This window comes from Desarmillaria tabescens, assembly GCF_030435595.1.
Source record: "Desarmillaria tabescens strain CCBAS 213 chromosome Unknown EV420scaffold_69, whole genome shotgun sequence".
Lineage (NCBI taxonomy): Eukaryota > Fungi > Basidiomycota > Agaricomycetes > Agaricales > Physalacriaceae > Desarmillaria > Desarmillaria tabescens.
Genome location: NW_026848368.1, coordinates 14,038 through 150,104, shown reverse-complemented (window position 1 = coordinate 150,104; position 136,067 = coordinate 14,038). Strand labels below are relative to the sequence as shown.

At 47.1% G+C, this 136,067-nt stretch overlaps 33 protein-coding genes across 33 annotated transcripts; 19 read left to right on the top strand and 14 right to left on the bottom strand.

The window, feature by feature from the left end:
- Positions 1-29,349: 29,349 nt before the first annotated feature.
- EV420DRAFT_1278631 (alpha/beta-hydrolase) lies at positions 29,350-30,628 on the top strand (the record flags this gene model as incomplete). Its single annotated transcript, XM_060468097.1, has 6 exons — positions 29,350-29,503; positions 29,561-29,697; positions 29,751-29,882; positions 29,934-30,085; positions 30,138-30,425; positions 30,484-30,628. The coding sequence occupies 6 exons, from the start codon at positions 29,350-29,352 to the stop codon at positions 30,626-30,628; spliced, it is 1,008 nt and encodes a 335-aa protein (XP_060324038.1).
- Positions 30,629-35,226: 4,598 nt separating this feature from the next.
- On the bottom strand, positions 35,227-36,948 carry EV420DRAFT_1650024 (uncharacterized protein; the record flags this gene model as incomplete). The annotated part of the gene is made up of 3 exons (XM_060478394.1): positions 35,227-36,337; positions 36,391-36,694; positions 36,750-36,948. 3 exons carry the CDS (start codon positions 36,946-36,948, stop codon positions 35,227-35,229), a joined length of 1,614 nt encoding a protein of 537 aa, XP_060324037.1.
- Positions 36,949-40,177: 3,229 nt separating this feature from the next.
- EV420DRAFT_1485601 (Alpha/Beta hydrolase protein) lies at positions 40,178-41,480 on the bottom strand (the record flags this gene model as incomplete). The annotated part of the gene is made up of 7 exons (XM_060470251.1): positions 40,178-40,258; positions 40,316-40,394; positions 40,448-40,620; positions 40,674-40,905; positions 40,956-41,073; positions 41,123-41,278; positions 41,336-41,480. The coding sequence occupies 7 exons, from the start codon at positions 41,478-41,480 to the stop codon at positions 40,178-40,180; spliced, it is 984 nt and encodes a 327-aa protein (XP_060324036.1).
- Positions 41,481-42,260: 780 nt separating this feature from the next.
- EV420DRAFT_1650022 (cytochrome P450) lies at positions 42,261-44,681 on the top strand (the record flags this gene model as incomplete). Its single annotated transcript, XM_060478393.1, has 15 exons — positions 42,261-42,348; positions 42,409-42,683; positions 42,741-42,867; positions 42,925-42,955; positions 43,004-43,074; positions 43,125-43,250; positions 43,302-43,415; positions 43,470-43,687; positions 43,741-43,791; positions 43,856-43,989; positions 44,043-44,154; positions 44,210-44,259; positions 44,314-44,439; positions 44,498-44,574; positions 44,617-44,681. The coding sequence occupies 15 exons, from the start codon at positions 42,261-42,263 to the stop codon at positions 44,679-44,681; spliced, it is 1,665 nt and encodes a 554-aa protein (XP_060324035.1).
- Positions 44,682-44,939: 258 nt separating this feature from the next.
- On the top strand, positions 44,940-47,603 carry EV420DRAFT_1341238 (cytochrome P450). The gene is made up of 12 exons (XM_060468935.1): positions 44,940-45,428; positions 45,475-45,512; positions 45,569-45,628; positions 45,684-45,807; positions 45,861-45,958; positions 46,015-46,120; positions 46,170-46,242; positions 46,291-46,532; positions 46,588-46,654; positions 46,705-47,169; positions 47,223-47,270; positions 47,324-47,603. Exons 1-12 carry the CDS (start codon positions 45,305-45,307, stop codon positions 47,496-47,498), a joined length of 1,620 nt encoding a protein of 539 aa, XP_060324034.1. The 5' UTR covers positions 44,940-45,304; the 3' UTR covers positions 47,499-47,603.
- Positions 47,604-48,275: 672 nt separating this feature from the next.
- On the top strand, positions 48,276-49,451 carry EV420DRAFT_1278647 (ectomycorrhiza-regulated esterase; the record flags this gene model as incomplete). The annotated part of the gene is made up of 5 exons (XM_060468100.1): positions 48,276-48,405; positions 48,515-48,596; positions 48,646-48,939; positions 49,073-49,198; positions 49,244-49,451. 5 exons carry the CDS (start codon positions 48,276-48,278, stop codon positions 49,449-49,451), a joined length of 840 nt encoding a protein of 279 aa, XP_060324033.1.
- A 784-nt stretch (positions 49,452-50,235) lies between these two features.
- On the top strand, positions 50,236-51,845 carry EV420DRAFT_1485597 (uncharacterized protein; the record flags this gene model as incomplete). Its single annotated transcript, XM_060470250.1, has 2 exons — positions 50,236-50,261; positions 50,309-51,845. The coding sequence occupies 2 exons, from the start codon at positions 50,236-50,238 to the stop codon at positions 51,843-51,845; spliced, it is 1,563 nt and encodes a 520-aa protein (XP_060324032.1).
- Positions 51,846-52,044: 199 nt separating this feature from the next.
- Positions 52,045-54,034, bottom strand: EV420DRAFT_1088231 (fatty acid desaturase-domain-containing protein). Its single transcript, XM_060465767.1, has 5 exons — positions 53,058-54,034; positions 52,787-53,002; positions 52,568-52,734; positions 52,363-52,510; positions 52,045-52,309 (listed from the first exon to the last, which is right to left on the bottom strand). Exons 1-5 carry the CDS (start codon positions 53,692-53,694, stop codon positions 52,245-52,247), a joined length of 1,233 nt encoding a protein of 410 aa, XP_060324031.1. The 5' UTR covers positions 53,695-54,034; the 3' UTR covers positions 52,045-52,244.
- A 6,117-nt stretch (positions 54,035-60,151) lies between these two features.
- EV420DRAFT_1579915 (delta-12 fatty acid desaturase) lies at positions 60,152-61,928 on the top strand. Its single transcript, XM_060474606.1, has 4 exons — positions 60,152-60,964; positions 61,014-61,340; positions 61,392-61,493; positions 61,545-61,928. Exons 1-4 carry the CDS (start codon positions 60,290-60,292, stop codon positions 61,689-61,691), a joined length of 1,251 nt encoding a protein of 416 aa, XP_060324030.1. The 5' UTR covers positions 60,152-60,289; the 3' UTR covers positions 61,692-61,928.
- A 3,664-nt stretch (positions 61,929-65,592) lies between these two features.
- On the top strand, positions 65,593-66,882 carry EV420DRAFT_1650016 (alpha/beta-hydrolase; the record flags this gene model as incomplete). The annotated part of the gene is made up of 6 exons (XM_060478392.1): positions 65,593-65,746; positions 65,805-65,941; positions 65,998-66,129; positions 66,187-66,338; positions 66,394-66,681; positions 66,738-66,882. The coding sequence occupies 6 exons, from the start codon at positions 65,593-65,595 to the stop codon at positions 66,880-66,882; spliced, it is 1,008 nt and encodes a 335-aa protein (XP_060324029.1).
- Positions 66,883-68,367: 1,485 nt separating this feature from the next.
- EV420DRAFT_1752480 (uncharacterized protein) lies at positions 68,368-70,719 on the bottom strand (the record flags this gene model as incomplete). Its single annotated transcript, XM_060480405.1, has 10 exons — positions 70,395-70,719; positions 70,244-70,341; positions 69,845-70,175; positions 69,706-69,789; positions 69,533-69,630; positions 69,385-69,473; positions 69,210-69,325; positions 68,803-69,110; positions 68,512-68,727; positions 68,368-68,460 (listed from the first exon to the last, which is right to left on the bottom strand). Exons 1-10 carry the CDS (start codon positions 70,549-70,551, stop codon positions 68,368-68,370), a joined length of 1,590 nt encoding a protein of 529 aa, XP_060324028.1. The 5' UTR covers positions 70,552-70,719.
- Positions 70,720-70,927: 208 nt separating this feature from the next.
- EV420DRAFT_1579895 (hexose transporter) lies at positions 70,928-73,404 on the bottom strand. The gene is made up of 14 exons (XM_060474605.1): positions 73,290-73,404; positions 73,200-73,232; positions 73,023-73,149; positions 72,814-72,965; positions 72,731-72,762; positions 72,584-72,683; positions 72,333-72,533; positions 72,216-72,280; positions 71,994-72,163; positions 71,707-71,933; positions 71,511-71,650; positions 71,434-71,456; positions 71,335-71,383; positions 70,928-71,282 (listed from the first exon to the last, which is right to left on the bottom strand). Exons 1-14 carry the CDS (start codon positions 73,373-73,375, stop codon positions 71,119-71,121), a joined length of 1,569 nt encoding a protein of 522 aa, XP_060324027.1. The 5' UTR covers positions 73,376-73,404; the 3' UTR covers positions 70,928-71,118.
- Positions 73,405-73,644: 240 nt separating this feature from the next.
- EV420DRAFT_1579886 (uncharacterized protein) lies at positions 73,645-74,659 on the bottom strand (the record flags this gene model as incomplete). The annotated part of the gene is made up of 6 exons (XM_060474604.1): positions 73,645-73,748; positions 73,799-74,023; positions 74,080-74,288; positions 74,346-74,436; positions 74,489-74,531; positions 74,585-74,659. The coding sequence occupies 4 exons, from the start codon at positions 74,657-74,659 to the stop codon at positions 74,141-74,143; spliced, it is 357 nt and encodes a 118-aa protein (XP_060324026.1). The 3' UTR covers positions 73,645-73,748; positions 73,799-74,023; positions 74,080-74,140.
- Positions 74,660-74,896: 237 nt separating this feature from the next.
- Positions 74,897-75,734, bottom strand: EV420DRAFT_1650013 (uncharacterized protein; the record flags this gene model as incomplete). The annotated part of the gene is made up of 4 exons (XM_060478391.1): positions 74,897-75,139; positions 75,191-75,274; positions 75,327-75,386; positions 75,435-75,734. 4 exons carry the CDS (start codon positions 75,732-75,734, stop codon positions 74,897-74,899), a joined length of 687 nt encoding a protein of 228 aa, XP_060324025.1.
- Positions 75,735-76,088: 354 nt separating this feature from the next.
- Positions 76,089-77,682, bottom strand: EV420DRAFT_1650012 (uncharacterized protein; the record flags this gene model as incomplete). Its single annotated transcript, XM_060478390.1, has 9 exons — positions 76,089-76,438; positions 76,496-76,519; positions 76,571-76,630; positions 76,678-77,006; positions 77,057-77,212; positions 77,268-77,357; positions 77,409-77,465; positions 77,516-77,575; positions 77,633-77,682. 9 exons carry the CDS (start codon positions 77,680-77,682, stop codon positions 76,089-76,091), a joined length of 1,176 nt encoding a protein of 391 aa, XP_060324024.1.
- A 1,140-nt stretch (positions 77,683-78,822) lies between these two features.
- Positions 78,823-79,164, top strand: EV420DRAFT_1255869 (uncharacterized protein; the record flags this gene model as incomplete). The annotated part of the gene is made up of 1 exon (XM_060466771.1): positions 78,823-79,164. A coding segment is annotated over one exon (342 nt), but the record flags the coding sequence as incomplete, so codon positions are not given.
- An 802-nt stretch (positions 79,165-79,966) lies between these two features.
- Positions 79,967-80,646, top strand: EV420DRAFT_1485589 (uncharacterized protein; the record flags this gene model as incomplete). The annotated part of the gene is made up of 3 exons (XM_060470249.1): positions 79,967-80,012; positions 80,071-80,536; positions 80,592-80,646. 3 exons carry the CDS (start codon positions 79,967-79,969, stop codon positions 80,644-80,646), a joined length of 567 nt encoding a protein of 188 aa, XP_060324022.1.
- A 933-nt stretch (positions 80,647-81,579) lies between these two features.
- On the top strand, positions 81,580-84,155 carry EV420DRAFT_1485588 (uncharacterized protein; the record flags this gene model as incomplete). Its single annotated transcript, XM_060470248.1, has 11 exons — positions 81,580-81,853; positions 82,016-82,106; positions 82,144-82,269; positions 82,552-82,740; positions 83,008-83,024; positions 83,107-83,219; positions 83,442-83,530; positions 83,585-83,659; positions 83,812-83,946; positions 83,992-84,041; positions 84,109-84,155. The coding sequence occupies 11 exons, from the start codon at positions 81,580-81,582 to the stop codon at positions 84,153-84,155; spliced, it is 1,206 nt and encodes a 401-aa protein (XP_060324021.1).
- A 421-nt stretch (positions 84,156-84,576) lies between these two features.
- EV420DRAFT_1485587 (uncharacterized protein) lies at positions 84,577-85,685 on the top strand (the record flags this gene model as incomplete). The annotated part of the gene is made up of 5 exons (XM_060470247.1): positions 84,577-84,643; positions 84,694-84,896; positions 84,966-85,327; positions 85,479-85,536; positions 85,593-85,685. The coding sequence occupies 5 exons, from the start codon at positions 84,577-84,579 to the stop codon at positions 85,683-85,685; spliced, it is 783 nt and encodes a 260-aa protein (XP_060324020.1).
- Positions 85,686-85,857: 172 nt separating this feature from the next.
- Positions 85,858-86,454, bottom strand: EV420DRAFT_1485586 (uncharacterized protein; the record flags this gene model as incomplete). The annotated part of the gene is made up of 2 exons (XM_060470246.1): positions 85,858-86,308; positions 86,366-86,454. 2 exons carry the CDS (start codon positions 86,452-86,454, stop codon positions 85,858-85,860), a joined length of 540 nt encoding a protein of 179 aa, XP_060324019.1.
- Positions 86,455-87,258: 804 nt separating this feature from the next.
- Positions 87,259-87,749, top strand: EV420DRAFT_1485585 (uncharacterized protein; the record flags this gene model as incomplete). The annotated part of the gene is made up of 3 exons (XM_060470245.1): positions 87,259-87,301; positions 87,384-87,500; positions 87,547-87,749. The coding sequence occupies 3 exons, from the start codon at positions 87,259-87,261 to the stop codon at positions 87,747-87,749; spliced, it is 363 nt and encodes a 120-aa protein (XP_060324018.1).
- Positions 87,750-87,918: 169 nt separating this feature from the next.
- EV420DRAFT_1252858 (uncharacterized protein) lies at positions 87,919-88,203 on the top strand (the record flags this gene model as incomplete). Its single annotated transcript, XM_060466745.1, has 1 exon — positions 87,919-88,203. A coding segment is annotated over one exon (285 nt), but the record flags the coding sequence as incomplete, so codon positions are not given.
- Positions 88,204-93,896: 5,693 nt separating this feature from the next.
- On the bottom strand, positions 93,897-94,217 carry EV420DRAFT_1248193 (uncharacterized protein; the record flags this gene model as incomplete). The annotated part of the gene is made up of 1 exon (XM_060466707.1): positions 93,897-94,217. A coding segment is annotated over one exon (321 nt), but the record flags the coding sequence as incomplete, so codon positions are not given.
- Positions 94,218-94,232: 15 nt separating this feature from the next.
- EV420DRAFT_1278633 (uncharacterized protein) lies at positions 94,233-95,318 on the bottom strand (the record flags this gene model as incomplete). Its single annotated transcript, XM_060468098.1, has 1 exon — positions 94,233-95,318. One exon carries the CDS (start codon positions 95,316-95,318, stop codon positions 94,233-94,235), a length of 1,086 nt encoding a protein of 361 aa, XP_060324015.1.
- Positions 95,319-95,621: 303 nt separating this feature from the next.
- Positions 95,622-96,002, bottom strand: EV420DRAFT_1251077 (uncharacterized protein; the record flags this gene model as incomplete). The annotated part of the gene is made up of 1 exon (XM_060466727.1): positions 95,622-96,002. A coding segment is annotated over one exon (381 nt), but the record flags the coding sequence as incomplete, so codon positions are not given.
- Positions 96,003-100,114: 4,112 nt separating this feature from the next.
- Positions 100,115-101,381, bottom strand: EV420DRAFT_1579878 (uncharacterized protein). Its single transcript, XM_060474603.1, is given in 4 exon segments — positions 100,115-100,401; positions 100,452-100,616; positions 100,671-100,961; positions 100,972-101,381. 3 exon segments carry the CDS (start codon positions 100,913-100,915, stop codon positions 100,197-100,199), a joined length of 615 nt encoding a protein of 204 aa, XP_060324013.1. The 5' UTR covers positions 100,916-100,961; positions 100,972-101,381; the 3' UTR covers positions 100,115-100,196.
- A 555-nt stretch (positions 101,382-101,936) lies between these two features.
- EV420DRAFT_1087525 (Alpha/Beta hydrolase protein) lies at positions 101,937-103,492 on the top strand. The gene is made up of 7 exons (XM_060465766.1): positions 101,937-102,301; positions 102,357-102,376; positions 102,438-102,509; positions 102,559-102,784; positions 102,844-102,853; positions 102,915-103,119; positions 103,173-103,492. The coding sequence occupies exons 1-7, from the start codon at positions 102,173-102,175 to the stop codon at positions 103,384-103,386; spliced, it is 876 nt and encodes a 291-aa protein (XP_060324012.1). The 5' UTR covers positions 101,937-102,172; the 3' UTR covers positions 103,387-103,492.
- Positions 103,493-106,244: 2,752 nt separating this feature from the next.
- Positions 106,245-107,769, top strand: EV420DRAFT_1579875 (ectomycorrhiza-regulated esterase). The gene is made up of 7 exons (XM_060474602.1): positions 106,245-106,583; positions 106,646-106,665; positions 106,721-106,792; positions 106,845-107,070; positions 107,137-107,146; positions 107,209-107,407; positions 107,462-107,769. The coding sequence occupies exons 1-7, from the start codon at positions 106,458-106,460 to the stop codon at positions 107,673-107,675; spliced, it is 867 nt and encodes a 288-aa protein (XP_060324011.1). The 5' UTR covers positions 106,245-106,457; the 3' UTR covers positions 107,676-107,769.
- Positions 107,770-109,955: 2,186 nt separating this feature from the next.
- On the top strand, positions 109,956-111,293 carry EV420DRAFT_1649998 (ectomycorrhiza-regulated esterase; the record flags this gene model as incomplete). Its single annotated transcript, XM_060478389.1, has 8 exons — positions 109,956-110,090; positions 110,146-110,165; positions 110,307-110,382; positions 110,436-110,573; positions 110,633-110,642; positions 110,703-110,907; positions 110,961-111,163; positions 111,205-111,293. The coding sequence occupies 8 exons, from the start codon at positions 109,956-109,958 to the stop codon at positions 111,291-111,293; spliced, it is 876 nt and encodes a 291-aa protein (XP_060324010.1).
- Positions 111,294-112,675: 1,382 nt separating this feature from the next.
- EV420DRAFT_1623000 (kinase-like domain-containing protein) lies at positions 112,676-113,517 on the top strand (the record flags this gene model as incomplete). Its single annotated transcript, XM_060475887.1, has 2 exons — positions 112,676-113,403; positions 113,424-113,517. The coding sequence occupies 2 exons, from the start codon at positions 112,676-112,678 to the stop codon at positions 113,515-113,517; spliced, it is 822 nt and encodes a 273-aa protein (XP_060324009.1).
- Positions 113,357-114,550, top strand: EV420DRAFT_1579860 (uncharacterized protein). The gene is made up of 3 exons (XM_060474601.1): positions 113,357-113,709; positions 113,761-114,011; positions 114,070-114,550. The coding sequence occupies exons 2-3, from the start codon at positions 113,762-113,764 to the stop codon at positions 114,204-114,206; spliced, it is 387 nt and encodes a 128-aa protein (XP_060324008.1). The 5' UTR covers positions 113,357-113,709; position 113,761; the 3' UTR covers positions 114,207-114,550.
- Positions 114,551-119,556: 5,006 nt separating this feature from the next.
- Positions 119,557-119,817, top strand: EV420DRAFT_1278643 (uncharacterized protein; the record flags this gene model as incomplete). Its single annotated transcript, XM_060468099.1, has 1 exon — positions 119,557-119,817. One exon carries the CDS (start codon positions 119,557-119,559, stop codon positions 119,815-119,817), a length of 261 nt encoding a protein of 86 aa, XP_060324007.1.
- An 11,425-nt stretch (positions 119,818-131,242) lies between these two features.
- Positions 131,243-134,226, bottom strand: EV420DRAFT_1485577 (uncharacterized protein; the record flags this gene model as incomplete). Its single annotated transcript, XM_060470244.1, is given in 16 exon segments — positions 131,243-131,371; positions 131,426-131,594; positions 131,650-131,839; positions 132,076-132,154; positions 132,207-132,300; positions 132,625-132,793; positions 132,838-132,859; positions 132,897-132,962; positions 133,205-133,311; positions 133,452-133,545; positions 133,623-133,647; positions 133,763-133,776; positions 133,818-133,914; positions 133,978-134,131; positions 134,153-134,181; positions 134,201-134,226. 16 exon segments carry the CDS (start codon positions 134,224-134,226, stop codon positions 131,243-131,245), a joined length of 1,464 nt encoding a protein of 487 aa, XP_060324006.1.
- Between the last annotated feature and the right edge of the window lie 1,841 nt (positions 134,227-136,067).

Here is a 136,067-nt window from a genome sequence, read left to right as displayed (position 1 = left end):
GCGTACTGTCGGCCTAATGGCCGCTTCCACTGCTTCGAACATTTGCTTCTCGTCCCCGAATTCTTCGCACTTATGGGCTAGCCTCTCAAACTTCGCGAAGAACTCCACTGCGGACTTGAAGTCCGATTGGCAGATCTTCTTCCACTCGGCCTTCCATATGGTCAGTTCCGCTATCTCGCGGAATTCGCGCGTGAGATCGTCGGAGAATTCCGCCCAGGTGGGGAATCTCCAGTGCCCCTGCGGGTCCCGATAACGATAGTACTGGTCGACCCACCACTGTTGCACGTCCCCTCGTAAGTATCCCTGCGCGAACGTGATCCGATAGGGATTATGCCCCTGGTCGTTCATGGTGTAATACATGGGAAACACCGCGAAGTATACCTCGCAGTGATGGAGGAAGCACATAATATCCGATGAAACCCCGGTGAAGTATTCGGGCTGGGTCACCAGCTTGGGCTTGACGTCATTCCAGGGGTTATTGGCCGCCCCCGGCGCTAGGATCCAAGGGTTGATGGGATCGGGCGGCGAAGGCGGGACTGGGGGTATGGGCGGCTTCGGTGGGCATGAAAGGGACCATAGTTGGCGGTTGTCCCCTGGCGGGGGGGTATCCTCCAAAGTTCCGTGGGGGACTATGCGGTGGTGGTCCCGCGGGTGGCTGCGGTGGTACCGTGGACCCCTTCCCTTTGTCAGGGTGAGAGGGCCCCGCGCCTGCGTCTGCGTAGTCGTCGTCGTTGTCGTCTCCCCCTGCTCCACCGAAGAACCCTTCGGGAAAGAAGCCCGATGGGTCGACGGGGTTAGGCATCGGCTGGGGGCGTCGGTATGGTTCGCACCCGGGCCGAGCGTCCTCAGGGTTGACCTGGTTCCACACCTCTGCGGCCCGGTGCCAGGTTTCCACTTCTAAAATGTTCTTCATCAAGTATACGTCGCCCATTCGTTTGGCGTGTCGATAATCCTCCCCCGCTTCTGTAAACAGCCACTGGGGATCCTTCTCCAGGTCCTCCATTATTATTTCATACAGACCATGCCATGGTAAAAGATTGAAGATGGCCGGTCTAGGCACCGGTCCCTGAAGAAGGACCTGCCTCACCGCTGCCATCACTGTCGGTTCAAGGGCCTGGTTTGGGGGTCGACTGGGCATCCTCGGCCGCCTTCCTCTCTCGGGCGAGGCGGTCGAGCTCCTTATTCCTCCTCCATCTCCCGATGTCGGAGTCCTCGTTTCGGATCTCTTCCTGGTAGGAGTTCCAGGCTCTTCTTCTAGCCTCGAGATCGGTTCCGGCTCGTCTAGCGGCGCCGGTGTATCTGACTGCTGCTGCTCGTATTCGATTTTCGACTTCGGCTTCTGTGGCGTCGGGTTCGAGGGGTAAGTCCCACCAGCCGTCGGGTCCTTGGAGAGCGTCCTCCTCTGCCCGACAAATGCGTGCGTCGTGCGCTCTTCCTCGGTCCATTCGGGCCTGGATTTCTGGGGATTCCCGGGCAGCTCGAGGGATTCCGAGGGACTCAACGTACGTGTGATAGAGTAGGGGCCACGGATGCTGAGAGGCAGGGACGGGGTCGGCGAAGGCTCTCGACGCGACCGACAGTTCCCAGTTGGAGACTCCGGCGAGGCGCTCGGAAGCGGTAACTGTTCCAAGTTCCTCGGCGTCGTACTCGCCGTATTCGCTCCAAAGCTCCCTATCCGTCGGTGTGTGCGCGGGGACGGCAGGGGAGTCTGCGGGAATCTCGGACCGGTCAGAGATTGTGTCGGACTCCGATCCGGGCGAGACTCTGGCCATAGGAGTCTCTTCCCTTGGGTCGGCGTAGACCCAACTGGTACGTGGGTACCAGGCAACGGGCTCCCCCCTATCGGCTGGCCAGGATTCTGGAACAGACTGTGAGTCAGCTGTACTGGTGGTAGCCGCGGAGGCTCCGAGGCCAAGGTCTCCAGCATCTTCATCGTAGTCGTCTCGCCCTCGGGTCCGGGTGAGTCTAGCTCGGTCGCGTGCGTCATCTGCTGTGATCCTCCTGTCTCTCGCGGCCTCCCATGTTTCTCCCCACTCTGCGGGGCTCCACCGGTTTTGAGATCTCCCGCTCCAATTGTCTCCGGTATAGGTAGCATCCTCCTCGTGGTCCGAGTAGAGGTCACCGAGGAGGTCTTCGAGTCGGGTTCTCTCAAACTCGGTGAGCTCGTCTCCTTCGAACTCTGTATCGACATCCTCTTCTTCGCGCGACTCCAGATCCCCTCCTTCTTCTCCTGGCTTGCTTGAGACTGGAGACTGAGCGAAGAGGCCTGGTAGGGGCGAGTCTCCTCGGTCGAGGAGTACCCCCCGGGTATCGGTGATGTCGATGGACTCGGCGGAGGCGCTTCTGTAGGAGTCTGTGCTCGATCCTGAGGATCCCGAGCTGGACTGCGACGACCCGTAGAGGGACTCTCCAGGTCCTCTGGGTGTGATGGGTCGGCCATCGTGAAGGGTTTGCTGTGAGGCCTCGGGGATGAAGATTATTGGCGGTGGATAGGCCGGTGTGGCCGGAACGTAGTGAAACGGGAGTTGTGCTCGTACCTGTCGTTGTTGACGGCAGCACCGCTGGAGATAATACAAGCAGATGAACAAGAAAAAGACGGTAGAAAGTGCGGAGATTACAGGAATGGCGTCGGATAAGGGCATCCGTCCGTGGGCTTATTTTCTGAGATAGCCGGCGGTGAGGATGGACCATACGACGGTCAGGGCGATAAGGGTGAGGGCTGCAAGGGTCGCGATAATCAAGTTGAGGTCAGTCTCGTAGGCGGGGCCGGTCATCAACGGGGTATCGTCGTCAAAGGATGGGTCAGTCAATGCCAACAGTATGACTGCTAACAGTGACGCTGACTTTAAAACTATGGGAAAGGGTTTCGTGGTGCCTTAGACAAGGGGGACGTATGTGCCGTACAGGGCAACTAGCAGTCCTGCTAGGAGCGGTGCAGCGATACAGACTCGAATGAGGGCAAGGGTAAGAAAGACCGTTACTAGAACCGCAAGGATAGGATCGTCAATGATGTGAGGTAAAACCCAGGCGATGATGGCGGCTTGGAGCAGTAGGTCAAAGGGTGTAACCCAAAGGGCTACTGCGACAAGGAGGTGTATCGGATGAATTTTGTGGTAAGTGATAAAACGTCTGTTAAGAGGGTTGGGCAGCGCTCTTTCTCGGAAGTGACGCTGAGCAATGTAGAGCGAGCTTCGGCTAAATGTTAGCCACTAACTCTTATCGTCTTAGATCAACCAAGGATCGCTACTCGCACTTCGGTAGACGATACAATGGTAGTCGAAGGCGATGGAACGGAGTCAGGAGTGGACTTAGATAGTCGCGAAACACGGAGTTCGATGTTAGGTAGATTAAACCTTAGCCGAAGCTGGGGTTCAGACCAGCGGAGGCTCTACTTAAATACACGTTGAGTAGACTAAAAATAGGACTGTGAGAATGTCCGATCAGAACCGCAGCATAGAGTAAGCGTGAATACGCAGGAGAAAGGAAAAAGAAATGAATAAACCGTAACAACCTACAGTGGTGAAGGCGAACCTATGGACATTGATCATCTCAAAAGAGAAAAGTGATGTTTCCAGTGCGGACACACTGGACACCAGGGGCGGGACAATAAATGCCCACCTGACAAGTCGAAGTGGCTGAAATTCCCAAAAAGAAAGCCATCGACTTTTGCAACCCGTCTCCGAGCTGTCCTGGCAGAAATAGAGGAAGAAGACCTTGCCAGCTCGACAGAGATCAAGGAGATAAAAGAGACGCCGGCGTAGGACTCTGTGATTCTACTTCGTCGGCTGGGGTTTATCATGGTGCACCTTATGACATGAATATTCATGCTTATGCTGTATCTGTAGATACTTGTAACAATATATCACATTCATCTCGCATTATGAAGGAGTCGCAAAACAAGAACGGTGTATCAGGGGATTACCACCGCCCATCAGGCAATGAACCCTGAGGGTCAGGCATGAAAGGGTCGGACCCGACTAGTGACTCAAGGCCATACCAGTGCAAGATGGAACTCGATCAATTGATCGAGGATCCAGAAGCAACTCTCGATCATTCGATCAAGAACCTGGAACAAGTTCTCGATCAACAGATCAAGAGTCCAGGCATGACCAGGAACGAAGCCCAGGATCAACGGGGCTCCTCGTGCCTGTCCCCTCCACCCAACACTTGCTTAAAAGCAGGAGGGGGACCCTCAAGTTTGCCCATTAACAGTGTACATGGGATTTCCACTGCTTTCACTAGCAATGAACCCCACCAGTCAAGTCCTAGTACTGGCGGTACCGGCTGTGTCCAAGCCACTGCAAATACCCCTTTGGGGTGCACGTATGACACAGCAGAGCCTACCAGTTCGACAGGCGACCAAGGGTGGAACCTAGGGGGTGTGATGTCATTGTTCCCTGAGGGCGACATCCGCCATATGGGAGGTCAAAACGAGGACTACATAGTCCAACTCCTGGGAAAGTCGCATATAGCAGCAGTGGATCCAGACAATGGTGAACTGGCATCCCCTCTGTGCATCAAGGTTCCCTGACGACAGACCACTTCGGTGATGGTGAGGTCAGGGAATCCAGGCGAGCCTAGGGATGAAGCCGAGGGCCAATGGAGCCCAGCGGACCTGATGGCGGACTGTTGTAAAGCCTCAGGGGACAACCCAGCACCACACGTGAAACCAAGTAGAAAGAATACCCAGGAAACGGCCACCTCTATCATAGAGGACACTGGCTGAAAAAGCTCAATCACCCACAAGGATCAAGCGGGCTGAACAGGGGAGAGAGGCTCCCCTTCCCAGGTATGTACCTCCTTGAAAGAAGGCACTAATGGCGAAAGCGACCCTAGGTATTTAAAGAGTTTACAGAACTCTCCAAAATCCAGTGAAGTCCCAACTAACCCGAGTGGGTGTCTGCTCCGAGGTGAAAGGGAACTGACTGGTCACACAGTCATAGGAGCAGGGCCTTTGTGGCCTATGGACGGCAACGACGAGAGGAAGACCCTGATATTGCCAACATCGGTGGAGTACTCTCAGGGCTCCCAATGGCTGAAGCCCTTTGGGGCCGCCTGGACTCAGCGAGCTATGCGACTCGCCAAGACCCCAGGAGAGAAGATGTCACTTCTCAAACAGTGGGTCCACCCCCGACAACAAGCGGAGGTGGATGAGCTGCTGGTTACTGATGACACACGTACAACACGTTCACACATGTAATTTTGCGAATTCTAGGAATGCAAACGTGTGTGTCCCCCATGAATAATATTAAAGTGCATGTAAGGCATAGAGCGCTACACACTGAGGCAGAAAGCACTATAATAAAAATAATATGAGTAGGGCGCATGGCTTAGACTTAGAGCAGCACACTTGTGTCATTTAAGTGTGCAGTCTCAGTGCTTATACACACACACTGTGCCCTCCTCTGCAGTGTATCACTCAATTAAATTCACTGAAGATAATATATTGAAGGTGCTTCATGCTACATTGATCTATGACGAGCGAACCCTGCCGATCCGGCAATCACCAAGAAACGTCATCCTGAACCAAGAATCAACAAGTCCAAATACTCTAAGGAGTTCTCGGCCGGAGAGAAATAAAACCCGCTGCCCATATGAAATATTAAACTAGAAATGGTTGCACAGCAACCAATAAAATAAAACTCGCTCACTAGATAAGTTGCATGGCACTGTAATTAAATCCGCAGAGCCAATAAGAAGACACATGCCACATGGCACGATGAGGCTAGGCCTTGCCAAGTGGAGAAAACAGCAGTAGCACATGTGCCGACACGGAGTGCTGAGTAAAATAATGATTACTATCACTACGGCTGATGCGGCATGCAAGAGAAGGGAGTCCGAGGTGGAGCATTGTCTATTTTCAGTATTTACATTTCATATAGTTAACGGTAAATATAAGAGTGGTAGTTACAGGTAGTTAGCAAGTTTTCAGACCCCTGCAGTTGTACTACAAAGCAGCGTGCTTAGTGTACGACGAAAGGATTTTATTTGAAGCTTCGAGCGAGAGAATATTATTGAACTTAGAATTATTTTGAACACTTTGAGAGCTCGCGAGGCATGCCTTGCTCGAGCGCGCTTGATTTGTTCAAGTAAAGTACAGTAATTGATTGTGCTCTACTTAGAGAATATTGTATTGTGATAATTTGAATGTGCATTTGTGTTTTTGGAACTTGTTTGTGAATTCCGAGTTATTGCAAGTGGCAGAGGTTCGAACCCTTTGGCTTGTCAGTAATCTCTGAGGTTTTTTTTGGTTTATTCCCAAGTGGCATAGGTTCAAACCCTGTGGCTTGTGGACGTGTTTTCTGTGTTTGTGTATCTCTGGATCACATAGGTTAGAACCCTGTGGATCTACGAACGGGTTTTGAAGTGTTTTCTGCTTGGAGCACAAGGCTTTAAGTCGTGTTAAGTGTATTGTGAAATGTTGTGGACACTGGTGTGTTGCGTGCGACGTATTTTGAGGGTTATACATTCTTGTAGAACATTTGGGGGCTTGCGAAATAATACTTTTGCCTTGAGGCCGAGCGATTCTGTCGCTCACCTCCTGTTCCAAAAGCATTTGGACTTAGAAGATTATTATATTGCTAAGTGCGCTATATTATATTGTAACGTGCAAGGATTCTTTCAATACTACTGCTATTGTGTGCTTGTATTGCACATCACCCCCGAACTACTGAGGGTTTGTGTGTGTGTGAGTGTGAGTGTGGGTGTGTTAGTGTTATATATGCTAGTGCATTTCTAGCTTGGCACGCACAGAGCCTCTTCACCGACTTGGAAAACCAAGTTGGGGAGTCCTATTTGGACAAATATCGAAAGCTGGAACATATGGACCAGCTTACCAAACCACCCCAATACGTCTGAGGTGCAAAGGGGCAAAATATCACAATCACCCTACAACTGGAAACCTTCGATACTATGGCCCATCATTCCGTGAAGGCCCTGATCAACAGTGGCTGTACCAGAAGCGCTATTGACCAACAGTGGACCCGTGATCATGGTATTACCATGCATAAAGCAGCTCACCCCACTCCGGTCTATAATGCAGATGGTACTTGCAACAAAGGCAGCGACATCACCGAATTCGCTGAAGTCCGACTCAAAATCGGAGACCACAGTGAGCGTATTGAACTAGCAGTCGTTGACCTAGGAACCACACCCATCTTCCTAGGACATGACTGGCTACAAAGGCACAACCCACTTATCAACTGGAATACGGGTTCGGTAACTTTGGCGTGCTGTGACTGCCGCAAAATACCATTCCATCTCCCAGACGAAGATCCCGAACAGCAGTGGGGAACCGAAGTCAAGGATGGGGACACCATCCTCATCATAGACTTTGAAGAAGCCTTTCACATATGAGCGGTGGGGCATAAGGCCAATGACTTAGCAGCCAAGGCCAACAAGGGAAAGAAAATAAAATCGTTCAAGGAAATTGTCCCCGAACATTACCAGGACTTCATTGATGTCTTCGCCAAGGAAAACTTCGATGAACTTCCCCCTCACAAGCCTTGGGATCATGCTATTGAGCTGATTCCCAATGCCAATGCCAGTTTGGACTGCAAGATATATCCCTTGAACCCAAGGGAGCAAGAGGAATTGGACAAATTCCTTGATGAAAACCTGGCTACCGGCCGAATTCAACCCTCCAAATCCCTGATGGTGTCCCCCTTTTTCTTTGTCAAGAAAAAAGATGGGAAGTTATGGCCAGTACAAGACTACCGTAAGCTTAATGAAATAACCATCAAAAACCGCTATCCTCTACCACTTATCTCCAACCTTATGGATAAGCTAAAGGATGTGAGGTATTTCACTAAGCTAGACGTCCATTGGGGATATAACAACATTCGAATCAAGAAAGGGGACGAGTTCAAAGCCATATTCCGCACTAACCGAGGGCTCTATGAGCCCATGGTTATGTTCTTTGGATTAACCAATTCGCCGGCCATGTTCCAGTGGATGATGAATGATATCTTTAAAGATCTCATTGCTCAAGGAAAAGTCACCATTTATTTGGATGACATCCTCATCTTCACCAAGGACAAGGCAGAAAACCAAAGAATTGTACAGGAAGTCCTGAAGATTCTGTGCAAGAACAAGTTGTTCTTGAAGGCAGAAAAATGTGAATTCGAGGTACTTGAGACCGAGTACCTTGGAGTCATCATCAGTGAGGGATCCATTAGAATGGACCCAGTTAAAATCGCTGGCATCATGGACTGGCCGGCACCCTCCAAGAAACAGAAACTACAGTTGTTCCTAGGGTTCACCAATTTCTACCGACGATTTATCTGGCACTACAGTGCAATCGTCAAACCAATGATGAAACTCACAGGGAATATCTCCTGGACATGGGGAAAGGAACAACAAGAGGCATTTGAGGAACTCAAACGTCAATTCGCAACAGGGGTCATTTTGGTGATGCCAAACGACTACAACAAATTTCGCATGGAGGCAGACTCCAGCAAAGGGACAATCAGGGCCATCCTGCCACAGGAACAGGAAGGAAAATGGTGCCTGATTGCATTCCTATCGAAATCTCTTTCCACAACGGAACAGAATTACAAGATTTACGACAAGGAACTACTAGCAATAATGATCGCCTTGGAAGAATGGCAACATTATCTTATGGGTGCCCGTCAAGATTTCGAAATCTGGACGGATCACTCAAATCTGCAATACTTCCGCAAACCCCAGAAACTCAATCACAGACAGGCGCGATGGGTTACTGAACTAGCGGAATACCACTTCACGCTCAACCACAAGCCAGGAGCGTCTAATAGGAAAGCTGACCTCTTGAGTCGGCAGGCTGACCATGACCAAGGCAAGAAGGACAATGACGATATTGTCCTCTTGAAGCCAGAACTCTTCCATGCCCTAATAATGCTGATGGAGGAAGAAATTCATGGCAAAATTCGAAGAGCAATGAGCAATCACCAACAGTGGGACCGTAGGATCGCTTCGAGTCTCAACCATGAGAAGGGGGTCATCGAGAGAGACCACCTTCTATTCTACGATGAATGCATTTACGTCCCTCGAGACCATGCACTACGAGGAGAACTCATCTCCCATCACCATGACCATGTCTCTGCAGGGCACCCAGGCATCGAAAAGACCAAGGAACTGGTCTTGAAAGACTATTGGTGGCCCCAGTTGCGAAAGGACATAGAAACCTACGTACGAGGATGCGAAGCGTGTCAGAGGACAAAAACTGATACGCAGCAGAAAGCAGCTCTGCTACATCCCAACGCTGTACCATCTCGACCCTGGGAACACATCTCAGTTGACATGATTACTGGATTTCCAGAATCCAAGGGCTACGATGCAGTACTAGTCATCATAGACCGGTTCTCAAAATACATTGTGCTGATTCCATGCACAAAGGAACTTTCGTCGAGCGGATGGGCCAAAATCCTATGCGACAAGATCATTTGTTGATTCAGGGTCACCCCCTCCAAAGTCATCTCTGACCGAGGACCCCAGTTCGTGTCGAAGTTCATCACTGAGCTATATGCAATGATGAACATTCAAGGAAATCCATTGATGGCTTATCACCCTCAGATGGATGGACAAATGGAGCGGGTTAACCAAGAACTCAAAAAATACCTTCGAGTCTTCGTTAACCACAAACAGGATGACTGGAGTAAATGGCTACAATGGGCAGCATTCGCTCACAACAACCACCAACACTCTGCAATAGGCTTTTCCCCCATCAAAATCGTCTTCGGACGAGATGGGGAAATTCACCCAACTGCAGTGAGGCAGTCGGAAACACCATCGGTAACTGACTTCGTCGAAAGCCTCCAAAGAGTACACAAGCAAGTGGAAGACTCTTTGAATAAAGCTGCCGAGGTTATGAGAAAGGCTTACGACAAACACACTCGCCCTGCACAGGAGTACCAACCAGGAGATAAAGTCTGGTTGGACTCAACCAACCTCCACCTCCCCCGACCGGCAAAAAAGTTAGATGACAAACATGTCAGCCCCTTTGAGATTATTTCTAAAAAGGGACCCTCTGCATACGAACTAAAGTTACTGTCAGGATGGAGGATCCACAACAAGTTCAATGAATGATACCTAACTCCGTACGTCCCCCCGGAGTTTTCCAACCAGGAAAAACCTCTGCCACCCGAGCCAGAACTCGTGGAAGGCGAGGAAGAATACGAAGTAGAAGAACTACTTCAGGACTGCGACCGTATCATCGGTCGAGGACACAGCCGGAGGGCCATAACAGAATATTTGGTCAAATGGAAAGGATATCCGGTGGAGGAAGCTACTTGGGTCAAGAGGAGCAATCTCGCCAATGCCGAAGAACTCGTCAAGGAATACGAGAACAAGAAAGACCGCATACAGGATCATGATTTGCGACACTTGGAAAACGAAGGAAGATGCATAACCATATCATCGCCTGGCTCTTCAGCAACCGAGAGCTCAACACTCTTTCCAGTCTCGAATTGGAATCATACTGATCCATTATCCTTCGATGAGCAGGACTTTTATTCATCGGACATGGATGAAGATGTCTTTGAAGACGAGCAGAGCATTCCATGTCTCCTCTAACGACTCAGACCGACCCTAGCTTCCTGCCAGAAGAACGAGGCATGTCTGTTTGGGAACAAAACAGGGACTACAAATCAGATATGGAATCTACCAACTCCCTCTTCCGGGGGAGTGAGTACATCTAAAGGACTGTCAGGATGACAGTCTTAGTCAGGGGGTATTATTATGACTTTACCCCTATTTTTTCTTACCTTATCTTATCCTTATCTCTCAGAACCCCGGACCTGCCTATCTTATCTCTCAAACCCATGATATTCCACCGGCACACTCCTTACCCATTTACCCAGTTGCTGTCACCCCAGTTCACAGCTGCCACACCCCAGATGACTGATGACCCACATGTGCCATCATGCTTCTCTTGATGGCATCATGCTTCTTAGTAGTTGGACGAGAGTCAACCGTCAGTCAAGGGCAGTCTGCGGTGTTGCGACTGCAGCCTATTTATGCATGTAATTTTGCAATCTAAAGTGTTTTACACGCATACTAAGATATAGTGAGCAAGCAGACTAAAACTATGTGTCGACACTAGTGCTACATGGTGCAATGATATGGAATATAACTTATGGCATAAGAAGCAACGGGATTCTAAACAGGACTTAGTCACAGCACTGTACCTGACAGGCATGCGTGATGAGAAGGCCAAACCCTATACCCAATGCCTTAGGCTCTAACTTACAAGCACGCTCGCGGGAGCTAGATAAAACCTTGAAGATTGCAGTGACACTGAGAGTACTTAGCGTGCTCACTAACTGTGATGCATCGTACCTGAAAATCCAGGGAAATCCTTAAGCGAGATGACAGATATCACCAGCACGAACTTGGGCAATGGGCTTCGGCCGAAGTCCACGAGCCCATGTCCCATTGTTCTGAGTCCCATTGTTAGAAGACTCACTTGTTGCCGTGTCTACAAGAAGCCTCTGTGAATCCAAGAAAGAAGTCTTGAACGACATATGCCAGGACTGATAGTTCTGGGCATCTAGACCTGTCAGTCACTAGAGAACAAGCCTGTGGGTGTCGGGAGAGCATCTCTTGGCACGCATTTAGCGAGCTCACTATAGAAATGAGACTAAAACTGGGAAGTCCGACTCGGATGCTCAGTAAGGCGGCGGTGGCAACATGCTACACATGTAGGAGTCTGGTTACTGCACGACGTTTGTAATTCTAATTCCCCTGTAGTATAAGTAGGCTGGTTACAGTAGGTAGAGGCAAGTTTCGAGCCCCTGAGTTCCTGTGCACGCATTGAAGGCAGTACTGTAACAAAGGATCAGTTTGTGACTTCGAGCTTTGCATAGAATTAGCAAGCTCACTCAGAGAAATATGAGATACCCTTTTGATAAGACTTTTGAGAACTTAGTCAGAGTGAATACGAATCAGTGATGCTGTTTCTGTTCTGTTAAGTGTGATAAGTCTGTTTGGAGAATGTGTTGAAGTGGAAATCTGAGATCTGTTCTGTTCTGTTCTGTTCTATTTCAGTCTGTTCTGTGTCAGTTCTGTTCGAAGTTCCGTTTCTGAATCTGTTTCCAAGTGCTTCTGAAGTGTTCTTGAGTCGAGATAACCTGCTGGAGTTAGTTGGAGAACCCCTACATACAGTTGTGTAGCGAGCGGGCTAAGTCAGTGCTTGCCTGTGGTGTTCTTTTAGCGAGCTCACTAAAGTTTCGGCATGTATTGCCTCTGTTTCTGTTGGGATCAGTGTCCCTTGTGTATTATAACTCAAATCTGCCTTGAAGGTTGCGTCACGCCAGTGAACGACCTTCCTGTAAAAAGTTCCTAGACTTAGGAATTCATTAGAGAAAGCTTAGCTTCGCTAAGAGTGCTGAGGATAAGAGAAACTCTTTGAGATATTGAAGTATAGTCAGATCACATTAGAAATAATCACTCCCCCTAGAACTTATGAGGATGATTGTAGTTTGTGTAGTTGTGTGAGTGTGTGTGTGGGTTTTTGAGGTTTGCCTTTTAGCCCGCTCACTATTCCACAGGTGCCCACAGCCAGCCTCTTCAGTGGGATGCAGCCTATTCAGATGGAGTCCCATGCAGATGCAGGTGATATGCACTCTTTACTCTCATTCGTTGGGAGTACACTTCTTTTAGTGTCCTCACTCCTCATTCATTGAAAGACGCACTTCTCATTGCATGTGCCCTTGTAGATACTATTCTTAGTATGAGTCTAACATGTATTTAAGCTAGCCTACGCTGTGGCCTTAGACCCCAGCTTCGGCTAAGGTTATATACTCCTAACTCTTACAAACTCCTTGCTTTCGCTATAAAGTGATGCCTAACTTCTCGCAATCTGCCAACGCCTCTCTAACACTGAATCACCGAATGCGAGTGACAGGATAGAGACCAGCCTTGGTTCAGATTAGAGTTAGTGCTTAACAGTATGGTCAAAAGAAGGGATCATTGCACTGCTGTAGTGGCTGATATAAGCTGGAAAAAATGGGTGTCAGGATAGGGAGCGGGCATATGCCAGTTACCATGTCGAGCAGCAGGCAGCAGCAGGGGCTTCCGTGATCATGCAACCATGGATTTGGGCACATCTGTCACAGTCTCAAGTACCCCTTCAATGGCCAAAAAAGGCTTGCTTTTCATCGTTGTCACCCACCTTCCACATCCCGACATCGCTCACACCCTCCTGCCCTTCTGCACCTCTCCAGTACACTTTCTCCTGCTCCGTCCCTTGGCCACCATTTTTCATGATTATGCTTCATGTTAAAAGCCTCCTCACCCCTCATGCTGTTGCTGTTACCGTCCTGGCCGCTGCTGCTGTCGTCGTTCTGCATATAGTGAGGGAAAGAAGTGGAAATAGAAGTGGCACAGCCACCCAATCACTCTGTGGTTTCACGGACTGGAGCAATTGAGCAAGTGGAATGCATCCTGGGGATGCATCCTCTGCTCCGTTCCTGCATCCAGAAGGCCCGAGAATCATCGGAATATAATAATATTGTATTATACAGTTAGTTGTATACTTTTCCATATATTAAATACATCCCAGCCTTGATTAATATGTATTTTATGGTTGAAAAACCGCATTTTGGTTCATTTGCTAGCATATACTTATTGTATGCTGTTCTATGTTCCATGAAAACAAATCAGATTGGCTGCATATGCGAGATTATGTAGTATATTGTCTAAACAAAGTGTCCGATCCACAGCGATCTGCTCGTGTAAACCTCGTAATTCACTTCAATGCTTAGAAGAACTGTTAAAACTTTGCTCTTGGTGCACTTTCGTCTGACCGAAATAAAATTGTGTCAGGGCTTCAGGGCAGGTACATTTTCAGATATATACTACTCAGAATAGATGCAAGCTACACTTTTATTGACTCTGTATTCTCATTTGAATGTGTACTATGAGATAAAGGATGCAGAGTACTTGCATTTGACATCATAATTCATATTTATCTACAAGTCAGATAGAAGTTATGGATAAATAAGCTATACATGATATATAAATTCCAATAGACACTATCTATTAGATTTTAAAGGACTAAAAGAGCTTCATGACTGTACAATTGCAACCCATTGGTCACTGCAACCAGTATAGGGGTTGTCTGGCAAATTCCGGAAATCCATTTTTAAGCCTACCAGATTGGGAATGCTATATTCCCACAGTAAATGCATCTAAGCGCATGATTCAGCTAAATATACCATGGGTAGAATACTAGTATATGAAATATTATTTCCACCTGTGTTGTTTTTTTTGAACCCAGGCAATGAGTAGGAGGGCAGGAGAATACGGAAAATTAGGCATGCTTCCACATGTACTGATGATATAGTTCCTGACAGAAACAGAGCATGATAAAAAGGGAAAGTCGAGGCACATCTATCAGGCAGCCAATGGGAGTCAAGGCGGCATACAATGGGCATACAACGGCTGAAAGTAAATCCAAAATATACATTTCACTGAGAACACATCAAAAGTAAATACAATTTGACAAGGCCTATAAATTGTATTTGACAGCTCCAGTAGTTACTGGGGAAAATGTACTTTCGGTTCCCTTATAGTTACTGGGATAAATTGTATTTTTTGGACATTACAGCCTCAGTACCGCAATCTTTGTGAAGATAACATATCCCTCGGATCCTATTTAGAACCAAAGTCACGTCCCAGCTATTTCAGTTGTCCATCTGACAGAAAGTGGTGCCGAACTGAAAGGCAAGTACCATGTCGACTTAGCGATAAACAATACTTTTTATGATTGCATATCCCTTTATAAAGTCGTACTAGCTGGAGAAATTATCCTGACGAGTAGCGGGACAATTGACCAGTGTGGGGCCAGTACTAGCGATTTGAAAGCAAATAGACACTTTGAGGATATTTATAAGAAAGAAAGTACCGAAGTAAGGCAAACAGTCTGGAGGAAAGTCCCCAAGAAACAGCACTATACGTTTGTGGGTGACAAATCCTTGATAAAGGGAAGGAGGGACCTATTTGGATCCACAACCTAAGCCAACCGTGCCACGTGGTCACAGCCGCAGGCTCAGACACCAATCTTCGACCGCCAGATCCTTGCGCCAGTACCACCACCACCACCAGTACAAACACCAACACCAAGGCTACCGCCATCTTTTTGTTCTCTGCTTATCTGGAGTTCACGTCTCTGCCTTCTATTGCTGGATTCTCGACGTAGGTAATCACCGAGGAGCAACACAGGGGTAGCGCTGAAACTGAATAAAGACCAAGGACAGGTACTAATCCAGCATACCTCCTTTTTCCCATCTCGGTAGGACGAATGCATGATACTATCAGAAGGACATTGCCGAAGGTACCACCATTGCTACACTTTGACCTTTGCTGAATGTCATGGCACAGTGGATCATTCAGCCTCATAATTGCACGTACATGTCGGGCTTAGAGAACGGGTGCGTAACAATTTTTATCTCACCGACGACTAATATCTCAGTTAGGGCCATGTGTGATAGTCTTTACTTTTCACTGCTGCCAGTCAGAGGAGATGAAGGGTGTCGGAAAGGACGTCTGATCAGCCAATGGAGACATCTTCCATTCTGGTCTTGGTATGCATTTCACCAATGACTTTTCCGATGTGATTTGATATGGTCGTCCAGTCGCCGCCAAGCGCTATGTCTGTGCCAGTGTCGAGGCATCTATCTCAAGAAGGTTTTACCTAGGAAATTCCATCCTGTGTATCTGCATGCTGTCAGCAAGTGGACAAGGTACGTATACATACCACACTGATTCATCTCGAAGTTGATGGATCGGCGTTGCAGACACTGCTGAATCAAGAAAAGGGTCTCACCAAAAGAAATGACGCCGCACTACTCGCACCGAACCACGAGTCCAACGTCAAAGTTCTCAATAAAAGCATTGGTCCCGCCACCAAACTGTACCGTCGGATCCCGTTCCACCTGTTTGGCAAATTTACTGTCCCTTTCCTAATCGTCTTCGACTTTCTCATGTACAGCACACCCTCTCCATGTCAAACCAAATGACACCTATTCGATAACCTTAGGCTTGCACCATTACACTGCTGCCTCGTCCTCACATGATTGCTGCCTACCTTGCCATGCGTCACCTTACTCGGGAGGTCGGCTTTCAACTGTCGCTGGTGCTGGTGAAACCAAGCCATTCGTTTCCATCCTCGTAGCCTTCGGCGACGCTGCTTGATAATCCCTTGATCTGAAATTTGCCATCGCTAAAATGATGGGCGAGACGGTGCAGGATCCCTGGATGCACTATCCCTGTCATCCGAGACCACTTCACCGGTGCCGTCGAAAACGATGGCCCTCCTCCAGTCCATGATTGACATTTTGCTATCCCTTCTCTGCCATCGTTTTCACGGAGAAATAGATCAACATGAATGGCATGGTGGCGGTGTAAGTTTTGAGGACGAACTTGGCTGGTTCCCTGGAATCGAGGCTGCAAAGTACGGGCAAGCTGTGGGTGAAGTCGAGAGAGACCTGGGGAAAAGAACAAGCACCCGAGTACTTTGAAGGAAGTCTACGATATGCAGTGTCAAAGTGTGTGGAGGACCGCAATATAGGAGAATGGGTACGTCACTTCATATTCGTGGGAATAAATCTAATAACCAAAACAGGCAAAATGGCAGAGTGCCAGAGTGTCCTTCTCACCAGGCCATCTCCTTCTCCATATCGACCTCTGTCAGTTCCATGAAACGGGAGTCCTGGGTTTTGGGGGTGTTGTGAGAAGAGTCAACTTCGTCAAGATCTGTTCTATAGCAGATGCTGCTCTAACGGCGATACTTCGACATCGCCCCTTCCTGTCCAGGAAGGGGTCTATACCTCACAACATGCCTTTACGCATAAATCAATTCCTTTCCATTGTTTACTTCAGTTTGCCTCTTGTTACAGCAATGGTCGCGTCTCCCACAGGAGGGTCCTAGCATAACACGATGACCAATATCGCTGCCCTAATCTCTCTTCCCACACGGCCTCTAATCACGCCCTTCTCGACATGATTCGGCATGAACGTGGATACGCTACACAGTGTTATGTCTACAAAAACAACCATCCATTCGCGCTATCTCACAGAACAAGACTCATTTTGCAAATTCCATCTAGGCTGGTCTTAGTGAAGCATAGGCACCCCATAATAACGACCTGGTGGACGAGGTACGTGCACACTTTGTAACAGATGCATTTCGTGGCTGATCAATCGATGTTGCAGATACTGCTATCCAGAAAGATAGGCGCTGCTCTCACCAGCATGAAGTAAGATGTCTTCTCTCCATCTCCAAGACGACTCTATTGGCACCACCATTGCAGCCTATCTTGACAACACTCACTTCTTCATGCTCATGCATTGGAAAGATGAACCTCCAACGCGCCTTGTCGGATGCAGTGGTTAAAGTCTTTGCCGCCCTCCAGTCATCTTCCTGCACGACCAACATGAACAACAGTGTAATGATGAAGAGGTCATTCGAACTGGAGGTTTACGGAGAGCGAGGAGCATAATGAACCAGTGACCCGAAGGAAGCGAGAATGACTGTGGTGAAGAACGCGCGTTTCACTGATGCGGTAACTTGCGAGTTCTCAGGGAGAATAGGCCATGATCGCTAACTTTGCATCATTTACGCTGTTTTCTCCCTAAATCAAATTTTCGCTTCTGCAGATCAGGGCCCAGTACGCGATACATTTGCCTTTAGCTTTGAACCTCTCGGAATCAATCTGCACCTTGATTTCTTTTCTCGACCCTGGGCCAACGGTTATAGCTTCTCTGTGAAGCCGGGTACTTTGAAGCTGTGAGGATAGTCCAGTGTAGTACTTCTCCCTCTGCAGAGAGCGGTTGAACACTAAAGATACTATGCTGGCATAGCTCAGGGAAATAAACTATTCTCCTGCAGAGGTTCGAAGGGCCATGCCAACAATACTAGACGTGGGCTCCATTCATTGTACTATCGGCAAGCGCAAACGAGTGCATTATCACATCATCCTCGCTGGTCACGAACCTCATCACTAATGCTGTGTACAGATAGTGCGTCACATTATCCTTCTCAATTGCCCGTTGCCTTCTCGCCATATCAAAATTTACCAGTCAGGAGATATGGGAAGTTTTGATGGGAATAGACCTGTTTCTCAGAAGAGACGTGGAATGCTGCCCTATCATCGATGTTACTCCGTCACACGAACCTTTTTGTGAAGCGGTGGTCAGTGGTTCACCGGACGTTGGTCACTGTTTCGGACGCTCTTGGATATAAAATCCTTCCTGTCATTAGGTCAGAGCAATCACCTTTGCTGCAAACAATGCGCTGCATGTTAACTCCAGTACACCCCTGCTCGCTGTGTTTGATTGTTCAGAGCACCGCCGTTCTACAGTCCCCTATCATCCAAGGCGACTATACACCATCATCCCTTTCTCGGCGGCCATGGCTGCCTATCACGACAAAGTCGATTTCTTTCTGGTCCATACCCGTATGCACCGGTATCATTCAGTTGGATGCAGTAATGGAAGTTTTTGCTCTCTTCCTATCATTCTTCTGTGTGAGCATAGTGTGCTTTGCGCGATGGACGTAGAGAAGTGAGCGTTGAACATGCAGGCGAAGATGAAAGAGAGCCTCGAGAGGATGTCTAAGTCACGGTGTTTGAAGACGGCCAGTGCAGTTTTGTCATTGGGAATGGACACGGTAATTCGTGCATTCTCATGGTTCACCTGGAGAATATCCGGAGAGAAAAGCGATCCGGCCTTGCAAGACGTTTCTGTGAGAAGGGTTTGGTATATGCAATGTAACTTCACGCATGCTCATACATACTTTGACAGACTACCTTGCTTTTCTCTCTCAACAAATTTTTCTCACCACAAGTCCGGTCAAGATCGTGGCCTGAATAATGGTATCCATATTCAGACAAAGTTCAAATGGATGCTTCTGGACATCGATCATGTACTGCTACACCATTTTCAGCTCAAGACGTTTTTTTGATGAAATCGAATTTTCCCTTTAGGCCCACAGAAATGCCTGTTCACGAAATGACGGCTGCCTCTTTTTTTAAGTCTTTACAGCCAGTATTACCCGTTATCGAAGGGCAGGTCGGATCCTTTCTCACATGATGTTCAAATAAATGTAATACCCAGTTGGTCAAGATGACTGAATCACAATTCTAGATGCCTCGCTGTGGGTCTGCCTACATAACCAAATGCTTTCTTCAGAGTCTTCCATGATTCTTAGTCATGAGGGATATAGATCGGCCCTTCCAAAGGGTCTACACACTGTTTCTCTGCCGTCCCACTAAAATAACACACTCTAGAGCTCCCGTCTACAACATAGACTTCATCGGTTGTTGCCCGGAGAGATTGCAGCTTCTATGGACCCTCAAACGAGCCAACCTCGTGTATGCTTGGAGATTGGAGATAATCCTGGAAACCATAAGCTTTGGGAACCACTCTTTTTTCGATGATCTGTGTGTGCAATAATTTCTTAGAAGGAAAGGAGAAGGGCGGCAATCCCATTTGACAGATACGTCTCTTTCTCTTCATACCCCCATACTCGCAACCTCTATCTACCAGGATGCATATGGCCATAGTCCCACTCAAGCACTGGAAGGATTGCCCTTAACTACACAATATCAACATCCTTGTCTTCGTTAGCCACGTCTATTGATGCCATTCATTCGCGCGGTCTTTTGCGGGTTAAATCCTCTTCTAAACAGTGCTGGCTACGTATCAGGTCCAGTACACCATATTTTGTCCTCACTCAACGGACAATGGCGGTTCCGGATCATTGATGAGCTGATACACCTTTCACTTCATTCTCACGTCGGCATCGAGCCCGACACAGAATAGTCACTCTGCATTGCCCCTACCATTGTTCCGGATGGATCTAGCCACAGCCACGAGTACCTCAACAAGACCAGCCTCTCTTCTGGGTGCATACTGACTTTCACTTTCAGTCATTCCCCAGCGCGGACATAGTGTTCACCTCGCACGTCAAAGAGATGTCTAACAGGAGTGTTAATTGGGAAACGAAAATGAACTTTGAGAGGATGAACAAGCGCTGTAACTAACCCTAAAACACATGCAACACTGTCACAGGGAACTAACCGTTGACCACGGACTCCATGGTTTACCCTTCTTGTGGGCTAGCCAGGTGATTGATGGAGCGATTCATCACTTTAAGTCGAGCACAGGAAAGACAACATCTAGGTGCACAACATCAACACCCTTAACTTCATCAACCAAGGCTATTGAGAAAATTCTAACAACACTGTCGTTCACTCACACTATCTTTCATGAACCACAAATATTCAACGTAGGTTCTTAGTTGCATCTACTATTCAACGACTAGATTGACGTTTGCTCTAGGACAATTTGGGGGCTCACAGACAATATTTAACTATGTCCGAGTCTTTGAATAAATGGTCAGACAACAGACGAAGTGCTCCCCAAAAGTTACAGTGCAAGAGAGGCTGCTGAAGATTTTACATAACTGAACTGTAGTGCTCAACGGGACGAGTGAAAATTACCTGACAGCCATATTGTGGGTCCATCAATGGGTAGCATTGTGATGATCGCCTTCGCTGTCTAAGGAGGTACGTGTTTTGATGTGTTTAAGTTATGGCTGAGACTAACAATGTATGTAGCCGATAGTCAGGGCAAAATAATAGAACGTTGAAAGGAGGGTTTGAAGAAAGGCCTGTTCGGGATGGAGATTACAGCGGCGCTTCCTGTTATATTATAGCTAACTGTCGTTTCAGGCTCACATGGTCACAATCCCTTTCGACTCGAAGACTTGAGCTTGGGTTCCTGGGCGCTGCAATGAGTTCGAAATAGTCACGGCCAAATTTTTCAAACAACAAGAAGGAGTCAATAATGATGACCCGGCATTCTGGGGTACTTATACGTCCTTGTAAAGTTGATTCATGATTGCCTAGAGTAGAGGATGAAACAATACGATGATATTTGATCACCTTTCTGGTCCGGGTCTGTACCTGGAAATGCTTGATTGCGCTGCTATTAGGCTCCTTTTCCTGGAGATGCGACGAAAGATTATCAATCAATCCTTCCCCAGGGACTGCAGGAGCTACTGAACTAAAAGGACCTTCGGCTTCTTCGGCTGGCTTGTTCCGATTGAGACCGGGAATACTTCAATTCCGACATGTCGATGCTTCTGTCGTGTTTTCATAGTTTGAATTCACATGCAGAGCTTTCATCTGCACGGACTCAATATCAATACTGCAATCTTCGATTTTCATTCTATCACTTCAAGTTGCCAATAAAACAGACCACGATGATTTGAATATTATGGCTATCTCGATCATTCGATGACTAATTGCCAAGAAATTGAAGAGGCAGATTCAATAACTGTTGGCAGTTGATAACGGAGGCTTTCCTGCTGACCAAATCTAATATAGCCATGCAGTATGCAGCCGGAGAGTGGAAATCCTGTGATATACTTTGCAGTCAGACAGTACATATATTATATTTAGATTATGTTGGTCCCGTAGACACGAGGGATGTGCCAGTTCCATATCGGAATTACCTGCCACCTGCAAGTGGATGCCGAAATTGAAAAATTCAACACACTCTCGACATACTCTCTTAGGTTGCGTCGAGGTGATGGTGAATGTGGTAAATACTGTACTCGGGACGTTAGGAGGTATGTATACTTGGCCAGCTCGTAATCCTTTCATCATTCATCGCACTTGATTGTGATCCGCATGGCCATGGCTGCCGGCATCATAAGCTATGAACTACTTTTTGTCCGGAGCGCGAGTTCAAGATATAGGTATAGATATTGTACATGTGGTCAGTGGCAAAAATACCTGTCCTTGCTAGCCACTCCCATGTCCAGGACCAACATTCATTACGTAGTAGGGAGCGATGAAACCTGATCGGCTTGGCAATTGACGCCGATCAGAGATCGAGATCATCAAGCCGCTGAGTTTTGTGCCAAATTTAGCACTCTGACATTGCGGGATGTCGTAGTAAAACGGGGGAATCAGCTCGTTCCTAGCATCACATGCACGGTAGCAAGCCAATAGTATTGCGCTTTGGCTGAACTCTGAAAACGCATGAGGGGATGTACACGACAGGACCTACTTTTATATTTTCCTACTTTTTCCATCTTAATAAGCAGCATGATGTCGGATTGTCATGTTCCAACACGGGACTAACTGGTGTGGCACATTGGTTACTGGTATTTATTGATACCGTTTTACCTGGGAGCAGGAGGGGCAGTATACATTTAGGTTGGGAGCTACTGGGGATATTAGAACAGAGAACATATTCATCTGCAGGCATCATCATACAGTACTGCTCAGGATAACGAAGGCTAAACACACGGTTAGAAGGAGGGTGAGTGAAGAGAGCCAGTAAAAGCATACTATTGCCAACAGGTCTGCAGACAAGCAGGCGGTTTGCAGCCGACAGGATGGAAGAGACTAAACTTGCAGTTGGACTGCTCGCATCGAATCTAGAAGGCGGCGTGATGGGGATCGATAATGATACTATGTACTATTAGTTGACATACAATTTGTTCGGGCTAAGATCATGATTGATCAGGAAATGCAGGCATATCGTAACGTCGAAGACATACAAGGTTAAAAGCATGCCCGCATATGTAGACATTTCTGACTCTGTACAAGAGCGATGAGCAGAGTAGGATGCAGCGATAAGTACGTGCTCACTGGCGACGACGGCACATTATAAATGTGTGGATACAGAGAAGATAAGGATGGAATGCGAGGTTTCGAGATAGCCGAGAAGACTGAGCGTGCCATGCATGGTACCCTTTTTAACCGAGACCAGCCATCTATTGATAGTATAGACAGTTTTGGGACCATGCACAATGGGAGCCATGGGTAATAAGCCGTGTCGGCAGAAGAGCAGGGGATATACTGAGTCCACCTGCCGAGGGCCGTTAAGCCCGAGTAACACATTGTTCAGCAATGCGACAGCTTGAGCGAACCCAATAGCCAGCACATATTGCGATCGGTAGCTACTAACAATCGAAACATGCCTTTAACGAACATACCTACTGTTCATCATGATGGGAATTTTGACGTGAACACTGCTGATATGATATTCCACTTGTTTCTGTCAGAAGGGACAATCAAAAGCATTAGTACTGTGCATATCAACACGCTGACTCTGAGAGGCTTGAATGGCTACCAGCTGGAGGTCAAAGCTTGAGAAGTCTTAGGTCTGTTAGACGACTCAAATATGCAGTCATTCTTGATAATCTCAGTAGGGACGACATCGAAGGAGAAAATAGTAATGATCGGGCTGTCGGAAACGTTTTTTGTCCGAAGCAATTGAAGAAGGATAAGTATGCCTGCAAAAAAGATTGATCAAGCAGTGTTTACCACGACCGAACCAGGGTACCTATATTATCATTTGTATCCCACGCAAAGCCGCTTGCACCTTAGTGTGCACATAGGTCATATACGCGTCATCCTCTAATGAGATTCGACCTAACGCTGGATCCAGATATTTTTTCTCATTGCTAGCACCAGCATCAACGTCGGAAGAAACAAGAATGCGGACAACGATACCAGTTGGAGAAAAAGCCCCACACCAGCATGTCTATTTCCGAGAGGGCATTAAAGAAAGCTTCGCCTCAAGGTTTTATAGCACATACCTGCTATAAACCATTGGACTAGGCTCAGTGTACTCGCAACAAGGTCATGAAGCCAGTTCAAACATGAACTAATGTCCGAATTTACCATATCAACTTGCACCTTCAATTTTGTTCCTAGATATCTCACGCTTCTCGTCCATAACATTGGACGTAGTAACAGGAACATTGACTCAGGTATAAATCCACGGTTGCTTTGTGTGTGCAGTTACAGATTGTCGGCGGCAATCAAGAGCTATTTGATAATTGATTCCTGCTACTCTGGTAGTAGGCGGTTATGTGCCGGTTTCTGGCGCTGTATCGCGAAGTAACCGGATCTATCCCATCATCCGCCCTTTCTGTGGGTTTGACCGAAAAAAAAAAACAACTAACGTACATGATTTTTGATTTTTCGTGGTGCGCGCTGCAACTCAAAGGTAACCGATCTAGTTGCCGACTGCTTAGTGATGTTCCTACCCGTTTCCCAGCTGGCTTCTCGTCTGGCCCGTCGTGTTTACCGGATCGTCTGTGCTACCCAGACCCGATAGGTACTTTCATTTCATTCATGGTGATCTCCCTTGATAACAGCAGGTCCAAAAGGCAAAATGATCAAGCCCTTAGCCATCCCTCCAAGTTTTAGAGCACTAGGTCTGTTTCCAACACATTCCCGGCATCCCCAGTACTAGCCAGTCGAACTTGACCGTGTGACTGGACGCTCAGGCTGTCTCTATGTCGTGACGTTTAAGGGTCGAATACTAACCAACAGGCAATTGTCAATTTTTTTTCTTTTTTTGTTTCTCGGCAGTTGGCACGCATTTGCTTTGAATCAAACTTTATCTTTCTTCTCCCTTGCGTGCCCGACCACCGAATAACTTCAGCCCCTTTCTACGATTTTCCGATCAACCTAAATACAGGCATAAAAAATGTCAACCTGGTTGCGCAAAACTTTTTACTGCGGTGTTTTTATTCCTGCATGATGACCGATGATCAAATCTCAGAAGGGACATGGGGTCAAAAAATGGCATCAACGTATCCTGGGACTCCTACATTGCGGCAAATGATATGGCCTGCCACCGGTCATCGTTCCTAGTTGTCCGTTTAGCTGTCAACTCAAGCCGTATTTTCAACGTAGCGTTTCTACAGTCTACGGTTCACACCAGAATGCATATCACATATGCTGCAGTGGCAAACCGAATTCATGCGCACTGGGTCCTTCGCTCGATGAAGAGAGAACAAAGGGGACTTAGTATGCTACAGTCGTAACCTGCCGTTAATAGGTCCGAGTCTTGCGCTCTCTTTTCGACGGAGTCTTCGGTGCATTCGGGACAATCAGCGCTCGTGCTCTGTCTATCAGCTGTGGCTATGGCCTAAAGATCTTACGGCCACTCTACGACCGGCATTTCGAGCAGCGGGTGATTTTCACGTCACAATCGAAATGCCTCATGCGGATCTATAGCCTCGCTTTCCGAGGGGAACAGTACAAGAAAAACTATAGAACGAAAGATCATTACAACTGGCCGGCGTCTTAGCCATATCCGTTTCCGATAACAACAAAAGATATGGTTGGCCTTGTCTTGTCGGTGACTGCAGGTTTACTATTAGACCGTGTTTCACCCCGCTCATTGGGATGAATCTCTACTATTCAAGGGCTCTACGGGTGTTTACTTCCTCTGTTAGTTGCTCCTGGTCCCTATAGCTCCTAGTCACAGCCTTTCACTTGAACAGAACTGCCTTCACCCCCCATCTTTCTCCGGATCGATATATGGCCCACTTCCCTACAAGCTCCGACAGATGGTCGGGCAAACTGATTCCTCAGTTCTTGGAGTGGCGTATCTCTCATCGAGGTGTGCATTTCTACTCTACCAGATGCCTGGACTTCATCAAGGCGTATTCCGTTTTTGTCGACAACGTTAGTGCCAGGGTACTGCCTGGATTTCATAGTAAGACAGAGAACGGCCTATGGGGACTCAAATTTCTGCCCATGTAGTAGATATGCATAATTTCCGATAAGCATTGTATAGTATGAAATCAAGATAGCACTTCAAAGCCTCAATATGGTGGTTCGAGCAATTATGAAGCGAAGGGGTATGTAAGAGACCCTAATTTTGGAGACGTTTGGCGTAATTGTATCGTTGTCACTTTCATTGAAGCTGCTCATTTACTTTTATCGATCTTTGGTTCGATTCCGACAGGATCCATGTAATACGCATTCTTTTTTATTTTATGCTTTTGTAATAATTTTTGCATATGTAGATTGAACTTTAAACACCTTTGTGGCCGGGGAAACAGTCAGGCGGCTCAGGCCTTCAGACTGGCACGCCTACAAATCGTTCTTTGGGAGATCCCAAGGCACGTGCAAAAAATGATTTCCTTGACCGTGAACCACCATCACTGCAATATACCGTTTTCTTCTCTTTTCCTGATTTCAAATCGCCCGGTGTTCACCTCGCCTTCTCTTTGTTGGTTGGCACTTGTAGGATTCTCTGCAAAGTCGGGCACTTAGAAGACGTGTGGCAAAGTCGGTGCCCGTGCGTTATCTTTCGCTCTGCAGGATGAATCACACGGATGATACAGGTCATGGAGCATTGCTCTCTGAACTGACGATATCCTCGGCTGTCACGATTGGGCTTCGCTAGATGCCAGTGCGAACGGATCTTGTGCTTCATATAGCGCATACATGCAGGTCTTGGATGCAGGGAAGGATAAGGAATGGGTGCGTAACTATGTTTTCACCCTGCAGACGACGAATCTCAGTCGAAACTGATATATAGAGTGAAGCTGGATAATATGCCTGACCAGTGCGACCAGTCTTTCGTGCCGTTTCCACAATTCACTACATGACTTGTTCCATTGCCTTATATCACGCCCCTTTCTATTTCTCGATGCGATTCGACATTGCCGTCAATATCACACCAGTCACTAGAAAATGCCACGTATCCACGTCGAGGCTGTTATCTCATGACCCAAGGAACAAATTACACAAGCTTCGCGATACCATCCTGTGCAGTGCAGACCGAATGGGATTCTGCCTCCCTTTGCGGCAAATTTTGCACTATGACCCATCCGAAGTGGCTGGCTTCCTGGAAACGATGTCTGGACGGTGGACAAGGTGCGCCCACACTTACTAACAGGCTCTTCTCTCATTAATCAACCAGCGTTGCAGATAATTCCTTAATTGAAAACTGTCATCGCTAAAAATGATAGAGGAGACGACAGAGGATCCATGGAATACCACTTCACCAGTGCCGTCGCCTCCTGGTCTATATCTATACAACGTACTCGGTCCCATTCATGCCCACGGAAACGATAGCTCTCCTTGAGTGTAATAATCGGCGTTCATATATCTCTCCTTTTCTTCTCACATGTGTTCAAGACTGCACGATGGACGCGAAGGCGAACCTGGCTGATATCGAGGCTCCTGAGAGCGACAAGCTGCGGACAAAGGTGAAAGAGGGTCTTGGGAAGACGAACGGGTAGCTTGAAGGAAGCGAGGGAAACCTTGTGGCGTATTGCTGTTTCACTTCATCCCCGACATCCAGGATCACTCTAGCGCCCGCCATGGCAATCTATCCCGCTAACACGTACCTCTTCTCTGCGCATCACCGGGGCAATGTCCTTCCAACCCACATTGTCCGACGTAATAATTGAACATTTTACGCCTTTCCAAGAGGACCTTTGAGGAAATGCACAAGTAATTCAAGCCAGGGTGACTCTTTTGTGGGGAGAGAGCCGGATTGTTCCTGCGCTGTGATTTGCGCATTTTATACTTCGGGAGTAGTGTAGGCGGTGATTGCATGAACCGAAATTGGTAAGCTATACATCCTTTGCATCGTTTTCTTCTAGACTCAAATCTTCGCTTATGACCAGTACACGATGTGCTTACCTTAGACCTCGAACTGTTGTTCGCGGTGCTTTCTCTTTTCTCGAAAACGGGCTGACGGCTGTAGATTTCCCTATCGGTGCGTGCGTTAGCGCTAACTCGGTGCGTTACCTCTTCCTCCGCAGGGACAGTGGATCTCATCGATAATACAGATATGGCGTTGGCATAGCTCACACAAGCAAATCATCCTACCGTAGAAGCTACACCGACAATACCAACTTGGGCCAGTGAGAACGTGGGCGTCGCCAAGTCATCATCACAAGCAATGAGTCCCATTCCTGATACGAGTGCAATAACTGGTGCACCACAAACTCCTTCTCGTTCTGTCGGCATCTGGCAGTCAGAAGGAGAAAGTTTGAAGGAATAGACCTGTTCTTCAGAAGAGATATCGAACGCCGCTTTATCATCGATGTTACGTCGTTACATGAGGATCCCTGGTCACTCCCTTCTCAATTCTCGGCTCGTTTCAGATATACTGGAGCAGTCTTGTTCAAGCCAACTCTCTTTTCTGTCGACAAAACCCCTCTCATACAACGGTAACCAGCTCTTGCCGAGCGACAGGAGGAGACGTGATAGCGATCCCCCGCGCGGCTCATTACCACTGTAGACGACGTAAGGCCCTATGTTACAGCTGAACTCCAGTTCGAATTCATTCGGCCGAACACTGCGTTGGATTGTCATCTCGTCCTCCGCCGGCCTTAGCACGTTGGATTATCACCATTCTACACAGCCTCGTTGTCCAAAATGATTCAAGCGTGTCATTATCTTTGGCTTTGCTGCCATACTAAAACCGAATCCGTTCTCTAGGCGCGTGCTTATGCTTACCGCCAAGATGGCCCAGTATTTCCCCTTTTTTGGATGCAATATTCGGGTTTTCCACCCTTTCTGCCAATCTTCAGTGCGATCACTGTATATGAGGAATATGCTTGCTGGTAAGGCTGAGTTGGAGCCGGAGAAGGCGAGAGAGGTTTCAAGAACACGATAATTTACGCGTTCTCGTGGTTCGCGGAGGACGGAGAATGCCGGACACTCTTTGTAAGAGTGTTTCGTACACGTAATGTGACCTCACGTACTCATTCACACGTACGCACTACAGATGATTATCATTTCTCAGCCAACGAAATCCTACCCTTCACGTCAATTCCGGTTCGAATCGCTGAGTAACGGATACACCAAGCTTGTTGTTTACCCGACATTCCGACATTACTAGATCCCATTGACGTACTGCGCTTTTTCAGCTCGAAGCGTTCTATGGAATCTGGATACGTGTCCGTTTAGGCCGACAGAAATATTCTCAGTTCACGAAGAGATAGCGCCGCCGCATGTTGAAACAATCGAGGTGACGTCGCCCCTCCCGGGCTTCTCCCTAGATGATCAAGGACCTGGACAGGTTAGGTTCTGACTGATTTAATGGCATAAAATGATGATTACCGAATTTACCCCAGTTTGCCAAGGTGCCGAAATCACATTTACGAATACACCGCGAGGGTGTGGGTGTCTGCATTGGCTGAGGCCCTAACGACTTCGAAATCTTCCACAGCCTTGAGTGGCTAGGGCTTTTGATCGGCCCTTCCTAAGAGTCAGCGCACAGTTTTCTCTGCTGCCTCGTTGCAAGCTGCAGCAGCTCGTTGTAAGCCTCCATCCCTTCTGCGTAGATTCAATCGCCCATTACTCGGAGGGATTATAGCCACTCCTGTTGACCCTCCAAAAAAGTCAATCTCGCTCGCGCTTTGAGATCAGAGATGATCTCGGTAACTGTAAGTGTTGGGAATACTCTTTCTTCGTTGACCCATGTGTGCGGTTTCTTGTAATGCGGATGAGACGGACCGAAGCCTAATTTAGGGGATCTTTCTCTTCCTTTGCTCTTTCCCTCTTGCAGCTTCTATCCATCACGATGCCCACGGCCACCATCAAATCGAGCACGGGAAAGACAAATTTTAACTACACAATATCGACACCCTTGTCTTCGTCAGCCAAGTCTATTGACAGAAGTCTACCAACACTGCTGTTTATACATGCAGTCTTCCACGGACCACAAATCTTCCAACGTTAGTAGCATATTGCCTCTTCGTAACATCTAGCGGTTGAGTTGACCTTCGCTGTAGGACAATTCGAGGATCCGCAGATAAGAAAATTTAATTGCGTCGCATTGGATCTCAGAATACATGGTCGGACGACAGGCGATGCGCTTCCCAGGGGCTACGGTGCCAAGGAGGCAGCTGAAGACCTCGCATTGTTCATGGTGATTAACTCATCTGTTCAATGAGAAGCGCGTAACTGAATAGCGATATGCAGGACGAGATCAATTTACCCGCCTGCCACGTTGTAGCCCTGTCGAAGGGCAGTATCGTGGCGATGGGTCTCGCTGTCTACTACCCAGACAAAGTTGCATCGCTTTTCCTTGTGTCGCCGCTAGGGTTGGAGGAAGTGCGCGTTTTGACGTGTTTAGGCCCAGGCTGAGACTAATACTGTACGTAGCCGGCAGATGTAGCCGATGGTCGGCGGGAAATAGTCAAGTATTGGAAGGAGGGATTCAAGACTGGCGAGCCAGACATGGAGGTCCTGTCTGACGCGGCCTACGGTGTTCTGCAATTGGGCTTTAGTAATAAACTCGATAGTTTGTCGAGAGCGTGCGTACAACGGTGCTTTCTACTCCATTGTGACTAACTGTTGTTTCAATAGACTCGCTGCTATCACTATGCCTTTGGCCTTGAAAAAGGTCGCTCCCGCGAACTTTGATCAACTAGAGAGAGCCACGGTTGATTTTCTGAACAATCGAAGGGAGTATACCACCGAAGAACTTTCCCGGATACGCGTCCCTGTCAAGTTGGTCCATTGCCTAGGGGATATCGCGTACCCTCAAGAATACACTGAAAAGTTTATGCGGCAGCTGAAAGACGCTGCAGTCACCGTCAGCCTGGCCACGATACCAGATGCTCCGCACTTTGGCGTTGTAACGCACGGTGAGGTGTGAGTAAATTTCAAGTTTCGGGATACCAGGGCGATGGCTGATAGTATTTTTTTCCAGTGTTAACCGACTATTCTATGAATTTATTTTAGATCATTGTGGGTCATTTGTTCCACCAGCACCCGGAGAAGTCAGTTCTCCGTGGGAAGCGGAATTGGTGAAGGCTGGCTGGAATAAGGGTGCAAACGATTGTGAGGACGATTAAAGGCCGGTTTGCTAATTATATACCTGGTGTATTTTTAGGCATTAATTTACTGGAAAATAGGTGCGTAGCGTCGGACTTGCGAAGCCAATATTAAATTGACAGTGAGTTTGCAGTGAGTACATGTAAACTGAGATTTCCGCACTGGTTGCCATGAACTATGTCATAACTAGCCAGCACCAATAGGCCTTTCCGATTTCACTTTCTCTTCTTTAGCGAGGCTGATACGCCACTCTCGGAGGAACCGCAACCGGATAGGTTTCAAACACTGAAGGTCTGGACGTTGAATTCGAGCCTTCAGCACGCGCTGAAACCCTACAACGATCGCCTAGAAATCATTGATCTATCAGCTGGACCTGTCGTTTCCATCCCAGCCATTCCATCGGGAGCATTGTTGTAAATGAATTTGTAGTTTGAAGGTTCGCGGCAATGTCGCGGTGATTACCGCGAACATAACAAGCAATGTACCTGGTACCAGAGTAACTCCCTGGTTACTCCTGAGACGGGTTTAACCTACCAAGCCTTCCAAAATTTTGAAGGTGAGATACCAAATCGAAGTCACGGCGACGGTCTTCTCAGATAGTAACTAGCGACTCCGACTTGTTGTAGAAAACATCCATGGGTCACCGCTTGACGACAAGAAATTCTCGTCGCTGCTCAGCGCTAGCATTGAACCCGAAGTCCACCCGCGACGGTTGTTCCATCAAACACCGCATTCCTAGTTTGCGGATTTTGATTAACAGGTCTCTTTTTTAGCTTCGCCTCCGAGCTTGAAGGAGCTTCAAATGCGAATTTGGCCTGTCCAGCCAATGCTTGAACGAGGGCTGAAAATTGAACTACGGACCGGCTGTGTGTCCAGCTACCGGACCTTTCTCACAGCGAAACTGCGCGCGCGTTTGTTTTCCTGCGATCAGTACTTTCTGGAACCTAGACAAACGCCGGATTATGACTCCATGAGCGTCCTGTAGAGGCTACAAAAGAGAGGAAGTGATTGAACCCGGACCGGTCCCGGCATCGTTCCCATGTGGATCTCCTTCCTCGTCTACATCCATGTTCCCAAAAACCGTCCACAGTAACTGTCTCACGTAGCATACAAGAAGAATGAGTGAGTAGGAGTCAGGATACCGCCTCCCAAGGGGTCAAACAGTATCAGTGAAAATTTGAGGCGGTACCAAGAGCAGTGGGTCCAATGTGAAGGAACGGCTGTCTAGGTACGTCGCCTATATTCCATGTTTGGCCTCTTCTTCTCATAGCTTCACCGCACAGTCGCAACGGCGCCACGTACTCGTTATTCTCCGCAGTATCCTTTTCCTCGGCAATCTCGGGTCCGCCGACAGCCACAAGACGCGGTCAAAAGAATCTCAGAATTCCACGGATGCCATGGCTGCCCGAGCAAGGAGCGAACGGCCTTTCGCAGTTCCAGGATGCCACGGTCACACGAGCAAGGAATGGCTTTGAGTACGGCACTTGAATTCATCGCAGAGCGGGCGAGAGCACGGTTCTCTGGTATTTGCGCCACGGTTTTTTGTCTATGAAAAAGCTCGAGGCGAACGACCAAGTCCCAGACACGGCTCCAATGCAGCGAGCATACACTACAGAATCTCAGCCCTTGTTTGGGGCTGAAGGCATGTTCGTTGTCGACCTAACTTTCGTCACGTCGCCTCCTCAGACACCATACGACGCGTTACCTTCCCTTCCAGTCTGATGACAGCGCCAGAAAATAGAGAGCGCAAGCAAGGAGCGATGACTTGGCTACACTTCACGCGATTCTATTCCCCGTCTAAACGAGGTCTTGCCCTTTTCTATGTTCGCTGCCTCGTGATTACTTTCACTGTCGCATTGTAACTCATCTACGAACTTGTATCATGCGCTCTCACCTCTGCCATGGTCTCTGGTCCATCAAAGCGATGCCATTCTCATCATTGCATCATGTATGCGTCGGACTGGCACCGATCCCATGTCACTGCATCCCCCGTATAAAGACGCGCAATCATTCCATTTTCCTTCTCCTGTTCCACGTTGTCCTTTCTCATGCCCTCTAACCGATACTCTTCGTGTTCAGCCGTCCATCTGAAACTCAAAAAGGTGCTCGTAAAGATCCTCTTGGTAATACTTGACATGTATACTTTTACACTATTATCATGGTCCCTTTGGTGCAGTGGTAATCGCCGTATCGGCTGCGTTTACTTATGACTTCGGTTTGAGTCCGAGAAGGTACGATTACGATTGAACAAAACAGTTCTTGTACTTTTTTTCGGTTTATTTTAGATGCATGGCTTGTGGTTTGATCATGTCATCATGATGAGAGGTTGTAAGATTGCGAAGAATTTACTTGCTGTAATCGAATCAGGCTGGGGGGCTGAATGCAAAGGAAAAAGCTTCAGGAACCCTGGGGCTTATTTGTTGAGCTCAAGATTCGGAAGTTGGTGATTGATAACACAATCTACTACCGAGTCTGGCGACGTGACATATCGTACAGGAACTGCATGCAGCCCTGGAGGAACGGCGTCTGGTCCAGGTTGATCCTTTCCGTACGAAGAGCACATCCAAGGGCACTTCGGCATAAATGTAATCACTTTATGATTTCGGTTCGAATCTGGGAGGGAACGCCATATACATATCAGCGCAATGTTTTGTTACTTCCGTGGTAAGTATACTATTCTAAAAAGTGTTTTCTCCTAATCATAATGTCAAGGTCCCTCTAAATAACCGTGCTAAGCGCTTGGCGAATCTGTGCTTACTGTCCTGGTTAGTGCTATAACTCCGGTATAGATGTAATCGTGAATTCAGGCTCCCGGTTCGAATCCGACAGGGCGCGATATCTTGGCTAGTGCAGCTTTGATAAGCATAATTTTTAGTGGATCCGCAATGTCACTGGGGCTCTCCTCCAAATTGTTCGCGAGAATATGATGGAAGAACTTTGCAGGTGAATGGAGAATGGTATCACCATTTGTTTAGAGTTCCAAAGCCTGTGAAGCTCGGTTGAAAATCGGTATTTCAGTAGTTATCCGGCACCTACCACAGCCACTGATCGGTTGACGCACTTGCTTTTTTTTTTACATCCACCACCATCATCATCCCGCCACGGTAAATCCCACTTAACGTAGCGCGTCTTAGGAGGAAATATTCGCATATGGGAACCTTTTTACTTGTGCGCCATCGAGCGGTTAAAGGTACGCGATTTCCTGGTTTCTAAGCTCTTAGGCTGCTGTGAAGTATGCATACAGCTCACCTTTTCCGTCGTGGCGCACCAGAAAACGATAGATTAGATCGCCATTGCTCGCATCCATTGTCCTGGACTCGTGCTACAACAGTTTAACACCAGCAAGTCAATGACACTGCCAATATCAAAGCTTCGAACAATGAGCTTCACTGTTCATTGAAACGCCGACTTGGATAGAATACCGTATCCAACTGCTTGCTGTTGAAGCTACGATTCATTATTTCCAAATCTTGCTGTGTCGAGTATACGCCTATTATCTACTTTACCGGATCGGTGAGCGGGGTTTTATGTTATTTCCCTAGACGTTTCCTCATCTGAAGTCTCGCTACAGCACTGTCCTGTACGTCAAACTGCAGGTGCGCGCATCCGTGAGATTTGAAAGGGCATACATCTGATGAAATTAATTATTTAGCGGCGAGATGCATCCACAACCTCGGCGTCTAAGGTCTGTTATTTGACTTTTGCCACGCTGAGGGTAATATGCCTGGCCGACCCGTCCAGTGTGTATGATGTATTACCTGCGAAATCATATACTTATGCAGAGACGGGTGTCCATCGCTAATCGCTATGGACGATTTCTGGACGGACTTATGAACACCTGTGGTCGCAGATCCCACCAGTGGTGGATAATGACCCTCAGATTACTCGTTTAATGTCTACAGCAGAAACGGTGAACCATATTTGTTCGCTCGAGGTCTCATCTGGCCTGTCGGCACGGCCCACTAAGAAACAGCACTATCTCCCATAAAGTCGAACAATAGACTTTGCACGCGTTCTTATCAGTGGGCGCCTACTACATCAAGGACGATCTTCTTATCACATCAATCGACGGGTTCTCGAAGCTCCGTCTACAGCCTAGGGTTCATTCCAAAGGTTAATCGTGGATGTTTTCCTGAAATAGTTCCAAGCTCTTGAGGGCGATATTTGTCGGGTTGCGTAATGTCCCTTATTGGCCGTGAAATTTGATACCTACTAGGTGCTGATTCTCATTGGCCAGACAAGCTCCAAACGCTGTCGTGACAGATCCTACTAGTACTCGATAGTTTGGACAGGGATACAAGATGCGTGTCTCGTTCTGCAACTGCGTCTGTCCTTGCGGTAAAGGCAAGTCAGTCTCCATTACCCGGTCAGTCAAACGATATGTCAATGCTCCTCAGGCGCAATCAAGATCATTATACTTGAGCACCAGAAACAATTTATTTACTCAGTTGAAAAAAATCAATTATTGACTATAGTTTGTAATGAAGCACGATCGTAAATGTCTATTCATTGATTGCCATAGTACCTATACAACAAGAGTAGTGACATGTATCCCCAGACCAAAACGTAAATTCGACAGCAAGTACATTATTTAGATAACACATACCAAAAAATCCTTTCACTTCCGATTCACCGCCTGCACTATAGACCCAATCCCCACATTCCTCGGCTCCTTCACCTCATACACATACCTCCTCTTGAAAATCGCCCCCCAAGCCGTAACACCCCGCTCATACACCCCCAACCGCTCCACCTGTCCCCCCTCCGTCCCTTTAATAACATCATAAGTCCCCTCCTGCTTCAAATGATTCCTACACCTCTCCCTCGCCCACCTCACATTAACCTGACTCAACCCAGGATTATGCCTCACCACACCAACAGCCGTATCTCTCATCTTCTCCCTCTCCCCATACCGGTGTCCCTTTGTCACCGAGAATGTCTTTAACGCGGGAAGCAAGCCCAGTATCGCGGAGAGATGCCTCACCCGGAATGCCGTAGTGCACATGAAATGAAACTCCGTTAGCTTGGGGCACGAGAGCAGGATGGGCCGCACAAATTCGCAATCGGAGGAAGGCGCGTCGTCGGGGATGTGCATCCATATGTCGAGGGAGGTCAGAGAGGTGAGCGTTCGTAGGATCGGGCAGATCAGGCCCATCCGCGAGTCATAGAGCGGCTCGCAGGTGAGATCGAGGGATGTGATGCTCTCAGGATGAGGGAGTTCTGCTAGCTGTTGGTAGATCCCGATGTACGTCGCCAGCTTTGGCAGGGCATCGGACCCAAGGAACGTCGGTACGCTATCCGGGGAGAGCCACTGTTTGAAGTTCCACGCAAAACGGATGTAGTTCAACGTGGAGTGGTTGGAAAGGAAATTCCCAAACGCAATGTCGTTTGGTGGGCTGAGGGTAAAGTCATCTTGGTACCCAAACGAACCGAGTGTAAGGGTTGCGAGCTTGGGCCAGTTACCCGTCGTTACGGGAGTGAGATCAAATAGGCGCGCGGAGGTCGAAAAGCTACAGAGCGAGAGCTCTTCGAGATCCGGGGTATGGTTCAACAGCATGTCCCACATTCTCTCAGGAAGCGCTTCCATCGAAGGGAACAGCTCCGATCCGCCTAAACCGTGTCGAACAGTCAAAGAAAAGCTCTTTAGATTCCTGAATGAGAAGAGCTCGCTTTCCGGGTCCAAGGGTAGATGTCCGACGTTGCTGTATACTGTCCGTAACTGTGGACACCTATATCCGAGAAAACATAAGGAAACGTCACGGAAAACGTCACTTGGACTCACGAAAGCCGCAACGTCTGCCAGAGGGAATCCTTCGGCATCTCCAGCCCGTCCCAGTCAAACGTGTGCATCGTCGTGAGCGACTGCGCAATACTCTCCACCGTGCTCGCAACCCAATCTTCATCCATCCTTTCATCTGCCTTTGGCCACGCAAGGTAGTAATTCGGCCGTACCGCGAGCTTGTGGATATACCGACAGATCTCAGGACGCTGTTGTAGCATCTTGAGTGTCTTGCGACACGTCCTGCTGGAGGTGAGAACGACGGTATCATACAGCGCCGGCATGAGAAAGCGCGCAGATAAGACGACTGCGGCGTCGTCGTCAAGTCAGTGGCATGGACGAACGTTGGAAACGAAGCCTACGTACAGTCAAGCTCAGATTGAGCAGATCGTCTCTCCATAACAGGTTTGCAATCTCGAGGATGATGTCGGCAGGGAGCGTGCCAATGACTTGAGGTGCTGATATCGTTGATGGTGCATGGGAACGGGAGAGAATGGGAACTTGGAGAAGAATGTTGAGGCTCCGTCGACGAAGGGACTTGGGTTGTTGTTCGAGAGACATCGAGGAAGGGAATCAGACGCTTGCACCATCGCCTATATGGTGGTGAAAGGAAAAGGAGCCAAGACCGTTATATCGGAGAATGCCGACAGCGTGTATCAAATAGCCAAATAGGGGATGGTACTAGCAGCAGATGATTCCCGCCTTGTTATGCTTTCAGATATATATCATTATAACAGTGCTGTAAAAACGTTCAGCTTGAGATACATGTATCCAGGGAAAAACGCACAGTTTTTTTTTTTTACCACCAACAGTTGACACAGCCACCCACACTGGCGTGGAAGAATTCCTAGAACATCACAATCAGCATTTTTGCAGCATTCGAGAAGGGAAAGTATGGGAGAAACCCTTCTCTGGATACACGTAACTCCCGCCACTGTAACATCTGTGACTCGGAATGGATAAGGATTGCTCTACCCGATCATTAGTCGCCACTAGGAGCATCTGTCACGACAGCTTTTGGAGCTTGTCTAGCCAATAGTCGTCGATAAGAATCAGAAGTAGCCACCTGTTGGTGCATAGGTATAAGATTTCGCTGCCAATAAGGTACATCATGCACCCGGGACTCCTTACCGCGGTAAAAGTCAAATATCGCCCCAAGAGATTGAACCTATCGATGGCAGAATTTAGGTAAAACATATATCATTAATTCCACGATTTACAGACCTTTGGAATTAACCTCAGGCGGTAGACGCAGCTTCGAGAACCCACCGATTAATGTGATAAGAAGATCGTCCAGTGTCTGTGCGTGTGATGTAGTAGGCGCCCGCTGATAACAACGCGTGTAGAGTCTATTGTTTGACTTTATGGGAGATATTGCTGTTTCTTGGTGCGCTGTGCCGATAAGTCATATGAGGTGTCGGAGAATAAATAAAACACACCGTTTCTGCTGAGGAACTGACTCAAAATGAGTGATTTAAGGGTCATTATCCACCACTAGTGGGATCTGCGATGACACTGAGCTGTTCAAAAGCCCTCCTAGAGATCATCGATAGCGATTAGCGGTGGTCACCTGTTGCAGAATAAGTACACACTTTACTGTCAACACCGAGGACATCATACACCCTGGACTGGTTGGCCATCAACGCGTCACTCTCGGTGTAGCCGCTAAATGATTAATTTCATCGGATGTATGCGCGCACTAGAAATTTTTTTCATATGGGGGGACGCTGTGTCTAGTGCTTGTAGCGAGAATTCAGATGAGGAAGAGTCAAGGGAAATGATATAAAATACCGCTCACTGAGGGACATTGACTCGAAATGAGTAATATCAGGTTCAATATTCACCACTGGTGGATCTGCGATGATAGCTGTTCAAGGTCCACCCAGGAATTGTCGATAGCGATTAGCGGTAATCATCTGTCTCTGCCTAAGTATACAATTTCGCAGGCGATAAACCATACACTCTGGACTGGTCAGTCATTAGCCCCAGCGTGGTAAAGTCAAATAACAGACCTTAGACGCTGAGGTTGTGGGTGTAGCTTTAGGCGCTAAATGATTAATTTCATCAGAATGTGTGTACTTTCAAATCCCACGGATGTATACGCCTGTCGATAACAACGAGCAAGAATCTGATTTTTTGGTGCTGCGTTTAGTGCTGTAGCGAGACTTCAGATGTCAGATGAGGAAACGTCAAGGGAAATAATATTAAACCCCGCTCACCGATCCGGTAAAGTAGACAATAGGCGTACTTATTTGGAGATAACGAACCGTAGCTTCAACAGCAAGCAATTGGATACAGCGTCCTGTCCGAGTCGGCGTTTCAATGAACAATGAAGCTCATTGTTCGAAGCTTTCACCTTGGCAGTGTCCTTGACTCGCTGGTGTTAAAATGTTGCAGTATGACTTCGGGAAGGAATCCAGGACAATGGATGCGAGTAATGGCGATCCAATCCATCGCTTTCTGACGCTCCACGATGGAAAGAGCTAGCTGTATGCGTATTTCACAGCAACCTTAAGAGTTTGAGAACGCGGAAGTAAACCAGGCAAAGTAGGAAATCACGTACCATTAACCACTCGATGAATCACAACAAGTAAAAAGCTTCCAAGATGCGCTACGTTAAGTAGGATTTACCGTGGCGTGATGGCGGTGGTGGTGGTAGTGGATGTAAAAAAAGCAGGTGCGCCACCGATCAGTGGCTGTGGTCAGCCGGATAACTACTAAAATACCGACTTTCGACCGATTCGCAGGCTTTTTTAGGGTGCCATTCTCGATTAACCGACCCCTTGGGTAAGTTCCTCTGATATCCGAAGTCCAGCATAGATTCGGACAAAGTTCTTCCGCCACATGGGGATCCAGGATCCTATGCTTTGGTATCTACTACAACGAATAATTTGGAGGAGTGCCTCCTACTGCTAGCAGTGACATTGCAGATTCATGCATCCATCTATCGAATTGTTTCTTCGTGCACGTACTGCTGGACTTGAAAAAAAAATGGTTATCAAATGCTGCAGTACTAACCAGGATATCGCGCCCTGTCGGATTCGAACCGAGATCTTGAATTCAAGATTACATGTATGCCAAAGGCCATCACAGTATGGACAGACTACTGGATAAGATCCTTTTATAGAGACTCTTACCACAGAAGTGCTAAACAAAACATATCACATGGCTGTGTCTACTGTGCCCTCCCGGATTCGAACCGAGGTCATAAATTTGCGAATACCGTTATTACTTTTATGCCAAAGGGCCCTTAGATGTGCTCTTCGTACGGAAAGGGTCAAACCCGGACCAGACGCCCTGTGTGATCTCGTTCCTTCAAGGCTGCATGCAGTTCCTGTACGATATGCCATGTCGTAGTAGATTATGTTATCAATCTCTAACTTCCGAATCTCGAGCTCAACAAATAAGCTCGAGGACTGACTGGCCTCGACTTAAAACGACCTGAGTAAATGAATCGTTTCTGGCGCTCAAGGATGATGATCTAGAATGCGTCTGAGGAACATTGATATAGGTACCTGATACAACATCTACTGCGCGAGGTTACAGGAGAGCCAGATTGACACAATAGGCAGCGAGCAGCTGGTTCGACGGCTGTCAATCGAGTAGTGGGGACCAAGATGCAGCGTAAACCAGTAACAGAGCCAGTGGCACATCTTGTATTCACTACAAAGACTACCAAGTCTGTATTCTTGAACCTAGACCGACTGTTAGGCGCGCGGTACAGGGTACAGCAGTGCATAGCGGAACATTTCCAGCTGATATTGCCTGTACCGTTTAATATGCGTTCTAATTACAGCTTACATCTCCTAGCTTTGTCCTGCAATATATCAAAAATAACGTCTCCAACCTCGTCTGGGGCTTCCTGTACAACCTGGAATAGAATTGTTATCAGTGTCCCTAACAGCACCAATGACACGACCGCACATACCAAGTGCCCTGCCCCTGGGATACGCGTAACTGAAGCAAAAGTTCGGCCGCGCTGAAGGGTATCTTGCTTCTCGCGAGTACTTAGACACCATTGTCATCAGGAGACGAACAAAATAAAGTGGAATGAACGTACAAAAGGTCGTTCCGCTCGCCGTACACAAGGTGGATAGGTATAATCTTATGGGTTTTATCCAGCTCTGTTAAAGGTACCACCGAGTCTCCCGTGATAAAAGGCATCGCTTCGTGCCTAGGCGTGCACGCAAGATGTACGCCCTTCTTTGTAGGGTGAGGTGCAATTCCATATTCCTAAAACCTAGTCATCAGATCACTCTGCTACGAAACACGCGAAACGGACTCACGATATACACATCCAAAATTCGAGTATCCCAGAGACTCCACGGGGCACGTTTCTTCAGGTATGCTCGAGCTTCGTCCTTGGATACCCAGAAATCGCGACGCCTTGGGATCGTTTTGGATGCCAAGATGAATGTGGGGGAGTGGATGTTGGTTATGTCGGCGGGCCATACGGTGGGTTCGATGAGGATCATGGCGTGGAAAGGGATGTGGTCGCAGAAGGCTGTTGATAGCGCGCTGTAAGTTTGCATATTAGTATTGGTCGTGTTTAGTAGAAGGGTATGTACGCCGCTGAAGCACCAGCCGAGTGCCCTATTAAAACGAGTTTGTGGATATCCTCTCGAATTATCGGACGGAGGAGAGACTTATACACGTTGGCGCATGCTTCAGCATAATCCTGTATAGCTGAGCAACCATTAATTCGATGCCTGTTTCGAACTTTCAGCACCCTCACGGTAATTGAAATCTGGTGCCTCTATTATCTCCTCGTTCATTGCAGCAGACGCGCCGTGAGTCTGCGCATCGACTGCCCAGGCCTCCAGGATCCGAATCGACGAGGACAGCGCAAGAGCGAAAAGTCGCTGTATTGTGACTTCCCAGTGTTCTTTGTCTGCAGGATAGTAGTCAGTACTTGCAAGGCCTTATCCAGCACCAAGGCGATACGTACGAAATCCAGTCCCATGTGTGAATACTAAAATGTACCCAGGCTCGTCACCTGTCCCGCCGCCCCCCGGTCGATAACGCTTCACAGCAGCCTTGAGCCTCGTGCCGGACGAGGTTGTCTCGATAAAGTGGACATCTACCAACATCATAGTAGGCAAAATCTCCGATACAGCTGTTTAGAAACTGTGACCCACCTTTCCCAGCATATTAATTATCTGGTATTCGGTCGCCCGGACTTCGATCTGATACGAGTAGCACGGACAGTCTAACCTCAAACTGACCGTCTTTACGGTACTTGGAAAAAAATACAATGACAGTCGCCGCCAAGGGGACCGACAACATGCGTTGACCCAAAATGGAATGGCAGTTTGTTCGAGTCCGGTTGATCCCGATCCGTTGACAGGTTACTCTGATACTTTGATACAATGCTTGGCTTCTTGGTGATGCTGTTGATTCCTGAAGCTACTATCATTCACTCGGAACTTTCTATCATAAAAGCCAGAAAACCTACGGGCCAAGTCCTTCCAAAGTACCAAACGTTGCTATTATGCCTAGTAACCTGGGAGTAAAAACCTCAGGGATGGGTGCTCGTCGTACTAGCGTTTGTCTGACAACCAGGAAGTTATTGGTATCAGTTTGATCAGAGTTACAGGAGGAGGAAGGTATTTATTCTGGTTGAACGTCCCTGAGAAGGAAACTAACCAGAGTCCGTACTACACAAAGTGCTACGGTCAGGGCTAGTTGGTATCATCTAAGGTCCCATCGGGTGTGCAGTTCGGGACCGTGATGCGTTATTTAAAACCGCTGCATCAGTATCAAATGCCCTAGGTAGGTATAGGAGTTCATACACCTCGTTCCTAGGACATTTTTTGACATAAATATTTAATTGGTGCGCCATTCAGCCTGTGCTTATCCAGCGCAAGACTAACATGCTTTCTTTGTTCTATCAGAGCGATGATCCTCAAAGGTCGGCTTTTATTGTCGAATATTTTTTACGGGTACTTCTATTATGCATCGGTGAGTAGTAACCGAGTGTCTTACGAGTATCTGCTTTCTTATCCGATGAATTTTTCGCAGACTCTGTTCTCACTCTAGTAGTATACCGTGTTTTCGTTTACCCTCGCTGGATATCTCCTTTACGCGCATTTCCTGGGCCATCTCTCGGCGGGATTATCAAAGGCCAATTTCCGGCTATCATGAATGGCGAAGCTGGCATCTCACAATGCCAGTGGATCGCAGAATACGGTTCGATCGTGCGCGTCGTGGGTCCCATAGGCATTGAGAGACTGATCGTAGCAAGTCCAGAGGCCCTACACCGAATTCTCGTGACAAATTGGGCCGATTATCCGAGGGTACGTTCCTTGCACTCCAAAAATATCGCTAGCACATCCTCATTGTTGATGCTGCAGCCCAACTTCATGCAGTATACCCTAGGTGTTGTCGCGGGACATGGCTTGCTGAGCACGTCTGGCGACAATCACAGGCGTATGAAGAAATTGCTGCAACCAGCATTTTCGGCTCACAACGTATTGAAATGTGCGTGTTTCATATGTGTGAAATCCAGTCAATCCTCAAGTGACCAGCTGTCCACAGATGACGAGATGTTTTATGGCTCAATCGATCGGTGCGTTTACTCGCATCAAGTACGGAAATGATATTGATATATCGACAGCCTTGTTGCACTTCTTACTAACGAAGTCAATTTGGAGCGGCAGGGGAAGGAGATACTGATGTTGAGCTACTGTGCGTCTACCCAGTCAATCCGTTACCATCTAACGATTTTTTTAATAAAGTGAATAGAGTTGCTATGGATATAATTTGCAAAACAGCATTCGGATACGAATGCGGAGCCCTATCCGAACCCCCAAACACATCAAAGTTAATGGAGGCTTACGAGAGGATCAGTAAAGAACAAAATGGTATACCATTTAACAAACACGGAACGGCCCTGATCTGATGCTTTCTTCCAGGACGGAATGCGACAGCATTGAATGCATTCATGGTGATACCGGGCGCGGGTCCTCTATCTATATCCGACTGGCCTTACCGCTGTTGTCGTTTCCTCAAGAGGATACGTGTTTTCGGTGAGCTTCCCTGTCCTTATCTGTACCGAACAATCGTGTATGCAACTGTTTCAGAACCTGTGGTGGCGCTGTTCGAGTCAATGAATCTTATCAAATCAATTATATCGACGTTCCTGGATGACAAAATCGCTGAAGCGACGGATCAGGAAACGCATGCCCAGGAAGGGACTCCCTTGGATATGATGACTATTCTGCTCAAAGCGAGGAATGTGGAAGGGAAGAAGAATGCATGCCCAGTCGTAGTTGATAAGAAGGATATGCTGCATCATGTTGTCAGTGAAATTCCACCTTTGAGGAACAATGTTTAACTGCGTGGCGGCTACAGTTGACCTTTATCGCAGCTGGCCACGATACGAGCGCAAATGGCTTAGCTTGGGTTAGAAACTTTATTTCTTTCGGCTCGAAACCCAATTATGATTTACGTTTCAATTCTTCTCTAGGCTCTTTATCTTCTGGCTAAAAATCCTGACGTTCAAGAACAGCTCCGTGCAGAAGTTTCCCCCTTCTGCTCTCCTGACTGTGGTCGACCCGACATACGCAAAATCAAGCAGCTTCAATATCTGGATTGTGTTATGTATGTTTTCTCCTCCGTTTCGCAGGCTATTCGCTGATGTTAATGACATAAAGTAATGAATCTCTACGTCTGTTCCCCCCGATACCGATGACCTTCCGGAAGTCGACGAAAGATGATCACCTTGATGGGAAGTTTGTACCCAAGGGAACGTTGATCTACGTCCCAGTGAGTCTATTAATTCGGGAAACACTGATATCTCAGCTTATCAGTTGCCCTGCAGATTCGTGCCGTCGGCTGGCTGAAGAGCGTCTGGGGTGATGATGTCGCTGAGTATGTCGGACAGAATTCTGTTAACTCCGCGAAGTTAATGGTATTCACTTACAGATTTCGGCCGTCCCGCTGGCTAGATTTACCACCGGGATATCACCCTATATATTCCGCTTTCCTGCTGGGTCCTCAGTCTTGCATCGGGAAATTCATGGCTATACTAGAAATGAAGGCGATTTTGGCGTAACCGGCTTTTTCGTGTAACATGTGGCCCCTCGTGCTAATGTACGCTTTTTTGCAGATCCCTTATAGGGAATTTTGAGTTTGCTCTAGCTTATGAGGGACAGGTTGCGCAACCTACGGCAGCTGCTACTATGAGTAAGCTACTCCAAATGTTTTTAATCCTCACATTGATGTCAGTTTCTTCTAGAACCAAAGGATGGCATGCCGCTTCGCGTACGGCGCTTGAGCTCGCGTTGACGTGAGCAGCGCCGATCCTCCCAGTCTCTCATCTATTGAGGGTAACTCAGAAGGATAGCTCTTCATATTTTACTAGATTGCAACTAGAGTGTTCGCTAGATCCGCATGTTTACTGCTAGCGTACGGTTTCTCCTCGATATTCGCCCCATTTGTGCCAATAGATTGGTATTTAGATTATCATGAACGCGTGGGGTATGTTCGGCCCTCATACTGTAACGTAACTCTAATCACTTAAATTACGGGGGCTGAAAATCTTTGCACAGCCACGCTCTCCAAACGTTTCATGAAACCGCCACCATCTGATCGTTTATGTGAAGGTACCTGGGCTACACAACGGCAACGACGATTGTTTTTACCCTTAGTTGCAACGTCTAGCCGTGTTTCTGAAACGAAGTGGTGGCGGGACCGGTAAAACGCTTCAGACAACAATAGCTCTTACCCTAGCGACATCTAAAGATAAATAAAGCTAAAGGTACTATCATGATAGATATGCCGTACTCCTCACAAACCACTACCCCTGCTCGGACTTGAATTGACAGCGGAAATCAAACTGATACGATGAACAGCTGTAACGCGATAACAAGGATCTGTCCTTCGAATTCTCCCTCATCTTTGAGAGCTGTCCATCATGGCTTTCCCCTCGCTCTCCTTAGTCTTCCTTGTGCTTTCCGTCGTTTATGCGTTATACCACCGAATCACTCGCATTTCATTGCGCGATGTACCAGGTCCTACATCAACTTCGTTTCTCTACGGTATTTGTCTAGTGTCCTTCCTCAGAAACTGTCTAATCGTCTTTAGGTGCATTTCCTGAGCTTGTTTCTGGCCAAGCTGGAGAGGTGACTCTTTTCTTTCCCGGAACGGTATCAATAATCCTTGTTGACCTTGACTCCAGGCCGACTTCAAATGGCAAGAGACGTATGGAGATGTCATACGAGTCCGTGCTTCATTGGGTGTGAGTACCAGCATATCTAATTGAACATTTCCTGGCCTGACATCTTTCAATCTAGGAAGAGCGCCTTTTGATACTCGACCCAAAAGCCATCTATCATGTATACCAGGGCACCAAGTATCAGTACATCAAGCCTCCTGGCCGCGCTGAGCTAATTCGACCACTGATGCGAGATCCAGACAGTACGACGCAACCCCCTTCCTTCGGGACCTACTGATTAATTCTGCGATCACAGTTAATAATCACCCAAGGAACCGACGTGCTGTGGAACCGGCCTTTGCGGTGGGAGAGATCAAGTCATACCTGCCCATCTTCTTCTCATGCGCAGAGAAGGTATGTCCCTGTAGTTGACATCGTCTCTGTTCAGTGATCTAATGTTATATCTCAAGATGACATCGAAGTGGATGGACATGATATCCGCGGCCGGAGATCAGTCACTGATTGTGGATATAGCGTCCTGGGCATCCAAGGTCACGCTCGATATTGTCGGAGAAGGTAAGTTTTCATGCCGATGTTCCAATATTGGTCAATGAAGATTCTGCAGCGATCTTCGACTGTCATTTCGGCGTTTTGGATGAATCCAAGCATCCTTTGGCAGAAGCTTATGCGAATTTATTGTGAATCCTCTGAATCATGGAAAGTGCACTTGTCTAAAGAGCCTGTAGCTTTAACACCTTTTCTGCTCCCAACAGTGAGACAGCTCGTTCCATGAGCCTGTCGTTATGTCTCGTCGAGTGGCTGCCAAGATGGATAATAAGATTTATGGTCAACCACTCCCCTGCACGGCGGTTTTCATATATTCGAAACTCCGGCGCGGTAATCAGTGAGATTACCACACAGTTACTGAACGACAGAGCGAACGATCCCATTTCCTGCAAGCGGCAAAAGGATATTATGAGCCTATTGAGTCAGCTATTCCTCAGAGTCCCTGTCTCACAAATGTCTAAAATTGTTTGAACTAGTTAAAGCAAAGTCGTCGAGCGACCCCAAGACTCGTCTGAATGACGATGAAGTCCTGACACTCATGAAGTAAGTATCAGTTCTAGTCGATCGTTTTCTGTTTTACCCCGCCCTCATAGTGGTATGCTTTTCGCCGGCCACGAGACCAGTGGCACCACCATAAGCTGGCTTTTGTTGGAGCTCGCCAAGGCTCCTGCGATCCAGCAGAAACTTCGTGCAGAAATCAGGGCAAATCAGGCACTTCAAAGTCGCAATGACTTGGTACCTTCGGACCTTGATGCTATGCCGTATCTTAACGCAGTCCTGAAGGAGACACTACGGTTCCACCCCATCTCGTACAACAGTCCTAGAATCGCGTCGCGCGACGATGTACTCCCTTTGAGCAAACCTGTTGTGACGAGTTCCGGAAAGGTCCTACACGAGTTGCCCATACCTAAAGGAACATATATCATTTCGTCCATCGCTGGTTACAACAGGAACAAGGATGTTTTCGGGGCGGACGCGCATATGTTCAATCCTGAGAGGTGGCTGGATAGCGATTTCAAGCGTAATGTTAAAGTTTCATTGGGGATGTACGGTAATTTGTAGGCTCTGGTATTCTGGTTTGCGATAGGGATGCTCATCACGACGTATTCAGGTTCACGTTTATCGGCGGGCCTCAGTCATGTATGGGCTGGCGGTTCGCGTATGTTTGCTTTCTCCCCATACACCACCGTGTTTCTTCTCACGTCTCTGCAGTGTGTGCGAACTACAGGCTCTTATCGTGGAGATTATCGATAAATTTGAGTTTTTTTTGACAGAGGATTGGATTCAGATTCGGAGGGAATCGTGCAGAGTGATGGTACCCACACTCGAAGGAGAGGTGGAGAAGGGGGCTCAGTTGCCTTTGAGAGCGAGGATTGCCCCTCGATAATTTATCGTTCAAGTTATTGCCTTTTCACTTGGCTAGTTTTTGTGGCGGGCAATATTGCTTAGGGTTAGGGTTACAACAAACGTTCCGGCCTTGGAAAATCAAATTGTACTTCTTTCCACAACCATGGCCACGATTTGCGCGACTTTCTTATTCCTTGCATTCATCGCTTATACAGGCTCTACCTCTGTATTTGAAAATTTCCTGATGCCCATATCCGCGACAGCGTTGTGGAAAATACAAAGTTGGGACGACGTTCGATGATATCTGTGCTCTGAACGGAACCGATATCGCGCCCTGGTTCTTAGTACCTTCAGTCGCGCCAACACTGTTACTAGTGACCTTCCAAGAGTGTATCGCGAGTGTCCTGAACCATTACTGTGTACGATGATAACAGGAGTTACAGGACCCAGTATTTGTTGGATTTGTTGTTGACTTTCAGCTGGACTAGCAGTGCGTTGCAGTTTTCTTCATATTTGTTTATCTGACATCCTCGACTAGGCTGTCATAGCTGCCTATTGCTCTTGTCTATCCGATGCTCCTCGGTCTCCGGTCAGTTACAGAACTCCATCCGCGCGAACAAGATAACGTTCCCAGACTTACTCTCATCATCACTTCTTTCATGATATCGTACTGCTTGTGAGCGCTGCATATGATTGCCTTACTATCTGCAGGGGTCCTTATAATTAGGTGGACAGACCACCCGTGTGAAAACACTAGCTTTCTTATCTCGGGTATAGCGTCTATTTGCCCTTTCCTACTAACACCCACCATCTGGCAATGCCTGAGCGGACACCGTCAGAGATCTTTATTCCCAGCCCACATCCGGGTGAGCCTAGTTCAATCACTGGCATTTTGGAGCAACTAGGACCTGGAAAGCCGACGGATGGAAGGAAGCTCGCTCTGGTTCGTGACAAACCTCTAGTAACCTAGAAATTTCTAATTCTTTTGTAGATTCTCCATGGTTCTGCAGGGTATATAGTTTCTGCTCTTGTGATTGGGATATGACGTTTATCAAGGCATTGCTAGCCACAAGGATTACCTTTTCCTGAAGAGACTCGCTACTACTCTACCCATGGACACATTTCGCTTTGACTTCCGGTAAGTCGTGTTTAATCATTTCCATAGCTATACAGCTAAACTGATCTAGAGGGCACTTCGAATCACCTGGTATCTGGCGCCCAAATTCTTTAGAACAGGACGTTTTGGATCTCCGTGTCGTCACAGATTACCTTACAGCCTATTTCGGATATCGTATCGATTTAATAGTTGCCCACTCTCATGGTGCGATACTCGCCGTACACTGGTTGTGTACGACTGACGCAGGGGGCAATGTTTCGGGCTTCGTCAATGTGTCTGGTAGATACCGCATGCGAGTGGGTGCTCTTCCCCATCACGGAGAGGGAAATGTCAAGCTGAACATGTTCTTCGCAGGGTATCTACGGTGAGAGCATTCTCTTAAATCAGGGAATTTCGAACTTACAATAATCGACTCTATAGATTCTGATGAAACTAAAGCCTGGACTGAAGGCTTTGTCACCAAAGGGTATCATCTCTTGAACCTCAAAACCTTCAAGATCGAAAATCTACCCTGAAGACGTAGACAAATTCGCTAATTTTGACGGATCGCTGGTAGAAACCAGGTTTCCGAAAAGAACTGATGTTCTAACAATTCATGGGATGCATGACAAGACGGTGCCGGTGTATGTTACCTTTCCGATGAAAGGTCCTTCGCTTATCTTTATCAGGTATGACGCGGTGCTGTACGCGAAGACCCTGAGCAACCGGTCCCCGGGAACCCACTCCCTGCACCTCATGGAACATACGGATCACTATTGCAATGGGCGGCATGACGAGGTGATACAGACCATTTTGGGTTGGTGGGATGCCCGATTAAAAGGGAAGCTACAGTCGGGTGTCTGGAAGGGAACGTATGATTTAAGAGGCAAACTGTGAGGTCAATTATTGTCAATGGCAATGTGACTTCTGTTCGTTACCAGTGGTCCGATGTTTATGTTCTGATGTTTAAGTACAACGGATGTCTGCAGCCGTTCCGGCTTCTCCGCCGCAGCGTGATTATATCATGCACGTGACTGTGACATGTCGCGAGTGTAAATTTAAATTTTGAACCAGGGTCCGCCGCGGTGCCAGCGTATAGGACGTTGCTGGCTGAACTTTTTTTCCGGTCAGTGCCGCTTGGTTAAGTGCCGATTGAGTCTTGACAGTCGAAGGATGAACGATTGCTTGGTTGAAGGATTACGGAATGTGATTTAAATCGGTGCTGTATTTTGTAAAATACAAGAATGTGGAGGTAAAATACCAGTAACTAACCGGTAACTTACCGGTACGAAACCCTGCTGTATATTACATGTTGAGTTTGAAACCTGGCTTAACGCTGTTCATTCCCTCTACTTAAGACTGTAAGACTGTTGTAATGGTCGACTCTGCTGTATACAAGCTCGGGTAAACAATAGCAAATTACTATCAAAGACCCCGTCGACTCATCGCTGAACACTTATTTCAGTAGTAGGTTTTATCGTGTGACCCTCCTTGCCCGGCATTGGGCATTTCACCGCCGGTCGGCAGTCGGCATCATGTTGACACATGTTTGCCCATCACCGGTTTCGGCAACGAAATCGTCAGGACGAGGTGACCTTGCTTTCCAGCAAGGTAACCAGGCGGCAAGAGAAGGCTCTTAACAGCCACCATCCGATTCTCACCACCTCAAAAAGAGCCTGTCATGGCTCAGCGAAACTTGGATGAAGAGTATGTCGTTGAGCTCATTATGATACGTCTACTAAACGGTTAGCTAGTGCATCAACCGACAGTGGAGCAACCCTACTTCTCTGTTCCCAGTGTAACAACACATTGTTAGCTCCTGCCTACGATTTTTCACCTCGCATATGGAACAATATCCGTACCCATGCCAACCCTGACACTGCAGAAAGGAGTCAAATTGCTCAGAAAATACTCTCTGCAGAATGCGACCTCGCACACTACCGAGTGGAGCTCGCTCGGCTACGTGGCATCGTGTCAAAGTTGGAAAAGCAGGAAGAGAAAGTCAGAGAATATATCTCTGGGTACCGCAGTTACCTCAACTCTGCCGTTCGACGATTCCCCACCGAAATTCTTCTTCTCATCTTTAGCGAAGTGGTGTCTTCGATACCTGATCCCAATTTCACGACAACTCTTCACATCTCTCTCGTCTGTTTCCGGTGGCGAAACATAGCACTTTCAGCGCCGTCTCTATGGCGAAACATATATGTGGGGAAGGGTTGTCCTCCTGATATCAATAAAACGTTGGTGCAGCTGTATATCAAGCGCTCTATGAACGAACCGTTGCGCATCGCTGCGAACGTAATGGACAAAGCCTATGCCTATTGCTATGCCCCTGCTCTGTCGGCCCTCTATGCTTCGTCGGATCGCTGGGAGGAGGCAAATTTGAAGCTGTTACAACCAGCGGTGCCCTCTCTTAATTCGAACGTAATAAACAAAGTTCCAATGTTGCAGACCCTCACTCTGGAGATGTATGGAATTGACTCTGGGGAAAGGTGCACAGCGTTCTCCCATGCTCCCCAATTACGGACCGTCGCTCTCACAGGTGTATGGGCCCGGGAAGTTGAACTTCCATGGTCACAGCTAGAAGCGGTCGAGTTTGGCGGAAATTACCTCAAACATCCTTTTGATTGGACAATAATGGCTGGCACCAGCGCTTCGGGCAATCCGATCCGTATTAAACACTTCGCTGTCCCATATAGAATCTTATGGTCAACAGGAACGCTCAGGTCAATATACCTGACATCGGTGCACCTAGGCATATCGCGGGGTACCTCTTCCATATCCGGCGCCATACTTCCCTCCTTGGTCGCTCTGAAGGTTCAGATACACGACCCAATCGGGGACATAGAGTGGGGAAACAGCCTTGTTTATTTCCTTCGTCGATCGAAGTGTCAGCTTGAATGTTTCGAGTTGGTCGTGTCCAGGGGGTCTATAGTGGAGCCAAGCGAGCTCCTACTTGTTCTTCAAGCCACTTCGTCTCTCCAGTCACTCAAGATCTCTGAAGCAGATTTTTTTCCGACACCGCTGATCACGAACGAGGTCTTACGCAGCCTGTCCTCGGTGTCAATGCTACCAAACCTGACCTCTCTGCAGTTCGTTTGGACACGAGAGCATAGCGGTTGGTCGGACGCATTGATCGCCCTCTTGCGTTCAAGAGTATCGGTCTCGAACAATGCGAAGTCGCTGAAAGCGGTTACCTTGGGCATCAGGCATGGCAAAGAGATGCCTCCAGACGTTGTGGTGTACATGAAGGAGCTGAGAGCCTTTGGCGTTATCGCGTCACTCTGGTAGACTGCTCGGCTTTGGGAGCTAGTTGCAGTCTTCCTTGTCTTTAGAGACGCTTGGTAGATCATCAAGCTTTTGACCTTGGTGATCTTCGGCAGGTTCTCGGTGTGTTTGGTACGGGCTTGGGCTTTCAAACTACTCTAAGACTACTTGCGAGTGTATCATATCCAATGCCCATGTTGTTTGTCATTGACTCGAAAGGAAAAACCTAATACGCGTCTGTGCCTTGTCGCGTAACTCTAATGGAGAATGACGCAAGTTCTATTCGTGAATCGTGGCATCGTTATCGAATTATCATAATCTATTATATTATGGTTTTTCGTATGTCTGCTTTTGCTTCCGCTGAAAAGCCATGGAATCCGCTTCGACACATGCCACAAGCTTTGCGGAGTGAGCTGCTTCGACCTAAATTTCGTCCTCAGCCCTGACAGCAGCACGGCCCATTTTATCTCTATAAAAAAGTACATCGCCTGTTTGTGAAGCATGATTAGAATCGAAAAATCGGTTCCGGTTTATCGCGTACCTTCATCTTCAACAAACTGGCAGTCATTATAACTTCTCCATAGTGCCTGAAATACGGGTTCGTCCGACCAACGATAGTGCGGTCCTAAGAATGCTTTGAGATGTTGTGTAGCTGCCGGTGCATGGTAGAAGGGCATTTTTGGAAAGAACTATTGATGTCAGAGGTGTTAGGAGGGATTAATACAGAACAGAAGAATAACACGTACGTGATGTACGACATGATAGTGCGCGACGTCGTGTAGGAACCATCGTCCCATCCACCCGAGGAAGGGTCGATCGACGGTGGCTGCGGCACCACGAGCAAAGGTCCATTTCGGAGCACGATAGTGCGGCAGAGTGGGATCAGTATGGTGGAGATAAGTTATCATAACAACTAGAAGAAACAATTAATAGCTAAAAATGCAAATTTAGAGAAGAGCGCGTACACCAATGACTGACTTCGAACCACGGTATACCGTAGAGCGCCATGACATTCCACCATCCCCACTGACGCACGGCTGCAGTGAAAAGAACAATCATAGTCCCAATACCAATGTTGGACAGAATAACAGCGTTCCGTTGATCCGGCGTAAAGAGTATAGAGGAGGGTGAAAAATGATTAGTGTTCGGAGGATAGTTTGGTTGACCCGATACGTTAAACACTGGGAATACAAAATCAGCGATGTACAATACGTACGAAAATACCCGATCACTTACTCAGATAAGCCGGAAACGCGAGAAGTTGTTGCCGGATCAGCATCATTAGTGTCCAGATAGGTGTGTCGCCGAAATAGTCCTCCCAATCAATACTGTGTTCTTCCTCTGCCTCTTTGGAAGGAATCCCTAAAATTGAACGCGTTTTGGGAACATAAACCTCATCGCGTTCCATACTGGCATGGGTCATGTGATGTCTATGATGGCCAATCTTCCAACTGAAGTAGGGAGTCCAGAGGAAGCTGTGAAGGACGAAGCCAAGACTGTCATTCAGCCATGTGTAAGGGCTGAACGCCCCGTGACCACATTCGTGTCCAAGCACCCATATTCCGGTAAGTGTAAGACCTTGGAACCACCAATATCCCATCCATGCACCCGCACGAAGAAGGGGGGTGTAAACATGGAATGGGTATGATAACTGAATGGAGGGGATGTAAAGAGCAAGGATGAAGAAGAATGTTGCCATGAAAATGTCGCGTGCGAGAGTTGTTAGAGCGCGAGAAGTCGATAGAACGAAGTATTTAGATGGGATTGCTGCACGTATTTGCGATATGGTATATGGAAGGGGAGTGAAGACCGGCAGCTCTGCCTTGACATGCTGGGAATCAAGCTTTGACTTTACTGGCATAGCAGAAACCATATCGAAAGGAGGGAACACAGTCGAAAGGAGGGAATGTGTTCATGTCACTCCGAAGACGAACTCTTTTTATTCAGGGATGTCGTGAGACATATGGGGAATTGAGATCTCCTTGGTCAGATCGCAAGTAAAATCCTCCGAGGGAATTAGAAAGAAATTGATCCAGTTTGAACAGCCTGATGGGCGGGAAGAATTATTTCAAAGCTAGCGGTAGCTGGGGTCCCCGGCTTGATCGGTTAGACGTCCTCCGTTATCTTATCAAATTTTGCTCACTCTGATGTCCATAGCACACTATTGCGAGCGTTTTCTCAAAATCACCGACTGCCCGCCTAAAGTCTATTCAGTTGCGCCCGCAAAGAGTCCGGGAGAAAGCTTTGTGCCCGGAGAATATGACTTGATATGACTTGAAGTGAACGCTTTAACGTCATGGAATCACTGGAGGTGCGCAGAATAGAACAAGTATCGGAAGGATAGTGATCCTGAAGAGGTCCTACGTGGGCGGGCCGGTCTATTCGGTCACTCTTCGCCTTCGATGAAAGGGCATTTCTACCCACTCTGTGAGTCGTTCTTGACCATCATCGGTAGTCATATATTCCCGACTCGGTTCATGAGGTCGAACTTCACCTATTCAGAGTCGAAGATGCGATGAGCCACAAAAATAATATCGACAACGTACACTTATGGTGGCGCCGATTTTTAATGTGTCGCCACACAATATAACGAGGCCGCCAGTAAATGAATTATCTGATGAATTATTAGCGAGAAGGAACAACGCAATGATGAATGAAGCAACTAAATACCTCGCCTCCAGAAGTATTCATTGCATCTTGGAAAACGCTAAAACCATGCCTAGGCGAGCCTGGCTTGTATTAACTCTCCTGAATCCAAGGGCCGCTCAAAAGGACCGACACTTTCAGGGCCTTCTTCAAGCCTGTGCAAAGAGCTAAGCATTGAATCACAGAAATGAGACTAGTCGTATCACCCGACGTACGTCTCAGGGACTAGAAATTAGTGGCGCTGACGTTGTGTATGCAATACCCAGTAAAACATATTAAGTTTTTTGCTCGGAGGATCTACAGAAAGGTTATTGAATGGCTCCACATTGTATATCCGAATCAGGTTTACTACCGAATAAATACGGCGGGACGCCTGGAGCGGAAACACACGGGTGACAACGGCTGTTCGCGATCTCGACCTAGTAACCAGACTAAAACGATCGGGCTCCGAAGACTAGTGGAGCTAACACAGCACTGGAATGAAAGGCTGGCCGGAGATCGTGAGGTCCTGGGCACGCGTCATCCTACTTAATCTGAAGGAGAGTCAATATCATTGTGGTGTATCCTTAACGTTAATACCTTCAGTTTTTCACCGCCACAAACGTCCGTATTGGCAGGAGACTTCCGTCAGTTAGGCGCGCGAAGGAAGAATCCGTAACGATGATCTCCCAAACAATATTGTGACGGAATTGGTTGTTCGTTTAAACTTAGTCTTGTACACGGATAGTATCGGCCATCGAAGTCGAAGATCTGTGGATCGAAGAAATCCTGAACGTGATATATTCCGTTCTATGGCGAATGATTCTGGATTTATAAACCACTAGAGGAAGTGAAACGAGGAGTGATGGTGAAGAGCGGGGTGTATAAAATGTTGATCATTAGTCTGTTTGAGGTGAAATGGTAGCTTTTTATGCTGCTATCAAAATCAATGTGGAACGTTGCCCCTACGCTAAAGGCTAAAACGTCGTGGTTACCGCACAGGTTCCAAGGCGGTACAATTAGGGACATTACGACTTGTCATTGCCTGACATGTATGCCATCGATCAAAGTCGCGGGAATGAGCCGCGGGGACCTTTCGCACTGATTTAAATCAGGGAATGCGTTCCTAAAAGCTTTTTGAGCGACAGATTAAATAAGTACGTAAAAACGTTCGAGCGACACGAGACCTTGAAATAATTAAGGACGACAACTCACGAGGAGTTCGGGGCGTATGACAATGGCCAGGTCCATTCAACTCAATGCATGACGTCGAGGTCCCAGGCAAACATCTGGATTTCGACCACATGCGCGTTCGTAAAATGGAAACTTGCTTTGAGTGTCACGGAGTGAATCGGCGAGCCAATATAAACGCTTGACTGGTATGTTCGCAATCTCCAAATGGACCCGAGCCACCGAGTCAGCCGATTACACTAGGCGATAAGATGCTGAACCAACGACCGCAGTTTCTCCTTCTCGTTATACATTTAATTATCTCCATCACTGACGCGATCAACTTGCGGTTCCGTTCCGACACGGAAAGGCTTGTCAGTATGTATCATGGGCGCTTTTCTATCCATTCACCTTCCGCGGTGCGTATATTCCGATTAAGTGGTAAGCAATAGACGCTGACAACGAACATACCGGTCCGAGCATCTACCGTCTCTGCGAGATCCTCTCGTACCTTTCTAAAAATACTGGTGCATTGGAACTTTATCAAGATTCTGGAAAATGCATTTGATGGCCTGTTTCGCTCCCATGACCATGCTGGTTGTCCAAAATAGAGAGATCAAGGATCAAGATGGAGCTTTGAAGAGCTTCGCAGGACTGAATATGTTGCCACGGCAGGAAAACAAGGTGTTGTAGATGCAAACGCTGAGAAAGTCTTCGAATTCAGCGACACGCGGGATTGGCGTTGTTGGAAGTCGAAGACAGAGATACGAAGCGAAATGATGACGCATGTATTTCGGCTCGTTTCGGCCCGATCGTTCCGCTTCCGCCCGCTGGTGTCTTTCCTCCACAACCACCATCCTGAAACGGGCGCGGTCAGTCCTCGCAACATACCAGGCGCCATTCATCTTAGGACTTCCACGAAACACAAAATGTCAGTCAGGTCTCCTCGGACTTTGGTGCCAACACGGTTTTTTCGGCTCCCGCGAACCCTTTCCTCAGGTTTTGGGGTGGTGGTTTCATACAGGCCAGCGAGCGTCGATATTCTACGGAAATCATTCTCCGACTCAGAATTCTGGGACAAAAAAAGCCCTTATCCGATAACTTGGCACATATACAAGATGGTAAAGCTAATCCCTAATCTTGACCATCAAAACGCGCGTACCAAGCCCTGTCATTGTCCAGCCGCCTGCAGGCCGGAAACAGCGTGTCGAAGACCCGTAAATTTCTTGGAGTATTGTCTTTCTAGCTTCTATCATCGGTTCACTCCATAAACCGTGATGACGCTTGAGATGGTAGCGGTAGTCATCTTATGATCTCTGCTCTCGTCCCGAGGCTAGTAGTCGTCGGATCTCCTCCAGCCTTAATGCTCTTGTATCATTATGTGTTGATCACAACGCATATAGGTATGTTTAATACCATGATTGTTCATTTTAACCTTTGCATTCACCTCGATCCCACATCCGCGAAAATTCCGAACGCAGAAGTATCCAACTATAGACTGCTCGTTCGATACTTCTTTCCCGGAGTCTCCTATTACACCCCCCAAAAAAAGATCTTCTATTACTTTGTATAGCGCTAAGCTCAAAGGGGGAACCAGCCCTGACAGGCCTGGTATTCTAGCAATGAAACCATGGGCTTCTGGCCTGGGGTCTTACTTTGACATTCTATCGTGCACATTGTCGATGTCAGCTGAGTTCTTCTCGAGGTATTGACTCTTGACCATGCATAGTTAATCCTAAGGGTCGACTCTCCCGCAACAGACAGAATTCTGATTCCTTGCGAACATTGTGCCGGCGCCTCGAGGCATCGTGTGAGCCCTGATGGATATCAACGGACACCTTTTCCGGTATCGGAACCGCGTGAGGTGATTTCTTATCACTGTCGGGGGTCTATGCCTATTGATTCATAAATTTCTGTAGCACGTGGATAGCAGGCGTCATCGCAGTTACTTATTCATATCTTTCGTTTTCTTCTTCTGATCGTCGAGAACATCTGCCATGCTAAAAGCTAACTTGCCTTGGACATTAGCTTCGCAGGGCAACCGTATGAATGACATGACGGTATGTCATCTGTATCATGTTAAGAAATAATCACTGATTTTGGGCTTTCAATCACAGTGTTCCGCGCGATACGTCTATCTGATGACTTTCAGTGTCACATCATGTTGATCTCAGAATGATCCAACAAAGGAAGCTCACCTCATTCGATGACCTTCGCGACCTTCTTCACTTGCATTGTGAGACGATATTCTACGTTCCAGCACGATCACGTTATTCTATACGCGAGTTGAGCTGCGGGAGGGGTTCCTGGGGCTGTCCAGCGGCTCCTGATCATGATCGATATGATCACTGCTCGATCAACAGCTCCTCTTTTCCGCTCGCTATGAGAGCGAGCAACAAATGATGCTTCGAAGGGTCGACGGGCTGTGCGAATCATCTTCCTCCTGATGTTGTGATGCTACATAGAGGCATCTCATGTGAATAGGTAGGTATCGAGTCCGACGCCGTCTCGTTCCATTTTGGAACGCGTTCGGACGAACATTTCCGATAAACTCAGGTATTTATTATTATTATTGATTATGCAGCTTTCTCTTTTATGTCCCACGTACCAGATAAGTGTCTGAAGCGGAATACGTCGAGTTCACCGACGACTAATAAAATCTCCTTCCTTCTTTCCGCTTAGTGTTCCCCACGCTGCCTCGCAGACAAGCCTCTGTTTCTGATCGTGATCGGGTCGATCGGTGACTGGGGGGTTTACAGTATGCGGCCGTTTTTACCTTACAAGAGCAGAGGCGCGACATCAAGTGAGTCAAATTGAAACGTTCCTGTTATAAGCAGGCACGTATGCGTTTCATTTGGACATTGCAAGTGGCAATTGAGCCGCTTGAGCAGGCGGCAGTTGTGGTTGAAATTCAAACACGAAGATTCCTCCTACGATCACCAATCATGAATGATTCGTGGTATGGGGGACTGCAAACATGTGCTTGCAGTGCGTTGTCAGCACTGTACTCGCCGATCTTATCACATGAAATTGCAGATTAATCGAAAGATTCGCAAAGATTCGAATTACTAAAATCTTTCCTTTTTCGTGGATGCGGGGAACTGCAACACACACTACAATTCGTTCATGTTCTATTCATAGCCTCAAACTGATAGTCTGGTCACAGTAATTAAACTTCGAAACATCGCTGCCTTGTGCTCAGAGGGATGGTGATATCGAGATTCGACGGCCTTCATTCAAATATATAATTGTAGGAGAACAAGCGAGTAGTACCGAATTTCTCGTGTGGATGCCATCCCCCCAGAACCAGATTGATCAACGGTCGGAAGTAACGATATGGACGAAGCTCTGATGTTTTCATCGGGTAATCATTCGACGCAACCCACGTTTTGAGTGCTTCTATATCTGCCTCAAGGCGAGTTGTTGCCTTCTTATGCTCTTTGTCCTTAAAACCCGAGCTCATCCAATTCCGGGTCGAAGTTCGAACTGGCCGGCGAATGGCGCTCCAATGACAGTCCTTCACTATACTTCAACATTCAATGGTAGTCAAGCTTCACACGATTCGATTCTTTCAAGGGGCCAGACCTCACCGGATTCCCCCGTATCCCTGAAAGCGAAAGGAAGAATGTATGTTCTGGTCTAGGTGGTCTCCTGAAGGGCTTGAAGGACAACGGTGGATGTACTGTCGCGGAAACAGGTACAAAATCAACTCTGTGCGGGCAGCTTCTACCGTGCAGAGAATATGATACCTGAATCATGGTGAGTAGGCAGCAATCCGGAGTTGATTTCATTTGCTTTGCACAAAGTTCTCAGTCTGTCCGTCACTCAAAAGATGTCCGAGTTGAACAAGATACCCGGACTTCGAACGGTCAACTAGTATGTTCGTACCTTTTCCTTATTGGACATACTGAGCTCCAATATGAACAGTTCCGGGAAATTGCATACCAGGGCGTACTTCAATCCATGACTCAATGATTCTCGTACCTCAATTTCTATAGTTCACACTTTCTTGGTGACTTGCGAGGACGGGCTACGAAGAGCGCCGCGGGAGTAAGTCCTATAGTGTGATGAAACACACCATATCCGATCATTTGAATTCCCCTTTCACTTGCCAGGACGTCTCTGAAGCGAATCACTTTGTAGACCATGAATGGGACTTCTCTTCGCTCGCTCGCCAAGCCGAATCCTTTGGACAGAACAACATACCATGTAAGTGCTACGTCACCGTTGATGGAATTATAAGACGCTTCGTCAACCGGCGGTGATTTGAGTGGTCGTATAGACCGCCGCCGCCACTGTGAATGCTGATGCGATAAAGATAACTTATGAATCAAAGCACAGGTTTTGAGTAAGTGGCATCACTTGTTGAACATCAAGAGAGAGAACAAGACGGTCAGTTACTCAGACATACCGGAAGAGACGATTCGGATTATCGCGGGGCCGGCTTGGCGTGAATAAGCATGATACGGCATTTTAGAGATCTACATATAGATTGGGCGAAACGCACAGCAATGTGTGTCCGGGGTCTTCCGTGGCGCGCGGAATGCCTTTTGGGGAACTAACCATCTGGAGTACGATCACTTTCATCGCTTAGCTTCCGACCACCACTATCCGTTAATGGATTTAAATACTGCACCAACTATGGGCTCCCCTCTCTGTCGTCTTCGTTCGATATGTTTTCTGACAGCCCGGAATATCTTCGACGTGCTAATACCCCCTTTGTCCCACCAAAGATAACCATAGCCGAACTACATGCTGCTATCCCACACCACCTCTTCCGAAAATCGACGACAAAAGGATTGGCCTACGTTCTACAGGACGTTTTTTGTGCATATCTTTTATATCGCTTGACGCCATACATCCCTCTTACTCCTGCTGTCCTCCGTTTCCCCCTCTGGGGAGCGTACTGGTGGTGCCAAGGAATCGTGCTCGCTGGTTGGTGGTGTCTCGCACATGAGGCAGGGCACGGTACCATATCACAGTACTCGTGGGTAAACCATGTCGTTGGCTATATCCTTCACACCGCCATATTAGCACCTTACTATGCCTGGAGGGAGACACATCGGAAGCACCACAAGGCCACCATGAGCGTCGAACGGGATGAGAACTTCGTTCCACGAACGCGTTCGGAGTACGGCCTTTGGGATGAAAGAGAGGACGAGAGGCTGGGTCTGCTGAGCGATGACGAGGGGCTTCCCGGACGCCGGAAAGGCTTGGATCCGCACGACGTGTTTGAAGACGCGCCGCTGTACGTCCTCTCGCGCATGCTCATCATGCAGGCCATTGGATGGCAATTATATCTCTTGACCGATGTGATGGGAAACCCGCGATATCCCCAGGGAACGAATGTCAGTCCAGTATTAATTCTTTTTTTAATCGTTCTGACGCCGCATGCAGCATTTCTCACCGTCTTCGGCTCTCTTTAAACCACATCACCGGCGACAAATCATCACTTCCAACATCGGGTTGTGCATCGTCCTTGCTCTCCTTTTGTGGTGGGCTAGTCAGACTAGCATAGCTCATGTAGGGCGGGTGTATGGCGTTCCATACATCCTTGCCAATCATTGGATCGTCATGCTCACTTACCTCCACCACTCCGACCCAACAATGCCGCATTATCGTTCTCAGACATGGACCTTTGTACGTGGTGCTCTCGCTACCGTTGATCGACCACTTCTCGGATGGGTAGGAAGGGTGTTTTTGCACAATGTCAGCCATGACCATGTATGTTTGACTCCTTCTCATACCTTTTCTATCCCTGAACATTATTCGCAGGTCGCACATCATCTTTTCTCTTCGATACCGTTCTACAACCAGCCAGAAGTGACGAAAATTATTCGACCACTGCTGGGAGATGTGTATAATTACGATACTACTGTGAGTCCACTTTGTTTTTTTGTCGTAAAGTCACTGCTAAACCTGTCATAGAACTCATTTCGAGCACTCTATCGCACGTTCACACAGTGTTGCTTCATTGAGGATGATGGCGACATTGTGTTTTACAAAAATCGAGATGGAAAGGCAGCGAGGGTTTTGGCCGGCGAAGAAGTCCGGCCTTCGAAAGTCATCGTATAAGGACGATGCGCTCATCCGCTATCGATTTGTTTAATAATCTATGAAATTCACTATACCATGTCCTATTATTGACGTTAATCCATCTCTTTCTCGATATCTAATCGCAGTACTCTGTAATTTCCAAGATCCGAGCTTGGTCTATAATTATTTAACATTAGCAGTGGCATTCTAGGATTCTAAAAAGATCTCGGTGTTTCGACTGCAGACAAGATTCTAATTTGCCGCAGCCCCTATGACATCTTCGAACTGAGCAAGTGAACTCTTAAAAAATGGTCAGCATGTAAGGGCTGTACGATCCCTCAAAGCTTCAGAAGATTCAATCAGGAGACTACAGCGGGACTGCAAAGGGTGGTCACACAAAGGTCAGAAGTTGAATGATCGCGGCTGTGCCGAATACGACGACATACTCTCCACCCTTCCAGAGAATCCGAGAGACCGCCGAATCTTGCCGAGAAGCCGGAATGTCGATCGGCACAGATTCAATCTTCAGTGACTGTACGGTCCCAGCTTTACCACACGTGCATTGATATGTACGAAGGTTAAAGGGGCGTTAACGGCTTGCTCATGGCTAACAGTTCTCATCTCAATTCATACCTAGTATCGTTGCGCGCAGTACTACTTAGTAGCCTGTACGTAGCTAACTAGGCCCGCTGCCGTCGGCACGAATACTTATTGGGTCTTCCTTCCCGTGAGCATATGCACATCCATCTGTTTTTCCCCTCGTTCTGTATACAAAACTCTTGTACTGTCCCATCTCTCGCCAAATTCATGCAGTACAAGTACAGCTAAACTCCAGCGAGACAGTAGTAAGATAAGGAGGCCCCTGCCCAGTGCCGAAATGCCTAGATCATGGCCGCCCGATGCGGCAAGGCACGCCTTCCCGTCAATTCGTCTCTTCCAGTCGATCGAACGTTCTTCGAAGCTTGAAGGGATCTGGGAGTTCCAGGCGGGTCTGGATGTTTAGGTGTTCCGTTCGATTCCGACTCGGAGATCGCTCCCGTTGCCTACTTTAAAGTTATAGCAGACTGGAAGAATTTGGGAAGAGACAGTCGTCGCAAAATCTACGAACGTGCAGTGAACGTGAGCTGTGCCCTCACGGATTGGAATCGAAGCTTGAGATGATACCCATTAAACTTTAACGTCCAATAAGGGATAAAATACTGCAGGTGCTGCGGACACCGGCTAGAGCCAGTTCATTTTAGGACGGAAAAAGGTATTCTGATTTCTGAAGGTGTCGTGACCTTTCTTCGTGCAACCTTCATGTTCCGCAAAGATAAGATAGATAAAACATAATGAAAAGCCCGTTTTATCTGACGCCCATTTCGCATATCAAAAAGGTTTTCTGGAACTTAAAAGTGATCTCCTTTGTTTGGACAGCAGGAGCAGCTTTCCCACTCCTTAACAAAGCCTGAGGGCGGAAATGATCTCATCTATCAACATCGTTTTTTTTTTGAACTGATTTTTGGGAGTAGAAGATCAAAGGGAATGTCATAACATTTTGAAGTCTTGTTTTTATGATGGGAAAGTGTATGGGCCTCACAGTGAACTGACGGAGGCTCTTGAGTCCCAATATTTGGCATTTTGTGGGCGAGGGAAGTTCCGCTGGACCAGACTGAAGAAAAGAGCTAAACGAATATGATGTACTTGAAAGTTTGAACTTTGAGTACATTTATACTTTCTACTCTTCAGTCTCCTCCGTGATGTCTGTATAGAATTATATAAAGTTATGAACCAAACTTTCATCCACCCTCTCCGAACCGATATCATAAATGACTCAATCGCTATTACGATTGTACCAAGGGACTTTTAATCCAACAGGGGAAACCATATTATAAAACTTGGGATCACTTGACATCATAGGAAATGCACTGGCTCGTCTCAAGCATGGAAAATCGTTAAGCCTCTACCGCCCTCTGTCTGTCTATTACAGCACAAACTTGATCCTACTTGGTCCTGTCAGGACAACTTCAAATACAATTAGTATGTCATAATGGTCCTTGCGAGGTCGTGTGGGAGGCTAGATGTCTATGAAAGGTTCCATTTCCTTACCTTCTGGAGTGGCTTGTTCAGAAATCAATGAGGTCAGCTACCGGGCGCGGGCGGAGGTCGTCGCATGATGTTGCCGAGTTGCCGAACAGCGGAGACCGTTCGCCACCAGACGCATCAAGCCGAAGTATCCCAATCGGGAAGTGGGCACCTTTTCTCATGCTTTACTGACTCAAAGTCCTTTGTGCACCTAATAACGCGTAACAATTTAGTCTCGATTCCGGTACGAATTCTCTCTGACGCTCGTTACTGCTCCTATATTCAGGTAGCCATGGTCAGGGAAACGTCGCTTCTTGCCAGGGACGAACGCCAAGCTGGGCAATGGGAGGTATACAGCCAGCTATCTGCCGGAGATACTATGTTGAAACAGAGTGTATGAGGTGGATTACTGTTTGACTGACCAAGCGTCACGGCAAATCAGATACAGTCTGGTGCAGTACTGCTTGGGGTTTATAGCGTTTGTTGGAATTTTACTGGAGCCTATAGGCACGGTCAGGAAAGCGTGCGTACCTATACCTGGGTATGCTGTGGCTACGTACGGCGCTACATCTACTTTCTCCGAGATAATATCTTGTAATGCGGTTACCCATTTGCAGCATCACCGTACAATGTTCGGTTACGTCCTCCGCCCCGCTCTTTTAACATACTTGGATATGATTCGAGACCGGGACCATCCTACAATTTCCTAATAGGTCTCAGCTTTCGGTCCGCAAAAACTAGTGCCGATCTCTTGATAACCCCAAGCGCGACTGCATGAGAGGTTCGTTTCCTTTCTGTTCACTTCCCATTTCTTACCTTCCTCATAACTAGCATTTTATGTTAACAGAGGCCTCAATATTCGAGCTACGTACCATTTCTAAGTAGGTCTTTTTGTCTGATGCGACAGACTATTCACTATATGTTACAGTATCATGGTGCATACAACGCCACACATACCACCATTTCTTCGGACCCGTATCCTGCCAGTGCCCAGGGAAACAATTCGAAGAGTATAACTGCCTGGCTTTTGCCAACCAGCATCACCTAATGACCATATCCAATCCAGATGCTCAAGTGTGACGATTTCACTGGAAAGAAGGCCATCTAACGGAACCTTCTGCACCGTGTATCATCGTCCCTTGATCGCCAGGTCCCCGTTTCGAAGAATGGAACCGCTGGATACATCAGTACGCGGTCGATTTAAGGTCCGACAAAAGGCACTTACCACGCGATTTTAACCCTGGATTTCCATTAAGTAAGTAACTGAGTCCGTTCTTCAGAGCTTCTTTTAGTCGCTTGGTCGATTGGGGTGGGCGGTGCTTCCAATATTCGCCCATGTCTTGTCGGAAATAATTGCTAGTTATTTATTATCGAAGGACGGGTCCAATTCTGACTGATTTTATGTTATTCACTGAAACTAAACGAATTCTTCCAGTTTGTTGAGAGATCCAACCAATTCCCCGCGACAGCGACAAGTGCGGACTTTGACGTAGGGTCCGGGCGTGGAGCTGCATGGCTGACACCCTGACGACTTGCCGCCTTCGAAGTCTTACTCATTTCTGGGAGGTTACGGCTTTTGGTCGGCCCTCCATAAGGGACAGTGTGCAGTTTCCTCCGTCTCGCTAACACGACTGTCCGACTGTGGGTCACCGCCCAAAGAATACATTCAATGGTCGCTTCTCTTGGAGCGCGGATCTCCTTCCGCGGGCCCTTGAAAAGAGTCAATCTCGCGTGCGCTTGGAGATCGGTCCCACAGATAATCTCGGAAACCATACGCGTTAATCATGGTGTGGGAGGATTTCTTAAAAGGCAGGAGACCTGTCTAGTCTTCTTGCATTCTCTCTACTCACCGCACTCTCAACTTCTATCGATCAGGATGCCTACGGCCAACGTCAAGTCGAGCACGAGAAAGATTGCATTTAACTACATAATATCAACACCCTCATCTTCATCAGCCAAATCTATTGACAAAAGCCTACCAACACTACTGTTCATTCATGCGGTCTACCTAGGACCACAAATCTTCCAATGTTAGTCGTGTGTTGTCTCTTACCACTGGAGAAGCAATTAAGTTGACATTCGCTTTAGGGCAATTCCAAGACCCACAGATAAGAAGATTCAACTGCGTTGCTGTGGATCTTAGGCTACATGGGCTCACGACGGGCGATCCGCTTCCCGAAGGGTACGGTGCACAAGAGGCAGCCGAAGATCTTGCATTATTCATGGTAACCGACTCATTTGTTCAACAAGGCTCATGTAACTGAATTGCGAGGTTTAACAGGAAGAGATTAAATTACCCGCCTGTCACCTAGTGGGTCTGTCGATGGGCACTGTAGTTGCGGTGGGCCTCGCTGTCTACTACCCAAATAAAGTCGCCTCTCTTTTCCTTGTGTCGCCGCTAGGACTAGAGGAGGTGCGTCTTTCTTTTTCGACACGTTTAGGCGTTAGCCGAGATTAACGCTGCATGTAGCTAGCGGATGTCGCTGATGGCCGGCGGCAAATAGCAGAGTACTGGAGAGAAGGTTTCAAGACGGGTGAGCCCGACATGGCGGTTATCTCTGATGCGGTCTACGGCGCCCAACAATTGGGTTTCAGCAATAATCCCAATAGCTTAGCGAACGCGTACGTACATCAGCATTTCCTCAGGCCGTTCCACTGTAACCAATTGTTGTTATAGGCTACTCAATATTTCACTTCCTCTAGCCCTGAAGAAATGTGTTCCCGAGAATTTTGACCAGTACGACAGAGCCACAATCGATTTTCTAAACAATCGGAAGGAGTACACTACCGAAGAACTCTCTCGGATACACGTCCCTGTCAAGTTGGTTCATTGCCTAGGGGATATCGCATACCCTCAGGAATACACCGAAAGGTTTATGCAACAGTTGAAAGACGCTGCAGTCGCGGTCAGTTTGGCCACCATACCAGAGGCTCCACACTTTGGCGTTGTAACACACGGAGACATGTGAGTAGAATTGTTCCATACAATGAAACCGACAGCTGATACTACTATCTTTCAAGTGTTAATCAGTTACTTCATAACTTCATCATCGCTAGTTGCGCGACCTCTGTTCCTCCGGCACCCCGAGAAGTCAGCTCGCCATGGGAGGCGGAGTTGATAAAGGCTGGTTGGAAAGAGTGTGAGAGCGACTCTGAGGACGATTAAAACCGGTTCGCCAAACATATACCCCATTCTACTTTTAGATACAGTTTGTTAATAATGCTTAGCAGAATTTACGTGTCCTCTACATGCGTGAGAGTCATATCTGTATAGCCAAGGCTGAGTTGAAAGTGAGTCCATGGGAATTGAGGGTGTAGATTGTGTCGTAACACAATGTAGACTTTTGCAACTTCGTGTTCTCTTCTTCCTGTTCGTTGGCAAGAAAGACGGAGACTGAGACGCCACTCAGATGGGTCCGAAGAGCCTCAATCGCATGAGACAGAACCATTGAAGGTGTGTATATGGGATTTTTGCGCTCTCATACCGCACTGAAGCCCTAAAAAAATCACCTAGAAACGCGGAGGAACGAACATCACGCTCGTGTGTTATTTTGCCTTATTCTGTCCATCTGAGCCAGCTCATCGGGAACCTATAAATTAATTTGTAGCTGGCGATTTCGCGGCAACGTCACAGTGACCATGTTCCTGGTCGAAGAACACAACCGTGGCGTGGATATTATGGTATGCAAAGTACCTAATAATTGGGTGACACAACTCCCTTGTTACTACGCAAGTTACGGGCTTACCCATTTACCCACCAAGTTCACCGTCGTCCCACGCATTTGAAGGTGAATTCTTGGAATACTTAATCGAAATGACGTTTTCATAATGATGGGTCCCCGATAACGGATCGTCGTAGAAACGGTCTGTACGCTTTTCGCATCTCTATATGGAACCGAATCATGATGGGTTAGAAGTTCTTCAAATTACAGTAACCGTCTGGACAGTGTTCATTGATATGCCCGACTTCTTTCATCGGTCTTAAGCTGCTTCGAAGTTCCGCCTGTCGGACCTCAGAGCGCCATGGCTGTGTGCCAAAGCATTTGGTTCCGCTTGGCTAGTAGTAGAGGCTGGGCGATCGATACTCCTCTTTCCTGGAACACGGTCAGAAAGCGTAAATGTGATCTCTTCTCCGACTCGGAGTCGATGGCTCGAACTCGGACCCGAACTTCTTGGCCATCGAGTGCCTTCCATCATTCGTGAGATGCCCTAATTCCTTACGTATAATCCCTATCGTGGACCGGAAGCAAAGATCTGACTTGCATTCAAAAATTTCAGGCTTCGAGGACAAAACTTATACTAGTCACTGGTTGGTATTCGTCCTCTTGGATTCGAGCCGGGACAACAACTTCGTAAACCAAGAGTAAAGTCGCAGGATAGTAGCAATTCTGGTACATTGCGTAGTAACGGTACATATATATCATCGTAACATCGTCCTATCGTTCGTATTCACAGCCGGCAAGAAAGTAGCTAACCATATAACCATATAACATCTAGGACGCATTAATCACCTCGAGAGGAATGCTTCTTTGTCCAGATAATTATATATTAAACAAGCACGTAGGATCTTGACAAAGACGGCAGCCCCGACGAGCCTCGTCGATCTGAGTAATACTGGTGCTAGGACCCTCCTCCGCGCTCTGAGAAGGCATTACCTCAAATATCTCTGGGTAGGAAACGAGGCCACCTCTTCCTGAGAAATGCCCACCCATATGCTCGATCTGACAACGGGATAATTAGCCAGCTATACAAGAAGGAAGAAGAACCCAGATACTCACAAAGGGACGCCACTCACATACGTTTTTGACCTCCCGTCAAAGGGGTGCGCCCCCGGACAGATAAGGCAGAGGTGATTCTGCTTCAGTGAAGCAATCTCTTCCACCGTCGCAGATTCCGGGTCCAATCCGATGGCCCGTATAAACGTCGGCATGAACGCCATCAGACTCTCATGCCTCGATAAATACTCCGCAGTCCACACACGCCTCCGTTTCGATTCCGACAGGTAAACAACCTGCGAATTCATGCTCTAAGACCTCGGGAAAGAACAGCATTCTGCCGACGAACACCGTCCCTGGCAAGCGAAAACATTACACGCCAGATAATCGCGCTTCTGTCTCTTGGATCGAGTATCCCCGAGAACCCGGAGGAGTTCATCCTGTGTGCGTTCCGCCCAATGCTTGCGAAAATCATCTACGACCGGCCTCAAGTGCCTTGCACCGACAGTGATCCGCAGGGGAAGGTCGAGGATGTCTTTGAGAGGACCAAAGGCTAGGAAATCGGTGATGGACGGGACTTGGGCAGTGCGGGACTCGAGGATGTCGGTGGCGAGGGCGATGCGGGTCTTGGTGACTAGTGCCTTGGATACGCGCTCGTCTTCTACTGCTTTAACCGCTTCTTCCGCCAGCGGGATAAGAGTTTTAGAGATTTTGGATCAGACTTTTAATGAATGTATGATTTCAGAAAATGACAGGGGACAGTGTCGAGGAAACGTACCTTTCTCTGTGAGGGCGCTTGCCTGCTTGACAAGCGGGTGCTCGGGGAACTTGAGTTTGAAATCCAGGGATTCGAAGGCTTCGCCGTAGCCGAGCGCCTCGAGTTTCTTGGTTATGCTAGATAGTGATGTTTATCAACCCCAGACGATAACAATCGGGAACGATGGTAGACGTACGCGGCTGCTCTATTCTCCTTCAATTCTTTCAGCTCCTCTTCACGTTGCTTGACCATCTTTTGACGCCACGTGTTTCCAATGTATACGAACTGATTTCATGAGAATCAATTGGAGGACAACAGAGTGGGGTGGATGCAGGGACACGCACGTTAAGCACTTGCTTGACGTATTCCCGTTTTTCTTGGCGATACGTATCTACCTTGTCCTTGGGAAGTGAGAGATACTTAGCTTTGACAACATCGAATTCTTCTCGTAGATATTGAATACCAGGTAATCCCAACAGTCAGCTGAGAAATTCTCTTTATATGATAAGAGACACACCTTTCTCCCTTCGTTTAGGCAACAGCTTCTTGATGAGAGTCGATCCCACCTGTATCAGAACCTGTCGCAGGGTCAGAAATGATGCTACGACTGCGTGAGCTCCACAAAATTCAGTAGGGGGGTAAACCGGAAGACTTACTGCTCGCCCACGCACTTCGTGCATATACGAGTAAGAAGAAAAAAATCAACATTGCGCACCGTACTTTTACAACAGAACTAGAAGAAGAACACAAATGCGCCAGAATATCTGACGACCAGTAAAAAAAGACACGCCGTACGTTACACTTATTGACGAACATCAAATTCGCCCACCTCGGTTCGGAGAAGCCTGACATCGGAGGAAGACAATCCACAGTCTTACGCGCTGTTTTCCACATAGTCGTTGACGATGGGTGCATGAATACCGAACGAAGATCTTTGGATGTTCGTGCGAGGTTTAACACGTCTTTGGGACTCAGGTGGCCCATAATCTACAGAACGTCCGAGTCGTGCCAGTGGTTAGCGCCCTGCCTATAACACGATACGACGCGACCCTCACCTCGAGCCACATCTCCGGGGGCATGGATAGAAGCCTTACGAGCATCCCAACGCGAAGACGACGCGTCATCGAGATGATGGTGGTAGTGGTAGTGTTGCCTCGTGGAACAGTGGTTATTATACGCGAAGGCACGTGTCGCAAAGGCACCCACTGGCCAAACGGACGGTACTCTTTTGTCGATTTATTACGCGGCTGGCTGTGTTTTGCAAACAGTCGTTTTGAGCCATTTCTTTGTGAGGGATAGGTACCAGGCTGCGGTGCACCCGAAAGAGCCTGGCATTTGTCCTACTGGCTGGGTGTGTTTGCATTTCCCGGATTTTGGCAGATAAATGATGGCCGATGAGTTGAGCCGTTGTCCCGCATTTCGGGAAGTTGAAGTATACCGCATAATGGTTGTTCCATGAAGATTTTACTGCTGCTCAGACTCTGAGAGGAAAAACGCGACTTGGACCATGACATATGCTAATGAGCGTGCCACGTGAATTTCGAGTTGGGCGCTTTCGGCGAAGCGCAAGTAACTGTATACGGCCATCACACATTTCGAACTCCGTCCATACGGCCCATAAGACACGTGCACATGTAGGTCTCAACCCGGTCCTGCACTGAATCTCTACTAGATTAAGGTTGTACTCTTGCGAAGGAAGAATAGATGACGATTGTGACTCTGTACACAATCCTTTCAAGTCAAATCATAACGCCCAAGGCATTAAGTACCACTGTCTTCGTTCCCAGGACAGACTTGGTAGGCAAAGCAGTGAGGCATCAGCATAATATAGAAATTTCGTGGACATTAAAGTCCAAATCAAAAAGCGTTATATATATTGTAATACACATATCCTTCCCAATTGACATCCGGAGAATAATTATGATCCATTCTACATCTTAGTATCTGGTAGATCCGCGTCGCGTACCGAGGATCCAGAGAGTTTCTCATCATCAGTTTTCATACCGGCAGCTAGCACAAGCTGATCTTTCGCGTCATCTCCGTCGAAAATAACGGCGGTCTCCTCAAGAGTAAGATTCTTTGTCTCGACAATGTCTGTACAAAGTGTCAGAACTGACTCATTCATGGTTCAAAGAAAAGCGCCCACAAAGGTAAAGGAAAACGCATTCAAACGCAATCCAGCACACGTAGACGATCTGTAAACCAGGTCAACGGAGGAAGATGATAGAATGGTACAATCACGTACATAGTACTTCCAGCCGATGTTGCCTGCCAAAATTCAGATCATTTGGGTACAACGATGGAGTGAATTGAAACGCTTACCCAATGCGATAGGGTTCACATACTGGTTGAAAATCAGAGCCATTGAAATTGTGAAGCTGAATACGGTGAAGCCCTTGGCACGGATCGGGTAAGGAAGAATTTCGACAGTGTAAGCCACAATCAAGGGCGAGAATGCAATACTACGCAAAAAAATGAGAAGCTGCCGTATAAGATGACTGATAGAGGCATTGCTTACTCGTAGGCTGCATAGAACAAGAAAATGAAAGCTATTAGGGCATGCGCAGCTCCCTCAGTTCCTTTCTCGCTGTGCACCGCAAAGCAGATAGTTTGAGCGCTGAAGAAGACGAACATGCCCACTGCGGACATCATGAACAGCAGGCGTCGGCCGAGTTTATCAACGAGGCCTGAAGCGAGCAATGCCCAAGCCAAGTTCCAGATTTGGAGAATACCGTTGATCAAGAGCTGAAAGGAAGACAAACATCACCGCCTGTATCCAAAGCATGCAGCCGACAAATTACTTACCTGAATTGTTGGACTCTTGATGTTGATGTCGTTCAAGATCTGGTTCAAGTAGTACGATGCCAAGCCGTTACCGGACCACTGGGAGAAGAATGCAATAGCGATGATGATCCTCATACGTTTACGATTTCCGGGGGTGGAAACCAAAGACTTCCATCCGACGTTGGCAGTCACTAAAATAAGACTCGATGATTAGGTGGCGTGGCCGAAGACGTGAGCACGCACCGGTGCGGTCCAATTCAATGGCAGCCCTGATTTCCTCAAACTCATGCTTTACCAGTGGATCCTCGCTACAGTTTGGTTATTAGACATTGATGTCCAAGGAAGTCATGTCACACATACGCATTTCCATCGGCATGATAATAAGCCAAGACCTTTAGGGCTTGCTCTTCACGGCCCTTGCTGACAAGCCAACGCGGAGACTCAGGGATGAACCAAATGAGGGCGACCTGTAGTACAGAAGGCAGGGCCTGAAGAGCTGACGGAATTCTCCACGCCCAAGTGTTCTTGATCTTGAAAGTACCGAAGGTTGTCCAGGCAGCACTACAGGAACATCATAATCAGGAAAGACCTCTGAATGGATGATTATTTACATGATAGACCCCAGATACCAGAGGGAGTTATATGTTGACGTGAGAGGTCCACGATAAGATGGATATGATATCTCAGTAACCAGCATGGGGGCCGAATTTGCTATTCAAGCATAAGTTACTTCGTATTCTGCGGTATAGCAGGCGTACTAGCAAAGGTCAAACCAAAACCAATGAGAAATCTAGAAAAATGTTCAAAAACGTCGATCTATACAATGATAACACGAACGTACCGAGCTCCAATAAACATCCCAACTGACTGAGAAGCCGTCTGAATAGCTGTAGCCATAATCATGATTGTAGCACCCAGAAAAATGGTATATCTCCGTCCAATGCCATCCGAAGAATATGGAGCAAAGGGGTACGCGGCGAGATTCCCAATATGCTGTAGAAGCGGAATTATTCGCCAAGGCTCGAAAGAAATGCAGAACTATATTCGCACCTGGATGGCATTCAGAAGGCCAAGTCTCCCGCCAGTTGGCTTGTGAAAATACTCAGACCATTGAGTGAGTGATTGCAGTCCATTCATCATGCTTCCATCGTATCCATTCGTAGAAGACGTGATGAGTCTGGTCGAAACGTTGGTCATCAAACTACCAAACCTAAATGGAACGCTTACAGCAAAAGGATACAAAAGTGAAGGGCAATAATTCTTTCAATAAGAAAGAATTCGTGAGCCTGACGCCCAACGATAACAAAACTATCGTACCTTCTGTTATTATACCATTTCCTGCTGGTGTCGATAAGGTGACTATAACCGGCCGACCCAGTGTTTGCAACAGCACCTCCAGCCATTGTTGCGTATCGAAGTTGAAGGTATAAGAACAACAGAGTTCGCTTGAACGTACCAGACGGGTTAGTACCCACGGGCATAGTCCGTCCCATGGGCAGTGGCAGCTGATCGCAGAAGTTTCTCACAAGGTACGCCATAACTTGAAGAATTGAGTCTAGTACGGAGGGTCAAAGATGCATTTTTAGTATTGGCTCCGACCTACAGGACACGAACTACACACCCCAGAGGCTGTGCTTTATGCCTTACCTTTGCCACACTGTCCGTGGAACATGCCGCATTTTATCGAAATTTAGCCACCTTGTCTACAACTTGGAGCTACTGTGTCACTCTCCTGAAGCGTTGACGTCGCCTCTTGCACTTTACGGTGTTCCATTTCTGTGAGAGGTGATCAGTTGAGCATCAAGGGGCTGTTATATGAAGCGCACCGTATTCATCGGGATGCTCGGCATGTGTATAGATTTGGGTGGTGATTTGGACACCACTGGAAGTCAATGAACGGATCAAATTCAGATACTCACCGTGAGGAAGATAATATACGCACACTCCAGCGCCCATAGGCTTGCCCTCACTGATGCTTTCTGACGTTACATCACCTCTTTCTTCGTTGTAAACATTGATACCGGTAGAACGAGCGACTTTGATGAGCAGTCCTAGATTGAAACGCGGTCACAATCACCGTGCTCAAGGGAAACTAGAAACTACTCACGAGACATTGAGTCATCTCAATTTGTAGCTTGACAATGTATACCACCGGGTGGAAGTTGGAACTAAGTATAACGGTCCGGTTCAGTCCGGCAATTGGACTCCGTGTCATCGAACCTCACCTGACAGTATACGAATTGATTCCCGAGAGCGGTGACGCCCAAAAGTAGGACGTCCATGCCGACAAATATGATAATTATATATTGATTGGAGCTGTGGTTATAATAGTGTGAGTAAGTAGAAGCGGCGTCTACAAGTACCGGCACATACCTCATGACTTTATCGTACTTCTTTAGGCCATGCTGGATAAGCCGTGTCTTCACTTTGTGGATGAACAAGAGATTGAGGAACAAGTCCAAAACTGCGATGCCGCTATTAGTAGGTGAGATAGACGTTGTGGGGACATGACTTACGAAGGTACACTGATTTCTCGAATCGATCATACCAATGGTTCAGCTGAAGCCATTATATCAGTGGGAGACAGAGAATGACGTTGTAGAGGAGCGCACAGAAATGTACGTAGTGTTGATTTGGAGATGTGCAGGAATCCCTGTTTCAGAATAGATGAAGTCCAGATGTTTCATCCGGTAGACTGCGAACGCCACTTACAAATCCAGTAGCGGCGGAAGCCGGGTCCCCGATTCTTTCCTTATTTCAAATATCGGTTTTATCGGTCGAAGGTTGAAACGCAGTACGAAATAACGCTCAGGCACTTTCTCACGTTTCTCTTTTCTGCCACGTACCATCATGTCCTCTTTGTCGCGGATGTTCCATCCAGTATGTAGACTATATAGTGGGATATGTGAATATGTATTTTCTAATTAATCTGCCTTTTTGCCATCTTGCTTTTCTATCATCTTATTGAGGATTGCTTGTAGCATGAAAATCGCTTTGCAGATGTCAGTCAGCTCCAGATCATTGCGATCCAAAAGCCACAGGACTTCAGCAAGAGATGTGGACGTATTGGCGACTCGGAAAGTCGAGGTAATCGCCTGGTTGGAATGTTTGGGTCGTCCCAGTGACCAGACGATTTCTTTCGGTGTGTTTGTAAGTTGGCTTATATCCTACTCGGCGTCAGTATTTGACCTTGGTATCAGAAGGATTATAAAGCGCACTTTCTTGCGTTCAGCGTCACCTAACGCTAGAGCAATCGAGGGAGGTGAAGGAGGTGGTAGAGAATTTCGGTTTGTATGCATGTCCTGGATGAACGTTGGATGGTGAGCGTGATTCTCTTGAATAAGATACACTTACCGAGAAGTTAACGGCCATGTTGTTAAAGGTGTTGTCAGGTTGCAGTGACTCCGGGAAGATCTGTGGAAGGGTAAGGTCAGGCGAGAAATAAATCGAGCTTGCTCGTACGTCTAGCCTTCTGTAAGGTAACGCATCAGCGGGACAGGGGGGATAAGGTTCGTGAGGATTGGTAGACAAGCCCAAATGGTTGGACGATGTTACGTGCGAGAGGTCTGGTGTTGCATACGATGTGAGGGTATCGGCGTATGCGTACTGTCTGAGATCATGAGTTTCCATGTGGTGACGGGGGCTAGCTGTTAGTTCAGCAGTAGTGCTTCTAGCGCAGATAATATATGTCTCGACCCGGTACTCAGGAATGTATCGATGTAGAACAGAAATTATCTCCAGGTTGACAACGGCTTCATGCATTGTGTGGCGCGTTAGGACTGTCTTCGTCTATACAATCATTCCTACAATTTGCGATGGAAAATGTTCACGATGTCTCGGACATTTTGTCAGACTATCGGCTCAAGTGATATGAATGGGAAAATGATTCTGCCATGTACTGGCGAGCTGCGGACAGAATGTATTCATTAGATTATGAAGAAGCTGGCAAGGACAGCGTGACAGCACATATAGGTGATATGTATCTGTCACCTCGTACTCAGCTTCTCCGCCGATGGACATACCCCTTCAGGGTGAAGTTCCTCTGAACGCCACTGAGAGTTGCTGTTCATTTATTACAGTATACTATGTATTGTTTAGGAAGATACAAGCGACATGCTACGCGTATTTGTATTTCGTTAGCTCATAAAGATACGCCCTGGTGGTGTCATGAGGATCCTCTTCGTCTTCGGAAGTCGGCTCAGGAAAGTCCTCGCCGAGTACACCAATATCTCCAAGGTTGGTGAGATATTTAGGCAGCGGTTTGGCCGGAATAGTGCCGCTTGTAACGGCAGGTGGATCATGTATCTTGGCCACAATTTGAATGTTGAAAGAACCCACGTCGTCGCCGTACTTCGTAGCGGTGAATATCAGCAATGCGATGGTTCCTTCCTCCAGCTCGGATTTGATTGGAGGGCATTTGTGAAATTTCGTGGGATCGAACTCCCTCGTCGCGTCGAACAAGGGTACTGTTGAACAGAATATATCAGTGTATGTGTGTGGCATGATGTAGGTAGTATATTTACCATCTTCATTCCAGTGTCGGACGGCTAAGGAGCATTTTAGTAAGTCGGCTGACATACAATGGAAGTGAGACTAACGTGGACCGAATGTTTTGCCGTTAAGGCATGCCTTACTAGGTGTAGGGGGCGCTGATGGATCTGTGACGGTATTAGCTTGAGCTGTTCTAGGTGTTAGGTTGACATACCTTTCGGCTTGGGATATGTCGTGAATACAAGTCCGTCTCGAACTGTCTTAAAACTGAAGAGGTTGCGATCAAAGTCTACTTCCATTATTTCAGCCAGAACGGATGCTTGACGAGGCCAGAAGTTTTTCAAAGGTTTAATCGTGATCGCACGATTGAATTCGCCTTTGAACAGACTAGAGAATGTTACCGAACCTATCATAAAAAAACTTTGAGGGTAAGTATATGCGCCTGTGATCCTCTTGTTGGCATATTTGAAGTCAGATGGTTTTCCCAGAGTCAAGTTGGTCAGACGAGGCGTGGAAGGGATGAAAGCCAGCGTCATCAGGTGCCTTATGATCTCTTCTCAGTAACGCGACGACAGATCATAGCAAATACGCACAACAAGAAAGGGAGATCGTTTTGAAAACCGTCAACCCAGTTGTATATTTGGATCCGGTCCTCTCTGTACTCCATGTTGGTGTCAATGGTCTTGATACGTCGCAATTTGGGGATGGCGTCTATGATACCGAGCCAAGGATTGTACCCCGCGCGCAAGCTTGCAATGGTGTACATGAATATAAGCTGATGTTACCAAAAGTAATAACACGCACTCTTTAGTGGTGACTTCATGGCGATCGGAACTGGACGGGTTGGCCGTAATCGTTGTATCTCGAGACCCACTCGGCATAACCGGGGGAATGCTTGGAAGTATCAGGCAAAATGTGAAAAAAATCATGGTAAAGGACACGAACCTGTTCGTGTTGTATTGCATCATCTCGTCTTCGCCAGGGGTAGGCGATGATGTTGCCCTATCAAGACAGAGTCGGTGTCGGTATAAGAACAACAGGTATGAGCTTACGGAGGGCTGTTTATGCCCGTTTCGATATCATCAAGTGGTGGAGAGTTACTGTCGACCGTACTAAACAATTAAAAAGGTCAGTTGTTTCGATTCCATGAGACACACGAAGGTACTGACGTGCCATCACTAGCACTATCGGAACGTTGTTCGATCGGGGCACTGTCCATGATGATCAAAGGAAATGAATTATGAACAGAAAAGAAGAGCCTACTTTGGCACGGTCAATCTTACTCTTTTCTTGCCAGATGGTTTCGTCGCGGGAAGGGGGTTAACGGAAGCGTTACGCTTGGTGGGAGATGTCATAGCAAGTACAGTTGTGGCAGAGGAGATCAGGTAGCATTGAAGCAACGAACAGTAGTAAATAGCACTCAAGCACTGGTCAGTTATAACCAGAAAATATAGCTCTATGACGTTGTTCATACACAAATACACGGGGTCGATTCACTGTATGGGTTTACCTGGTATCTTGTCATCGCAGACTGTAGTCCGAGGAGCCTGCTCGGACATATTCTTCAATCCATCCAAGAAAATGTCATTTATGCGACGGAAGTTCCGCTATGGATGACCGGAGTCGGAAGAGATTCTACATGCGAGTAGACCGGGTACGCCATAAAGGGTCCTCTGTCTCGATATGTATGATTTCAATTTTAAAAGGGTCCATGAAGCTAAAACGGATGTACATGTATTCGAAGCCGAGCGCAGATTACATCACATACCTGATGTGGCAGATCAGTTACTCCTCGCTGTTCCTGTAGCCGGATGCAAGAAAATCTGTATGCCGTACAGGTACGACCCTTGCTCATAATTTCAGTAGCGAGGAGAAAGGGTCTATGTAGCTTGTTAGGAAATATGAATGTTGGTCGAGAAGCTATAGTTTTGCCTTGTAAAGTCAAGGGGTAATTCTAACCGACGGACAAGGGTCTAAAGTACGCCGATAAAATATCCGTCTACTTCACTATTTGTATTATTAATCCGTGGTCACAATAGCCCTGCATACCGAAACCATCGAAGGCGCGATGTTCCGTTGTATCGCATGTACCTAGGGGTCAAAGAGCCGTAACATCGTTAGGTTTGAATACGTATGTCCTGCCGACGGAGACACAAAAATGACATGGAAAGTAGAATAATCAGGAGTGACCGTGATGTATATACTTACATATTCTCAATGTCTGAAATGGGGTTTTCAGATGCTTGATATACCAGCATCACCATCGTTATCATTATGCCACCGTTCAGAAAGATAGAGCTGACTGGCGAAAACGGGTTTGGCTTGTATGTCTTCATATATGTGTTATTGCTGTAGGCTGAGTTTAGTGAGCAGACCAAGATTGACGAACGACTTCATCTTCCGGGATATGACAACAGGAGACCTACTGCGAGTTGCTCGCACTAACACGAGGAATTACAATGCAGTGGGAGATTTTATGAGGAGGACATACTCGGTCTCAAAACTGCTACGCCCTTTCTTTTCAGAGAATGATGTTCCTCGGTTTGTTGCAGCGCAGCGCAAGTCTGGTACCATGATCATTGGATCCATCGCTCTGTCCTATTTCACTCGGGATGCTTACATCAACAGTGACTTGGATTTACTTGTTAATCGAGCAAACGCAGTCCATATGAGAGGGTTCTTGATTTCAACGGGGTATGCGTTGGATAATAGGATGGTTGTACGCACCTTGTTGGAGGCGGCTAGGGCTGCGCACTGTACCGTATACGGTATACGGCCGTAAAACCATAATCCCAGACGGTCACGGAACTGTCCGTATACCGTACCGTATGATCAGCTTGAAAGCCTTGTCGGCGTCGGTATGGGTACCTTACGGCCGTCTACAGCCGTTGACGACCGTGCACTGGAGGACAAAATGACTTTACTTATATAGAGTCACCGTAGAGAATTTATGGTATGGTCTGATGGCTTTTGGATGGCTCGAGAGATGAAGAAGATAATATAAGCATGAAGGCAACAGATTTCGGAGGGGAAGACAAGTCAGATGTGTCCGAGATCACGAAGGAACTGTAAATCGCACCTATATTGAACTAAGTGGACACACATATGTATCCGAAAGTTACACATGCTACTCTGAACGCAAACAAGACAGCTGCATGGTGCCATTTTGCATGAAATTTTGTTCTAAAGAAGGCTCTAGATAAGATGCAAGGTGAAGCCGTATTACGACGTTGTACGGCCGTATGTAAGAACTCTTGACAGCGACAGAACAACCGTACACCGTACCGTACACATGGTCATTAGTGTGCGTTCGGCTTCGGTCCGTCTTCCGTATAACGGTTACCGAAAACCGTATAATACGGTGACGGCGCGCAGCCCTAGAGGCGGCACACGATGATGCGCCTATCGATCTCAGGTTTCCGACATTGGGAAAATCGGTTAAATCTATTGAAAGTATAGAAACATACTGATCAACATCATCGGACAGAGTCGTGAGACTCGTAATGTGTGTTCGAGAGGAAATCGAAGTGATCTTGGGGCTTCATTCCAGTGCGTTTATAATAAACTCGTTAAAAACTTTTGCATTGATTTAGTTTGAATGTCGTAGCTTGCACAATGAACTTTATCACACACGCACGCACATACTCTTTATATCCGAGGGCGACACTGGACTATCATGCATCCGCTTCGCGCTTTACCACCGACGAGCGTGAACTAGAAGCCCAGGTCAAATATAGACAGAGAGGATGGGTGCCCATTCCACGTTTCATCGTTGACGGCGATGTAATACATGACAGTACATTGGATTTCCCTGACGTTGACCATTTTGTCGGCGATCAGTACACGCTGCGATGGGTGTTGGGAAAAGAGAGATCCGTAGAAGCATTGGGACAACCGTTCTTAGAAGATGATGATGCTGAGGTTGACATGGACGCGTGGACACTTAAGTATATGGAGCCGCGACGGAAGGGTGTCGTTATAAATTTTGCCGTCATGAAAGGGAAGATGATGTTCAAATCTTATTGTTTGTCAGATGGTATGCTGGAAAAAGTTATGCTGCACATGGGTAATTGGTAGGTGCGGTACTCTAATCTTCATAGCTTACACTGAATATAACATTTGCTATAGGAATGATATCAATATGAAGGAATTTGTTGCTCGCTATCATAAACAGACAGTCTAATTAGCCCATACAATTAAACACTTCATGTTGAATCAGCCTTATGTTTGATGGGGCACAGGGCAGTGACGTACGAGGGTGGTTTTCAAACATCCTATCTATTACCCAGTCGCTTCCCCAACGAAAGCTGACTTTCGCTCCTGCGGATAGGTGGGGGAGTTGACTCTCCACGCATGAGCGAAGGGTAGCCGCGTGCTCGATGTAATCTTCGTCGAGTACAGGCAAGGCTATGTTCAGCTTTGAAAGAGAATCCGTGCCGTGATAATAGAAATGTTCATCCAGCGCATGCAGCGCCTCGTACGAATGGAGCGTGTCCGTAACTGGGATACTGAGTTCCATGACAGTTGCTTTAGATGATGACAGGGATATCAAGCTTCTGATGCAGCTCTCCAGGTGCCTGTATGGCACTTCAGCGGTAAATGTTTCTAGATGAAACATGGCACTGAGATCAAGATATGCATCTCTGCTCTCATCGTCTGTAAAGTGGATACTGTGAGCCAATCACGAGAGTCAGGCAAGCGAAACTGATCACCTAGGTACTTGAGAGTTAAATGTCGTAGTGTTGTGCTTGCTAGTCCGACGATGTGTCAGGCAAGACGGACATCCTGCACAGACAAACTGAGCTGCAGAGTGGATAGTAGGATGGGTGTTGTACGCCAAAGGATCCAGTCCGAGAAATAGCTGTGTAGCTTCGCAGCGAGTGGACCCTCCGAGTCTTCATCGGAGACAGAGTCATGGCAGAGTAAACGAGTGAGGTTTAGGTGCAACATAGAGAGGGTAACAGGAAGGGATAGTGGATGGGTGTCGGCGCAATGCGAGTATCTCATGGAGATAGACAGACCACCAACGCAACACAATGATAGCGTCGGCATCCCGGTCAATAGATAGTGCAATGCGGAAGATGTGAGGTGGCAATTCCAGAGTATGAGGCGCCTCATGGATGACATGGTAACGGTCCTCGCCAAATCTACGGTGCTTCCGTCTATGAGCAGGGATTGTAAAAAGGGCAACTGGGCCAATATGGCGGCCAGGGATGCATTGTCGGTAAACACCCATGCGGGACCCAGTATGTTGAGGTGGGAAGCTCGCGATGTCCCGTCATCTGGACCCGACGGCAGCGCGTTAGCATCAGTCGAGGTGACATTGATGCCAACAAATATTCTTAGAAGTGTGGCGAGGTGTCGGCTGATGACTGGTCCAGGAGGGAGTGGTGCGTAGTGCTCTACACACTGATGATTGAGCCTGGTAAGATCTAGACCTTCGAAGTCAATTCGTATCATGATGGGTGTATGTTGGTAGAGTGTAAGAAAGCACAACGCTCGGTTTATAAGAATACTGTGTTCTTAATTACCAATTCGTAAGGGGTAAATAGGGGAAGTGACTATGATGGGTAAGGGAGACCTCGGTATCCGGTATCATGGAAGTACTGTTCAAGGTGGAACGAAGCGCATCCAGTGTGATCTGTAAGTCATATAGTAAAACCGGATCTTTATCGTAAAGAATGATGCTTATACGAGATAAGGTGGTGTTACCCGACAATGCTATCACCATCGATTCCCATGCCGCTGCATGCAATCTAAAATCTAGCAAGCCGCTGTTCTCCTCGACCCCATACAAGACACGGAGGTACGATAGCGTGCTGATATCCTTCAGGGATCTGACCAAGAGCAACAGATCTTGGTGGAGACAAGTGCAACTTTCCACAGATAGCGATGATAGAATGCATAGCTTGTGGACGTTGAAAACACGGGGAACAGGTCCGAGATGATCTAATGAAGCAATGAACATTGGCCGCGAACGGTTTTGAGCTCACGTACCAAGTCTTACAATAGAAAATGTTTTCATGTTTGGAGCCACGTCTGGTAAAGCATGATGGAATACGTCTGAAATGTCACTCCTTATTCGCAGCGAAATATCTGTGACCGTGGCGAAGAATGAAGATGTAGAACAAAAACGAAGGAACGAGTCCATAGTGGCCTGTGTTGCCGACTCGATAACCAGCCAGTGCATCTGGTGGGAGGATCGAAGGACGGTGGTTGTGTCAATGTCGCGTATATCTGGTGCCCCGACGGTTGCAACGAAGTCAATTATTCGGAGGTAAGATAAGGATGGAAATGCTGTGGATACATCGGACCATATGGTATCCGGCAAATGGCAGCAGCGCAGCTGAAGGAGGCGGAGCGTGGAGACAGGACTGGTGGTTAATACCGTCCAGTCGAGTTCAAATGCGTTACAGATGATGGTCGTGAGATATGGGAGACGACGAAGGATCATGGACGAGGTGACATGATTGTCGAGGATGAATATGTCGCCGGTGAAGGTGATATGCTTCACATAATGCTCAATGGACTGGTTTTTTTTGAGGAGAGACCAACACGCAGGTAGGTCACATTCCCCCTCTTGGACTTTCAGTGCTTCAAACATATAACCATGAGCAAAGGGCAACCACTGTTTCTGTACTAGCGAGAGACGTTTCCCATCATCGATGGACGAAAGGACATGCTGAAATATTTTCAGCAGTATCTCGGGAGAAAGAAGATTTATGGGAGTGGAATGCATATCAGAGTGGAGACGCTGTATGTGTGCGAAACGAATATAATATTATGTTAAGGACACTGAGAATTGTGTGCGATATAAGCCACCGTGATTTAGCTTCTCCGAGCATGAGCGGGATAGCTGGGAATGCCGAGGAACTGACAAGAACAGGGTAGACAAACGGCATACGCTTAGTGACGATCTATCGCGTGATATCAAGATCAGGTCGCAGATTTCATCTAATATATAAATTCGTGACCGAGGTTCAAGAACGACTGAAGCAATGCGGCCTGCCACATGTACCACAGAAAGAACAGTTTTTAGTCTTACTGAAGAAGTTGTTCACGCAACCGTGAGTGATACTACGTATTTATCCTATCCCTAATCGTATTTATCTACCCTCTAGGATCCTTCCAGCCGGTGCAACGGAATCTTGTATGGTACACATTGCTGGGAGCCTATCGTGGTACCTGTTCGAAAAGTAATCTATTCCCATCGCACGGTGTCATTCGATGTCGACTTATGGCTGATGCCCGGTGATATGGGTCCTGTGTATCGAGTATGGGCGCCGCTCGATGCTGAACACCAGGTAGTGTTACACCTGGTAGATCACGACTTTGTGCCTCGTAACAGGCTATTCGATGGCATGATCGGAAAAAGAAGTGGTCTCAGAGGCAATGTGCTCGCTTTGAAAGTGAAGAACGAGTCGGGCCGATACGTCGACATGACTCTAGCAGATGAAGCTAAGACGAGTCAGACCTTGAAGGTGTAAGTCTGTCGTATTACACATATCACAGTGATGCTAATGTATAGTACCAGCCACATCGAACGTAAATTCAGTTTCAATTTCATGCACGAAAGCAGTATGTAGTGGAGTACGCATTATCCGCGGTATTTGTGAATATAGATGTTCTACACAATTTGAAGCAGGATTTTCCATAGAAGATGGGCGTAACACGCGTATATCGCGAATGTAAAGCCACCGCGTCGTCATCTTTCTTTATAGTGAGATCTGATACACTCGGCCTCGCATTGAGGGGAAATTTTTAAAAAATTCAAAACTAAAAGTGGAAGATAGTACAGGAATGAAACAGGCGAGTATTACAACAAGACTCCGCGGATTTGTCGATAATATCCATAGGGCGTAAGGGACTATACTCTGTCTAGAAAACAGTTTGCGGGGCGCACAACAGGCTAGACAAAGAGACGGGTTGTATCGGTGTCTCAAAGAGGACAGGAGACCCTTTATGCATGTACGGAACACTGCAGGACTATGAGAGAGGAAAGGGCGGCAAATAATTCGGCACATGTTATGAACTTATATGAAATATTACCACTTGTTGTAGAGGTATAAATATAAGGCCGGATTTCAAGAATAACATCTGGTCTTGCAGTACCATGTCATTCACTCGATACAGCGCAACTCTCTCTAATCTAACATCGATAATGGGCAACGAAACTCTCAGTAAGTCTTTATGATGCACGCGAAGACCACATCTGAACTGCATGATATAGGGACGGAATATCAAGATGCGATCACGTTCTGTAACAACAACCCATCTCAACTTGCTGGGTATGGGGATATCCAACGTCTTTTGGCAGAAACCATGGTAGACTCTGAATCTCGACCGGACGCCTCGTTCATTGTGAATCAAGAGACAAGAGAAGAAATGGTCTTTCAAATGCAAGGGATCGTTCTCGAAGTCGCCCTGCCTCCGGTACGCGGCAATGCAAACAATCAAAGGCTAGATGTTCTGCTATTCTTAGTTTGTTCGTAATGTACTGAGATCGTACGCAGGGTTTCCGTTAATCATCTCCAACAATCCGTAACTATCGTTGGATTGGAAGGTGATCGCCAGTTCGTCAAAGCGTTAGCGGCAATCAGCTGCATGCTCGATCTGTTGAGCCAGTTGGAGATGAACCACGTTCGTGCATCGCCACAGACGCGAACGGGTAACGGCGTCCAGGTCACCTTTCGCAACCGGCTGTTAACTCCTTCGCATGCGGCGAACGAGGACGATGTTGTAGCTTTGCTGGCTGTGGTTGACCCTCATAACTTGCTATCGAAGGAGCTTCAGCCTAACAAATTCTCATTCACCAAAGACTCTAATGTGTCACTCGAGAAGTACAGCTGGACAGCTGATGGACAGTAAGCATTCATCATATGTACAATCTTTGGTCATCTGTTGATGGAAGATAACCAGATACATTCATACCTCCGACATAGATCCACGTGTTTTCTGCCCCGGACAGGTTGTAAACGTAGGAGTATCATTCCGTTTATGTAAACGCGGACCCAGCCTATCATTTGTTCAGCGCCTGGACAGTATAGCCTTAATGTCGACCGTGGGAGCCCCTGTAAGAATCTTATCCCTGACTATTGAATTGACTAAGAGCTTACATGAACAATTCAGTTGGTGCAAGCCATGGAAATGGCGAGCAGAAACCATGAAGTGCAGCATCCCTTACCTCGCAAGCGCAGACAAGATGTCATGAAGATTGTGTAGATCAAAGGTCATACCTTCTGCTTGTAGCATCTGAAATCTCTCAGCCTCATATGAGATGATAGTATTGTAGAGCAGTAATCTCAGTATTTACATTGTAGCCAAAAAAAGAAATAACATATCAATGGGTACAGAAAGAACATCATGGACTGAACACTTGTACCCGTTTTAACCCCTACTCAGACAGCTCCGAATCGGAATTCCACTCTACATGCTGATTGAAGAAAACGGTCTGCAAGGCATGTACATATTGGGCCTTGTTCCAGTCTGACACCTCTGCCTCGTCAATCCATCGCGCCAACTCCTCCACCTGTCGCAAGATGTCGTATAAGTTTTGGAGAGCATCATGCAGCTCATGAGCCGAGGTCGATGGGGGGAAAGCTTGTATGTACTTGAGGAAAATCGCTGACATGTTACCCACGGCGTCATCAAGGCTGCTGTCAAGCACCATGAAGTCGATTGGTCCAGGTACACTGGAAGGATAAGCGGGGATAGTGGGAGGCGTAGCGTCCGAGAGTGGGTCTAAACTGGATGCATCTGACCACCCATCAGACTCCGACTCGGTGTCGGATGGTGAAGGATTTCGGGTGCGCGTGCTGTCTTCGCCCTTGTTGCCTTGTACATCACTATAACCCATTGCCCATGAATACAAAAGATAGCCGTTGTGTTTGAAGAATGCTCACCATATGCATGTAATGGCACCACAACATTTCTGCGGGTAGTGCTCGTTGTTTAGGCTCAGGAGTGGAGCATATGAGTCCATCGCATTCATGTTGATGGACGACGAGAGAAGCCTTGACGATAACGAAGGGACCAAAGCGCTACAAAGTTGTGCGTGACAAAATGTAATCAAATTTCTGGAAGCGTGCATGCGCCACATTATTACAAGGTTTTCTATTCGGTATATGCAGAGAGACCCTCGGCGCTCTCGGACATTCACATCCAGAGACCCAAAGCTGCCAATAGTTGTCAAGATGACCTGATTCCATCAGACACATGAGTCGCTGCCCTGACGCTTGAGAGTATCACTTACTGCACGTCTTCAAGCGAAAGCTGAGAGCATCAGCACACCAGCGGCTTGTTGCAGGATGCAACCATGTTGTTATATTTCGTCTCTATATTCGTGGTTATCATACATTGTCTCTATATCATGCAAGTCAGACATGAACTTCATGCGTGTCATAGATGCTTACGAAGGCTTTCACTGTCCCTGACCAACGATAGGTTAAAGAGAGGGCACGTGCGTGTTGTGCCGTGTTGAGTGATGGGCACGGACAGTCATATGCCCCAATAGCGCGTTCCGCTTGGGCATCGTGCACGGAATAGATGGCATCCTGGAAAATAGGACAGGATGTCTACAAATTTAATCATAAATATATCATATGTCTGACCGAGTACGGCATGACACTGACCTATCGAGGATTTGATGCAAGGACCAGCAGCAGCAAGGTATGATGGTGCCGATGATCAGGAACAGGATGAGTCCCTGAAAATCTCATGTCCGAATGCCCGAAAAAATTCGGACGTTCAGAGATAATGCAAAACACGCCATTTCCTGTTGGAGATTGCATTTCCCATGGTCTCCTTTTTTTACCTCCGCCCTTCATCGCGATCTAACTGTAAGTGGTCCCAGCACGTCTATCGCGCCCATACCAATTGTAAATGTTATATGTAGATAATAAAAGAAATATATGATGCAAGATAGTAAAAATGAACACCGAGAATGGCAACGCAACATGGAACACACATTCCTTGACCTTGAAGCTATAGTCGATGATGAAGACCAGGAAGACGATGAAAGTGACGAGGACATAGAAGGTACGTAACCTCTGACACATCCTAGATATACACCAATGCAATCTAGACTTTATCGATGATTCCGATTTGCCCGACGAAATGCTGACCACCGCTAAACCTGCACACGAAGGAGGTGGAGATGAATTTGACGCGATGATGGAGGATATTGCGAATCGCTGGATATCAACCAGATCCAAGGCGCAAAAAACCGACGAGTGCCGATTGAATGTGGACTATCAGTTGGGGAGCAACCCCAGTAATATTCGTTGATTTGAAAAGCAGGATTATCCGTTATGGAGGGTACAATGTGAGGTGAGTACAATTTGTATGTTTGACGCGTCGTATTGAGTACATCCAGTGTTTTCAAGAATACAAGGCTATACAACATATAATGTCCAACACGAAAGGACATGATATATGCTCTGCTTTCTACTGCAATAATCGACGTGGATGGATATATATGGAAGCGCCTTACAATGAAGTTGTAAAAAAATTCCTTCTCATGACACCCGGAGTACGGAAGATGGGTTACGCTCCGCCATGGTATATCAGAGTCGAGTCGATAGATATTGCGGAATGGGGAACTATCCTCCGCGAAGACGACGAGCAGCATCTTCAAGCTGGCTCATGGGTCCGCATTAAACGTGGACTGTATCGAGACGACATTGGTGTTATATACGAGACTACACCGGGAAACGTTATAGTATTGCTCATTCCTCGGTTGAGCCTCGAACCGCCTATCATCCAAGGAAAATGCCGATACCGACCGGAACGCCCAGCTCCGTCCCACCTATTCGATCCTTTACGGTTTCGAGATGGTGCAAATGCAACTAAGCATGAAAGGACGTTCGATGACACTGTCACAATTTTTCGTGGACATAAATTTATAGGAGGACTCATGCTCAAGAAGATATCCTCTTACGGAGTCGAAGAGGCCAAGCGAATTGAACCGCATGTCGCAGGCATATATTTGACCAGCAATTTACCGGTCTTGCATGAGTGGTCGCAAAAAATGCCTCCGCCACATGGGTGGTTGTTCAACATCGACGAACAGGTATCAATCAAGTCACTGGGCTCGAACGGCATTGTAACTGGATCCACACGAGATCGTGTACAAGTATGGCACGAAGAGACGTCGACAACAGTTGAGACAACATACTGGGATCTGTGCAAGGACTTTCAACCAGGAGATTTCGTGGTGGCAACTACAGACATGCTTGAAGGATGCCAGGGATGGGTAATTGAATTGCAGGAATCAGATCTTGATATCGAAGTGGTGGTTTTGGAAAGAAACACTGATGGGAAACAAACATCCATCGAGGTAAGTGGTCAAAGTCACCAAAAAAAAGGAGAGAAAGGCAGCAAAAACTGATCCATTGGTAGTTCTTCACTACTCATGCAAATTCCTTGCGACAAGGCAAGCCATCCAACAAGATATATGCTTTCCTCCAACAAAACAACACACGCGAACAAGAACTGAACATGCAGACATGCAAAGTACCATGGATAGGCATACAAGTAAACATTTCCATACCAGGGCGTAGAAAAGCACATGGAACCATAGAAGATGTCGTCTTGGATCTGAAAATCCCCAGCGGTGTCAAAGTTCTGGTCCGATACGACGCAACATATGATCCAAACAGACCATTCTCAATGGAGACCATGGCTTACGAGCAAGTCACGGAACGCAGGTCAGCAGTTGAACATACATTACGATACACTGACACTAACAGACTTCAAGATCAAGGTGGCCTTTATATTCATACCGTCCACTCTGGCCAAACGAAATGTTATATCGTCCACAAGCTGAATTCCTCAAGCAAGAGCGATATATGTTCGAAGGTTATATGCTACTGAGCACAATAAGCAACCCTCCCCAAAGGGAAAGAAGCGCATCTCCAATCTGCAGATGCACACCACCGCTTGAGGGTGAACACCCACCACCATCGATGATTATTACTATGGAAGACGCGGCATGGAATCCGAGAGCAAGCGACGAGGAAGGACTACCGAAGGACCATTGGATATACCAAGAAGCCTTCAGGAACCAGCAACTCGTGGTCAAAGCAGATGGGGTAGAAAAAACCATATGGGCGGAAAATGACGGCGACCAGGTTATCCTGCTATATAAGATCGGACGTGCGACAAAGACGCTAAAGCCGAGAACTTTAGTTCCTTCACACCCAACACCTCGGGATACCAATGTCTTCGTGATTGTACGCGGGGAACACGCCGGCAAAACAGTTCGACCTCGCTGGTTTGACAAACATGCGATGGGTCACAAGTTTCATGTGGCTGTTGTGATACAGAACAAAGGAATGCTGGATAGTCTGACAGGAGAAGAGCTGGACGTAGAATTGAAGGACATGACGAAGATGGCAGAAGCAAAGGAGGCGACAAAATTGAATACAAAACTGAAGAATTCCATAATTGTAACGGTACAAAAGAATAGGTGTCCTCTGAATTAATGTAACACATTGCTTTGATCTAAACCAGAACGTATACCACAAGATGCGTGGTTTTAGAGCCAAGTCTGTTCAGATTAAGCTTGTTCAACGATATACTACGAAGCAAGCCGTTATCCTTCATGCCGTCATACTCGTAAGCTGTGTTTGGTAGAAATATACGGGAACAAAAATGCTCTGCTCCAAAGTAAATAATGAATGCCAATACATAAGCACGCGTCCCACCTTGTACAGGAACTGTAAGTTGAAGGTTAATCGAAGTCCGGGCGGCATACTCAGGCCAGAGCTGAAAAGACATTAAAGGAGGTGGAGACTCGAACATTGCACCATATTGCATATACCCACTGCATCTGTGTGCGGATATAACATGCTCGAAGGCGGACTGGAACCCACTGCCATTCCATGAATGAAATAGTAATAAGACTGTCAACCAATCCTGTATAGAAGCCACAGCCGCGGCAGTCGTTGGTTGTCCCGTTTGCATCCACGCCAACGGACCACATATGCCGACAAAAGATGTCTTCGCATCTGATAAGATAATGTAACATCCTCTGTCACAGCGGACATAGGGAAGTATGTTACACTCAGTATCTCCCCGCATCGTATCAGCTAAATCAGCGACACCTGCCATAGATTTACCAAATCAGCGGAAACTTTGAGGATAACGAGTGAACAAAAGATCACGTATACAATCCTGACCAGAGTCAAGAAGAGCAGAAGTGGTTTTCCCTCCATTAACACCCATAGATCGGAATATCATACCAATCAGACCGGTCACCTCGGTGGAAGCTACCCACGCATCTCGCCAAATGGTGCTCTGAGACCAATACAAGTAGAACAGAGGTGTTAACAGAGAATCGTACGTGCAGGACCAGTTATCGTGATCCCACTTACATCCATATAAGGAATATGACTGCATCGTGTCGTGTTTCTTTTGTTTTTTAGTACTGCCACGGCTTTCACCATCTTCTCTAGCACGCTTCATGGCTTTTTCGTCATATTCAACATCGTAGGGTACAGAAGCCAAATCTTCAATTTCTATTATCTGACCTTCTTTGAACCCGTTTCTGACGAGGGTATTGTGAGCAATGTTCTCAAACTTGCGCATTTCCAGTTTGAGGTCAAGTGGCAATGGTTTATTCAAGTCGGATAATGTCACCTTATCTGCTATAAAAAGACCATTTCTGTTGGTAGTGCGCGACACAGCAACATAAGCTTGATACCCTCCTTCACTGAGATACGTCAAAAGGCCATCAGGCATGGTTTGTCCTTGTGCTACGTGACCGGTGCAAGCAAAACCTGGTTGTACGGGCACTTGTTCACGCGTAACCGTAACAAACTCGGCTTTCCCGGACTCTCTGACCATCTTGTGTTTGAATGTCCAAGACGTGGGCTTTATGGGAAAGTATCCCGTGGGGAGACCGGAGAGTTTGATTTTCGAAGAAGGGAACTCTACAACAATAGCGATAAGATATGTGAAATTGTACGGGTCATTGGCTAATTCAAGATGACGGACATAACCTTGAGCCCCATTTGTTATCTTCAGATCCGTCGAAAGGTTGCGATACCGTAGAATTACTGGCATACCAACATAGAACGGTATTATACCAGGCAAACCCCCCTGATTCATCAAGGCAGATACATCTTGGTTCAGCAGAGCCTGTCGGTATTGCTCAGGAACAATATGACCGTTCACCTTGTCCAAAGCGGCACAATTGAATAGATGAGTTTCAGGCACTTTGCTAATAGCCTTGTAACAATTAATCGCATGACGAAGGAAGTTTGTAGTAACGATAGCCACAGCTTTACTATGTGCAGGTGCACCCATATCTATGCCATGTGGATGCGAGCTAGAACGTATAATGCGTTCATTGAATAGGTTGACATCCTTTTGTGTGCATACTCTTTCACGTAAATGAGAAACGGCCTGACTATATTCTTCATCCGCTTCCATTCTTTTCTGACGGTGCAAGAATATGGCATCTGTGATTGAGTTCCATGCCATACGACCAAGTCATTTGTTAAGATTCTCATGGTCCACCTTCTGATTATGAGTAGCGCACGCATAAACAGGAGAACCTCCAACGGGAGGATATTGATACAGATCACCGCTAAAGATAACCATCATACCACCAAACCACCAATTCAGCTGGTTCTTGCCATAATGGCAGGCGGCGTCGATCTCCGGTAAAAGCTCCTGCTGCAGCATAGAGACTTCATCTATGACAATAACATCGACATCTTTCAGCTGATCTCTGAGCTGATTCTGCCCCTTCATGGTCATTGTCACATACAAAGTGTCTTTCCCGCCAAGGGATTTATTGGTGTGTTTGAACGCTTTATTAGATACGCACAAACCAAAAGCCTTATGCAAGGTCATCCCATTGTTGTTGGAAGCGGCTGAACCAGTGGGAGCCATGAAACGGATAGCGTGAGCAGATCCGAAAGCAGCCATAACTTCAGTAAGAGCCTGAACAACATAGGTTTTCCCCGTACCGCCTGGACCCGTCAAGAACAATCTCAAGGGAAAAGGCTCTACAGCGGAAGGAGTCGAAGAGGGCTGCGAAAACTTTTGCTTCACATATGTGGTAGCCATTAAACGAAAAGCATACTCCTGTTCAGGGTTCAACTTCCATTTTGTGACCGTGGCGTTCATCAGTTCCAGCACAGTTTGCCTCTTCCGAGTGGCATGGGACAAAGTGGCCTTTACACCAACGACAGGAGGCGGTATAAACACAGACAATGAACCTTCATCATGGTCAAGATCATCGGATGATAAATTATTTGTAGTAGATCGAACGGGCAAATTCGAGCTACCATCCGTCTGCTCTTTTACATCACCTGCGTTGAGCCTGGACACCATCACCTGTGCTTCTTGATGTTTAATCTCTGACTGCCAATCGGTCATCATGGCAGGCGTGATCTTGAACCCGTACGGCACTGAAGAGCTGGAGGCAAAACTCGATCCCATGCATGGAACGTCCCATGAAGGCGCGAAAAAATTAGCTTCACCCAAGCGCACGAGTTGCACATGCGCTTTCGAATCACGTGCTTTATCTGCATCGGTCTTACCGGTTAGTTCGACGAGACTGTCTAAATCCTTATGCACAAACATGTTTGTGACCAGCTGCGAACTCCTGGTGAGCAACTGTCGCTTTCGCAAACGCTCAGCATCCCTCTCGTCCTCGCACTCATGCATGGCTTCCCAATTTGACATGCACTGGACTGCTCGTTCACTAAAGCTATAAGTCCTGAAGACTTCTGAAACCGAGTCGGCAGGATGCAACAACGGAACATTGAGATGAAAAGGTTTGAAATGCGTGAGCATAAACAACGCATAGCAAGGATCATTCACTCTAGGTAACTTATGGCCGATAATTCTAGGTACTTTCCTAGTACGATATGGGTATTCGTCAATAGATGTATGCTCCACGATCTCATATGTTTTATGCAACGAATAACCAGAGAGGAGTTCGTAACGAGGAAGTCGGGTTGACCTGGACCCTTGTTCATATTCTCTGAGCGGATCATTAGTACATGCAGTGCGATCGCGCTTACGTTCCACTCTGAACCTTGCAACGAAATCATAAAACGAGACATCAAACAACTCTGGATTGCGGTGCAGGTAATCTTGCACCTGAGACCTCTTTGATAAATTCCCGTCTTCGTCCATGCGAAGGGTAACAAACGCATCCTCCACTTCCTCGTCCCCATCGGTGTCACCAATCTGACAATAAGATTTTGCATGCTCCATTAGGAGACCCGACATCATAGGTACTGTATCATGTGATCGAAATGCCTCCTCTTTGCCTCTAATAACTCTGGCCGCTTGTTGAGCATGGACTTGTTGCTGCTTTGAATATTGCGACAAACACTTGTGGATGACAGTGCGAGCCTGTAAATGTGTATCACTCGTTGACCCAGTGGCATGGGCACGAAGGACAGCATCTGCTAATAAAGTCAACAGCTCGTACATTTTAACGCTCATTTTTGTTATATAATCTGTGATATAAAACATGGCGGATTTACATGACTTTCCTGACAATACAAACCTCAAATCATGATTGAAGCGACCAAACACAAGAATCAACCTATTATGATAGTTGACCCAAACATCGTGACATGCCGGAACAATTGACTTCGATTCGGGATCATAGAAAGAGATGGAAATGTAGTCATGAGGAAATTGAAAATGACAAGTGCTATGATTGTATTTGTAACAAACCGGCTTATGCACATGACACTGAAGATGCTCTCCCACATACTTGACCTCCTGTTCGATCACAGATCAAAAAATGTCCCATTCTTCGGCAGTCGCATCCTCACTAGGTACAACAGGAGGCCTTTCAGTTCTAGGATTACCATCGTGATCGAAGGGAATTCCATCCGGTAGATCGTGTACAATGATATCGTCGAGAAAAGCAAAAAACCGGTCCTGGAAATCCCTAGACTCCTCCAACTTTCTATGCAGTTCAGTAGGATTCATACATCCTTTTAATATCAGCAAGAAATGTCCATGATATGCTCCACGACCGGTCAGCTCGTCCGTACCGTAAAACACTTCCAGGTGACCCAGGATGCCTCCTGCTTCTGTGGACATGCGCATGTCAAAATCCCACCCAAACATATATTGGAATAGACATCGCACCACGAAATCAAAGAAGTCCATTCCAGCCACCAGATCTTGGGCAAGACGCAATCCTCGCTGAGCATATTCTGCAATCTGAGGATATCGTTCATCCAAATTAACAGTCTTGTCACCCCACATAAACTGAAATATGGGACTATGCGCAGGAGCAGGGTTTGCAGTGAAAAAAAGGTGAAACAGTCCAAAATGGCCTGTGTACGCCCTCATCTCATTTCGATAAAGTACCTTAGACGCCTCAGAACCTGTGATCTTACCAGCTATGGCTTTTACCTGATCAAGGAGTGTAAACACCTTCTGGTGCTCTGACGAAAGATCTTGCATATGGCCCTCGTGCTCCAAATGATTAGCAACCGCTCTTATCGTATCAGGTTTAATCGATGTGATATCATCCGCTACATGATCGAATCTATCTGATTTCACAGCGAAATGAGTGAAAAGATGAGCCTGTCTATGCTGAATCATATTCATGGCCACGAAGATGAATGCGTTGTGATGTCTAAAATCTCTACATACAGTATCCAAGTAATAATTACACTGAGAGTGAAAAGACAAATATGTTGGCCGTTCAGGGTCTTCAAACCCGCCGATCCCAAGCGGAAAAAGAGTAGGGAACATACCCATCATTAGATCAGGGTTATTATACTCATTGATAGGTTCGTCACCACGAAATATTATCATATCAGGCTTCTTATTAGATTTAACCAAGTTGTTAAGGGCTGAAGCCATGAACGTCCCCCCATGAATCTTCACAGACTCTACGTCGGACACTCCCATACGGTCGAGCAAACACATATTTTCGTCGGCATCGTTCAATTCAACATCCTTCATCGCGTCAGATACATAGTGAGGTTCAAGACCAGCAGTCTCCTCCTCAAAGAGGTCCGCTTGAGACGTATGATGTTCAAAATGGAAGGCGTATTCTTCGAGACCAGGGATGATATCGTCGACACCATCTAATCGTCCGTACAATTCCATCTGCTCTATACTCAGTTCAATGTCATGATACAATCAATTGTGCTTACAGAGATATCACAACAAGTGCCAAACCTTTTTCTTCCGAATATAAAACAGCGTCTTCAAACAGGACTTTATGGATTGACGCGGACCTACGAAAATCACGCTAAGCATATCCTTTATATCGGACGGTGTTCTGGGCAACACGCTCACAGTGGAAACCAAATTAACGTCGTGAGCACAAGTGTTACCATAGAATACTCGAGGCTGCGCCGGATCAGGAGAACCGTAAAGACGAGAAACATAAGCAGTACATCGATATATCAAACAAACCATCTCCTCCACCCATGTGATGTCCTTAAAGTAGGCAGGTAAGGCTCCACAGAACAGCTGATTCCTGATCGCATATTTGGGTAGACGCCCATCCTTCAGCTGATTCTCACAATAAACACACACATTAAACAGACCATCGATGCAACCAGACGGTTCCACCATGCAGCCACGTAACACGGGATGCTCGACACATTCAGGTCGATGTTCAGCATCATTGACTGCCAATAGATCCAAATGGAACTTCTCAGCGAAAGTCTCATTCACTCCTGCGAACGGATAACGCTTAACAGTTAAAGGCTCGCCCTTAACAAGATCCCTAGAACATACCGCACATGGAAAGGTGTCAGGCCAACACGTTTTCTCTCTAAAATCTCGAATACATCTGTTCTTGACATCCTGGGGCATGGGCAAAGGCCAACTCTCTTTTATATTGTGAAAGTGTGCTGCCAAATTATCAGTCTCCATGTTACGCCGTTCTGCCATCATATTTTGACGTCTTTCACAGTGACTGCGGACATGCATTGGAGGAAGTAATACGCAACATAACTGAACACCGTACTCTACCTCCAGAAGATCAAACAAGGCGGTTTGCGACTGAAGGTCCACAGAAGCTACGTAGTGATTAAGCATGTCGGCTATAAGGTATCCAGAGGTTGTGATACCGTCGTCCCATCTTTTCTGAAGGCTGTCTACCAAGAAATCTATATAATCATCTCTTGAAATCTTGCGCCGACGGAGACACCTAGTGAAATGAAGCGAGTCGTTGATAGCCTTTAACGTGGTATTGGTTATACGTGGTAATCGAATCCCTTTCTTTTTCACGAACGATGAGAAGTCCAACTCGAGATCACAGAAGAGATCATTCGGCTCACAAGTGTCAGGAGCGTACGACTGCAAGCCCTGATGCCAACGGATAATACCTGGGAACACACTATCACCAAACCGTATATGGAATAGTTCGAACACTGAAAACCGACGCCAATCACTTCTAGCAGAGGCACCAGCCAGCTGACTATGGAGGTCAAAAACGGCGGAATCAGGCATGACAGACACTTCAGAAGCGTACGCCATGAAAGAGGCAATTACCGTCTTAATCACCGAACTGCGTTTTTGTTCTGTTCGAGGTACGGGAACAACACTAACCATCTCCTCAACCGTAGAACAATCCAGAGAGCCAGACAAATGGTGCTCGTTGGCATATATCCAAGAGGGATTGGTCTGTTCCCCAACAAACATTTTCTGGTCATAAGTCCAAGGATAGAATGTCAATGCCTCAATCTCGGATCTAGGAAGTTGAATACGTTGATCCAGAGCAAGGCTTTCCACAATGAACACATCACAACGATCATGACATCTCACTGTAAATGTCCGACCATGAATGGGTATGCATTCTCGGAACATCAGACACAACCATAGGCAAACACTAGTAGGTGTAGCAAAATGTGCACGCTGACTTGGGATTTTTGGTTCATATAAGGACTGTATTTTATCATTATATCCTACATACATAGTATCACAGGGTAATTTATCAAAAACAAACGGATGCATGACGCTACGATAGGTAAACGAATAAAGCAGAGCTGTAGCCTGAGGCTGATATGGATAAACCGCAGAGCGGGGCTGTGGAACAGACAGAAGTTGATGCAGGGCGTCCGCAGAGTGTAAAAAACGAGCAGCAATAGGGACTGCAAGAGAAGCACAGACCCATAAAACGAAAAGATGATGAGGGAGAAGGGGAAAAAGCGCGTCTGCCAGCGAATCGCTTTATAAGCACGCCATCAACAGTTTTCCGACGAGATCGGGATATAAAAAACCAATAGGGAGAAGTCGGAAAGACAGAGCTTTTCAGCCACAGCGGCAATCAATTTCAGCCACCCGGCATGCCAGCCGTAGCGTGCCGCATGCTTGCCAATCACCGCAAATTAGCTAAGCCAACCCGGAGTATAGCCCCTGTCCAGACAGTTTGGCACTACTCACGACCAGTTACGGCTTTCTATAACCCTCTGTCGTTTCCTCATTCTTCGGAAAGAATCGGGGATACAAGCCGTGGATATGGATATCATGGTCACGATGGTAGCCACAGAGGCCTCGAGGATGTGCTAGGGACGGCTGCATTTCAGAGAAGGCTCTCAAGTCATGTTGACATGACATACCCTCTGCCTTGGCTGCGAGTACAGGATACAAAGTCGATTGACGATAATCAGCATCAGGCATTGGACCTGATTTTAAGGTTTAGAGGAACGCCAAGCATTAATAAAAACAACCGTCCCCTATTCTTATATGGACCTTCTCGGATTCGAACCGAGAGAGGTTTGACACGTCTTTGGGACTCAGGTGGCTCATAATCTACAGAACGTCCGAGTTGTGCCAGTGGTTAGCGCCCTTCCTGCAACACGATACGACGCGGTTCCTGCCTCGAGCCATATCTCCGGAGGCATGTTTAGAAGCCTTCGAGCATCCCAACGTGAAGACGACGCGCTATCGAGGTGACGGGTGGTAGTCGTAGTGGTATTTTGCCTCAGTTTGCCTCAGTGGAACAGTCGCTATTATACGCGAAGGCACCCATCGTAAGTGAAACGGACTGTACTCTTTTGTGGATTTGTTACGCAGCGGTGTTTTTCAAACAGTTGTTTTGAGCCATTGCTTTGTGAGGGATAGGTAACAGGCTGCGGTGCACCCGAGAAAGTCTAGTATTTGTCCAACAAACTGGGTGTCTGGGAATGATGTTTGCATTTCCCGGATTGTCGCAGACAAATGATGGCCGAGAGTCAAGCCGCGGTCCCGTCCTTCGGCCAATTGAACATAACGGTCGTCCCAGGAAGATTTTACCGCTACGCAGACTCAGAGATGAAAGATACGACTTGCATCATGACGCACACTAACGAGCGTGCCACGCGAATTTCGAGTTGGGCGCTTTCGGCGAAGCGTAGCCGCATACGGCTGTCACTCATTTAGAACTCCATACGGCCCATAAGACGTTTCATATGACACTTACACATGTACGTCTGGTTTACAACCCGGTACAGCTCTGAAACACAATTAGACTTAATATGTAGAGGCGACTATTGTTCTCGAGGTTACCTTGAGCGACCGGTAAGTTGTCAGTAAAACGTTCGTTGTATTCAGGCCCCAGTCTAGAAATTTCTACCCACGAAAAAAAAAAGAAAAAAAGACACTGAGGATCGAACTCCGAGCCTCCTCTGCAACACAAAGAACAGATTTTTCCAAGAATGAAGCTTCAGGCAGCAGACTTGGAGATTTAAGCTTTCAAGATCCAAGGACCAACATTCAAGATGACCACGAGACGTAAGAAATTAAGCATGTCGCATGCTTATAACTTGATACTTATGCCTTTATCTTTTCCTAGTTTACTTCTTCTTTTTGTGTTTTCCTTTTATTTGTGTTCAGCAACGAGTCGACGGGGTCTTTGATAGTAATTTGCTATTGTTTACCCGAGCTTGTATATAGCGGAGTCGACCAATACAACAGTCTTACAGTCTTACGCCAATACAAAAAAACAGAATCGATTATGAAACATATAGGGACCCTCTCGGATTTGAACCGAGATCATAAATCACAATTATGTGGTGTTACGATTGCGCCAAAGGGCCTATATTTGAATGTGGTAAAACATGATATAAATAGCAAGACTTGTAGGTTTCACAAAATGAAACTCCCTCGACACCCTGACCACCCGACTAAGTATTTGGGAAAAGACGTCCGAAATTCTTCAGGAGCAACATCGGACAACGCATGAAAAGGCACTATAGTCAATTATGTCGTCTGTCATACAAATCTACTCCTTAACCAAGAAAGCCTCTAACTTGTGCCGTGCTTCCACATACGAAATAAATCTACGAATAATCCCAAGTACTACAGAAGTGGACGCTCTCGAGCCTCTGAACCAAATTGATTCATACTAGAACCGTTCTGCCCGGTGGATAAAAACACATATGCTTCATTGCGGACGTGGACCTCCCGGATTCGAACCGAGATGGAGATGTCGTAGTAACGATTAGACCAAAGAATCCCTTCCAGTTGCTGGGTCAATGCAGTACTTATAGCACGGCTCTTGTCACGCAGAGTCCGTAATAAATCGACCGAAGATGTTGAGCCAATGGCATGGCCGGCGTTGATAGGCGCAACGGTGAAAAGCAAGAAAAAAAAACCATGTTCTTCAGAAGGTTTTTGTGTATTGATAGTCAGGAGGCATTATTTCCGAATCGGACTCAAAGTACATGACTATATGCGCGCGTGCAGCGATGTCAGAAACGAGTGTGGATATTCAAAAGGAGAGGAGCAAAAGTGGTTCAAAAATTACAACGCAATGATACACCCCAACACCGCGGCCAAGGCTCCAGCGATACCCATATCGGCGGCTGAACGAGCAGCGGCATTGAAGGATTGTGGAATGAACGTGCTTGAAGTCGAAGGAGAGGAAGAGGTAACAGACGAGGTGCTGCTGCCGGTAATAGTATTGGAGTGGGTGACGCCAAAGCTGGTGCTCGACGAACTGCGAGTCCTGGAGGGAGGTAAATGAGAGAAAGGAAGAGATAATGTCGGAAGACTTACGTAGAGGTTGTCGTGCTAGCACTCGTACTCGTAGTCGATCCCGACGCGTCTATCGAGCCCGTACCAGTCGTCGTCGACGAAGCATCCACGACCGTAAACTGTCCCGACTCGGCATATACGTCGTTAATATTCCCCGGGTTCACCAACTGGAGCGTGAATCCAGCCCTACGGCATTCCCGTCAGCATCACAAGCCCTCGCTGAGCTACAAGATCACTTACCCAGGCAAGACCGCAGGCAACAGGACCGTCAACTCCGAACCTCCATACCCCGAATTTACATTGTTCGCGATAGCATACTGACGATTGAAGGCAGCGTTGATGAGCTCCACGGTGAATAGTGCTTCGTCGACGTACGCGGCGTTCCACTTGATGGTGAGATTCGCGGCAGAGACGACTGGTTGGTCAGGGGTAGAGATGGTCAGGGCGAGAGCGACAGCAGGGAGGAGGAGAAGGATGGAGAGCATTGTTGGTGGGGAAAGGAGGAAGGAAGAAAGGAAGAAATAAGCGAGCAAGTGACAGCCTCCTTCGACGGTTAGCCACGTGAGGCGCAAGAAATCGGGCCTAGAGATCTGAAACAAGAGGGGTTCGCCAGCATCTTGGTCCTGATAGAACGCGTCTGGATAGAGTCCATACCAAGTACTTACTAGCCTTTGCTTAGGATAATCCATGTGCGCAAGGGGCGATAGCGGTCGACTCGAGGAAAATGAAGCTTTCTGAAAGTTCCGGGAGAGCCTTTGATCCAGGGCCAAGCCCTTCCAAGCCCGGGTATTGCCAGCTGAAGAGAACAACCAGAGTCTCCGGAAAAGGGGAGAGTCCTATATTTACTCATATAGAGTAAAAGCGCAAGACACTGAGACCGGGTCAGAAAAGTAGCAAGCTAGGTAAGAGATGATGAGGACTGCGCAAAGGAGTTCAAAACCAGATTTGGACTGATCGGAGATTGAATGGTATGATGGCCTTTCCCGGCACAGGTACTGCTCCGACATCGCCGAAAAAGTGGGTTTTGACGCAGATCAAACCCCTCTCTTCCTGCCCCCACAATGGTGTTGTCCGGAAATTAGTTTATATGAGAAACTGGGATTCTGCCGAGCTGCCTTCTGGACGAGTCGCACACAGCGAACCTCAATTCCCGCTGGAAAGTGCACCTAATAGTTATAAAAAGGGAACCAGAAAACGAGAGGAGTCCTAAAATTAATCCGACCAGTACTCTGGTTACATGTTGGCGGAACCTCCCTCCTCGCTCTCGCATTATTTCGAACAGCTATAAATCGGTGGTTATACGGTAACACGTCCCGGTTCGCAAGGGATAGCATCGAGCTCTCTACTGGTTACTCGTGCATCAACCGCCACAGCACTCGCCTTGCCATGTGAAGGCTATGGACCCGGCCGCTCCTACTTGGGACCTTGCGCTCACTCCATACCACTCGACCTAGAGCTTGAGCTTGATGCTGTAGTGTTATGTCTTCGATTTCTTGGTCGGCGCTAGCCACTAGCTGGAACTTGACGTAGATAGCACTCAATTGAAGGCAAAATGACCATACAGTCTCCACTTGGGACACCATTTCATGCGTCACCATCAACCATTTTATGCGCTGCCTGCATATTGGGCTCTAATCCTTTGATATGGACATCGTGGCGGAGAACGCAAGGTCCGGTACGGAGACGCTTTTATACCAAGTGTTGACGGGCCAAGATTCTCCCAATCATCCCATCCATTCACGATGTCCGCGCGAGTTTCATCAACAATCACCATTCCAATTCCACATCCAGGAGAACCCAGTTCCATCTCCGGTATTTTGGAACAGTTGGACTCGTCAGGAAAGCCGCTGCATGGAAGGAAACTCGCATTGGTTCGTTACATTGTTTTCCGACGATATTAAGTACTTACTGTTCGATTCTTCGTAGATTCTTCATGGCATGTTCGGGTATGTCCTTCTGTTGTATAGCGCATTCAAGTTACGGGTCTGTACTAACCTATCTTGCTAGCCACAAGGATTATCTCTTTCTGAAACGACTCGCTCTGACGCTCCCCATGGACTCGTTTCGCTTTGATTTCCGGTATTTAGCCTTTTTTTAGCATGTCTTGATTATCAACTCTTCTACCCAGAGGGCGCTTCGAATCACCTGGCATACGGCGACTACGTAAGTTGGAAGAGGACGCTCAAGACCTCCGTGTCGTCGCAGAATACCTCAAGTCCCACTTCGGGTACGAGATTGATTTGGTGATTGGCCACTTGCGCGGTGCAATACTCGCTGTCCAGTGGCTATGTACGACAGAATGTGGAAAAAATGTTTCAGGATTCGTGAATGTATCCGGGATTCTTCGTATGCAGGTGAGCACTTCCGAGCCATCTTCATCTTCAACCGAACATATACCGGTCTTTTTTACTAGGATGCCTATGGTGCGTGGATTTCTGTCGACTCTCTACCTGGCTTATGAATCAAGGAATATTTCCAATGAAGGCCTCGACGAAGGCGAATGGATGAAAAACATCTCCACTCAAGGGTATCACCTCGTGAACCTCAAGTCCTTCAAAGCAAAGGTGTATCGTGAAGACTTTGATAACTACGCCAACTTTGACCTCTCCATGTCAATGGTCCAGGATAAATTTCCCCGGGCTACTGACGTTCTGACTATTCATGGACTTGCGGACAAGACCTCAGCGGTGTAAGTATTTCCACCCTTGAGTCGTTCAAAGAGCTTCGTTGAAGATAATTCAGGTACAATGCGTTGTTATATGCGAAAACGCTGAGCAAGCGAAACCCCGGGACGCATTCCTTACATCTTATGGAACATGCAGATCACTTTTATACCGGGCGACATACGGAGGTTGTACAGACCATCTTGGATTGGTGGGATGCTCACTTAAAAGGAACGCTCCAGACGGGAATTTGGGCAGGAGCGGAATCTGGAGATACGTCGTGTAAGTTATGATAAGGGACATTTAGTAACAGCCGCAGATAGATACTGTTGAAAAACGTTCGGGATTCTTTATCACGGTTTTTAGAGCATGGAATGTCTTGTGGACGACTGAAAGAGCCTTTGTTCCACAAAGTGACAAGGAAGCCGCTTCCGAGATTGATATCCCGTCTAATAGTAAATATGCCGCTCCTCGACTATGGTAACAGTAAAATTGAAATTTAAGTATACGGTACCGACGTCCAGTTAACGACGCAGCTTATGCCCGTTTCTAAAATAGGTTTGCCAAAACAACCCAATCAAATGCTATAGTAGAACCCCGGAATCGAACCAAGATCATGATAAGCTCGCCTTTGCGGCTGCACCAAAGCGTCACATCTCTCTTTGCGTCTTTCCGTCTATTACCTACCAGGAGTGCACTTGCACGAGGATGCACCTACGTCTGATGAGACATTTAAATAAAGAGACCCAAGGAGAAAACTAAAAAGAAAAACTACAATTCGCTCACCATTCAGACGGCTCTCGCACAGGGTGCTATGCACTTGTTCAATTGCATCCGCTTAGCCCTGATGGAAAAAAAAAAAAAACAACTCACTATCCGAATAGACTCCCTTGGATTCGAACCGACTGAACCGTGCACTGGAAGTTGCCACTTAGCTAGGAAGTCTGTCGTGTCTTGGTGATTTTCCGGCTCACTAATCATATACGATTAAATGTTCTAAGCCTCATGGGAGGGGTCCGCTCAAAAGAGGAGGATTTCGGGCAGCAGCCCTAATCGACGATGACATGGCGGAACCAGGGAGGGGTTTCGCTGGGGGTATTACCATTTGAAATGAAAGTCAGGTCAATACGGTGTTTACGGCGAAATAATCGGCTGTCTTGTGCCTACACAGGGTGCACATTATGATTTCAGATCTTCGGTAATCGAGCCACAAATTGACCACAAAAACGACTATTTGGATGAAACAGTAGCTCGAGGGCTGGAAAGGGGATAAAGACTATCCAACTCGGTCTACAGTCTAATTCCCGCACGTCGAAACATGAAACTCATGAGTGTTGTTGTTCGGTGAGTTCGGACCGGTCGGAAGCGGTAGATACATGCATATCTACTATACAACAGGTGGATGTCGGAACCTGCTTCCGTCCCCGCTCTCATTGGCTACACAACTCACGCTTCTCATTGGCTCTTCCATTTTTAGGCCCGATTTCCATCATGTGTTCGTTCTTCTTCCTGTCTTCCTCCTGGGGGTCTCTTCCCTCATGTATTATGGCCACTACTTTGAAGGATGCTTGGTATTGATGTCGACCTGATTTTTTTTGGATTTTTTTCGTTGTAATTGTTGATAGGGATGTGCACCGTACCGTTACGGATACGGCCGTAACAATACGGCCGTAGACCGTATCAAAATTCTTGTTCACGGTACGGTACGGTTGACTTCAAATCCGTACCGTGTCCGTACCGTTGTCCGCATACGGACAGTTTTACAGCGACGACGAATATCTGGAGTCAAGACATGAGTGTTATATACTTCATTAAGATCATCCATACTCACTTCAATGGTATTAGACTATCCCTAGCCACTCCCTCGATGACCGTATTTTAACCGTATGAATACGGCCGTATTTTGGGTCATCGAAGGTGGCCACGGTACGGGCCCGTATCCGTATCCACCGTACGTACCCACCGTAGTACGGATACGGTGCACATCCCTAATTGTTGAGTACTATTCCTGAATCCTGTTTTAACTTCACTCAAATTTGGTGCCATTATTTTGTGTTTTTCCCTTCTCATTGAAACTGGCATATTTTCTGAAGAAATTACATTCAATGCTACTGTTAAAGTTATCTAGACAATGTGATGTGCTTGCTGACATGAACTCCAGAAGACAGATACCAAATTATCAGAGGAGCAATCAACATTGTAGCATGATTCTTGAATGAAGCCTAATCATAGTTGATGTTCAACCTTTTCAGAGTAAATCCTGTTAACAAGGAGTCAAATTGTATGGCATGGACAGAGACCTTGGGAGAGTGTGAGGTATGTCTTATGCTCCATCCACTGTCGCTGTGTTGTTCAAGTTGTATTTCAGAGAATGCTGTGGGGATTCACCATCACTGCGGCCACTTCAATACTCAAGAGGTTGATCAGGATGACTCCATGCTCACTTATCCTGAAGGTAGTCATATGAATTGAAATGGTAGGAATTCTTACTTTTATATTATACAGTGTTATCGAGTCGCAACATCATTAGACACCTCTAGAATTGTACCAATGCATCTACAGGCTTGGTATGATAACCTTCCTCTCAGTCGTTGTCAGTAAGTTGGTCCATGGCCCGGCCCACGACCTCAGTAGGATGATATATATGTCCTTTCCCTCATGCCGGTAGAACAGCTGACCAAATAACCGAAGGCAGCATCGTCTTCAGAGTGGTGAATTTTGCCATCTTTCATGTTCAGGCTACCGACAGTCCCACTCTTATGCTTCTATGTGACTTCCTCCTCAAATCATCCTTCCACCACCAATAAAATCGCGGTAGACAACGACTTTGAAACACATTGAAAAGAAAAATAACAGTGACTGAGGCAGTAGCAACCTGAAGGAGTTAGGCTGGTTGTCATATCAAGACCTAATGTGGTACTACACAATCGAACCACGTACAATTGAATGTACAAATTTTATGACTAAAAATATGGTATACCACATGCTTCGCAACGTATCTTACCCAGTCAATCCAATGTTTCACGGGTTCCCGCTAGTCTATACAATGCCACATCATCATATACATTGCGACCGCGTGCTCACGTCTCCAAGGACTTATGTCTGCGCCCAGTTATTGACCATCTGGTGTTTGATCTGAGATCTGAGGCCTGATAAATCATGAGAGTTTGATACTCATCTACTGGAGGCCAGGGTTCCGGCGTCTCAACCTGCCTGTTTCTGGCAACAGTTTTACACCCTTATGATGATGCTTCCTCTGCGTGCCTAAAGGTACAGCCGCCCACCTTCATCATTGATCAATGAAATGGCTTCTTATACTGGGTGTCGGTAGACCCTTCTCACCACTATCACACCTACTGGCACGATGTCTAATCGAGTTTCATCAAAAGTCTCCATTCCCTACAGACTCGGAGGAGAACCCAACACTATCTCTGGTATTTTGGAACAGTTAGAGCCAGGAAAGTCAACGCGTGGAAGGAAGCTCGCATTGGTTCGTTACATGGGTTTTCGACAGGACTCGCTACTCATTCAGTGATCAAATTTGACCTGTAGATTCTTCATGGTATCTTTGGGTATGCCTTTCTGTCGTGAGGCACATCATGGTACTTTACCAAACTATCTTACTAGCCACAAGGACTATCTATTTCTGAAACGACTCGCCGTAACGCTCCCCATGGACTCGTTTCGCTTTGATTTCCGGTATTTATCTATCTCGGCATGCCTTGATATAATGTCGGCTCATTCTACCCAGAGGGCGCTTCGAATCACCCGGCATATGGCGACTACGCAAGTTGGAAGAAGACGTTCAAGAACTCTGCGCCGTTGCAGAATATCTCAAGTCCCGTTATGGATACGAAATAGATTTGGTGATTGGCCACTCGCGTGGTGCGGTTATCGCGGTTCGGTGGATATGTACGACGGAAGATGGAAAAAACATTTCGGGATTCGTGAACATATCTGGGACCCTTCGTATGCAGGTGAACATTTCACCATCCTCATCTTCCAGCAAGGGTATGCTACCGGTCTTGACACCTTTTTGATAGGATGTCTATGGTATGGTCGTCTTTGTCTTTGCTCGAGGCTGGCTTATGAATCAAGGAATATTTCAAATGAAGACCTCGACGAAGGCAGATGGATGAAAAACATCTCCACTCAAGGGTATCACATTGTGAATCTCAAGTCCTTTCAGGCGAAGGTGTACCGTGAAGACTTTGATAACAGCGCCCACTTTGATGTCTCGATGGTCCAGGCCAAATTTTCTCAGGCTACCGACGTTTTGACTATTCATGGACTTGCGGACAAGCACACACCGGCGTGAGTATTTCCACCCTTGAGTCATTCAAATAACATTCGTTGACGATATTTCAGGTACAACGCTGTGTTGTACGCGAGAGTCCTGAGCAAGCGAAGTCCCGGGACGTATGCCTTGCATCTCATGGAACATGCCGATCACCTTTATACCGGGCGACATGCGGAGGTTGTACAAACCATCTTGGATTGGTGGGATGCTCACTTGAAAGGAACGCTCCGGTCGGGAATTTGGGCAGGAGCAGAATCTGGAAATATGTCGTGTAAGCTGTGATGAGAGACGTTTAGTAACAGCTGCAGATAGATACTGTTGAAAAACGTTTGAAAATCTTTATCACGGTCATTAAAGCATGGAATGTCTTGCGGACAGCTGAAAGAGCCTTTGTTCCACAAATTGACAAGGAACCGCTTCCGAGATGGATATCCCCTCTAATAGTAAATATGCCACTCTTAGACTATGGTAGCAGAAAAATTAAAATTTGAGTATATGGTATCAGGGTCCAGTTAACGACGCAGCTTACGCCCGTTTCTAAAATAGGTTTGCCAAAGCCAAGAAATCCAATGCTATAGTAGACCCCTGGAATCGAACCAAGATCGTGATAACCTCGCCTTTGCGGTTGCACCAGAGTGTCACATCTCTTTTTCCATTTCTTCCTCTATTACACACGAGGAGTGCGCTTGCACGAGGATGCATCTACGTTAGATGGGATATTTAAATCAAGAAACCCAAGGAGAAACCATGCTCACCATTCAGATAGCTCTCGCACAGGGTACTATGCGCTTCTTCAAGTGCATCCATTTATCTCCGATGAAAAAGATGAAATCGCACCAGAATAGACACACTCCGATTCGAACTGACTACTACCATGCGCGGCTACCGCTCCACCAGAAAGTCTGTCATTGTCATGTCTTCATTCGGATTTTGACTTGGCATTGGGCAGATGCCATACTCGTTACAGAAAGCACCCACGCAAATAGGATACCTTGACCCATAGGATAGCTAAATTAAACGCTCGAGTGAGTTGAAGCAAGGCAACTTAAGACAAGGAGTGTCGAAGGATTTGTTGGTGCGAATCTAGACATATTGTTATCTGTTCACAAAAGAAGGCTCTCATCAGGGACCTATGCTTGCTTGGGGAGAAAAAAAACTTTTCTCAACGATACATCAACGTTCAAATGGATTCCCTCGGATTCGAACCGACGTATACATGCCGTAATGACCAACTCGCCCAGAAAGGCCAGTACAACTCCACGATACTAAACCCTTGAGTACTTATCGCGTCTGTCGATCCCGTACCAGTCGTCGACGTCGACGTAGCATCCACAACCGTAAACTGTCCCGACTGGGCATATAGGTCGTTGATGTTCCCTGGGTTCACCGACTGGAGCATGGAGCGCTTCCGTCAGGTTTGTGTTGCCCTCCATGGTGGTGGGTAAAATCACTCACCCAGGCAAAAACTCTTAGTCTCCATAGCCCGAATTCACATTGTTCGCGATGGCATAAGTACTTGGAACGCGGGTATGGCAGAGCCTCGGACAACAACTTGAAGAGTCCGTGAAAGGGGAAGGTCCGTATTTACTCATGTAGAGTAAAAGTACAGGACGTTGAGACCGAGAGAAAAATTAGGAAGTTGGGAAGAGATGGGGACTGCGCAGAGATAGATAGATAACCGCAGAGGAGTTCAAAACCTGATTTGGATTGATCAGAGATTTACCCGGACGTCATAGGGCACTGCTCCGATATCGCCCGAAGTAATCGGTTCATGACTTTTTATAGCGCAGATCAAACCTTTCTCCGACCCCCCACAATGGCGTGTTCGAAAATTAGCTTATCTAAGAGGCTGTCACTCTTCCGAGCTCCCTTCCGGAAGATCGCACACCTAGTCTCAATTCCTGCTAGAAAACGCGCCTAACTGTTAAAAAAGGGAACTAGAAAACGACTGTCATTCGGGTGGTCATACGAGGACACGTCTCGGTTCGCGAGCGGTAGCATCGGGCTCTGCACTGGGTACTCATACATCAATCGTCTTGCCATGTGAGGACTGTGGACCCGATTAGGACCTTACGCCGGTACCCACTCCACTCTATTCCATCCGACCTCATGCTTGAGCTTGACGCCACAGTCTTATACTGGCTAGTATCTCCGAATCCTTGGTCGGCACTAGTCACTAGCTGGAACTTGATGCGTACAGCAGTCAATTGAAGGCAAATGATCATACAGTGGAGAGAAATGACACGGAAAAGTGGCATCGCGAACGATACGTCTAGAAAACGAACCATTACCTGGAGCTTGACTTGAGGTGAGAGAACGGTGGACGACAGTGACACATTACCCCTAGTTGTCCTGCATTAAGAATTCGAATTACTGCTACAGTCTCTACTTCGGACACTCTTCATGCATCAACGTCGACCATTTTATGCACTGCCTGCATATTGGGCTCTGATCTTCCAATATAGGTATAGTGGCGCCAAACGCAAGGTCCGGTGCGGGGGGCTTCTTACACCAAGTATCAACGGGCCAAGCTTCTCTCATCCATCCCACTGTCCACCCACGATGTCTGCGCGATTTTCGTCCAAAGTCACCATTCCAATTCCACACCCAGTAGAACCAGGTTCCATCTCTGGTATTTTGGAACAGTCGGACTCGCCAGGGACTCGGAAGTTGCTACACGGAAGGAAACTCGCATTGGTTCGTTACATGATTTTCCGACGATATTAAGTACTTACTGTTCAACTCTTCGTAGATTCTTCATGGAATGTTCGGGTATGTCCTTCTGATGTATAGCACAATCAAGTTGTGGGACTATACGAACCTATCTTCCCAGCCACAAAGACTATCTCTTTCTGAAACAGCTTGCTCTAACGCTTCCCATGGACTCATTTCGCTTTGATTTCCGGTATTTAGCCTTTTTTTAGCATGTCTTGATTATCAACTCTTCTACCCGGAGGGCGCTTCGAATCGCCTGGCATATGGCGACTACGTAAGTTAGAAGAGGACTCTCAAGACCTCCGTGTCGTCGCAGAATACCTCAAGTCCCGCTTAGGGTACGAGATTGATTTGGTGATTGGCCACTCGCGTGGCGCAATACTCGCTGTCCAGTGGCTATGTACGACAGAATATGTAAAAAATGTTTCAGGATTCGTGAATATATCTGGGGGTCTTCGTATGCAGGTGAGCACTTCCCAGCCATCTTCATCTTCAGACAAACGTATACCAGTCTTTTCTACTAGGATGCCTACGGTGCGCGGATTTCTGTCGACTCTCCAGCCTACTTATGAATACGTGAACATTTGAACGAAGAATTTAATGAAGGCACATGGATGAGAAACGTCTCCGCTCAAGGATATCACCTCGTGGACCTCAAGTCCTTCAAGGCAAAGGTGTATCATGAAGACTTTGATAACTATGCCAACTTTGACCTCTCCATGTCAATGGTCCAGGATAAATTTCCCCGGGCTACTGACGTTCTGACTATTCATGGGCTTGCGGACAAGACTGCAGCAGTGTAAGCATTTCCACTCTTGAGTCGTTCAAAGATCTCTGTTGAAGATACTTCAGGTACAATGCATTGTTATATGCGAAAACGCTGAGCAAGCGAAACCCCGGGACGCATTCTTTGCATCTTATGGAGCATGCAGACCATATTTATACTGGGCGACATGCAGAGGTTATACAGACCATCTTGGGTTGGTGGGATGCTCACTTGAAAGGAACGCTCCAGTCGGGAATTTGGGCGGGGCCAGAATCTGGAGATATACCTTGTAAGCTATGATGAAAGAAGTTGATTAACAGCCGCAGATAGATACTATTGACATATTCTTGGGATCCTTATCCAAATATGATTACGGCTCGACAGCCTTGTGGAGGAGGACTGAAACTATTATTCAGTAAGCCACATATTTACCATTTGAAAAGGAGGGTGCGTTACGATACTTTCCTAGTCAAATATGTTGCTCTTAGAGTAGGTAAAACTGCAGCAGATGACGGTGGCAGGAAATTCAGCATCCAGCAAGAGCCCAGTTAAGTTGCAGACATTTAATATAAAATAGGCATCCTGAAAAAGGTCGGTACTGCGGTATTGTAGACTCTCAGATTCGAACCAAAATCGTAAGCTCGTGTTTTCGATTGAACCAAAGCTTCACACCTGTCTTTCTCTATTGTACACCGAGAATACACTTGCAAGAAGATGCACCTATGTCCGATGGGAAATTTAAATCAAGGAACCCAAGAAGAAACCACGGTCACCATTCAGGAATCAGAATCAGACAGTTCTCGCACAAGATGCGGTGTGCTCGTACAAGTCATCCACTTAGCTCTGATGAAAAAGATAAACTCACACCGTAATAGGCGCCATCGGATTCGAACCGACCAACCCACGCGCGGTTACCACTTCACCAGAGAGTCTGTCTTTGTCATGTCTTCATTAGGATTTTGACCCGGCATTGAGCAGATGCAATTATCCTACTAGTAAGCCTCACAGGAAGCGCGCGCAAAAGAGGAGGACACGGATGCTCTAATCCATACGATAGGACAGGATAATGGGATTAAATGCTCAGGTGAGTTGAAACAAGTCAACTTAGACAACAAAATTTTTGCTGGTACGAGTATAGATGTATTGGTATCCGTTCACAAAAAGAATGCTCTCGTTAAAGGGTCCAAAACATGAATCCATTATGCTTGGTTGGGGAGAAGAAGATCTCGTGTCATCCGCTGTTAAATGGATTCCTTCGGATTCGAACTGACAGAACCATACGTATACATGCCATAATTACTGACTCACCCAGAAAGCCCGCTGCGGGTCCCCGATGCTAGATCCTCGAAGTACTCATCGCGCCATGGTGCCCCACTAGGCTCTAAATGGGTGTTCTCACTTCAATCCCATATTTGACCTGGCTCTAATAGTGACCTCCACGTTGAGGAATTGATATTGGCACTGGGCCGGGATCAGCGCTTGGGATAAAGTCTAAGTACCCAAGTTACGTATTAGCTACCAATCAGAAGCATAGGAAGGAATCTGGTTGGACCCCAAATTCCAAAATTGGTACCGCCTCATTCAGCTCTCCAGTCTCCCGACTTGTCAGCTCAAAAGTCCTCAGCCTCTTCATGGCTATCTCCCCACTTCGTCTGGGTTGGAAATCCAGCCTAATCAAACTCTTTTACAATATCCTTGTTGCTATTTTCGATGGGTATCGAACGTTTATGACTCCCCCGCGCCGTCTCCCACCAAAACAAGTATGTAGCCTGTAAAATTTTTGTTCATCTTGCACTTACCCATGCACGCACAGTCATCGGATATCGACCATCTCACAGACGAACAGGTCCTTGGCCTTTGTTATGCCGTACCGTCCGAAGCATGGGATAAGGAAGAGTCTCCCACAGGGATGCTTCCTCATATCACTTCCGGCATTGTAGCCAAGTCTATGCTCATTCCTGTTGATGGGATGCCCTCAGAGGCTCTCATTCTCAATCTCGTGCATGAGGCAACGAATATCCCGGTCCCTCAAGTCCGACGTGTCGTTACGTCGCATTTCAAGGCCGTCATCCTTATGGACTATATTCCCGGGGCCAGGTTGAGCGATGTGTGGCATGAGCTCTCTCTCTTCCGCAAAATACGCGTAGCCATGACGCTTCGCAGTTATATTCTACAACTACGAAGTATCAGACACCCCCGTGCTTTGATTCCAGGACCGATGGCTTCGGGAAATAGGGCAATGACGTGTTGGTCTCCTCGCATCTTTGGGACTATGATTGAAAGCAGAGGTCCATTCGCCAGTTATGACGATCTTTCATCGTTTTTCAACACTCGCCAAACCATGTCACTGGGCGCTTCGTCAGAGCTTGAGAACTTCGATGACTCTTCGCACCTTGTCCTTGTCCACCACGATCTAAACATGCGAAACATCATTCTTGGTGATGATGGCCAGATCTGGTTGATCGACTGGGGTTGGTCTGGTTTTTACCCTCCATGGTGGGAATACGTTAGCATGAAGAAGCAAGCGGAGTTCGAAGAAATGACGGGAGAAAAAATTGGGCGTTTATGGTTCTTTTCATTCCATTTATATGTGATCCATTTTTCCGTCAGGACATGTGGTTGAAAAGGATGCGGCGCTGCTAATATATCTTTAGGGCGGACCTGTTGTTTATCGTGTTTACATATTCCAAACGTTCGATGTCAAGTATAGTATGAACGGAAAAATAGAAGTGCGTCCATTAAGGGACGCCTCGATCTTCGATTTCGAGCTAGGCTTGGAAGGTTCCTCGTCGTCCAGTGCGGATGTTTCTGAGATAGAAATGCTAGGTACTGGTGCTGTGGAACGAATGAATACGATGGTCATGAAGATAACGAGCTCTTACCCACAATGAAATTCGTTCTATCTGTTGTATCGCGTGTCTCTCGCTCAAGTCTTTCTCTTTTCGTCCGAGCCATCCTCATGGTCGGAGCAAGAGTGAGAGTACCGCTGAAAAACACCTTTGGTTGTCTCCAGCACCGTCATAGACCATCCTTCCAGTACATCGTGCTCGCTGGCATACCGTGCTCTATTCTTGTTCGAGAGCCTTGTAGTAGTTGCAGGTCGATACGAGGGAGTATGGGATTTTGCGATGCTAAAGCTGGTCACCGTTGAGCGTTTGTGTGAGAACGAGCGTTGAGAGGGTTAAACGTCTGTACCGAATGAAAAAAACGAACAGGACACACGAGTGACGTCACTAGCTCAACCCTATCCACCATACACATTCCAAAATCCCTTCTCCTCCACCGCCAGTCCTATATTCCCCTTGGTTCTCTCGTCTATGGGGTGTGGATAGTGAAAACTGGCAGATATACACTCGGAGCGGGCAAAGGACCAAGAAGGCTCAGGTGCGCACGTGTCTGTTTCATTCGAATGTTACGCAATCTGCTGGAGCCAGGAAAGTTGGGAAAGAAGACGTAGCGATAGCCCTGGAAGCTGTCGCGGCCTCGCAGCGTCGAAGGTTGGTCGAGAACACGTAAAGGCCAGGTGCACGTTGTGGTCCATCCTACGCGAACAAATGTCGTTCAGTCAATGGCAGAAAGCTGAATCCCAGTGGTGGGTAGCACTGGAGCAAACCGTGCATGGTGTTGGCGTTGGCGTTGGCAATGGTACCGGTACTGTTCGTGTCACTGCGAAAGACAAAACAGGAGGTAACGCGTGACCATGTGGCGTTCGCTTAGTTAATTGTGGATCCAAATGGGTCCCTTAAGTACTTCCACTTCCACATTGACATTTGTCATTAAACAGTTCATTACGGATGTTTGACTGCCTCGTACGGCTTGTATCTCAGTTTATTTCCTTGTCACAGGCTAATCTATTCCTTATAGATGTCTCAAATTTGTCGGAAGTAAGTACTCGCTTTTCGCTGGCAGCTTGCACCATCGAGTCTCGACCGACCCAGTCAGTCAATTTCCCTGCTCGTCGACAGAAATATTTGATATCATCATTGTCTCTTGCAGCTCAGATTAATTGCTCCGAAATTGGGGACAAGGTGTCCATCATCAACTCGTATCTGCTTTCACCTATGCGGGCGGGCCAGATATCCTCCGCAAGCGGTAAAGAGCGTAATGTATCGACTATTGGCAGTTTGATGGTTACTACTCGGAGATATCTACTATTTGCCTCCGGATACGGCATTCGCATCTCTATGATCAACCTCTTTGGCCAATGTATTACAGACCCTTGGTCACAAAAGCCATGCCATAAGTACTGCATTTCCCAGGAGCTGGAAGGGACTTTTTGACTTAATCGCTACCACTACACAGCTCGGGTCGAATCCAAGAAAGTCCATAACCTTAGCGAAACTTTTTTTCACCGGTTCAAGGATTTCGCGTATATTTGTTGACGATATCTCAAGATCTCTGGTGCGACACATTGGTCTACTATGAGATATTTGAAACAAGTTACGCACGGAGAAACTAAAAACCCGCTCGATACATAGCAGTCGCACATGGCACCATGCGTTCGCTTAAGCGAATCTATTGAGTCTGTCCGATGACAAAAATGAATGCGCAGTGTTAGAATGGACTCCCTCGGATTCGAACCGATTGAACCGTGCGGTAGTTGTCGCTTGGCTAGGAAGTCTGTCATCTTGTGGTTTTTACCGTGAACTAAGCAGATGTACCCGTCCTGGTGTCATGAGATGCCCCCACTCATTGGCAGAAGCTCTGATTCATAGTATGATGATATGGCTGAAAGAAGGGTTTGGGTGAGATAGTTGAAGTTAGCAAGACAAAGAAAGAGGAAATTTTTGCTGGCGCGGGTACAGAGACACATGTAGCTATCTGTTCACGAAAAGACGACTAGGCTCGTCAAGGGGGATCATATTCTTGAATGAATACATTTTGCGCTTTCCTGTGGAAAAAAGGCTTCATTGTTTTTTGGATTCCCTTGGATTCGAACCGACTGCCAAACCAGATATATACCGCGATTACCAAGCCAATCGTCTATAGGTGACTTTTACCCTTTGTTAAACAGATACAATCATTTAGGTGAGTCCATTCAAAAGCAGAATACCTAAACTACCACGATATGACGTACGGATTTCGTTGAACGTGTTAGCAATTAAAATAATGGTCGCATCATTATGATATTACAACGAAACAATTGACTGAGAAAAGGATCCAGAGTAGAGCAGCACAATCCAGATAATTCACGGTGGTAAAATATGCTAGAGGCTAGCCGAGCGGACATTCAGAAAATGAAATTAAAAAAAGGTTTACGGCATATCACGGAGTGGACCGTCTCGGAATCGAACCGAGTTCACAAATGTGCCCGCATTTGTGATTGTACCAAAGTGTCCTTGAAGGTGACTTCACCTTCTGTCTGTCTGTTGAACAACACGGGGACTTCAACCGCACCTTTTCCTTCGCGAACGGGATTTTGCCTACACAGCGAAGATCATGATTTTCAGTAATAGCCACGACAATGACATAGTAACCTGAGGGCTGGAAAGGGCATAAAGACTATCCACCCGGGTCTATACAGTCTAATTTTGCCAGTCCAATACGTCCTGAGAGTCAGGTGAGGTCTGAAGAAGCCTTTCATGTGGGGACGTCTAGCGTGTACGGAGGGTCCTTTCTGAGGCATCGAAGCATTAAGAGATGCCGAAACACCTTGATACCGGATGGTAACTGTACTCATCATGGTGTTCCCGCTGGGTTCTAAACGTCCTCTCTCATGTGTGTCCTCCCTTGCATACTTGCGTGACGTTCACAATGATGAAGGGAATAGGGATCACCTGTGACCTGACAAGAGATAGTCGGGAGACGAAAAAATCTTGAAACCCGGCAGTGCCGAGCATAATTTCCTTCACCATTTGGATTGGTAGGAAAGATGGTGCCACAAGGTGTTAAGACGGCAACAAAACGACAAAACAAGCGAAGGCGTCGATATACCCTGTCACCCTCGCCCGTTAGTGCATCTAGATGTGTGCATATTACCACCTTCTGCTCGACCTGGTCCTACTAGGGTGAGACTCCATGAAACAGGATACGATGAGAGGCGTCCTGCCTTCTCGAATGACATCGTATGCCTCCCATACTCGTGAGTGTTCTATCCACTGTCCCTCTTGTGCGGTTATCACACAAGGACTTGGCGGTGGATACCGGGCTTCCGGATGGGTGTTATAGACAGGAGTGGCATGATGGGCGCAGAAAGAAGGCGGAAAATGTATGACTACCATCCGACAACACAACCCTGTTCATAGACAGAGTATTCTGGCAGGACACTGGCGTGTTTCCTAGGCAATGTTCGTATCTGTGCACACGCATGCGAACTCTGTCCGCAAGGAAGTTCTTGCCACTTCTTGTGAAACTTGAGGGGACGTTGAAGGCCATAATCAGCACTACCATTGAACTATCGAAACACCGTCAGATCGCCAATTAGGGAAAGTATCTGAAAGAGCATGCTTACCTTATATAAAGGACGGTGCTCCTCTCGCAGTAATGTCTCCTCCCAATTGTATGCCTCTGGTTGACCACGAATGCAGCACTCGCATATACTGTCCTTCCGGTGTAGCAATGCTGTTCAAACTTTGGTTCCTGGGAACTAGGTGGTCGCTGTGGGAAGGAACACGAGATACATTGACGAGTAGTAGAGGTAGATGAAGGGAAGCAGGGATACTCGGATTGTGGGTCCAGCAGAATAGTAAAGCGTTTCATGCGAGCTAGGCCTGGAAGGTTGCTGGTCATCTATTTGGGGTTTTATAATGCAGAAACGGATACTAGGGAGCTAATGAACAAGACAAACATGAAGAGCATGAAATTGTACTTACAGTGAGGTTTGTATTACATATCGGCTGTTCCATTCGTCTCTCTTCTTCATCCTTCATCGCCTGCTATAGTATCCAAACATGCGTATTACAATTCTTTCACGTTTCCAAGAGACACAGTAAGCCACCTCGCCAGTTTGAGCAATGTTATATGTTTCCCAGTCATTATACTTGCTTTGCCCATTGGTGTGGCGAGTGTTGAGAAAGCTATCACTTGCCGGTTGTCCGCCACTACAATGTTCTGGTCCTGTGAAGAGTCAAATCTCCTGGAATATCGTGATACTTTGGGAAAGTGTAAGTATCCTGGGACCAGAGAATTGATAAACACGTTGAATGAGAGACAAGGTGAAAAGGCGCACGAGTTATCCACCAAATTTTCACAGCTCAGTACCATACAGAAACATCTCCTCCACTTTCAGCGCTCGTCCATTTCGCTCTTCTGTCACTTCGTTTGGCTCGTATCGATGTTCACAACAGCTTGTGACCGTTGACCGATAAAGGTGCTGACCACAAACGAAAATTCCGGCAAGCTTTCGTCCGCCTATTTTGAACGATATACCTCTTTGGATGGCTTGAAACAAAAAAGATGGCGATAGCCCAGGAATTGACCACCATCCAATACCGGTCTCACCAGTCTTTCAAAGACTGGTGAGAATACACAAAGGCCAAAGTATGCGTGGTTATCTGGATTACACAGGTATAGGGCAGCATAACAATTGCGGAAAGCCAAATATCGGTAACAGACGATACTGAAGCAGGTCATACTTGGTGGTGATAGTGCAAGAGGGATAAATTAAGGGAAGCAAGGAGGTGAAGCGTATCCACGTGACTCAGTTGATTGTGGATCCAGATGGGTCCCTTTTTCTGCTTCCACATTCACTCTGATAGCACAAATATCAGGCTGCCTTGTGCGGTTCCCATCCAGGTTCCTTGACCTGCTGCAGGCTAATCTATTCCTGATGGATATCCTCAATTTGTCTGACACTCGCTTTTCGGATCGTTGGCTATCATTAGCAGCTCCTGCTCGCATCACCAACTGACCATCCAGTCAATTCCCTGCTCATCGACCGAAATGCTCACTGTTATCATTACCCCTTGCAACATGGAGGAATGTTTTTATTCTGGCCATATTGGACAAGGTACGTATTACCAACTCGTTCTCGTTTTGTTTTCTCCTCTAATAAGCCGGCCGGCCAGCCAGATATCCTCAATGAGCAGCAATGTCAAATGTCAAATCGCTGCTTGCTGACAGATTCAGAAGTGCGTGCACTTTTCTATATGTGTCGCTTGCTTCTGACAATTTGGGCATCACATAGTGTTCATCTTGCTATTCTGCACAACTCTCTGCCATATGAAACCCTTTGACATCCGAGGACATGATTGTCTTTCTCGATGGGACACATCGTATACGGAGCTCACCAAAGGTCGCCCATTGCTCTTCTCACTGCCAGCCCTTCGCCCGCGAAAACTATTGACCGAGTCGCATATCTGGTAATCTGCGAGCCATTATTCTTCTTGACAACTTTCTGGAGGTGATTCGTCATGAGACACATCCTGCCTTTCTCTCACTGAACCGACTCTCTGCATAACGTGACCCTTGCTGCTTTGACAGCAGTTGTTCGTTCTCTTAAGTCCGGACTCGGCAGTCAGGTGCACCCATTAAAATGAACTCTTATGACATGATCATCGATTAAGCTCTTTCCCCGTTTGAATGAGACGTCCCCAAAACACGTGTTGCACGGGAGTCACAGCCCAGCGCTGTGATATCCTTCTCTGTCACCACCATCACCTATGGCTCCAAGACGTCCCCGCGTAGGCAGACTCGAAGGAATCCTGGACATGCCCCCCGAGGTATGGCTAGAGGTAAGGGCTGATGTTACTCGATATTTCTGGTGTGCGCTACAGCTTGCCAATGCAGATATCAAGCTATCTGGCACTGCAAGACCTTCTACAGCTCTCGAGATCCTTCAAAGACATCCGCCAGGCATTTATGAGCCGATTATCAACTGCTATGTGGAAGGCAGCACGTAAAACCGTGAACTGTCCTCCTCCGATAGCTGGTTTCTTGGAACCAGCCTGGGCCAATCTATTATTTATGAACGTGTGCCACATATGTCTGCATATTCTTTTCTGATGAAATAAAATTCAACGTCATTGCTAGTTCTGCTGCAAGAGCGTCATACGCAACATAGATTTTGTCTTTCGGGCACGAATATGCTCAAACTGCAAGGATGAGGCATAAGTCGTCCACCTATAATACGACTGTGGCCTGTTTCATTCATGTGTGCAGTATCAAAACTTCCTATCCTGAGATATCTCCCGACTCAGTTGAACTTGTGATAATGATGCTATTGCCTACCAAAGAGATGAGCAGTGGGTCGTATGCGATGCTTTCGTTGCGACAGATACTCAAGTCAATTTTAAGGTTGGCGAAGAGGTCGTTTGATTCAAAAAGTCCTACGACGAGAATTCGAAGCTGTTAAAACACATTACCTCTCTCTTTCTGAGGATGAAAAGGAGGTGTATTGCCAAGAAAGGCAGAGATACATTCAAGAAGTAACTAACGTACGTGATATTCCTTTCTCACTTTCTTTTAGGTGCTAAATTAGAAACCCAGTTTATTCCCATTGGTATTGCATGGTGTCAGGAAAGGGAAGAAGAACGTGAGTGAGAGATCACTCAACTGAAGCAGGACAGAGCTGCTGCGTACGTGGAACGATTTATTTATTTATGTTCTGGTTGATAAAAGTTACCATACAGTATCACACAGAAATTAAAAGAGCAAGGCTATGAGAAAGCTTTCGACTGCCTCAAGTTTAAATGTAAGTTCCGGCATCACCCTCTTGTCAAGCAGCCATGAGCCCTCACTCGACAAGGTATTTCCTTGCACCATCACCTCCAGGACTAACTTTTTGATCGGGCTTATAGGCTGGGTAAAGATCTCTGCCCCTCTCATCGAGCTCGCCAAGGAAGCAAGCGAAAGACAAATCCAGTTGGAAGAGGAAGCCCGACGTCGTGAATACAAGTCCTTCTTTAGAGCGTGCGCTGGTTGGGGGCAAAACCGCTCTTCTATCATTGCCCTTGAACACGCTACTGTCATCGAATCCCATTTAGCTCTTGCCAAATCAGCCTTCAATTCATCTCTCCCATCTGGATCATCCTACCTGACCGCCACTCCATCCAGTATGGATTTCTGCACGTTTTGTCTTGTCAAGGATATACTCGACCTTCCAGGTGATATCGCTGTTAGTCAGGAATGTTTCGCTCTGTTGGCTGGGTTGTTTTACCAGCAATGGATGGAACAAACACACGACGAACTTATGATGACCCTCGGCATTCCTCATGCAGAAACGAAGAGCATGGAAGAAAAAATTGCATTTCTTCAGCTAGCTCGCAATGTCTTTGCGTGCAAATCATGCTTGTTTCGTGAGCTTTTCTACCCCGAGATGCTGGTGCATGACTGCTGCACGTGCTCACGAGATATCCCCTTGACAACCTTCTCTACTTTGGAAAACAAGTGTGCATGGAATGCGGATAGTCTGGTGAAACATGATGCTCTGTCACAGTTCATGATAACTTTGATGCAAGCGACTGGTCTTAACCCGGCGAATGCGTCAGCTTGAGATCTCGACTATTTAGCGCATTATTATCTTTGCATTATTTGTCAAAGGATGACTCTTTCTGAAGGAGGATCAAAGACTATGTATTACAATTTTGCGCTATATCTTATCTTATCGGCTCTCTCGTAATCTCGCTATGCTAACTTTCCGGACTTGATCGCATCCTACCATGAGGGTTCAGTACGTTTACTGCACCGTTGCAGACTCTTGTAGTATATTTAGCACGACCCAAACTGTATTTAAGTAGCTCGACTGCAGGTCTTAAACCTCAGTCTCGAACTAAAGTTTATTCACCCGATAACTTAGCCGGAACTCACTCTTGCTCAACTAAGCGATAGCTGCCTGCACATAAACCTGTGAGCAACATAAGGCGCCTGACCAAAGTGCGAGTCACGCCTAGTTGTTTGATCTTGTTTGTGTAATCGGTCGCTAACAATTAGTTCAAGACTTTCTTACTCTTCATCAACCACCACGTTGATGAACAGTAACGAATGAACCCCGTTGAACAATACCTTACCGATCTCTTTGGACTACAAGGCCTAGTTGCCGTAGCCTATCTCGCGTTCCTATATGGATACGAATACCGAAGAGCCCAGGAGCCAGTCTCCGAAGAAGCTATCCCTGTCGAAGCCCCCAACCCGGAGGCTAGACGACTGAACACACCCCCTCCAGACTACGTCGATGACAGGCCCGAACCCGTCATCCAGTTCATCTTCATTGCAGACGACGAGTGGATCACAGAAGACTCCAACACAAGCGAGTCCAGTGAGTCCAACTCCGAGATGGAAGGATGGCCCGCACAGAGAGGCCCAGTCATTGAAGAAGAAGAAGAGCGAGGACTCTACGAGCAAGGGATGGATGAGCATGTTCTCTCTCCCATTACCGAGGAGGAAGGAGAAGGGGAAAGCGAAGGAAGCGATCCCTGGAACGCCCCTTCCCCCACTTCAACCGAAAACTCAGCCGCCAACCCTGGATATGATTCAGACGGACAGCGCCTCTATCAAAGAGGGCTTAGACATCATCTGGGAGAAAGAAGAGTGACTGAAGATGGAACTAGAAGCAGTTCAAATGAGGAGGACAGCCATACAGAAGAAGACAGTGACAGCGACGAGCTCCCAGGGCCGCGCAACAACTGGTCTCCCACAGGATTGGACTCACGAGGAGAAACGTGGGGCAACTACTATGCCCGCGATGACTCCTCAGATGACGAAGGAGGTTACCTCAACCTTATCACCCGACCAAACACCCCGCTTGTCATCAACGATGGAGCCGGGGAAGCAACCACAGAGCTCGACCAGTGCGAGCCCACCTACGACGCCGATGCCAGCTGCGATATATGCCGACAAGTACAGGACTATGCCGACACGTGGCTCATGTACAAAGGAATCGAACCCCCTTCCTCCGTCGTCCCCTTTGCCATATACCCCCTCGCCCCAGAACACCCCCTCGCAGCCCTGATCCCCTTCATCGCACCTTGGGTATGGGATAGACCCAGAAGGCCAGACTTCGATCAGGTCGTTCTCAGGGTCAATGAGTGGGCCCGAATCATCACAGGAAGCCAGGAGCCTTTCGAGCGAGTCCGACCAATCGGACTTAGAAGAAGGAGAAGTTTACGAGAACCGTGGAACAGGGCTGACTTCGATATGGAGTGGCTACACCGGGCAGGAGAGTACGGCAAGGAAGACATCATCCCGGAGTTCGTGGAAGGATCTAGCTTGGGAGCCTACAGAGGCCGAGCTAGATAATATGATGTACTTGGAAATGTTACATTGGATCGAGAAAAAGCTACCGTGAGAACTCTTGTGGAACAGATCCCGCCAAGGCAGATATTTCCAAACCAACCGGGACAACCAGATCGGCGGGCAGGTACTGTACCGAGAAACCCTCTTCCATACCAATATTCTATGGAACCAAGTACATCCAGATGACTATACAGAACCAGGGGAACGGTACGTGGTACCAGAACCCTTGGAAACTTCCAGCGGAGAAACGGTGGACTTGAGCCACCTATCCATTCTCAAAAGAACAGGGTACGTCGACCCTAGCCGGCTATTCGTGGCAGCAGGAACCCCGGGAAGCGCGGGCGCAGCAGCAGCAGCCCTCCCTGCAGTCCCTGCACCAGCACCGCAAGGACCTCTATCCCCGCATCATAACCCCGCATTACGATCCTTACCACGCCCGGCGGCAATCCCTATCCCCGCCGACCCCATACAACCACCAAACACGCCACCACCATTCATAGTCGGAGTGGCAAACACAAACCCATGGGGACAGGTGAAACCGCAACTAGTGGAACCCCCCGAGAAGTTCAAGGGGGAGTCCAACGACGTGGAGTGATTCCTCAATCAGTGCGAGGACTACTTTAATGTATTCCCGCAGCAGTTCACGATGAATGCGCATGGACAAAGCCCTAACCGGGTGGTGTTCTGCACATTCTGACTCGCGGACAAAGCATTACACTGGTGGAATCATGCCAGGGACGATTACTATGACGAAACGTGTGGATACCTGCGATATCCGGCCTGGCAGATGTTCCGGCAAATCATGGAAGACCAATTCCGGACAGACGCGGAAGTAGAACTCAAACTACAGGAGTTCAAACGCATCCGACAAAACACCTACAAATCAGCAAAGGAGTTCTTCTGAGACTTCGAACGCTTGGCGAAGGAGTCCAGAAAACGTCACAACGAGGAATACATGATTGAAATACTCAAACCGGCCATTCGAAAGAACGTCAAAACAGCGATACACGCCACTGGGACCGCATTACCACGAACATACGTGGAGTGGAAGTTCAGGGTAGAACAGATGGACTACAATTACCGAGTGGGACTAGCAGAAGACGCGGGCAGAACTCCCGGAACACCAGGGACGCTGAACAAAGGGAAGACGGGGAACTCGGGAACTTCCCAAGGTGACAGGAAGACAGGAACAGGAACCACGTATGGAGGTCAGGGGCAACCGATGGAAATAGATCGACTGCGGAAAGAAGGACGATGCTTCCGCTGCGGTCACAAGGGACATTGGAAACAAGACAACAAGTGCCCCAAAGACGAAAGTATGTGGCTGGTCAAGCACCAACCCAAGTTCTCTTGAGCCCAGATCCGCACCATGTATCAACAGGTAGTAAAGGAAGAAGAACAGGAAGCCTCTACATCGAAGATCGAGGAGGTAAAAGACGAGCCGGCGGCATAAGCGACAAACGCGCGTCGGCTAAGGACTTAATTTCATTTAGTGGTGCGTCACAGAAACCCGCAGGTCGGACTAATATACCGCATGTAGTATCTCGAGGCAATGATCAAACCTTCATGCATTCACAAAATGAAATTACTCAGTCGCATAAAAAGAACGGTGTACAGGGGATTACCACCATGCTCGAAGAAGAACCCCATACAAGATCCTTGGCCACCGGTGCGAAAGCACAAGCGGCTAACGCTGCGCAAGGCGGCGGGATACTCGGGATCAACCTCACTCCGTCGGGGGCAGATGACGGCGCAGGGAACAGAGGAAGAGTGGCCAAGCCCAAGGTGAGCAGTGAAGAACCCCACTTGGGGGCGGAATGTATGCGCCAGCCACGAGTGACCAGCTGCCCCCATCGTGGAACGGAGCTGCAAGAGGGAACGCGAATCCCCAGCAAGAAAACTGCTGCCCCGAAAAGAACAGTCCAGACGACTGGGGACCCCATCCCTTTACAGCCCATTACGGTAAGTTTACCCCCTTCATTGCTAACACATAATGGCACCGGGGGCTTGTGTTCCCCGGTGGGCGGGTCGGTGGGACCATTATGTGCATCTCCTATTACGAATAAAAAATCTATTTCACTCGAAGAAGTACCCGATGAGGAAGATGATTACAGTTATCAACAAAGCCTCAAGAAACAACCAAAAGGGGAAGACCCGGTAGTACATACCAAGGAGTACCCGGAGGATTACGAAGTGGTCGAACTCGAGGAGGAATACTATAACGACAAATGGGACTGAGGATGGCTCAAGCCACACAGCACTGAGTGGGTAAGAAGAAAGATGAGGCAGGAAAAGACTATGGACGGAAGGCTCGCTACCCTCCGAATGTGGGTACATCCCCGAAGGCTGATAGAGGTGGACGAGGATCTCGTGCTAGATCTTATCGGATCCTCAAAAGAAAGTTATCAACAACGGGAGCAGTGTCTGCAGAATATGGAAAATCTACGGGTTCCCCCTCAGTACATTCGAGGAGGGAAAGGAAGGAGCGTCAATATCCGTGTACAACTCGAAACCTTGGATATGAGCCAAGTATGGGCAGTCGATGCCCTAGTCGACAGCGGTTGCACCGGCAGCTGCATAAACTGAGCATTCGTACAGGAACACCAAATGAACACAGTAAAATTACCCAAAGCACAGGCGGTGTACAATGCCAATGGCAGTAGGAATAAAGGAGGGGACATCACAGAGATAGTGGAATTGCGCATGACCATTGGAGATCATCATGAGAAAATTGATCTAGCCGTCGTAGACCTAGGAAACATACCACTATTCCTAGGACACGACTGGCTCAAGCGCCACAATCCCATCATCGACTGGCAGACAGGAGCAGTAACCCTGGCCCGATGCACATGCCACAAAATACCCTTTCTGTTATCTGACGAAGACCCCGAACAAGCCTGGGGAACTGAAGTGGAAGAGGGAGACACGATACTCGTGATAGACTTTGAAGAAGCCCTTCACATACGAGCCATGGGGAGTAAGGCCAACGAATTGGCTGCCAAGGCTAACGAAAGCAAGGAAGCGAAGACGTTTGAAGAAATTGTACTGAAACCATACCGGGACTTCAAGGACGTATTTGCCAAGGAGAATTTCGATGAGCTACCTCCGCGTAAACCATGGGACCATGCTATCAAACTCGTTCCAAATGCCAACGCTAGCCTAGACTGTAAAGTGTATCCCCTAAACCCTATCGAACAAGAGGAGTTGGATAAATTCCTGGACGAGAATTTAGAGTCCGGAAGAATTCAACCTTCTAAATCTCCCATGGCCTCGCCATTCTTCTTTGTCAAGAAGAAAGACGGGAAACTTCGCCCCGTGCAAGATTACCGAAAGTTGAATGAAATGACCATCAAAAACCGATACCCCCTTCCTCTTATCGGAGAACTGATGGATCAACTCAAGGACGCCAAATACTTCACGAAGCTAGACATGAGGTGGGGATACAATAATGTGCGCATCAAAGGAGGAGATGAGTGGAAGGCCGCCTTCAGAACCAATCGAGGGTTATTCGAACCAATGGTGATGTTCTTCGGACTCACCAACTCGCCAGCCACCTTTCAGTGGATGATGAACGACTTGTTCAAAGAGCAGATCGCACGAGGAGACGTTACCGTATACTTGGACGATATCCTGATCTGCACCAAGGACAAGGATAAGCATCGCGATGTGGTACGGGAGGTGTTAACCATTCTCTGCACCAACAACCTTTTCCTCAAAGCCGAAAAATGCGAATTCGAGGTATTAGAGACCGAATACCTCGGAGTAATCATCAGTCAAGGATCAATTCGTATGGATCCCGTAAAAGTCAAAGGAATCACAGAATGGCCCAAACCGACCAAGAAACGAGAGCTGCAATCGTTCCTAGGGTTCACCAACTTTTACCAAAGATTCATCCAAGATTATAGCAAACACGTGCGACCCCTAACCCAACTCACCAGAAAAACCGAGTGGACATGGGGGCCCGCGCAAGAAAACGCATTTCAAGAAATCAAGAAGAAGTTAGCGGAAGAAGTGGTATTAGCCATACCAATGCGAACGGGAAAGTACCGCGTAGAAGCAGACGCAAGTGAAGGAGCGATAGGGGTGGTACTATCACAGGAACAAGAAGGAAAATGGAGACCAGTGGCGTTCCTGTCCAAGGCCTTGACAGTTACGGAGCGGAACTACGAGATCTACGACAAGGAGCTCCTAGCCATTATGTTGGCCCTAGAAGACTGGAGGCATTATCTCATGGGAGCATATCAAGATTTCGAAATCTGGACAGACCACCAAAATCTCCAGTATTTCCGAAAACTGCAAAAACTCAATCGCCGCCAAGCCAGATGGGTAACGGAACTTGCCGAGTACCAGTTCACCCTACATCACAAACCCGGCATGGCCAACAAAAAGGCAGACCTGTTGTCCAGAAGAGCGGACCATGACCAAGAAGGGGAAGATAATCAAGAGGTGATAATGCTAAAACCAGAAATGTTCCGAGCATTAATCATGCCAGGAGAGGAGGAAATTCACAAGCGCATCTGAATGGCGCTTAGGGACACCACTAGATGGGACAAGGGGATCAAAGCATCCACTCACCATCCAAAAGGCATAACCCAAAAGGACGGGTTAATGTATTATGACGGGCGACTGTACATCCCTCAAGACGCCAAGTTGCGGGGAGAACTGATTGCCATACACCACGATCACATTACAGCTGGACACCCGGGGATCGAAAAGACCAAGGAGCTTGTTCAAAGAGAATACTGGTGGCCGAAACTCAAACAGGACGTGGAGCGATACGTGAAGGGATGCAAAGCTTGTCAACACACCAAGACAAGCACTCAAAGAAAGAGAGCACCCCTGCATCCTCACGTAGTACCATCCCGACCATGGGAGCATATCACGGTCGACATGATAGGGGAACTGCCAGACTCCAACAGATACAACGCCATCCTGATGATCATGGATCGTTTCTCTAAAGAAGTAATTCCAGTCCCATGCTCCACTAAGCTAACCTCGGCAGGGTGGGCCAAAATCCTCAGAGATCATGTATGGGCAAAACACGGGATGCCACAAAAAGTGATATCCGATAGAGGACCCCAGTTCGTGTCCAAATTCATGAAAGAACTGTACAAAATGCTCCACATACAAGGGAACCCATCTATGGCATATCACCCGCAGACTGATGGGCAAACGGAGAGGGCAAATCAAGAGATCGAAAAGTATCTCCGGATCTTCATCAATCATCGACAAAATGACTGGAGTGAATGGCTACCACTTGTGGCCTTCCAACACAACAATCGGAAGCACTCTGCCACAGGGTACTCTCCTTTTGAAATCAATCATGGGCAAAAACCTCATCTCGTGCCGCTCATGATAAAAGAAGGAACAAATCCAGCAGCTAGGGACTTTGTGGCCGACATACAAAAAGTACATGAACAGACTGCCAAAGCCTTAGAAAAAGCGGCTGAAACCATGAAACGACAGTATGACAAACATCAACGACCAGCAGTGGAATACCAACCAGGAGACAAGGTGTGGTTGGACTCCACCAATTTGCATCTCCCTCGACCAATGAAAAAACTGGGAGACAAACGAGTCGGACCATTTGAAATATTATCCAAACACGGCGCTTCAGCGTACAAATTATGCCTCCCCCCTTCGTGGAAAATACATGACCGTTTCAATGAAAGCCTTCTCATGCCCTACTACCCGCCGGAGTTCCCAATCCAAATACAACCCTTGGCTCCACCACCGGACCTTGTGGACGGACAAGAGCAATATGAAGTGGAAGAAATCGTAGACCGAAGGGAATGAACTGTAGGAAGAGGACGACGACGACGCACCAGAACGGAGTATCTCATCAAGTGGAAGGGATACCCCAGGGAAGAAAACTCTTGGGTAGACGAACAAGAGTTGGACAATGCAAGGGAGGCGATCGAAGACTTTGAACAAGTCTCGTTCATAACTCAACCACCCGCAGACTGGTGGGAAGACAAAGATGAAACCGATTCCTGGTCAGAAACAGAGTCGGTAACCGAATCCAAAGTCGATCACCCCTTGGTACAGGCAATACAAGACTACCTGATAAAACCAAATGCACCATCCCTGATAGGAGCTCATCTGCCTAAACCCAATGATATCGCAGTCGGGACGACTGCCTTAACAGGGGGGTAATATTACGATTTCACGCTATATCTTATCTTATCGGCTCTCTCATAATCTCGCTATGCTAACTTTCCGGACTTGATCGCATCCTACCATGAGGGTTCAGTACGTTTACTGCACCGTTGCAGACTCTTGTAGTATATTTAGCATGACCCAAACTGTATTTAAGTAGCTCGACTGCAGGTCTTAAACCTCAGTCTCGAACTAAAGTTTATTCACCCGATAACTTAGCCAGAACTCACTCTTGCTCAACTAAGCGATAGCTCCCTGCACATAAACCTGTGAGCAACATAAGGCGCCTGACCAAAGTGCGAGTCACGCCTAGTTGTTTGATCTTGTTTGTGTAATCGGTTGCTAACACTATGTATGGATGGCGCTCATTTGTAAGTACTCTGCTTTGGATGGGTGCATTTCTAACTTTCTTCTTCGTTAGATTCCACATATGAGCATGCATATCTCATTTGGAGACAGCGTGACTTATCCAGAAGATTTCGAGATCATCCCTTTCGAAACTGTGGAGTTGTGTCCCTCGAATAGCATCCAGCCTGACGAGTTCTGTTGGCGGTGTGTCCATTGCCAGGAGCTTCCTTGGCCGGTATGCCTTTCTAGAATCCATATGCATGTTTGGGATAAGTAAGTCGTTTACTTTACTTCATTTTCTCTATTAGATTTATCAGAATTCATAGGCATGCGGTTCTTGATCCCAGAGTTAATGTCGACTATTACAAGGACATTGTGATCAGACACTGGAGTCTTCGGGCAAGCACTAGAATCGTGACAATGGTGGCGTGAACTGAGGTCTGGTATGGTGACCTGTAGCTGCAGGAAGGATTTGAATGAGAAAGATATAGTCAAATTATTCCCAGGATGAAGCCAGGAGCAACCTTGAATTACTGTGATGGTACCAGCTTGGTACGGACAACATATATGTCCCAAAGGCCGGGCAAGACCTCAGTGTACTATTACAGGCGTTGGTCGTTGGTATGGCATGAACAAACTTTCTTGTCCTTAACCAGAAGGATGGTCGATGTGGAATAGCACATATTCAGCAACATTAATTATTGATTCTGACCTTCTGCATGTTCATATGCGTGCGGATATCACAACGGTCTGGCTATCCTGCGCCGGTGCCGGCGGGCACTTGTGGACACTCACTTGACTCGGCACATGCATTTTGGTGCCTTCTAATCTGTTATCACCACTGAACGTCCTCCAGCAGGTACAATTCAGACATCATAAGAGGCTCGACGCACGGGGTCAAGAAGCGTAGGACCTTATCTTTGTCACCGTTAGTCTCGAATTTTGGCTTCTATGGTGTTCATTGTCAGTGTATTCTCGATGCAATCTCAGTGCAAGCATACCCAAGTACAATATCCACCGTCTCAGAAATCTGCGCTACTAATTTCAAGGCTTAATTCATCCATGTATTCGTGCAATGCCATGGAAGCCAGAAATAGATATGCACCAGCTGAGTGAGTTATGCGCCAATTTTTAGTGTCATCTTATGCACATGTTTACAGCCATCGCCTGCAATAATGCTATCTAAAGACCCACCAAGCTTCTATAACATACAAGTAATAACTGGTTCAGGGAGATTAGGGAGATTAGAAGAACGTCTGCATCGAAGTCTTGCTTATCAGATGCACTTAATGTGCTTCATTGAATGGGACTTATAGATTTCGAGATCCGGTCCCCATGGAACATAGACGTTGGGGAGTGAGATTTTCCTCATTTTTAGATTATTATCGTCTAATGAAGTACAGCTTAGGCTGACGTCGATGATAATACACTGACACATTGGACAAAGCCTCAGTTTGTCATCACCTTATGATACTGACATGCGTAGGGTGGTGCAGCGTGCAAAGAAAGATGCGTTATAATTGGAGAAGCGGTAAACACTATACAACAGCAGAGGCCAAGTAGAGAGAGAAAGAAATACAGAATCAAGGAGCATATGCGAGAGGCAGGTATGGTACATGTTTAAGTGTTGGGGCTAAGGCACTGATACATTGTCAATTCAGACAGACAACCCATGACAAATTACAGATCTTTAAACAATGCACGGGTGATACCACAAGCGGTGGTTGAATGGGTCATTGTCATCATCCCAGTCACGAGTAGCTCTCTGCTGCAGGATGGAGTGTTGGATTTTTCTTTCTTCCTCTTTAATTATTTTCATCTTCAAAAGGGAATGTCAGAGGATGATTCGTGACAAGGATGAATAAATCATTACCTCAAGCCTTTTCTTTAAACAGTCGATTTCTCGCTGGTACTCATGCGCCTTTAACAAGACATGCTTTGCATCTGACAGGTAGTGACTCCAAGAATGATGATCCGTCAAGGAGAGTCTCTGGCATGCATCGAGGTAAATTCTGGTTAGACCGGCTGTGGAAAGTTCGATTCTATTAAATGTTTATCAGCGTGGGCCAACATTTGATCACAGATGACCGTACTTACTCCTCTATGGCAATACGAAAAGTGGCAGGATCGTTCATCACATGGATGTGGGAAGTGTACAGGTGGGTTGTGTCCTTGAGGGACTGCTTGAGTGTTTCAAGCACCGTGCTGGGTTTAATGGGTGGTAGTAGAGGGTACACCAGAAAATAGCAGGGAAGGAAAATGAGGATCAACGTGTAGAGCACCGTTCCTGGAGGAGCGAATGATAAAATAATGGATGGCAGTAACATTGGTCTTTTCTGGTTAGCGCACTCGGACAATGAGAGGGAGGAAATGTCTTGCACCATTATACAGGTCACTGAAATATCATTTTTTGTGATTTACATTTTCCCTCACCTTCTTGGATTGGAGCCAATGGGCACAGCTCAAAAGGTGGCAAAGAAACATCCTGTCCCATAGTTATTATCATCAACATACAGCATTTACCTTTTGACTCCTCCTTACAGCCGTTGCTATGGGCGAATCGTGAGATTTTTGTGATGACGTGTGAGACCATGAAGAGTATCTGAATTAAAACAAAGAATTATCTCTTCAGGATGATACAAAATTTCATGTACCAGTGGGTGGAACCCAATGTGGAATTTGGGGGCAAGCTCAGCTCGCTGCTCCTTTCCACTCCTCCCAAATAAAATTAAAAAAACATGTACGTGCCTATTTTGATTATAATTATTCGTACATTTTTTAAATCAAAGCATGGGAATAAATCGTCTCACTCGGGCCTTGTACACGATCCAATGGAAACATCATCAAAATACCTTCAAAAGTCGCAGAAGTATTCTAATGGCGGACGATATCAAGTTTCAATTTTCCGGTATCAAGTTTCCGGAAGTGCTATAAATGAAAGGTAGGACACGAGCATACAACTCCAATACCAAAGTTATATTAAAGCGGATTTTTAATTGAATTATAGATGACCAGCGATTCACAAAAGATATACATCAGTGCAGATGCTGTTGTGCAGTATCATGAACTCACGTAATGGATGTGCTTACCGCTTGGAAGAGTCCACCAAATACATATTTCGATGTTAAGTCGGAACGAATCAAATCCAGTGTTTGTTGATTATCTCCAGTCTTCTCCCCGTTGCCTGATTCCAATTGGAGCACGTTGGTAGACTCGATACTCGGTCCGGACTCCAGACAGCCTGTGGCCGTCGGCCCATCTCCCAATTGAAATTCAACAACTAACGTCCATCTGTTAAAGCATTTCTCTGCACAAAGAAAACAACGCAGAAAGTACAACTATACATCAGCTTGACTCTTATTCTGCCCCTTGATAATACTAGGATCGGCAAGCATGTTCGGCCATGATTTCTATGGGTGAGAAGCAGTTCATCTAGTTAGATACGGATTCATCTTAGCCATTATACCTGGACCACAGCATCTCGGTACCAACTCGATGTTTCTGATGCCGTAGATGAAATACGAAGTCGTGAGCTCGACCAATGGAAAGCTTCATGGCACAGAAGAAGCGGTAAACAGCTGTTATTGGTATACAGAGCACCGTCGCTTCATCCAGCACTCGAAATCATGGAGTCTACGACCGGGATGCTTACTGATGTCGACTGGTGTCGCAGACAAAACCCATCATTCGTTGCTAGGATCTTTTCGGAAACTTTGTGATACTCATCTATTCGCAGCGGGGTTCGGCTCATGGGTGGGTCTACAGGTCAGAATGAACATTTTAAGACTATGGCACTGCTTGAAGAAGCTTGCACTGAGAGTGAGGATCGTGAATGCTGTTACTCAGGATCATTGGGCATCGCTTCAGAGAACAAAGTCAGGCTAGTTGCTCTCACACACCTTTGGTGAGCGCTCCAGGGTAACAAACAGCTTTGGCCATTACCTTGGCCATTGAGTTGCTACAGCTTGATCCTGTCAGGATGGGCCCAGATAGCTTGAGAAAGATGGTCAAAATAAAGCTACTTTTGCTGCCAGGTGAATATCTGAGTGACATGTGTACATATTGCTAACCTTTCTTACAGGCCGCAACCCATTCCTAGGAGTGGACTACAGTCTGGCTGATGAGGATAAGGCAGTGCCTTGTGTAAAACTCCGAGGGTACAAGCTAGCTGAAGTGCTGGGATATGAGTATAATGTTCATCTGAACCCACCATTGCTCCTCCGGCTGTTACCAGGAAGATTCATTATCACTTGGACAAAACTAACGTTCAGGTTGCTCATTCTCTGGGCATCGTCAAATTTTGGTCTGGGAAGAAGATCTACTCTGTAGAGGAAATAGGCTCTGCAGCGGTGTGGATAGGGCCTGAATATGAGGAGATAGTGTCAATGAAATGGTCCTCGGATAATAGTCCATGATGAATGGCACCCCTGATATACGAAGTCGGACTTGACGGGCCAGCTGAACTCTGGACGATTGGGTTCATCAATGCTTTTGGGCTGTTCACCCTGTCCATGATAAGGTCCATAACAGCTCTGCAGGCGCTTTACTGTTTGATGGTTTTTGCAGTACTCTGTCATTTCTGGCAAAGAATGAAATATACTATTAAAATTATCAAACTGTTTGACAAACCTATAAATATATCGCATACAGATAAAATAGTGGCGATGAGGGCATGGCCGAGTGAGTATTTGGATAGTGATGAGGATAATAAAAGCTCTATATCGTACCGAAGCCTAAGTTCAGTTGTCAGATGCTGGTAATAGAAAAAGTCAATAACAATGCACCCATCCTTTAGGTACAAGGGTCTCCTGTAACCAAACCAGCCTAAGAAATAAGATTCAGTGCGATCAGCTCCCTGGCAGCTAGCGTACACCCTGAAATCTTTTCTACCCATCAAGAGACCCACCTGCGACTGTGCTTCTCATCAAACACGTGCATTCAGCGCGATAAAATGATACATACCCAATAATTTGGGTGTAACAAGTAGCTCTTCTTCCACTCATATCCACAACTGCCCTTGTTCTGGTCAGAAGAGCAGCACAAGAAGAATTTTGTTTACATCGCTCATCGCTGCGTTGTAAGACTTCACATAGGACTTCAACAAGAGTAAGGACGATGATTGTTGGTGGAAGTCACAACGGCAACATAGCACATGCCAAGATACGAGCATGATTTCAGGGGGAGACGGATAAAGACTACCATCCCCATAGTACGAAATTCAGACACCATGGCCAGTTTCTATGGTCCAAAATCCACTGAATACACCCTGGAAGCGGACGTTTGGCGAGCACAAGAGATCCTTTCCACGATGACAATGTAGTGAGGCCATAGATGGGTGACACAGTAGCTCCATGGTACTAGACGAGAACTGTTCCTGGTATATCTCGTCAGAACCCCTTGCAGAGCGCGATAGATGGAATGGATCGATAGGGAAACGCCTAGCTATGAAAACGGGTTGAAAAACTACACGTCTACCTGCCCTAAGCCGTCATGTGCTCTGGCCCGAATCCACCTTGGTCCGCTCTCGCCTATGCTCCCATCGTCATGGCCACCGCTCGAACCTAAAGGCTCTCCCTCAGGTCAAATTCATGTCCCTTGTTCATTATACCTGCGTAAAGTCCACATCGAAAGAAAGAGTACCACTGAAACTGGCGCTGTATGGCATACAAATGGAAGCAACATCGCTGAACCAAAAGACACTTGTACACGTGCCACATACGCCAGCCTCAAGAAAACCATCGGCTGCCGTAAAAGATGGCTACCCAGGATAGCAAAGGTACCAAGAAAAATTAGTTCGATGAAGGCGAGAAAACAGATAAGGATTCACAGAACACTGACCACCCCCAGGCCCCTACAGGCTCTATCTGCTCCTAAGGCATGTTCTTCCTTGGCAATGGCAGGACTGTATATGGAGTATAGAATAGCATAAACCGAAAAATGCTCCACCTAGTATGACATTCCGCAAATGTTCTGGGGCGCACTCGGTGAAGGTGTGATAGGATCCTGGGATTCCATGTCGAAGCGCATATTGGGTTATATTAACAGTTACATGTCATCCAGTTCTGTCGTGCGTGAAAGGACAAACGTGCAATGCAGCACTAGAAAATAAAAAATGAACATGATGAACATGAAGAAGACAGATAAGTACTTACAGTTGTTCATCAGTTTGAGCACTAATCTTCTCACCCAATGTATGCCATTTAAAGAACAAGAGACCACGTATAACAAAGAGGAAAAAAAGCCTTGACATGTCGAGCAGTGTCCTTCCAGTACATCGTGCTCAATGGCATGGCATGTTTCCATATTGTTCTCGTATTTTTTGTATGGGCTCCGCATGATCAACACATAATCATTTTACTCTGGAGCTGGCTGCCATTGGGCAAAGGAGAACGTGAATCCTAACTGACATTTATTTTTCCGTGAGCACGATGAACGAGAAACAGAGTGAAAAAGACACAAAATTTTCAATGCCCCAACTATAAATACTGTGCCCATGCAGCAATTCCTACTACATC

What these genes read in the sequence shown, in the direction of transcription:
- EV420DRAFT_1341238 (XM_060468935.1), top strand. Translation starts at nt 45,305, where the DNA reads ATGGCTTTCCCCTCGCTCTCCTTAGTCTTCCTTGTGCTTTCCGTCGTT. An exon ending in ATCAACTTCGTTTCTCTACG is followed by an intron (nt 45,429 to 45,474) that starts GTATTTGTCTAG and finishes AATCGTCTTTAG; the next exon opens with GTGCATTTCCTGAGCTTGTT. An exon ending in TGTATGGGCTGGCGGTTCGC is followed by an intron (nt 47,271 to 47,323) that starts GTATGTTTGCTT and finishes ACGTCTCTGCAG; the next exon opens with TGTGTGCGAACTACAGGCTC.
- EV420DRAFT_1579875 (XM_060474602.1), top strand. Translation starts at nt 106,458, where the DNA reads ATGTCTAATCGAGTTTCATCAAAAGTCTCCATTCCCTACAGACTCGGA. An exon ending in GTGGAAGGAAGCTCGCATTG is followed by an intron (nt 106,584 to 106,645) that starts GTTCGTTACATG and finishes TTTGACCTGTAG; the next exon opens with ATTCTTCATGGTATCTTTGG. An exon ending in TCGTTTCGCTTTGATTTCCG is followed by an intron (nt 106,793 to 106,844) that starts GTATTTATCTAT and finishes CATTCTACCCAG; the next exon opens with AGGGCGCTTCGAATCACCCG.
- EV420DRAFT_1579915 (XM_060474606.1), top strand. Translation starts at nt 60,290, where the DNA reads ATGTTTTCTGACAGCCCGGAATATCTTCGACGTGCTAATACCCCCTTT. An exon ending in GATATCCCCAGGGAACGAAT is followed by an intron (nt 60,965 to 61,013) that starts GTCAGTCCAGTA and finishes CGCCGCATGCAG; the next exon opens with CATTTCTCACCGTCTTCGGC. An exon ending in TGTATAATTACGATACTACT is followed by an intron (nt 61,494 to 61,544) that starts GTGAGTCCACTT and finishes AACCTGTCATAG; the next exon opens with AACTCATTTCGAGCACTCTA.
- EV420DRAFT_1579878 (XM_060474603.1), bottom strand. Translation starts at nt 100,915, where the DNA reads ATGCTCTCCATCCTTCTCCTCCTCCCTGCTGTCGCTCTCGCCCTGACC. An exon ending in TTGCCTGCGGTCTTGCCTGG is followed by an intron (nt 100,617 to 100,670) that starts GTAAGTGATCTT and finishes GGAATGCCGTAG; the next exon opens with GGCTGGATTCACGCTCCAGT. An exon ending in GCTAGCACGACAACCTCTAC is followed by an intron (nt 100,402 to 100,451) that starts GTAAGTCTTCCG and finishes ACCTCCCTCCAG; the next exon opens with GACTCGCAGTTCGTCGAGCA.
- EV420DRAFT_1579895 (XM_060474605.1), bottom strand. Translation starts at nt 73,375, where the DNA reads ATGGCTGGAGGTGCTGTTGCAAACACTGGGTCGGCCGGTTATAGTCAC. An exon ending in TTTTGGTTTGACCTTTGCTA is followed by an intron (nt 72,684 to 72,730) that starts GTACGCCTGCTA and finishes ATGCTTGAATAG; the next exon opens with CAAATTCGGCCCCCATGCTG. An exon ending in TTGTTCTATGCAGCCTACGA is followed by an intron (nt 71,651 to 71,706) that starts GTAAGCAATGCC and finishes TTTTTTGCGTAG; the next exon opens with TATTGCATTCTCGCCCTTGA.
- EV420DRAFT_1579860 (XM_060474601.1), top strand. Translation starts at nt 113,762, where the DNA reads ATGAAATTCGTTCTATCTGTTGTATCGCGTGTCTCTCGCTCAAGTCTT. An exon ending in GGGATTTTGCGATGCTAAAG is followed by an intron (nt 114,012 to 114,069) that starts CTGGTCACCGTT and finishes AAACGTCTGTAC; the next exon opens with CGAATGAAAAAAACGAACAG.
- EV420DRAFT_1087525 (XM_060465766.1), top strand. Translation starts at nt 102,173, where the DNA reads ATGTCCGCGCGAGTTTCATCAACAATCACCATTCCAATTCCACATCCA. An exon ending in ATGGAAGGAAACTCGCATTG is followed by an intron (nt 102,302 to 102,356) that starts GTTCGTTACATT and finishes GATTCTTCGTAG; the next exon opens with ATTCTTCATGGCATGTTCGG. An exon ending in TCGTTTCGCTTTGATTTCCG is followed by an intron (nt 102,510 to 102,558) that starts GTATTTAGCCTT and finishes TCTTCTACCCAG; the next exon opens with AGGGCGCTTCGAATCACCTG.
- EV420DRAFT_1088231 (XM_060465767.1), bottom strand. Translation starts at nt 53,694, where the DNA reads ATGGTTTCTGCTATGCCAGTAAAGTCAAAGCTTGATTCCCAGCATGTC. An exon ending in CGCGTTTCCGGCTTATCTGA is followed by an intron (nt 53,003 to 53,057) that starts GTAAGTGATCGG and finishes TTGTATTCCCAG; the next exon opens with TGTTTAACGTATCGGGTCAA. An exon ending in CCAGTTTGTTGAAGATGAAG is followed by an intron (nt 52,310 to 52,362) that starts GTACGCGATAAA and finishes CTTCACAAACAG; the next exon opens with GCGATGTACTTTTTTATAGA.